The sequence below is a fragment of the Apteryx rowi genome, unplaced genomic scaffold (assembly GCF_003343035.1).
Source record: "Apteryx rowi isolate R43461 unplaced genomic scaffold, aptRow1 scaffold_1, whole genome shotgun sequence".
NCBI lineage: Eukaryota > Metazoa > Chordata > Aves > Apterygiformes > Apterygidae > Apteryx > Apteryx rowi.
The window spans coordinates 10,788,297-10,932,475 of NW_020447196.1; the positions used below are offsets into that span (position 1 = coordinate 10,788,297).

At 40.3% G+C, this 144,179-nt stretch overlaps 3 protein-coding genes across 10 annotated transcripts; 2 read left to right on the forward strand and 1 right to left on the reverse strand.

Annotated features, from left to right (window-relative positions):
• The first annotated feature begins 30,305 nt into the window (after nucleotides 1–30,305).
• PLCG2 (phospholipase C gamma 2) lies at nucleotides 30,306–101,576 on the forward strand. 7 transcript variants are annotated; one of them, XM_026058723.1, is made up of 33 exons: nucleotides 30,306–30,414; nucleotides 35,767–36,000; nucleotides 53,761–53,901; nucleotides 56,930–57,023; nucleotides 58,497–58,544; nucleotides 62,737–62,821; nucleotides 63,538–63,621; nucleotides 65,069–65,112; nucleotides 66,309–66,381; nucleotides 67,543–67,644; nucleotides 67,817–67,935; nucleotides 68,268–68,353; nucleotides 69,383–69,503; nucleotides 70,384–70,552; nucleotides 73,032–73,136; nucleotides 73,359–73,448; nucleotides 74,914–75,092; nucleotides 75,861–76,061; nucleotides 77,373–77,492; nucleotides 78,822–79,002; nucleotides 80,183–80,251; nucleotides 81,422–81,531; nucleotides 82,372–82,468; nucleotides 83,367–83,433; nucleotides 83,719–83,876; nucleotides 86,384–86,486; nucleotides 87,737–87,946; nucleotides 89,412–89,557; nucleotides 90,618–90,732; nucleotides 91,979–92,146; nucleotides 92,884–92,972; nucleotides 96,371–96,555; nucleotides 97,379–101,576. In XM_026058723.1, the coding sequence occupies exons 2-33, from the start codon at nucleotides 35,805–35,807 to the stop codon at nucleotides 97,419–97,421; spliced, it is 3,798 nt and encodes a 1,265-aa protein (XP_025914508.1). In that variant the 5' UTR covers nucleotides 30,306–30,414; nucleotides 35,767–35,804; the 3' UTR covers nucleotides 97,422–101,576. The 7 variants fall into 7 exon arrangements, with proteins under 7 accessions (XP_025914508.1, XP_025914517.1, XP_025914525.1 ...); XM_026058732.1 differs by lacking the exon at nucleotides 30,306–30,414 and adding an exon at nucleotides 30,565–30,674; XM_026058740.1 differs by lacking the exon at nucleotides 30,306–30,414 and adding an exon at nucleotides 32,769–32,789.
• A 1,047-nt stretch (nucleotides 101,577–102,623) lies between these two features.
• SDR42E1 (short chain dehydrogenase/reductase family 42E, member 1) lies at nucleotides 102,624–107,471 on the reverse strand. 2 transcript variants are annotated; one of them, XM_026059881.1, is made up of 3 exons: nucleotides 107,416–107,471; nucleotides 107,163–107,264; nucleotides 102,624–106,327 (listed from the first exon to the last, which is right to left on the reverse strand). In XM_026059881.1, the coding sequence occupies exons 2-3, from the start codon at nucleotides 107,213–107,215 to the stop codon at nucleotides 105,220–105,222; spliced, it is 1,161 nt and encodes a 386-aa protein (XP_025915666.1). In that variant the 5' UTR covers nucleotides 107,216–107,264; nucleotides 107,416–107,471; the 3' UTR covers nucleotides 102,624–105,219. The 2 variants fall into 2 exon arrangements, with proteins under 2 accessions (XP_025915666.1, XP_025915673.1); XM_026059888.1 differs by lacking the exon at nucleotides 107,416–107,471 and having other exon boundaries at nucleotides 102,624–106,322; nucleotides 107,163–107,397.
• Nucleotides 107,472–128,171: 20,700 nt separating this feature from the next.
• On the forward strand, nucleotides 128,172–139,110 carry HSD17B2 (hydroxysteroid 17-beta dehydrogenase 2). Its single transcript, XM_026059896.1, has 5 exons — nucleotides 128,172–128,451; nucleotides 133,088–133,300; nucleotides 133,621–133,806; nucleotides 137,533–137,670; nucleotides 138,767–139,110. The coding sequence occupies exons 1-5, from the start codon at nucleotides 128,172–128,174 to the stop codon at nucleotides 139,108–139,110; spliced, it is 1,161 nt and encodes a 386-aa protein (XP_025915681.1).
• The last annotated feature ends 5,069 nt before the right edge of the window (nucleotides 139,111–144,179 follow it).

Below are 144,179 nucleotides of genomic sequence, written 5' to 3' on the forward strand. Positions count from 1 at the left end.
GGGCCTGCCTGGAGAAGCGGTTTTATTGCGCAGGAGGAAGCGCTGTTGGTACCCCCCTTCCTTTTTGCGGCCGCTCTGCAGCTTCGGTTTTAAGCGCAGCCTTGGCCAAGGTTGCGCGGCGGTGCGAGGAGCCCTCGTTTTCTCCCCAGAAACRGGCCGGTCGCAGCCGAGCCGCCCTGCTCGGGAACAAGCAGCGAAACTCGCTTCTCCCCTAATTGCCGAGGCTGTGCCGAAGCGCTGGGTACTTTAGATAACTGAATACCCAGAGCAATGAAACTACTCTTTTCTTCAGAAAAGCATGACAGGTATCGCTCGAAGATGGATTTTTTTTTCTTTTCCTTTTAAAGAGTAACGTTAAAACACGGCAGCTGGATGGGATCGAGGAAAGGAAACACCCTGTTGGCAGGAGCATCCCAAAGGCCGTTGCAGAGCAGCCTGGGGCCATGCTGGCACGAGCCCTGCTCGTGGCGGACGTGCTCCGGCAGCCCCTCGCTGGGGCGGCTTGACCCTGCGCCCGCTCGGGGCCCGGCGGCTGTGTCGGCAGTGCCGGGGGCTGCAGCGCGTCCGGTCCCCAACCGCAGAATTAGTGAGGCGGGTGGACGGGACCCAAGGGATGAGCGGGAAGCTGTGTGTTGGTTACTCCGTGGGGTTCCCAGCTCGTGCCGGCGGGGACAGCTCGTGCCGGGGAGCAGGGCCGGAGCTCCGTGTGTTCGCCTCCCTCCCGGAAACGCGGCGCGGGCGCAGGCCGGCGGGAGAGGGGCGGCGTGTTCCTGGTCTTGTGCTGGGGCGGACGCGAGGCCGGGCACGTGCGGGGGCATCACCCCGGCTGCAAACGTTCAGCTCAGCACGGCGCGTGCAAACGAGTCCCCGCACGGTGATCAGCTCTGCAAGCCAGGCACGGTGTCGCCTGCGCGGCCTCGGGTTTTCTGCCCTGGGAGCCCAACTCCCGCATTCCCGAAGGGGAACGGAGCATCAGCAAATCCATCTTAAAGCAGTTTGACAGCAAATCTCATGCATTTCTGGGGGGCTGAATCTGCGGGCAGGGACGCGGGAAGCTCTCCCCGGCTCGCCTCTGCAACATGTCAGCTGGCCTCTCCAGGAGCGTCCAAACAATTTCTCTTACCAATAAACAATTTCAGACAGTCTGTCAGGGTGGGGATGGCGGAAACTGGTGGTGTGCGCAGAGCAGAGCCCGGCCCTGACAGCTGCGTTTCCAAAATAGGAGGTGGAGGGAGGTGGTGGCGGTGGGGAACGCCATCCCTTGCCCGAAACGCTCCGGTCCGGCAGCGCCACRGCGGAGGCCCTCCGCGCCGGCGGCTCGCGGGACGGGGCTGGCTCCCCGCGCGCTCCGGCTGCCTGCAAAGGCGACGTTACGGCTGCAAGCGTGTGCCGAGGTGCGCGGGGTGGGCGCACGCGCGGCCTCGAGGCCGGGAGCAGCTGCGGAGTCGCGTGGAGGTTTCGGAGGTGCAGGCCTGGCGGGCGAAGCGCCCTTGGTCCCCGCAACGGGCCCGCAGGGAGCTGGCGCCYGGCAGCGCCGCTCGGCTGCCGCTGCCCGAGCTTCTCTATTTCTGAACTCTTTCTGCAAAAAAAAAAAAAAAAGTCACACTTGAGGTTAACGCCGCTCTCCGCAGCAAAGCTGATGACATCAATGTTGCTATGGTGACAAAAATCTTCACTTAGGTATCCTGAGTGCCGTTAGCCGTTAGCCGGCTACCAAGGAAACCCGCCTGAGTGACAACRGGAGCATCGCGCCGCAGCACGAGCCGCAGCCCCGCTCCCCGCGGCCTCGGGTGGGCGCCGGGCCCGGGGACCTTCCTCCTCCTCGCTGCCCTCCTCCTCCTCCTCCTCCCTCCGTGGGCTCTGCTCCRCCGGAGCCTGCTGTAGGCTGCGACGCGGCTCCAGCCTTCTGCAGGCGCCTCGTGTCTCTCATGGAAGTTGCTTGGCAAAATCTGCCTTCTTTTCCTACGTGCTATTGTCCCAGCRGCTCCTTCCCTTTCCGAGGATGAAAAGGGATAATTGCAATCAGCTCCGGCAGTGTGGGGCTCGGCAGCTTGGCAACGGCCCTTCTCCCTGGCACCGCCGGCGGCAGCGCCCGTGATTCATATCCCCTCCGTTTCGAGTTTTAATGAACTGGAAAGTCTTCATGGAGGCTCAGAGATGCTGAGCTCCGTCTGCTAATGAATGAAGTTACTTCTCTGTTCTGGTTGGGTGTTGCCTGACCCGGGTTCGCGTGCCGCAGGGAGGCCAGGCCGGCGTGCGGCACTGCCAGTCCCCTCTCCCGCCGGGGGGAATCTCTCCAACGCCGGGAGACGGGACGTGGTGAATGTGTCGTGCGACRTCCCTGCAGGCCGTTTCTGCGGTGCCCTTGGCAGGGGGCAGCTCCTGCTGTGCAGCCCGACCCGGCTCCGGGACGGCCAGCAGCTGGAAGGACGGGTGGGTGGTGGGTGGTGGGGGCATTTCTGCGTCCCACCGTGGCCTCGACCCGCGGGACAAATCAAGCCATGGGGCAGCCGCGTTGTGGTCGCTGGGAGGCCGCGCTGCCGCTCGGGCGGCCCCAGGGGCAGCAGCAGAGGGGCTCTGAGGGCCGGCCCGGAACAGGCAGTTCGGTGTACGCACGCCTCGCTTTTTTCCTGTGATACTGCTCCGAGGCCTGTGTGCGCTCTCAGCACCTGCCACGTGGTGACCACCCCCTCGAAGAAGAGCTAGGAGAAATCCATGGGATGGAATTTCCTCCTCTCGCTCCCTGCTTTTTTCCCCCCTCACCAGTATAAACGAGAAACTACTGCTGCAGGCTGGCTATTCCCTGGCGATCTTACACCTACGGCCCGTTTTGTCGGGCCTTGGAAACGTACCTTAGAAATGGACGTTGCTGTCGGTGTGATCGGGCGGTTCCCGATTTGGCGAAAACTCCTGCCTGGTTACTGCTAGGTGAGTAAAGCGTTTGGGCCAGCAGGTCTGGATCTGAGCACGGTCAGGATTTCAGCGCCGTACCCGCTGCGGTCTCCTGCCGCACCCCGGCTAAGCGCCAGCGTCCTGCCTTGCTTTGCCCAGGCTCCTGCGCCTGCTTTGCTGAAAACCAGCCCAAACCGATCCCAAAGGCCRCCCCGGCGTGCAGCCGCTCGGAGGCCGCTGGCCAGGTCAGTCTGGTCTGCGGTGACCTCGGCTCCGGTGGAAAAGCGTAACCTAGACCGCTAGGAAAGGCTCTCTTTTAGCGTAGTTTAAGGCAGGCCCAAGAGCTCGTTAGACAGACTGGGGGTTTCTGTTTTTTCAGTGGATATTGAGCACAGGTTTAGAGGCTCTAGCGATTTACCGTGGCAAACGATGCCGCTGCATCGGTTCAAGCGTGGCAGGAGAAAGCCCTGCGCAACCCCAGCAGAGAACCTCTCTCTGCCTGTCTGTACGGTGGGCTGTTGCTTTGCTTTTGGTTTAGAAGATGGGGTTTTGGATCTCGATCAAGCTGTTGTTGCTTCAGAGAGAGAGAGAAAAAAAAAAAAAAGACCTGATGCGTCTAAAAGAGAACCATCTGCTGGAAGCGAGAAGCTGCTGGCTTGCAGGATTCGGGGTCTGCAATTAATCAACCTCCGAGTCACGTCGCAGACGAGAACACAAATGACTCGAACCGGTTGTTTGAAAGGAAAGTAAAAGCGAGGGAGAAGCACGACACATCAGGGCAGCCAGTCACCACGGTGGGAGCCAGGATGGCTTCAGCAAGATAAATCTGATCAAGGACTTGCTGCTTAGTTTTCAGGAGAATGAGTGCCGAAGGGTGAGCATCACCTCAAACCATTTTTATTTTGGGGTTGGGGAAAAGCCACAATTTACTCCAAGGCAGAACTACAGTTTCAGCGCTGCCAGACCCTCCACTTGAACCCTCAAACATATTTGAAAAATCCAAGTAGCTACATGACAGTTTTGGAGTGAAATTATTTGGTGTTATTATGGAGCTGTGATAGAAACAAAGGAGACTAATTAGTGGCAAATATCTGAAGAAACTGAAGGGATTTTAGGCCCGAATTTTCTAAACTAATTATCAATTTATTGGTACATTTTCAAAATAATTATGAATTTTACACAGAAACAGATCTCCACTGTATAATTTGTGGTCACAAGAGATGAATGTAGTGAGGGGGAAGTGACTCATGGCAACCTGTCGTGGAAATTAATGAGACATTTATCTGGAAATGTTCCTGTTAGTGTCTTTTCTTTGTAGTCCGACTCAGGACAATAGTATGGAAATCATCTTCGAGCAGAATGGTGACCTCATTGTGATAGCTGCAGAAAGGGGAGAATCTGCAGGGATAAGCACAGGAATAGCTGAGTTATGGATTTTAAGGCCAGAAAACACCAGTCCGAATATTCAGGCTGACTTGCTGCAGGACACAGACCTGTCTTGCTCACCAATTCCTGCGTTAACTCCATAAGCCRTATTTACCAGGGAGGGGAAGGGAGAAAGGGGCTTGTGAGGAAAAAGGAAAGTCAAACTACAACAGCCACAAAACCTGTTGGGTTTGTTTTATTATTACTCTGGGAGTTTGGGATGGAACATTTCTTTGCACGTTGACATATTTATTGCAGATATGGAAGTGCTAACCGCAGGCTTCCCTGGCAAACCAAACTGCTCCAAAGGCAAAATTGCCACAGAAAGCCCTTTCACATCRCGCATTCTCCTTTCTGCAAGGAAGAGGTCTCACATAAATATGCGTGTGACAGAAATCACTCCCCTGCCAGTGTCTGGAGTTATCCCGCCTGCCGTTTTCCCAGAGAGAAATAGCAGTGAATATGCGAGAAGAAATTTTGTTTCCTGCAGTGCTTCAAAGCATTGGCCTGCCAGCCAGATTATTGATCAAGAGGAAACGTCGGTGTTTCAGAAGCTTCCCAAAAAGGCACGCAGGCTGCTCGGCTCCCGTGCGTCACCAGAGCTGTTTTTATCCGCGGATTTTCCAGCATGTTTAACATAAAGCCGGGTCGTCCAGGAGGGACCCTGGCAGAATCTCCCTTCTGCGTGACTCATGCTCACACATCATGGGAATATGCGATCGCTTCAACATATTGCACTTTTCAACTCTGATTCATGCCACCCCAGGAGAGTAAATAAGGCAATTGCACACACGTCTCAGCTGTGACGAGTTACCTTCCCACTGAGAAGGTGTCAGGACAAGTGACGCTGCCAGTTAACAGTGTCACCTATAGCTTAACCAGCATTCTCCTAATGAGGGCAAAATGCTGCTCTGCACCTATGCCGGGAATCTTAGTGCTGCCCAGGATATCTGCAGTCCTGCATGTTGCAGGAGACCTGCACTAAACCAAAAGATGCTAGGCTGATTTCAGGGAGCGTTGTAACAGCTAAAAGCCTGGGGACATTTATTCAGCAGGGGATTCTCACTTTTCAGGCTATCTCTGCAGATCACTTTGGAAGGGTGACTCAAAAAGCAAAGAGCCTGGCTTGTCTGGATGGTTCCCAAAAGCAGGGTAACCCAGATCACTGCTGCAGAAAGTGTTATATCAATGTGTTCAGCATCATACAGAAAAAAATCAGGAGCAGATTTTTCACAGCATCTAAACCAATTATGCATCTAAAATCAATTGCTTGGGGAAAATTTTCAGGTCTCACTACTTGCACCTGGATGGTGTTTAGCCATCTAATTATTTCCCAGTGTCTGGGAAAGGGATAGCTGGGTAGGTGGATAATGAATGGATATCTAGTTGCCTGTTAAACCAGTGAAGCAATTCAACTAAAAAGCCTCCTGTTTAGGTCAGACATTTCTGTGCTGCAACGTTACTCCAATCCTGGCTTGCAGCTCTAGCCAAGAAGACACGAAGAAGGTACCAAGGGCTCCTCACATCTCCTGCTGGCAGCTGCGCCACAGCCGGCAGCACCGGGCAGCGGCGCCGGCGGGTTCCTTATTGCGGCTCCCACTGGCACATGACATTGCTCCAAGTGACTCAGCAGGAATATCACTGCAGAAATCATTAAAAGGAGGAAGTCTTAAGTGTTTCCTGATACCAGGTTGTGAATCCAGCCTCTGTGCTTTTTATTTACCCAGATCTGCCATAAAGAAGACCATGTAGATATTCCTCAGTTCCTGGAATAAAGTCAGTATTACAGGTGATTTTCCTGATTGCAGGTTGTGAATGTGACAGAGCCAAATGTGTCCTTATTCAGGTTGGCCAAACAGAGGGGCACAGTTTTTGAACATGCATTAAATGAAATTGAGCGCTTAATTCCCAAGGAATGTCAGTTCCCCCCTGCTCCCTTAGGCTTCAGTAAGAGTCTTGGTCTTACTCTCAAGCCTACAGAAGAGAAATATCCAGGGTGGCATGTTATACCAGGTCTTATACTGGTGTGACGTTGTCTTTCTTTCAAAATAAATGAAGAATTCCCCCCGACCCCCGCCTTGATTACATGTTCTGTTGCTTTCTTCAAGCTTGTCAATGTGAAGCGCAGAGATTGCCTAATCTATGCTTGTTATTTAATTACGTGCCTACGGTACGCTGCTCTGGCTTCTGTCCATAGCCCATTGCAGCTGGCACTGCATTCCTTTCCAGCATCCAAGTGCTTCAAAACTGGTGGGCATGGGAAGTGAGTCCTCAGGTCTCTGCTCATCGGGCACCACAAGCGATTAGCAAACCCTGGGTTAAGTAAAGGACTTGAAATCCAGCAGGCAGTAGCTTGGTGGGTGACGTGAGCCAGGGCCCTGCATCCTGGGAGCTGGCACCCCTGGATCTACAGCTTCAGAGGGAGCTGAGCCAAACCCTCGAAGGGGAGGCAGGCAGAGGCAGCACTTGGGTGCCCACACCCTCCCGTGCGTGCCTGATCACTGGGTGCACAAGCCAGGATTTGCGCTCCAGCGTCCTCGTTCTGCTCTGCTTGCGGTAACCTCCCGGCCCCGGGGTGCGGAAAGCACCAGAGGACGCGGCATTGCCTGGTGCTGGGAGCGGAGCTGCAGACCTTGCACAAGTCCTCCCTCCACTGGCCAGCGAACATCTGCTGCTGTCAGGTGATATCTACAGCTTGTGTGGGTGTCTTAATCTGACCACTTAAAAAAAAAACCAACCTTCTTCTGCTAAAATGCTGTTGGAGGAACAGCGAATCAGCAAAATGAAAAGGGCAAAGAAAACAAACTGCATGGCTCAATGACATGGATGAGAATTTAGCTTCAGTGACGTTACATCACAGGTGAATTTATCCTCTCAGCCTTACTCAAACTGTCTGCATTCCTTGTCTCTAAATCATTGTCTAAATTGTCTTGTTATTCTGTCTCCCTCACAGAGTTGTTAAAGCCCTGGGTACGTGTTTAAAAAAAAAAAAAAAAGTCTCACCGAGATAGTGTCCACGTCCTCTTGCATGGACAGCTTCTCCATGCACAGCCATCAGTCGAGTACTTTGGGGATGCCTGGAAGGGAATGAAGGAGAAGAAAATAAGAACAAGGCCTTGTGACATGCAGAACTTGCTCCCCGCCTGTCTCCACAAATCTTGATGGGGTTATTTCTAGTTTGCTTATGCCTTGAGACACAAAGTGCCTTCCCTTCTCTGCTGCTCACAAGGAAATGGGTTGCACTCAAGATGGCTAACAGCTCAGAAATAAGGCCTTCAGCACGAGGTTGGTGTAACTCTTGGAGATGGTCATTAGCAGGGGGATGGATGTGTGACAGTGGGCTTAGAAATATTGTAAAGAGACACTTAGATCAACAGCTCTAAACAAGCACTTTCTGACCTTACAATTTTTGAGTGTGATATTCTTCACCATTAGGAGAACACCTGTAGAGGCACAGAGCGGTGTAATTCCTGTCAGCTGGAGTCACATTTGCCTGTATCTAAGTAAGTTTTGTTCTGTGGGTAAAGTGGACCTTGTGGAGCTCCTGCCACAGGGCTGACGTTGTCCATATCCAAGGCCACAACACTGACAAGGGAGAGCTTTAAAAATGAAGGAAGAATCCGAAAGCAGAGAAGTAAGTATGCACCTTGGAGACTTATCTGATGTTCCCAAATGCTATGGTTTTCCATAAATACATGCACTGTTGCCTAATAGAGCTTTATAACCAGCAATGAGCAGCTCATGTGCAGAAATTCTTACACCGTGAAAGACTCATGCCCAATATGTATCTTAAAAATATGCTGGGGTGGGGGCCTGTCACTATGTCATCCCTGTTCCCTGCTTGGAGATCGTCAGCAAGGTTTCTGGGGCCCTACCAAGTCGCACGGCTCATTGACAGTCTGCCTAACATGTCCTAATTGTGTTTCKCAGAACCCCTCAGTGTTTGCAGCTGATTTGCTTTGACATCACCAGCCTGCAAAAACTTCTCTGTGTCGGGGTGCGTGGGAGTGCTATATGACACCTTAATCATACTAAACAGGAACACACATTCAGATTTCCTCAGTATTTCAAAGAAATGTGATTTCCTTTGTGCTGCAAGAGAAAGAGTTGACTTGATTGCGACTCTCTGTGGAGAACGGGTCTATTGCGTGTGAATTGGGATCTCATTCTGGGAGAAGAGGGGAGAAAAAATACAGTGGGCTTCCTAGCTGTAGCCATCATGGCCAATTCTCTTGCTGRTAACCTGGGGTAGTTTTGATGATAGCTGACTAATTAATTGGCGAATGTAACCAGAAACCAGATTTTTGTTCTTAAAAAAATAAAAAGAAATCTTTTAAAGTCAAAGTATCCGCAAATATGACACTAAATCCCAACTTCTAAAACAGTTGTTAGTCATTTGGTGCAGGCATCAGAAACTAATTAAAAGTCCAAAAGAGCGATAACTTGTTAATTCAGTTTTCTTTCCTTTATGATAAAGATTTAAGATCTCAGTGAAAACTCAAATAGCAATGGTTCAGTTTTGATTTAGTTCGCTGTTCTCTCACCCAGGTGAGGGGAAATAATAGCAGAAAAGATTCCTGAGAGATCTGCTAGCAAAAGGTCAAGCAAACAGCAATACATGCCATATGGTGGTATTTTATAGCTTACAATCTGTGATATGCAGTAAGACTGTTAGAAAAGTTGACTTTGTTGGTGTGCTCATCCTGCTGAGAGTCTCACTCTCAGTCTTTCTCAGTCTTGCTCATAGAGACACATGACTGGATTTTCAGTATGAAAGTGCCTTTCATATTTTGTGATCTATGAGATATTAAAATCTATATATTTGGTAATTTGCTGTGCTTAGTATTAAGAAAAACCTGTTTGATCTGATAAACTGATTTGAATGATTATGCTTAATTTAGAAAATGGCTGTGTTCCTGCTAGATATGTACCCAAAATATACGTCTGAAATGGGGTATTGTCCAGTAATCACTATCATGGGGCAGTAATATTTTCCATTGGGCTCATCAGACATGTGATAATTGTTGCTTCAGTCCCTGCCTGACAGTTTTAGTTTACAGCACTGAATTAACTGTTGCCTAACCCTATTCATACAGAGAGTGTGAAAAGTAGGTCACTCGAGACAGCAGGTACTACAAGTCTTGGAAATACACTTCTGCATTTTCACAGTTCAGCAGTTCCTCTAGAGGAAGAATTACATCCATTTCCACCAGAATCCTACTAGAATGACCTCTTAAAAATAGCAACAACCTGAGTTCTTTTCCCTAGTGCAACACAATAGTGGTTTTTCTYTTCTAAGTGGACTGCTCTGGGACAGGGAACTTCCCTTTTCATCTTCGGTGGCAATTAACTTTCTGTTTTAACTGGGAGTTAATGATAAGTTGCACTTGCTTTCTGCATTGGAGTCCRGACTTCCATTCTCAGAGGGGGAAATGACGTCTCTCCTACAAGGGCAAGCTTAGTGGAGAAAGAATTTCTTCTCCTGTTCCTTGGTCTACTCTCCCTCCTTTGAGCTTGCAAAAGCCAAGCGGTGCCCGGGAGGCAGGCCCAGCCCCACTGCTGGGCCTGCCGAGGAACGGCAGGGTGCAGGGCACGTCTGTGCCCCTGGGACACCATCGCAGCCATCCAGGATAGCCCCCCGGGATGAACTGGCAAGGAGTTGGCCGGGAAGCTTGCTGGTAGCGCAGCGCTGCTCTGGAAAGAAGGACGATAAGGAATGAAATGTCTTTCCTTGGCACAAGCACGGTGGGCTTGTCCTATGAGAGTGTTTGAGATGAGTTCAGCCTTAGATTGACAACATGGGAGGTTTGTCCACAATAAGCTGTTCTTTCCCACGCTGCTCAGGCACGCTCCTTTGCCTCGTTCAGGAGGATTAAGGCAGTTCCCATGTTCAGCCAGTTCTCAGCACCCAGCTTACCCGCTCTGATATTTTGCGGTATGAATCCTGTCTGCTGGGCTGGAGCTCACCAGCCCTGGCCACGCGCAGGAAAGCACCCCCGAGAAGCAGACTTCCTGCAGCTCGCCGTCAGCTGCACTGCCATGCAGCCCCAGACGCAAATGGGTTGCTGTCACCTGCAGCGGTTGCTTTATTTCAGCTGGCCAAGCCGTGTGTCCAGCTGCCTGCCTCTATGGCAGCAGGTAGAAGTGTGCTGGCATATTTCCTGGGCAATCGCTAACTGCGAAGTGTTTCTGTTCCATCAGATAAAACACATCTACTTGCATCTCTATATGGATTCAAGAGCAGCGCTGATATCAGGCCAAGTTCCATTTTTGCTCTTTTTCTCTGGGTAGAGCAAGGTCCTCTCACAGTACACGTTTGTCAGTTTGGGGATTGTTGTCATTTTAGAGCTGTGGTTAAGCATTCACACAAAATTACCTGGGTAAAAATAAAGTGCAGGGAAATGTTAGCTAAGCTTAGCTTAGATCACTGCAGATGTGTTATTTTGGGAGTGTATTCATACTGTGAAGTCCTTATTCAGACAAAACTGCAATTGACGTAATTTTTTCCATAATGTTGCTTTTATTTGAAATCATATCTATACATCTTGTACAAATCAAACTAATAATATGCATTTCCATGACAGATTCTACTTATGGATTAATTCTGGAATTTAGTTTATAGACRTGATTTGACTTCAGGGGGATTTATGTCCATAAAAGGACTGCAACAACAGGGGACAAATGCTAGAAGGAGGATTTTTGTCTATAATTCAGCATGTTTGTGGAACCCTTAACAATGTTCCAATCTTCCATCTGAAAACTGCCTTGTCACCTTCTGATTTACAGCATTTTCCATTGCCTTTACACTGTTCTTCTTACTTGGTATTTCTTACAAGGCAGGTATTGTCAAATCTCTTTCTTCAAACATATAATAACCACCTTTTGTATCGAACAGGCGTATAAATTACTCAGCTTATATGACAGAACAGAAAATAAAGAGTTGAGTATCTGGCAGAGATGCCAAAGAGTGATGTTATTATAACCTTACTGTGAAAGATTTGCCAACAGAAAGTTACATATCAGTTAGGTAACCAATGACAATATTTGCAGGAGGAGGCTTTATTACACCAAATATTAAAAAAAATTATTGTATGATATATTTACAGACAAATCACACCTCTCTTATCAGGATGTTCAATAGCCATCCGTGTGCGTAACAGATGGGATTTATAGCTTTGATAGACTACAGGCATCGAAGGGTGTATAATCACAGGTTTGCTTGTCAGTATTACAGCCTTATTGTTCAGAACTTCTTGGGAATTTTCCCAAGGTATTTGGTTTTAAAAGGAAAATATTGTTCCTGGAAAATTAAAATCTTGCAGTTTTCCAGTTTTCCTTTAAGAAATTTATAATAGGAAAAGCAAATCCATTCCAAGGTCGAATGGTCCAAACAGAACCAAAGCACAGTGCTTGATTTTGATCATCTGAAAATATCAACCCATCTTTGCTTGTGCTGCTATCACACCCAGGGGACTTTTGTTTCRATGCTTTGCCCCATCATTTTCTCCAATAGACTTGGCTTCCCAATGCGCTTGTCACCTTCCTCTGGGTGAAGCAACGCAAACCCCCCAGCAGCCAGCCAAACACAGGGTACCTTGGGGATGTAGTTTGGCAGGGAAGCCTGGGCACAGATGTAAAAGGAAGCCCACTGAAATCTTATAGGAAAAGCTGAAAACTTCATTGTGTAGGGGAAAATATGATTACAGGGTTGAGTGGCAGCTTAGGGAAAAGTACCTGTAGCCAGCTCTTCATGTTGCAGTTATCTGTTCAGACTTGTACAGTCAAACGGAGCCTTCTTTAAGCTGCAGAATAAACTCGCCTTTCCAAAGACCATCAGGACAACACAACACAGCCACTGAAACAGAAAACCAAAACATTATCTCACCGGATCTGTTCTCGCTGGCTGACTGCATCTTGAGGCGACCCCGTTACCTAGTGACTAGTGGAAACAGATAACCCTTTCCTGAATATCACCCATAGTACACAATCAATAATGTGTTGTATTATAATCAGCACTTTCTGCTTGATTTATCACTGCTCTACAGCAATCAGCTGACCTTGGACTGAGGCTTAGGATCAGACTGGCTAAAGTGGAAGAAAGCTAAAAAGCTCTTGGTAGTCATTTAACAGTGGTTGGCATTTGGTTCAGTGCTCCACCTCATGGCAGCAACACAAATGTGCAAGGGAAGAACTACAGCCCTGGTTTAGACTAATGGGCTTAACGGGATGATGAATGACACTGGTTCCTTCTTTGTAAAATAATTGCTGAGTGTCACCAGATTAAACAGACTCTTAACTGATTCTCTCCTCCCTTTACATGACACAGACCATGACAGAAAATCAGTGTTCAGGTGCAGCTGAAACCTGAGCGTTGTGCTTTTTGTGTACGAGGCCCGGAAACCTCATGCAGCCTTTGGATGCACTAAATCATTTCCCCTGTGTCCCTTACAGGTGGGATGGGCAGAGCTTCCCACAGAAAAGACTACCCAATGCTTCCCAGTATTCTACTCTATTTTCATATGTTTATAAGAAATTATTTACAAATAGTTAGGAGGCAGCAAATTTTCAGGCCCAATGTCTGCTTTAGAGCAACTTTCCACTAAAATACATTAGTATTTTAGTGTATTTTCAGGAATATACTTCAGGAACCAAGATGAGAGGGAAATAAATGTGCATCTATGCTAAAACAGGCTTTCAAACATTATTTTCATTTTCAGCTGCTTTAGCACTAGCACATTTTGGATCAAGAACTTGAAATTTGTTGGGTTGAGGAAGAGACTGACAGTGTGTTTGCCTCTTGCTGTTTCCATCAGAACTTAACCAAAAATTTAAAATGTTGTGGCCTCAGTACAGACTTATTTAGCCATCTCATTCTTTGGACACAGGCTCCGGCTCCTCACAGCTCTCGCAGCCCTGCGGGGTCTTTAGTGCAGGTTGCGGCAGTCCCATCGCAGGTTTTCCTGCAGCCAGCGATGCCGAGGCTGTGCTGTGGTTTGCAGCTTCCGTAACGGTGAGCACCCTGCTTCAGGGCGCCGCATTAGAGCATGGCCCCGCCGTCCTGGGTATGGGGGGGCTCCCACATTTTTTCTCCCATAAAATGCACGGATGGCTCAAGCAAGGACTGGGAACCTGTTGCTGCCCAGACCGCAGCCAAGGCGGGAGAAGGCAGAGCCGCAGCCGGCGCCGGTGCAGGGGCCGGTGGGCCTGCGTCCGTGGGGCTGGGGAGCTTCCTCGCAGGAGCTCCTCAGCCTCCCCCGAGAGCKGGAGCCTGCACAGGGCAAACTGCTCCCCGACCAGCAAGCTCTGCTGCCCTCACGTGGCACAACTAGTAAAATGGGCCTTTTTGGGACAAATTCAAAGGCAGGTTTTGAATATGACATCTTTCATTTGTGACTTTTAATACAGGTTTACAAACAGTTCGGCAAGTGCTGATGGGTCCCTCACAGGGAAACTCTGCACAGTAATAATACTGAAAATTGATCATCGCTGAACTTCTGCACGTTTGGATGCAGTAAAAAATCTGACCTTTCAACAAACTCTGTGGAAAAGGTCTTAAAATTATACTTAATAAACCAACTTATCAAACCGTGCTTGCCCATGCACTGGCTCCTGTTCTGCTCTTTGGTAAGCTTTTTTTTTTTATAACACCATTTTGCTCTTTAGCAATGCCCTCCATCTAAGGTTATCAAAATGCTAATCAGTTAGGCCTCCCAAGAGCCCATTACATGGGAAAATATTACTCATCCTGCAGGCAAAACACAGCCTCCAGCTCTTCTTTGGATGGATATAAAAAAAGAGCATTCAAGCCGAGTGGTAATAGTGAAAACTGTTTGCATTAGGTTCTTCTTCCTGCTGTTGCTAGTAAACATTGTATTTTATAAAAGCATCAAATTATGGATCAGAATTATAGATCAGAATTCAGCCTGCTTCTCAACTGTGAGCAGCTCTGGTTCTCTGAAGGTAGTAAAATACATTTAAACATCTCTCAGTACCCTGCATCCATTTCTAGTTGTAACTCAGCAATCCTTTGCTTTTATTGCTTTAGCTTAATTCTAGTGCAAGATTTTCCTTGCCATTCATGTGCCCACTGCTAAATCCCATGATAATATTTGTAACGTGATGTACAAGTGTGGGCATGCTGTAGCAATTATAGACACCAGAAAAAGTTTGTTGTAAAATGGCTAGTAACGTAATGGCTAGTATGCAAAGCACTAAAACCACCACATCATGGGATATCTGCCATATTCAAATACAGGTCACATGTGCAAAAGCGGATTTGAAAAGATAAGCTGCTAAACTGGCCCATCTCTGGGAGACAGTCAAGCTGACAGACTAAAACAACTGAGCTAATAGCTAACTTGATCTTTAATCCAGCACTGTTGTAAACTGTCTAAAAGATACTATTAAGCAGTGTCATGCATAGATGACTTAAATGGTAAGAACTGCAAGTCACTATGAGAAACTGAGAAAATCAAGATTTTGAGACCTAAAAACTACTGTAATTGCATAATTGCATAAAGTACAAGGCAGAAGAAAGTCAGCCCTCTTTTCATGATTCCAGACAAGCAAAAAATGTTTGTTGTTAATCTGGATTAGTTCCTGGGCTGGTTCACTGCGTGTCTGTGCAAATGCTGTGTCAGCACAAAGGCAGCACAGACCTGCTCGTAGTAAGGGAGAAGGGAAGACCACTGCTTTCTTGAGTTTTTCCAGTTTAAACTGAGTTGTTTTGCACAGTGACACTTCTGTGACTCCTGAGGATGCTTTGAGTAACTAGCCAAAGGTCCAAGGTCCTGAAGATCTCATTTTAAACTGAATTAGTAGACAGCTGCGTTAAGATGCAAGCAGGCCTGCGATCCTAAACTAGCTTCAGAAGAGGATGGGTAGGCTTCCACACCTAAAGATACTTGCTTAATAAAAATATAACCCCTGGACACTTCTGTTAAGTTTGCCTAAGGAGGAATTCTTTCAGCTGTGGATAGCCTTATTACACATACCAGGCTGTTTCTAGTTTCTACCCCAAAGAAAGTCAGGTAGAGGAATTCAACCCTTGGGAAGAGCAGATGTAATTAGAAAAGGGCTTGGGAATTCCTTGGGAAGACTGTGTTTGATCATGTTGTGCAATTTCATCTATATGGATGAATGAAGGTCTGTGGTACAGAAAGAAAGAAATCTTTTGTTTTGGTGTTGTAAGGTTTTATAGCTGTCAGAGGACTGGAGAAAACGTTGCACTGGAGACTGTCAGGGTGTCTATACTGTGGGCCAAGAGGTGACTTTGCTGATGCAGTTATTTTTAGCTGCTAAATTCTATTTCCCTTTTGAAAGAGAGTAGTCCAAAAGATGAACTGGGTGTGCAGTACAAAGGAAGGCTCTTAGGAATCAAGCCAGAAACTTGTATGATCCTGCTGAGGTAGCAATGCTTCCACTAAATGAATCCTGAGTAGAAAGTCTGCTAATACTGGATGAAAGCAGTGAGTGGCATCATGGTATCACAGAAGAAGCAGCAGAGGAAAAATGAGATGATTATACACCTCAAAGATAAAGATCAGATGCAGAGGAGAGGTTATTCTCAGGATGGGGATCCTACCTGTATTTCAGTGTCCTGTTTCCAGTGTCCATGTGCAATTATGATAATCAGTGTTTGCTGCAGATTATGCAAAAAAGGTCATTTGCCAATGGAGTTTGTGTTGCTTTCTCTCTGTCCTGCAATCCCCACTGGCAAGAAGAAAAGCAGTTAAGTCTCCCTCTCTCCCTCAAACTCCTCCTGTGAACTGAAGTGATATGCCTTCTTCATTACTTGCAGAAATACATAGCCTTGATAACAAATCTTGATGATATGAAAATCTAGTATGTTTGGGCTCATAGAGCCATTATTAGTTTATGATTAAAAGGGAGAATGACACAGCAGGCACTAAAAGAAAGGGTATGGATCCTGATACATAAAACAAAACAAATGTCTGAGTGTTTGCAAATAGCACAGATGCTATTTTATCCTCCTTGGAGGGGAGAACTATATGGATCTGGATAATGAAGATGCTCACTGGTGTTTCTGGGTCATTGGCTTGAAATCATAGCAGGAAGGAGCTCATTCAAAGCTGCTGATTTATCTTTTGGAAGAGACATTTGCTCCAGCCCAGATCCCATAGGGTGCCAATTCTAGCCAGGCATATACTGGAGCTGCAGTGAGCAGTTATGGTTGTCATTTCTCAAGTGGGGCTGCCTTATGTGGTCGAGGCTGTGACACTCCACCACAAGCCTTCCCCAAGCAGAGCCTGGGGGAGGGCTCTGCTCCTCGCCTTGCTGCCCTGCCACCTCTGCCACGTACTTCTGCAGAAGTTAAAGGTTGTGCACTGAAGTTGGTGAAGGTGGCACGAGGTGAAGCAAACCTGCGCTGCCAACACAGATAAAGAAAGAACTTTGTTCCCCAGCGTATAGGGGGTGTCATCAAGATGATATTTATCTATGTGTTGACCATCTCAGCAAACGCTTACAAAATATTTGCTCAGTGCCCTGACATTTTTCAGTGATTTCTTTGCTTACATTCCTCTCCTCCACTCAAAAATCCAGACTCATATCATTTTAACAAGGCAAACATCACACCAGCAGAAAGTAGAGCTGCCTTCTTCCAGGGATATGGTTAAAGGTGATAGTACCAAGACTCATAACTGAAAGCTATAGTCAGGAGGAGTGGAACTGAAGCTAAAGCAAATTTGCTTGAAGCTATTGAGGCTGACAGTACACAAAACATAGCTTTCCAGCTTGAGGAAAGGCAACAGACGGGACATATAAATGCAATGTGAGATACATGAATAGGAATATTTGGCAGGCTTCTTCTGTGTTATATTCTCAGTGGCAGCACCTACAAATCATCTGCTCTGTTATGTTTTATTATCTGTAAGTAAATGATAAGGCCAGTGTTGTTTTAAAATTCAATCTATCAATCACACTAATTTCAAACCCCTGTGCTATCATATTGACTTTCTTTTTATTACATAGTCCTTTGCCTTCAGGAAAACAGTAAAGAAGATGTTAAAGTTGCCATAAACAACTGATGTTTTTAAATATATTTCTTCTTTTGCCAACATGATTCCGTCATGTGGTGTAGGAGAAATCAGAAATATAGATAAGTATAGCTGGTATATTGGCCTCAGAAGTACAAATTGTTTTTTTAATGTTGGGCTTGCACAGATTTATTTTCCAAACACATCAGTGTAATTTTTATTACTGTAGACAACATTCCAGCAGTGAAATAATAACAGTGTAAATTGTAATGATAATGCTAATATTAGCCCTGATTTCTTGCTGATACCTATGGTAGGCACAAATAGTGCCTTTCCTTCTCTTCTTCCTCAGTCTTGAAGCAAGAAGATCTCAGGAAAGATAAAAATCTTCATCTCCATTTTACAGATGGGAAACTGAGCACAGAGTGGTACTGTGACTTGCCCAAAGTCATCGAGGAGCAGAGCAGTTGTGCAGTTGAGAAGAGTGCAACTGTGTCTGGTGCCCCAAGAGGAAGTCTGCCCTGACATGCAAAACCCCGAGCTATGGACAGCTGCTGTGCATGTGCAGACCTGTTTGCACCCGGGCAGGGGCAGTGGTGGTGACTAGGAAGTCCACGTTGCAATGCAATGTTTTGAGTCCCTTAAAAAAGGCTCATAACCTTTTTGGGTGCAGCTGTTCTCTCTAGATCCATATGCAGTGCTGTTCCTTGTATGGAGAAAGCTGCCTCTGTCCTCTTGGCTGCAGCCTTATTGATGTCCATCATATTTGCCTTCCAAAAGGCTGAGGTGAAATGAGAAAAGAAAATGAACCGTCATCTGATTTCCATAGCGTTCACTGTTTTCTCCTGGATGCTTTGCTTAAGTTTTGTTTAAACATACTAACTTGAGTTTTGTTTAAACATACTAACTTCCGGCCTTAACTAAGGTATGAACAAGCAAACAAGCCACCACTGTTCTCATACACATATAAATGGCCCAACAGTGGTCACATAACAGCAGCACTTCAGACGGTGTTCAAAATTTGACCTGATGCTACAAAACCACAGCACAGCCTTAGTTATGTCCTTTGTTTAACTATTCTCTTAGTTCTCAACAGCCTATAGCAACATCTACAGAAATAAAGAGTGCCTGTTTGGAATTTTACGATACTTTTTGAACAAAATTTTTCAAATCAGCTGCTAAAAATGTATCTGTAATTTTTTAACAAAAAATTTCCTGTAAAATCAACTAGAATTTTCACCCTTGCTGGGCTTTCTTCTCCTACTGTAGTAACCCAGAACTTTTGTAGAACAAGAATGGTCATTTTTCCCCTGCCTTTTCTCAGCTAAAACATGTCCAGAAAGACTGTTTGTCTTCTCCACTCCAAGGGAAGCCTAATTAGAAAACATGTTCATTATGCCCTGGTGAAATCAGCCAATGCTGAAAACATTTATCTTTTAAACAGTAAAAATGAAAAGAAAGTAATGTTAAACCAGCATGACCCATGCACTCACACACAATGAAGAGCAATCGCAATTTGTTTTATCTTCAGCTGATCCAAATTTTTCTGAAAAGCCTGATTTTGATAGGATATTTAAACACAATTTTGGACTGCCCTGGGGAGGCAGTGAATTTGTTCTAGCCACATATGAATAAAGGCCTGATGTTTGAATGACTGAAAAAATTTTAAACAGTATATGTCAGCAAAAACCATCATTTCCAAGGCTACTGTACTCTGTTTTTCTGCTTGAATATTTCAACAGAAATTATTAGTGTTGATATTTTTTATCATCATGGAGGTTTTCACAAAACTTGGTGATTCTTTTTGTTTTTGCAAAATTGTCCCTTTATTCCAAGGAGTGTAGCGTTGACACATCGCTTATTCCATTTTCACTTCTTTTGCAAATCAGCTGTGGTATCTTCAGTTTAATTTATTTTTAGGTATTTTTAGATGTCTTGACAAAATGGATTTCTCCTTTTCTGCTTGTCACCATAGGAATCAGTCATTAACTGGCTGGGGTGGATTTTTCATAGTCAAATTTCAAATCACATATTGCTCTGCTTAATTATGAAGTCATGTAGCACTTTTTAAGCTCCCTCATTAGAAGACAGATATAACCAGCCACTGTAATATGCAGATCAAATTCCAGATATTTCAGCCAACTTTACTGTTCAAAGACTATTGTGAGTTTTTGAGTGTTTTGGTTATATTAATTTTTCATGAACATTCACAGCAGTAAAGATTATCAGCTAGTTTACTGTTAGTAGGTAATAATCATGAAAGGACCTGTTAAAAACTATTTTGTAATTTAAAGATGCATTTATGACAGGTATTCTCTCTTTCCGCTATTTGAAACACGTATAATGTTAGTTTTGAATTAGTGTTTTCAAATACCTTAGCCATCTTGTCTTTACAAGGACCAGCCCTGCATTGCTTCCTTTTTCTTCTCTTGTTTTTGTTTTGCCAGGTCAATATGGGTTTGTTCTCTGATGAAGCTTATGGAGCATGAACACTTGTGCGAGCACAAGAGACCGGCTGGGGCAGAGATGGAAAGAAGCTGACAAGGACAGCAGAAGGAGGGACTATCATTTTTCATTATAAGTGCTGGATGAAGAGGTACATGAAACTTCAGCTTTAAACCAACTGTGCCTCAGCTCTTCATCTGTGTGAGCAGAGTTTATAATCTCCCACTGTTTTCCCATCCTGTCTTCTGCTATTATCTGTACTGCGATGCAAAGAAGCACTTGTTTTAGCTAAAAACCTGTGCACTTCTATAATAACTGCAGCTGCAGCTGCAAATCATTCTACCTACAGGCTGCATTCTTCCATGTGAAACATGACATCCATTGATAACTTAGCTATCTATAAGTGAACTATAACTTTGGATTTTTTTTTTTAGATAAAATTTTTTTTCTTGCATGTTTTTTTGTTCTCCGAGAAAAACGATCTGAACTTTCCGCCAACATGAAATAAAATATATCTTTAAAAAGCACAGCCCCAGACTTCCTGACTGACCTAGTATGAGCCACGGCTGCTCTGCACACATTATTTCCTCTCTTAAAAAAAAACACACAAGCGATCAGCCACAATCTGGCAACACCTTGCTTTCCCATTGACCTCATCTCTCATCTTCTGGGGATAGCAAGCTGCTCCTTACAACCTGAAGTAGAGAAGTTAGTGATCAGAGTATATCCTTGATGCGTGATACAAACAATTTGAGACATCTGTTTCTCCAGCCCTGGTCTTTTCTGATTTTTTTGACTGGTCTCCTACCTGGCATCAAAGTCCCTCTCTGATGTTCACCTTAGGAGGAGCTTAAGAACTCCCTTGTTTTGCTCTGTCTGTATGAGTCACGATTTTCTTTTGCTGCATTTTTAGTTTGGCCATTTTAGTTAGCAAAATATATCCTTTCTGCAACAATACTGTTATTGTGACAATAAGTGTTACAATCTGGCTACTGTTAGAATATAGAAATTTTCCACGAACAATTTCAGCTCTTGACTTCCTTTGCCTTTGTAACCAAGTCCCTCCTTCTGTAGGAGTAGCCAGGGTCTCCTCTTTCCTCTGATGACTTCTGTCATCAAACTGGCAGCTCTGCATGTTACTTCCATCTGTGCTGCCAGACCAACAGAAGCTGTTGGTGCCCGTCACCTACTGGGAGCTGGTCTTTTTTATTTTCTTTAGCGAGCTTATAAGGAACCCCTTCTCCAGTTATATTCCTGCAGGATTTTTCTGAGTTTTGTATATTTCACTTCTGGTAAAATGTTCTCATGTTTTGTTTTCTTTTCACAAAATACCAGCAAAAAATTAACTCTGCTTTTCCATATTTGAACACTGGTTTTGATATAAATATTTGGATTTTGTTTTAATCTGTTTACAAATTTATATCTATTTATAAATATATTTATATATATTCTATTTATAAATCTATGAATAAGTTATGATTACTATTTGAGTATAAATCACTAGAAAACTGAAGTAACTCAGCTATAATATCTTCATTATTTTTAATAGGGCAAAAATGTTAGTTAGAATTATCAACAACATTGACAAATATGGCCTTCCTTTAATCTAGTTCCCTGTGGGGTAATTAATCAGGAGTGGTCTTCTGGTCTAACATTAAAATTTCAGGTTCCACGTGTAAGCTGTTTGTGTGCCCACAGCATGTGGGTGAATGTGAGGTGCTTATATACATTTTATAAATGCATATATGGAAACAGAATAGAGCACTTTCAACTATCATGTTTTTTTTCTGAGGCTTAAATATATTGGACATTTTCCTTGAAGCCCAGCTGCTGGAGTCAGCAGAGTCCATGAGACTCTTAGTGCTTATTAAAAGAAGTAAATTACAAACTCCCTTGGTTGCAGAGAAATCTCAGAAACAGGAAGTAAGGGCATCCCAAAGGTTTAGAAGCCAGAAAGTAAAGCATTCAAAATTTGTCTAAGACAAACCAGAAACTGTAACGATTGTGTTTATCTCAGGTGGGGGCATTATTAATGCATTATTAATGCAGGAAGCTAGTGACACAGCATGAAGAGACCTCAGCCCATGAAGACAGTAGAAGAGGAGAGATTATTGCTCATTGGAAGTGACATACTTCAGAGTTAGTGTTACACTTTCTTACAACTTCCATTTTTTTTCCCTCTCTGTTAGCAACAGTCATAACAAAATGTGTCCTTGGTGAAGGAGAAGGGAACGTCATCAAAGGTGACTTTTTTTTTCCCATATATTAATTAAAAGGCCCAGGCTGGCTAAAACTTGATTTAAGTTTTTGTACACTTAAAGCGTCTTAACAGTATGCTTTTACCCAGGTGGAATCAGAGAACAAAGAGGAAGAAACCTCTGTCTGACACTGCCTACCTAATCTCAGCAATATATCATTCATTATTCTGCACAGGATTAAAGATAAACTTTTTATTGGTGCCTTTGAAACTCAGCAGGGCAGATATCCTCTAAAGAAATGGGGTTAAAAATCCCTGATATGTGGCAAAAAGGTTCTAGAGACAAGACAGTTGGGTTTAAATTACCTGGCAAAGCTGTCTGTGTTCTACCTTTTGTCTTCCCTCCTGTAAAACAGAAGTATTCTGTAGGTTAGGTCTAGAATAAAAGCACTTTCTAAATCATAAGGGAAATGTAAAAGGCATTTTTCTTGAAAGGGGAGAAGGTATCTTAAAATCACTAGTCCAGTTTCAGGAAACAAAAGTGGAGAAAACATTTTTTGTGTGTGTGTGTTTGTGCATGTGTGTGAAATTTTTAATGTCATTACAAACACGCACAAATATGGCCCGGATGCTCAGATGAAGATAACTGAGCTATTTTAATTCATACCAATTTGGAGATCAGCTCAAATAAGCATTTGCAAATTCACATTCTTAGGTTCTTTCTTCGTTCTACATATTGGCTTGTGTTAAATGAGAGACATGTTAGAAATTTTCCATTGAAAGAAGGCTTGTTTGTTTTATCATGTTTTTCTCTCTGTTGGAAAAGTTTAGATTTTTATGTTTCTTTTTAAAACAGTTTATACTAGGTATATGTTCAGATTTTCAGTCAAATGTTATTGATTGATTGATTGATTGAGAAGGTGTTGGTAGCTGGTACTTACAAATGTATTGTTAAATTTCTGAATTTTGTAGCACAAATAAAATCTGTCAGGAGATGCAAAAGGCTGCTCTTCTATAGTTTTTAATATGGTAAGTGAAATAATATGATTTTATCTACAGTTGAAAACATGTATTTGAGAAACAGAGCATGTTATGTGTTGGTTGATATCTGTTTGAATTTCGGAAAAATGGATCCTTTGCAAACAGAGGTACTTTTGAAGTTGCAAAGTTAAATTTACTCAGCATGGTATTCAAAAGACCATATTACAGAACATGGGCCTCAGTGAATTTGCAGATTGTAGTATCCCATCTTCTCTGCCTGCCAGCCAGGGAGTAGAGTACACAGCAGACTCTAATACAGCTACTCTGCTTTGTCCTGCAAACTAGAAGACAGTTTGAGAGGCTAGAAAACTTGAGCAGCTTGTCCTGGTTATCTAATTTATTCAAGATTTTAGTTGTTAGTAGATATATTATCTGCATTTTCTCCTCCTTGATTAATTTCCTCTTTTAAATTGTTAACAAATACACCAATAAGATTGGCCCCCAATGCCAGGGTCTGTTGTACCTCACTCAATACTGGCTCTTACCTTCATCTGTTGACGCACAAGATCTCCAACAGTGTATGTTAAAAAGATGCTTATCATAAAAAGTAGAACAGAAGGTTTTGACCTTTTATGTGACTCATTCAGTTACGACTACAGTGCATAAAGATAATGGCAGTTGCAATAATGATTTGCACTCTATACAAATATGCTGATCCTAGAGATACACCAGATGGACTCTCTTCCAAGGTGCATACAGCTGAAATGCATATCCCAGAAGAATATCTATCATTCCACACCTATTCAGAAAAAATCGCTCAAGTGTATTGTTAATTTTTCACTCATATTCTGATGTCAGTGATATTTTGACATGTGTTTTTATATGGTTACACGCCTATCTGTATTAGGACCAGTGTGCTCTACCTTCAGTTAATTCTAGTGCTTTGATTAGCTAGAGGGCTTTTCTAAACTTTTCTGATGCAGTGTGTGACAGTTTAAAGCTGATCTTTGCATGAGTGAACATAGATGCAACGAACTTCTCCCTCCCTCCCTTCCTGTGTGCCCTGAGCGAAGGTCTTAGACAATAATAAATCCCACACTCAGCCATGTTCAGAGTAGAGAAAGCCAGGGCTCTCTGTGTTATGGTCCCAGAAGTGCTTCCACTCATAGCAGCCAAGTCAGTGTTAACAAGACCTCTGCAGAACCACAGAAAAATAAGAAATGATCGTCTAGAGCATGTTGTATCAGTACTTGCTCCATGTCGTTCCTGTTACTAGAGCACACTGTAAGCTCCCACCATGGCTCTTCATGACTTTAGTTCAGAGCCGTAGCTAAATGCTCTAGTCTACCCTTGCTTATCATTGTGCCCAGCCTGCCTTTAGTTATCCTTCTTTATGCCTCTAAGAGCTTACAGGGATAATGAGTGAGAGCAGGAGGCTAAAGCAGATGCTAACAGAATGCTTTTCAATCCTTAACTTGCTTGTGGTGCTGCTCTGTAATGGGAAAGAAATGAAAGACTGAAAGATAACTAGATGGAAGATCTAGACTTTTTCTTGCTGAGCCACAATGCACTTCATTCAAAACTACTGTCAAATGCTGTGGTTATTTTTTTTTTCAGTGCTGCCCACCTGCCATCACATTTACTCTTACGGAAGGCAGTTGCATTATTGGGTTAAAAAGTATAGGAGAAAGGTGTACCTGGTTCCCTACAGAGCCTCTTGCAGTTTTCTTGTTCTACTGAGGCCTTGTTAACAGAATTTTTCACTGTTGATGGTACTGAATGGAAGTCCTAAAGTAGTCAAGGCAGCAAGAGATGCTGGCATTTTACCACTGTGGGTGCAATGGCTGTGATATTTCACATTTAATCAAAGGTGTGATTGCAGTTCTAATAAATATACTGGTGTCTGGTGCAGCCAGCAAAAACTGTGTAAATAATCAGGTAATTAGTACGTTGAAAAACAAAAACAAAAGCCTCTTTCTTCTAATGTTCAGTTCAAATGTTCTCACATCTATTTTGGATTTTTATTTGATCCCAAATCCAATGGCAGAGTTTCTGCTCAACTGAAACTTTTGAAAAATAATTCTGACAAATAAAAACTTCTCTTCTGGCACAGATAGCTTTACTGTGAGGAAATACCATTCCTAAAACAAGCCACCATTATGAMACCCAGAAGATCAAGGCTTGACTCTGTCTGTGAGACTTTTGGCACATCTCCTCACTATCTGTGCCTTGATTCCTTTGAAAAAGTGAAATAATGATTACCATCCTTTTCTAAATAGTTTTGACATCTAGAAATGAAAATTGTTACAGAAATGGAATATTACTACATTGTGTGTATGAGAAACACACATATAAAGGACAGTGATTCCCCAAATGTTTTTTTTTAAAATAGTGCTTGCAAATAACAAGGGACAAGGTGATTGAACTGACAAGTAGATGAACATTTTAGCACTTAGACAAACGTCGCAGCAGGCAACAGGTCAGCTACTTAAAAGCACAACCTCCCTTCCTTCATGTCAACTTTTCCACTAACTACTTGAGTAGTTTACTTTAAATCAATGTTTACTTTAAATACTATGATTAAGCAACAATAATTTACCAAAATTAAAGTGAAACTCTGTTAAGCATGGAGCCAAGTAAACACTAGAACACTCTTTAGAAGAAGTCCACTTTGCAAGAAGATGTGCTGAGAATGTTGTAACTATTACACAGTACAAACGAATGTGTTTGCAGGTGGCTCCTCTGCAAAGTCCATTATTTGAGTTCTGTTGCTACAGCCAGACAATATTCTTAAAGTTCAGATTCATGCTATGAAAGCATTTTGGAACACTAAAGGTGATAACTAAAACTTGATTAAGGCTTCTGAGCATAGCTGAAGGTACTGCCATGAGGATCAGGGGCTGGTACAGGACTCCTCCTACCATGCGAACAGCCAAGAGGAAGGAGCTAGAGAAYTGGAGGGAAAACCCTGCAGACTCTTCAGTTCCTGCTCCTACTGGGAAGGTAGATAGGCAAAAGCACAGTGACAACAGTTGCTGGAAGGGGCATCATCATTGTTCCCTTCCCCTGCCCCAGACCGGCAGCAGCTGCTGCCCCCTCTCATCTCAACTCTGGAATAGGCCAGCTGGGCAATGGCTGCTTGGCCATTGCAAGCAACCTGCTGCTCTAGGCATTGGTCCAATTTGCTGAGGCCTAGAACATTTCAATTTCTATGACAAAGGAAAAACTTTGAGAAAACAAAGATGTATATGAACACGAGCTATACAACAGCAATACATCCTTTGCATTCGTTGGCCCCCAGAATCCCAGTAGCCAGTCCGTGTGTACGTGCGTGCGAGTGCAAGTGTGGGACTGCCTATCTATCCAAGAAGTAGTAAACAATTCTGCAGTGTAGTATCACTCCACTTACAGGAACTGACTTCAGTCCTTAACAATCACAGTCTTCTTTCACAAGTTGGCACCTGCTTTCTCATAGGAAACTGGATTGACACACAATTCCAAGACTGTGGTATGCAAGTTTTCTGGGGAACTGGTCTGAAAAAACTGCTTCAGAGTCCTGCATATGAAAAGTTCAGAGAAGAACAGCTTGAAACTGAAGCATTGTCTGTGAAACTTCTGCTTATAGGTTTTGCAGCACTAATCAGAAAATCTAGCTGAGCTCATGTACATCCTGCTAAGGAGGTCAAATACTATGATAGTGAGTAAATACTTAGGCTAGATAGTCTATCAGTGGCAGTGTCTAAAATATTTGTTCCTCCTGACTAATGACTCTTTAACACTGCCTTTGTTTTACAAGTAGGAATTGACAGGATAGAGCTATTCAACTTCCATCCTCTATACAAAAGCTGTATTTTCTTTGCAGCACTTATGAGAAAATGGCATCAGGTTTGTGACTATTATTTATTATATCCATGAGGCTACCTAGCCAGTCCTGTGATTCTCTTTCATGCTTTGCTTTATGCTTCAGGGGAAGTAATCAACACTTCATTACCAAATACGATAATAAAGCAGGGCTGAAGCTTCCAGTGCTGTAATTAGAAACTGTCGGCATCAACACTATAAATTCCCTTTTTGAGGGATTGATGACTTAAATGTAAAAATCTACTCCCAGATGAAAACTGTCTTTTCAGACCTTAGAGTGTGAACTGTGATTATTTTTTAACAATTCAAAGAGGCTTTTAAAGCTATAAGAAGAAAGTTAAACTGAAGAAAAAAAAAAAAAAGGAAGGAACATTTTATTCCAGTGGGTAACCTTATTCTCCTCTTTAAACACAAAAACTTTGGTGGGGTCAGATTCTTCAACTCAGAAAACAAATTTCCTCACACCTTTCTCCTGCGCACATGCATATACATATTTTCCATTATGAAAAAGAAAGACTGGACATGTTATCTGATAATTATCTCTGTCTGTGAAGTCCATACTCTGTAGAGAAAATTCTGTGTCTGCCTGGAAGGTCACACTTTCCAGGTTTGAAATTTGGATGCCAGAAGTTGCTGATTCTGACAGTAACTTTGACTCTTCTGTTGTGATTGCCAGGGAACCTGAGTTCTCTTCCATTCTGGTGTGGTGGATGTGCTGAGTAATAACTAGTGGGTGTTTACAAGGCTACTATTTTATTGGTTTGTATTTAAGGATTGCTTACGCCTAGAGTGACTCTTTAAATGGATGAGTGTATGAATCCAAATAACAATGTTACATGAGCAGAAACATATTAACCTCTTCTCCCTCTTTTTGCCCCTTCACCCCAGAAGCTCCCTCAGTAGCTGGGAGCTGACTCACTTGCCCTATGGTGGCTGAGCAGTTTGACACTTGAAAGGCATTTGTTCAAAAAGTGCTTGGTCTCTTGAGAATCAGTCTTGTGAAATCCCGTCTCAACTTCTGATCTACGTGGCTAAGATTTTTTTACATCCAGCAATTTATGGAATTCAATGTTATGATTTTTACTGCAGAATTCTGGATTTTCTTCCATGTACACATTTTCTCTGACTATGTAACAACTCTTCAGCTTTAAGAGAGACAGTTTTATCAGAACACAAAAAATGAGACAGTTAAACCTAAAGCTGTGCAAGAAACATTGTGATTAGGTAGGTTTTAGTCTTCGTTCTAGGACAGCATTTAGGCACTACTATATTGTAGCTTGTCTAGACCAAAGTTTGGTAAAATTTGCAGCAGTGCTTAGCTTCTGCAGCAAAGTCTCTGAATATCACAGATGATCAACTGCGTGCCTGTGTGGCTTGTGGGTTGTTCAATGGTGGTTCCTATGCTGCAGCTATGCCGTGCGACTGATGAGGAGACCGTGTTGGTACTAGGGCTAGTGAAAGAGAATGAGGAGCGGCTGCTGAACTTGACAGTTTGGAGTTGTGCTGGGACTTAGATTCCCTATCAATTTATCCAGATCTAATCATGGAGTTGACAAATGGTATTGACAGTGTACTGTTATCTCCTGTTTGCAAAAAGCTCTGGGATTACCTGCACCCTTTAGCTCTCTATGGTATGTAGCACGTGCCTTGGTGGCTTTGACCATACAAATGTTTTGGTATTCAGTTTTTGCAGCTGGGGAAGTTGGCCACTTTGCACTAGCGTTCTGTCATTGTTCATGTAATTTCAACTGCAACTTCAGTGTGAAGCACTGAAGGTTTTAATGATTAAGAACAAAAAATTAAACTATGGGAGAGACACTGTCACATTGGTGTGACCGATTCTAAATTCAGTTTATATTCTGCTACTCTTAACCTTTCAGTCTTCTGTCTCCAGTGAAATGTTGTTCTGATAATTTGTAATTGTATCACAGTTATAAAGAGGGAAACTTTCTCCTGGTTTGGTGTCTGGGAAACTATAAAGGGCCTTTAGCAAGGTGGTTCACGAAATAGCAAACAATGATGAAATTGGAATTGTAATCATTTGACTTTGCATTTAAAATAATCCACACCCTTCACAGGTAGTGGGTTTTAGGTTTTTTCCTTTTGTGGTATCATATTTTGAATGCGCTCTTCAGTTCTGATCCTGATAAGCCATGCTCATTTGAAATCCTTGGATGCCTTTTACTTTGATAAAGGTTTGTTAGCTTGGCTTTGGGCAGTGTTTCCCAAATTGCTCCTACAGCTTTCGCTGTGTACAATGGACATGTTCTTCTCTTTCTGAACAAAACATGTAGGTAGCGTTGTTGGGACTGTGTGTTGGAGAACTTGTTGTCGTGACCCCATTCCAACTACTGTTCTGTTTCAGTAGTTTCTGCATTTACAGGGTGAAACTATCAATCAAAAATAATGATTGATTGCTGTTTAACCTTTTATTTGTCTGGCCATTCCTGTGTATGCTTTGTTTTGCAGACGCTGTACCATCTCTAGCTTTGGTTTCTAGGCATTCATTTTTCAGACTGTGACGTGACTGGTTCTGTGCGATGACTTTGAGATTCTGTTTATGAATTTAGGAATTCTAATCAAAGAGTCGTTATGAAAAATGTTTGCAAGATGGACTATCCTCTATACATGTGTTGCATCTAATGGTGTTAAAAGATCGTGTGACTACAAACAGAGGTACATTTATTTGTTAGATCAGAGCGGCTGTCTATTCCACTGGAAGCACCTCAGGATTTACAGAATTCTGTGCGAATTAATTTACTGTAAGCATCTCAATGTGCTACTGTATTTCCACTAAAGGGTTTCAAGACAAAATGAGGAAACCGCTCCTATTAATCATTTTCCCAGCCGTATCACATGGATGGGGGACTCGATCAATACCTCAAATTTCACGGCAGTATTTAGGCTTGGCCAGAACGTCCGGATCTATTAGTGCTCTTCTGAATCCCAAGCTGGGAATTATTTTTAGTATGTCGGACGTGAGCTGGGGTGTTGCGCTTTCTTATTCCAGCTGAGGGTGTTGCGATACAACGCACTCTGTAGCGGACCTCACCAAGCGCACCAAGTTTAAACGGAGAATTTAGCTCCCGTCACGGCAAGTTTTTAAGCCTTTCCCGCTCGCCTTTCGCCTACACTTCCAAACCTCACTTTTCCCCTTCGCATCCCTGGCGCCGCAGCGCGCCCGGTAGCGGAGAACCGTTACGGCGTAACGGCCGCTGCCCCTCAGGGCGGCTGCCGGCTGCCGGCACCCAAGCGTGGCGGCTCCGCGCCCGGCCCCGCGGCCGCCCTCGCTCTGCCCGCCGCTCGGAGCCGGCTTCGCGGGGAGGGCCGGCGGGGGCGCCCTGCGGGGCGCTGGGGACAGGCAGAGGCCGGCGGGGGCTGAGGGGCGCCCGCTCGCCAACGGCCGCTCCTGGCCGGTGCGGGCCGCTGCCGCGGGGCTCCTCGCGCCTCGGCGCCAGTAGGTGGCCGCGGGGGGGGGGTCACGTGACCGCCCCTTCCCGGTCGCGGCAGAAGCAGAAGTGCAGCGCGGAGCGGCCGCGGCGCGGCCCGCAGAGGCACCGGCACTGGTGCGGACACGGCCGGCAGCAGCAGTAGCAGCTCCCTGCCGCTGCGCAGGTGAGGGTCGGGCGGCCMCGAGCGAGCGGGAGGGCGCGGCCCTGCCCCGGGCCGCCGGCTCCGCTGCGGCCCCGCGAGCGGCAGGTGCCGGGGCGGCGGCGGCAGGCCGGGCCGGGCCGGGCCGGGCGAGGCGGCTCCTGAGGGGCTCCCGCCCCCGGGGAAGGGCGGCTTGGCGAGGGCCTCGAGCTGCCCGGCCCCGCCGCAGGCCTCTGCCCGCCCTGGGCGAAGAGCGGTGCCTGGACGCGTTAACGAACCTCGAGGTATTAGCTAATGCTTAATTAGCGCTGCCCTAATGGCCGGGGCCGCTTCTGCTCGGGCGAGGCGCGGGCGGAGGTCGGGCAGGGCAGGCGGCAGACGGCGCCCCGGCGCTTGCCCGAAGCTCGCGGGAGCCGCGCGGGCTGAGCGGCCCCGGCCCCGGCTGCGCTCCCGGCCCCGGCTGCGCTCCCGGCCCCGGCTGCGCTCCCGGCCCGGCCCGGCGCGGGAAGCACCTGCTGGGCCGTGGCTACACGGCAACACGGGCTCGGCAGTGCTTGTCCGAGCTCTTCTTGCCAACGCGTTCACTTGTAATCTGCCTTTGCTATAGTTTTTCCTTGTTTTCTCAGTTTTGTCAGAGGCCTGCTAGGTAAGCTTTGGAGACTGGTCTTGAGATAAGAGGAGTTTGTTTCTGAAATTGTGAAGTACTGTAATGAAGCAAAATTAAATGCGYAGTTCTGTGGATAAGCTAAGAAAGCAGGTCTTTTTTTCAGTGTCCTTGTTCACTTGGTTACTGGCRGTGAGTCTTCCTTTCCAGTCCAAATTAGCCAGGCTCCTCAATAAAAGAAATGTAGAAATTACTCTTGTGCTACTACACAAACAGTAGCAAACAGCACCGATCCTGCATGCGAGACAGGATGGCACCAAAGTTTTGCTCCCATAGTGCTGACAGAGTCATGCATTGGCATCTGTGTCTAAACCAGACCTTAGGAGATGTTTCTGTGAGTAGTAGCTCACTTGAATCATTTGGGTGATGCTGGACGACTCTACTTTAGGCTTCAATGACTCCTCTGTACAAGAGAAGTAGTGCTATTATTCCACATATGGGTGTCATACCCCACTGGTTTGGAGGTAGCCAGATACTGTGTTGATGAGGGTCATAACAGGGTTTTGCTGGGTGGAAAAACTGTTGATTCAAATAGTTGTGCAGTGGTGGGTGTAAGATGACTATTATAAAGGTTATGTCTGATGTCAAGGGCTTCCATTAGTTCTTTTGGGAGGTCGAATATGTTTCGCTGTTAGGAAACTTGCTGTAACACCCATTCACAATTATTCTTAAACTTTTTCCCATGAGGATCAATACAGGAATGGTTTGTTAGATGGATCAAACAATAAAATATTTTTTCCTTTTTTAATCTTTTTTTTTATTTTTTACTGATGAAGTAGATATCCTCAGCTACAGCATTGTTTCACAGTAAGTTAAAAAACCTGGCTTTTGACTTACAATTTAAGTTAGACTAAAAACAATGTTTGCCCTGTTTTTGGAAGAAAGAGCTACTTTAAAAGGGGAAGTCCAGTATATTATATTCAGCGGAAGCTGTTTAGGAAGCCACCTCTGAGAGGCAGTTCCTTTGTACTAAGAGACTACATCTCTCAAAAAATGTTTCATTGCCTTTTATTAAATGGCTCTATTTAGAAATTCCTTTTCATGTTGATCCAAGTCATGTTTCACTTTACAGCTACACCTTGTACTGTAAGAGGCAGATCAGATGTATATTTTGTTATATTTTTCTGGAAAAAACTGTACTCATTTACAAGTTGAGTTTTATTATTGCAGTTGAGGTATTAAGTGGTTTAAGGCTTGTTCTGAATTAAGGTATGTTCATCTGAGTACAGTCCTTAATGAAGGGAGCAAAGCAAGAATGCTAAGTGTGCTTTTTTTTTTTTTTTTTGAAAACCAAACACTGTTTAAAGACTTTTATTATTTTTAAGAACCACCCGTACTTGCTCTTCTGTTATTACAAAACACCGTAGCAAGAGGAGGAGACTCTGACTATCTTGTTAGATGCAAATCCATGATCGTTTAAATAATTATCTGTTTAGTCCCATGGAGTCAAAAGAATCAGTTACATTCTAGCTAAAATCTACTGTTGCTTATCACCCTTAAAAATATATCACCATTAAAAATATTTCACAGTTCTCAATCACAAGATTGGCATATATAATGTTTTTTCAGTATTAATAGAAAAGTGGAGGACCCTTTCCTTACACGCTAACAAACTAATAGATATTGAACGCCATATAAACTATACAATGTTTTGCAAAACACAGAGTAAGACATGATTCCTGCTCCAGAGCAATTGAAGTTCACTGCAGGCAATGCAAAAAAGGCCACCCCACAGGTAAGAAGACTCTGTTTGCTTTGTGTGCCAAAAGAAAGTGTTTTCGTGAAGTGGTGGAATTTAAGAGGGGACAGGAAAGCTAGTACTGGACAGCTTCAAAGTCTGACAGATTGGACTGTGGAAGCAGTGAGTGACAGGATGAAAGAATTTTGTAGTGTTAATGAGAGCGAGCTGAAAGGAGAGCTCTAGTACAAAGCAGGTCAGGAGACGGTGACATGGGGTGAGGAGGAGGAGGGTTGGAAGAAGTCACGAAGGGGAAGCGAGAAGCGGCACGGTCRAATTAGTTATCAACACGGAAACTGGAACCGCTTGTGATGGAGAGCGGTGGACTGAGGAGAGGAAGAGCTGCTGTGGCTGGTGGTTGAATGTGCCCAGGGATTCTTTAGACCTGTCYGGCTCAAGGAACTGCGTAAGGGGGATGGTTGGGAACTGTGTGGCACCAGCTCCAGCTACTTGTGTGAAAATTATAGCACTTCCTTCTTTGTGCATGGATGAAAGAGCAGCTTCCAAGGCATGCTGTTTGTAAATAATCTTGCTGAGGAGTAGTCAAGGTTGCAGTTAGCTGTTTGATGTGATGATGTGTGGGAGATGGAACTACAGAAACGTGTTAATATTTGAGAGCTGTTGCAAATGCGTCTTCCTTCTGACTGTTTTTCTGCCAAGATGTGTCCCGAGTGTRTGTGCACGAATACCTGCCACCTGACCTGTGAGTAAGGAAAAATAGCCTGTATAGGAGTAACTACCACATAGCCATGGAGTTTTAAAAGTGCATGAACAGACAGTTTTAGACATAGCAAACATTTCTTTCAGTATTTGTATTTACTCGTATTTTTCYCTCATTTTCTTTGATGTTCTCAGGAAGACAGTCAGTTTGTTTAAATTTCCTTATAGGTCAGTGTAGTTCTACTGCCCAAAGAGCTTACACAAGCTGTTTTCATTAGTTCTTGCGTTTTCTTGTCMTTGAATTGCCTGGTCTCAGTCATTAGCATTTCTTCTCAGCTCCTCCTGATGTAATAGAAAAAAATGGGAACACAGACTCCAGAGCCTTTGAGCCTTCCCAGATTTCAGAAGTCTCTTCGGGCAGCAAGTTAATGCTCCTGGTGTAAGACAGAGCAAGAATAGCAATCCTGCTGCAGTCACCGTAAGGAAAGCATTTTGACCATCTGAAGATAGTATTTGTGTTGGGAATATTAAAAAAAAAAAAAAAATCGTGGGAGAGCAGAAATATTTTGAAAGTGCTTCTAATCTGTTGCAGATATCTGTTCTCCCATATTGATATCTAGATTGTTAATACTTAACAACAAAAGGGATTTCCAGATATTTCTTACAGTCGTGGAGATTGAATTAGCCTCAGTTTCAAGAACTAAAGGTTTTTCCAGYTTAACATAGAATTCGCGAGGTCTTTTTATGGAACGTAAGTCTTCAAATATTCTAAAACAATAAGCAAAGTCTTATAGGAACAGTCATTTCTAATAAGAGCCACTTCTCCCTTTATGTCAATGAGAGAAAATCTCCACAAGCAAAGATTTAATAGTAGGTGAAAGTTCAGRTGCTTGAAAGGGACTCAATAGGGTTGAAGTGATCCTTTTTTGACATTTTGTGAGACTCTCAAAGTCATCAAATCAAGATGAGTACCTTCAAGGTTTGAACGTTGTTTAAGGAAGTGCGTTCTCCATTGGACCTCCTAGCAATGTTTGCTGTTTTCTGGGGGGAAAAACAGTATTGCTATATGAAGACTTCAGAGGTTCTTTCTTCCTTTTTAGTACTATGGAGTGCTTGGTAAAAGAAAGAGCRTTTGGACAGAATATGTGGTGTGTTAGGCTTATGTTTCACATCTGGTGTGTGTGTATAGTTTATAAGTGATATCCTTAATATTGAAAACCTGCTAGGTATTACAGAAAAGGGTTCTGTTCATTGTTGTACTAAGTACTTTTCAGGCCAACTGTTCAAGACTGGTTCATGTAACTATCCCATTGAGTAATCCTAATTTGGCCACTGATTATACTAGCAAAAAAGATGGGGGCTTGGTGAGTGAGATAAACTGTCATGATAAAAGCAATTTGTGCCATATAATTGCATTTACACCCCTTTTTGGGGTAGGAAGGAATGTAGAAAATGTTGCAGAAAACACTACAGAYTCAGTGAACATTGCTCTTTTAGCAGAGGTTTTTAACATGATTCTGCTTTGGTTTGAACAGAAGAATTTTTCATGTTTCCTATGTGTTCCTCAGTTTTATTTATTTTTAATTACTGTCAKACTTAAATGCTTTCTTTATTATGACCCAGATATTGTTCTACTTGGATTTYGATGCTTTGCATTCTTTGTAGTTTTTGCTTTTTTGTCCTATTAGTTAGGTATACCTATGTTCAGTATTTCTTCCAGGTCTTCTTTCTTGTGTGTTTCYGCCTGTGTCACATACCTTTATGTAGCAATGCTGATGAGATTTTAAAGATGGAAATCTGTATTTGTCATGATGGATGTGTACATGCAACTGAAGGTTTGCATGCCTAAAACAACATTTAGGGAAGTATGTTGATTCATGCGATTTTACATATTTGGGCTAAGCTGACCTTAGCTCACCGTATTTTACTCTGGAACACTGCATGATGCTGTGTTACAAGACCGAGGAAGCAGTTAGTAGTATGTTGCTGCTAAAATAGAGGCATTAGTCTTGCTGCTAGCTTTAAAACAATTCATTGCATGTGGTGGCTACTCCACCCAGCTCTTCATTTTTAACAGATTTTGTAACAATGCATCAGCAATTAGTGTCACCTCCCTCTGAAGTCTGTTCCTACTTTCTTGCAGGATAAATTGGCAAGATGCTGTTAATGTTCACCATGTATCTGCCATGTATTTGAATGGGAAGAAATCACTGTTGGGTAGCTTTACCTTATTTATATAAATGTGTTTTTAAAGAAATAAGAAGTGTTGTTTTAAATGTTGAATTTTCTCTCTTTCTTTGCTTTTTCTCTTCAGCACACTGAAAACCATAAACGCTTGATTAAAAAAAAAAAATGCCCAGAAAGAGTATGGACTATGGAGTGCTGCCAGAGTATGAGAAAAGCCAGATCAAAAGGACCCTGGAGCTGGGAACTGTTATGACAGTGTTCAGTCTTAAGAAGAGTAATCCGGAAAGGAGGACTATTCAAGTCATAATGGAAACCAGACAGGTAGCATGGAGCAAGACAGCTGACAAGATTGAAGGATTCTGTGAGTATTTGCAAAGTGTACCTGAACTTGGAGTTACTAATAAATTAATGTAATTGTCAAACATTGATTTAATGATGCTTTACATTAACATAATGATGCTTTTGGCTGAAAAGGATTTGATAAATTCCTAGGAATATTCTGAACTGTTGCAGTAGGTGAACAATCTTCTGTGGCTCACTAGTTATTTAGATAACGCTATACTTATCTTATTAACATGCTTTTCCTTGGACCCTGTTCTCAAAGTTTTCACCTTTGAGTCTGATGCTACCTGTGTTCTGTATGAATAGTGTTACTGAGTCAGAGCTCTTTTGCATCATCAAGCATCACACTGTCTTGTAAATTAAAACTTTTTTACCTCTCCTCTCTTCAAAAAGACACAGCCCCAAATACAAGATAACTGAGTTGCAATTTCTATTTTCTTAAGGAATTTGCTGTTTTAGGGTAGAAATTAGTATTTAGGACAGTTGCTGGAAAGTACCAGTGACTTAGGGTGAAGCTGTGAGATATGAGAGATGTTTTCAAGGTCCCGAGTTGATGCTGTCTCTTCGGTTGATATCTGAATTGGCTAAAACCGTTATTTATAACATGCTGGGAGATTAGAAGAGGACCATAAAGCTGCATGGGCCTGTAAAAGTTACAAAGAAGAATAAAGTGAAACTAGTTATCAGTTCTTACCAAACATGGTTGATGTCAAGCAAGCTCAGCTTGCAGTTTTTGGGATGCGCAGTGCTRTAGTTATAAAAAGTGTAATTACTGTGCTTGCATACGACTGTATGTTAAACATCTTTTTTTTTTTTTTTTTTAATTTCCAGGCATGGTTTTACTATGCGATTGTTAAATGGCTTTTGTATTCAATAAAGGAATTGAATTGCTTGTCTGAGTTGCCAGAATCATTTAATGTTTAGCCTCAGCTAAAATGAGAAGCTTGGTGCTGAGGAACTGGGGCTATTTGGGAAAAGAAATTGTGATAAGGAATTGGAGTTTGGAGGTGGAGAACTGGRAAGGCTGAGCAGGTGTATTGAAGTGAGTGAGTAAAAATAGCATAAGAAACCTATAGAGGTGAGACTAGAATTTACTGAGCAGAGACAGGGATTTCTGTGAGAAGCAAGTCGATCAAGTGCTGAGAGAAGAAAAAGGGGTTAGGAACATGAGAAAGAGGTAGAACTGAGGGTGATTAAAGTGAAAAAGGTCACAGATATGGAGAATAGGCAGATGTTTCTCCCTGTGGCATTTCTGGATCTTGGCTAAATATACGTGAATTCCAGTAGGAAAAAAAAATCTACATCATGCTGTTGCAGTGCAGCCCACATACAGAGCAGCTGTGACTGGCACCAATTAGTAGTTCAAGCGGCAGGAGCCACGGTGCTGGTGTTCTCTGTGGCTGTAAATTCAAGTCATCGAAACTGGGCAGGTGAAGGAGAATGGAGTTTGTCCATTGATTGGTGGATTTATTTATTTATTTTTTTWAATGTAAATACATAGTAAGTTAAAAATACCGATATCTTTAAGGCTGTAAAGACAAGCACTGAGAAATTGCATGATTTTGGGGTTGTCTGTGCAACTTTAGTTCACGTCCCTTACTTACAAGTAGTAAATATCCAGTTGCTAATGTTTCCCCTGGATCTTGTTGCATTCATTGCACAACTGGAGCTGGAACAGGACATGTCATGGAATGAAGGACCAGGTTATCTGTGGGACCTTTTTATTATTGGTGGTAAAAATTTGGTGATGAGCAGTGTTCTGAGGAAAAATAAACAGGGCTGGGCATCCTGATTAACAGGGCATGCTGGATCATAATCTTGCTGTGCTCCAGTTTCCTGTGTTTAAAATGAGGGTAATTATCCCTTCCTATAATGATGTGTGTGAATGTAAGTCCATTACTGGTTCTGATATGCTCAGATCCCAGAGTGAGGTTTGCCAAAAAAAGTCCTGTAAGGAAATGAATAATTCAATCATGAGAGCATGGTTTGAAGGTGCTTGGCAAATAAGGCCTGGGGTGACACCCTGAACAATAAGCTTAAAACAAAATAGCAAATGACTGTTCATTGAGTGAATGAGGCATTAGAGTCCTGTGGCAAAACCAGTATGTGTTCGTGTATTTAAAGACTATGTCACAAGCATTTGCACAAAGGGGCCAGATTTCAAGCTGTACGGACTGTGCATTCCAGATTTCAGGGTGAACTTTTTTCAGTGCTTGACTTTATGATAATCTTTTGTCAAAGCTTCCTGGGTGGGGTGTAGTAATAAGACCTGCTAATTAAGGTTTGCTTTATGTATAGATTTTAACACTTGAAAAAAAGGCAAATATTTTAAATCAAATTTTAAACCTGAGTAGTTTAATAGGGTAATGACTTGCCTCCACTTATACAAGCAGTCATTACCAGAACAGGGAATATTGCTTTATGCTTGTGATTTAGCCAAAGGGCTGTTTGCCTCTCTCCCTGTAAATTCTAGTTCTGTAGTAGTCATTTTAATTCAGCAATCTTTAAGTGACCTTTATAATAACGGAAGCTTCAGATCTGAGAATATCTCATACTCTAAAGGATGAGTATGCAAAATACTGTTTTGTTGCTTTAAAAAGCTAAGAAACCTCCCAAAACCAAGGACATATTTTGCAGGTACTGTTTTAGAATATTATGTGAACACTTGTTACAGTTCGTGCTAAAATCATGTCTGATCTACTTGAAATGAAAGTCACTGCAGCTTTAACTTGCTGACAGTGTTTTTGCTGAAGAGGAAGGAAATCTTATTTTGTTTTTTTTGTTTTTTTGTTTTTTTRTTTTCATTTTTTGCTATTACTTCTTTTGGCTGAGACTCGGATTTCCATTTTGCTTGAAGAGTGGAAAAATTATGGATCCAAGCCTTTCATATGTGATAGTTAAATGGATGGGCTAGAAGGCAAGCTGTTTGTGCTAGGAGAAAAGTTGGTTTTGGTTGTATATATACCTTTATATGAGTGACCTGAAATATTCACTTGTAGGTTGTGTTGACTCTGAAAAATAAAAAACCTCACACATTTGAAATACTGTATATATTCAGTGGCCAAGTGCATAGAATTACGATCTCTCATAATATTGTTGTTTGATATGCAGTGTTTTAATACTGAGGAGTGTTGTGTAAGAACTAATTAGTGATGTGATCTTAATGGTTGCTATTTCCCCATACTACAGTCCAATAAGAATTAATATTGAGTATGGGTGGGAGAGTAAAACTGCTTCCTGTTGTGCGTACAGTTTTAACTTGCGTTTGGCAACTGCTCTTTTAGAGAAGGCAGAAAACTGAACGTTTGCACCTGTTAGAGGGTTTGTGTTTCTAAATCAGATAGTGAGAAGAGAGCTCGTAAGTTTTTGGACACAAAAATAGACTGCTAATAGAGAGGATGGAGACCAGCTTTTATAACTTGCTGTAATTCTCTTCCTTTTGAAATTGAGGGGAAAAAATATTGTTTCTCTCTTGTGCGTGCACACTCTTTCTAACTGCATTGTGTAGTGTTGTGCCATGGGAATTTTGAATGTCATATACTGAATTTCTTGCTGGTGAACTGTGGATGTGGGAAGGACACTCAGGTGCCTTTAAGCCATAGTTGCTCATATTGCAGGCCGATCAGTACTCTGTATTGCAAGGATGCAAAACTCACTTGATTGTGGGGAAAATAGTAAATACCTCTAAAATTTATCATATAAACTGCTGAAAGACATCTCTAGCATTAGAAGCCTTGATATAAGGGGGAGCCTCTGTATTGATTTCAGAGGGGTAGGATTTGGTTCTAAAAGAAGAAGAAATTGCAATAAATATGCAATGAGAAAAATTTCAGACATATGAAAGCGAGGCAGAGACACAGGGTGCTTCCCCCGCCCCAAGTCTTGTATTGAAGTAAAAATTTCATTCACTACAATGAAAGTTTACTTGAATAAAGACTGCAGGATTGTGCCTAAATGTATTATTTCAAATATTTTGTATAAATACAGTTCTATTTGTAGTGTGCAGCAAGAACACACAAGTGGAGTTGCTGATGGACATTCTTAAGAGAGCTGGTTTAAAAACAAAGGAATATTTTCAGAGTTGCAACATTTTTTGCACAGGTCCTTAAACAATGGCCTATGAATTTCTGCAGATATGGTGATGATAAACAGTGCTCCTCTGTAAGACTTACAAAAAGAACTTTGCTGTTCTTTTAAACATTAATTTAAACTATTTTTATGCTATTTGGGGTCTAGTTTGGAATTAGGCAGCAGGTGCAGTATTTATTTTCTCAGCAGCTTGTTTACTGTATCTACAGTTGCCAAACTTTCACGCTGCTGTTGGCTTTATACCTTCCATACAATAATCATTTAAACTTATCACAGCATATTAGATATTTGTATTTGTATCATGCTCTTCTTTACTGTTAAATTTACTGTACTACTCTAAAATGCACAGCTCAGCATGCCCAAGGCAGTGGAAATGATTTGGGAAGTGACTGAACAGAAGAATAAAGGTGATTCTGCTCTGTGCTTGTTAAGTATATAGCTATAGCAAAGCTTCTGTATTCTCTAGTGCCTCTTCATAGTTTGTGATCTTCTGTCTCTCTAAACCTTTGTGAATCACAGGATTGTTAGGCTGGCAGGGACCTCTGGAGATCTTCTGGTCCAACCCCTTGCTGAAACAGAGTCAGCTAGAGCAGGTTGCCCAGAGCTGTGTCCAGTCATGTTTTGAATATCTCCAAGGCTGGAGACTCTACCACCTCTCTGGGCAACCTGTTCCAGTGTGCAACCACTCGCACGGTGAAGAAGTGTTTTCTTGTGTTCAAGTGGAATTTCCTGTGTTACAGTTTGTGCCCGTTGGATCTTGTCTGRTCACTGGGCACCACTGAGAAGAGTTTGGCTCCGTTTTCTTTACTCCCCGACACCCCCTCCCCCCCCATCAGACATTTATACATATTTAAAAGACCCTCCCCCCCCCCCCCAAGTCGTCTTTTCTCCAAGCTGAACAATCCCAGCTCTCTCGGCCTCTTCTTGTATGAGAGATGCTCCAATCCCTTAGTCATCTTTGTGGCCCTCTGCTTGACTCACTCCAGTAAGTCCATGCTTTTCTGGTACTGGGGAGGCCAGCACTGGACACAGCACTCCAGATGTGGCCTCACCAGTGCTGAGCAGAGGGGAATAATCACCTCCCTCGACCTGGCAACGCTCCTCCTAATGCAGCCCAGGGTGACATTGGCCAGGTACAATGCTGCAAGGGCACGTTGCTGGCTCGTGTTCAACTTGTTGTCCACCAGGACCCCCAGGTGGTTCTCTGCAAAGCTGCTTCCCAGCCAGTTGGCCTCCAGCATGAGCTGGTGCACAGAGTTGTTCTTTCCCCGGTGCAGGACTTTGCATTTCCCTTTGTTGAACTTTGAGGTTCCTCTCTGTCCTTTTCTCCAACCTGTTGAGGTCCCTGTGGATGCGAGGGACCAGCAGCACAACCATTTGCTGCATCAGCCATTCCTCCAAGTTTTTGTATCATTTGCAATAGTGATATAAGAATAAGATAACTAAATCCTGTCCTGATCTTTGGGAAGTGCATAGGCCCAGAATGCAAGTGTATACTGGTGTAAACCTTGGATAAAGTGTTAGGCTATTATGAGGGCCTTTTTCAAGTTTTGTTAATGTTGTTTTGGAAGTAGTTTAAATTAAGTCACATGTTCATGAACGTACTTTTATGCTGGTATAAATGCATCCATGCAAAGGAGATGTACGAATAACTATACTGATAACGTTTAGATACCCCAGGGCCAGTACTATGGAAGTACTATGTATTTTAAACTCCTTTACTCTTGGAAGAGTCTCTCTTGTTAAAAAGCTGACAGCTTTTCTGTTTTGAATAGGGCAACAAAGTTGCTAAAATTGTGGCCATTTTCTGCTCGGTGCAGGTGCCTTTCTCTGGATGAGTAAGTTAAAATGGAGATACCTTTCTTTAGAAAACTCTTTCTAGACCCAGGCCTGCAGTGTGATAACAAGTGAAGATATACAAAGGCTAGGAAATCTCTAGTTTAAACAGTCTCAATCTTCTGAGCTTGTGCAACTCAGACAGTTGATTTAAGTGTCAGAGATTTTACACTGACCTTCTGAAAGGCCATGTACAGAAGGGATTTTCTAACAAAAATGAACTGGGGAGAAACATCTGTATATGTTCCTCTGAGTGAAAGAATGTAGGTTATTTTTGTTCTTTAGGAAGATTTGGTATTTCAATGGAAGATCAAGGGGCCAAATTTTCAGCTGATACGTATGAAGTAAATTTTCATGTTTTAATAGAGCAACTGAAGGTCTTTTTTAAAGCTTAGGAATTACTTCAGTGCTGAGAAGAGTGCTGCATCTTTTCTTAATTCTGCAAATATGACTTCTTATTTCACCTGGTGCTATGTTTTGGCATTACAAGCTGGACTGTACAAAGTGCACCACATTGTAACCTTGTTGTTCCCCCCTGGGGGGGAGAGGGGACATTTTGTACTAACTTCCCTATTAGTGCCAGTCCTCCCTGCCCACCTGCAAGAGAGGGGAAGGAGCAACTCATTAGTGGCTGCTCACACCCTTCCTCCCAGTCATCCTAGCAGTGTGGGTAACCTGTGCATGAACAGTCTTGTTTTTCTGTGCAGCTGTGCAGCCAAGGCTTCAAGTGAGTTGTTGGATGATGTCTCAGTTTTCACAACGTCAAGAGAGCTGTTGAGCTTGTCCAAGCTCATCAGCCTTGCTGCTGTATGTAGGAAACTCTAAACCTCCTGTATGATCTGTATTTCTTGGATTTGCTGTGATTCTACCATTGTAAAATTTAATGCTTTCCAGACCCAAACATAGGTTAAGTGTCTGTGAGGTGCGTCTTTCCTTTCTTTTAGCCTGTAATGTTAGGAGAGGCTGGTGAGCACCTTCTAAAAAATTTGTCTACACTTTCTGTTTCCCAGAAGCTTCAAGTCCCCTTTTAGATGAAAGGGGAAAGGTTAGCAATGGGCAGAGAGTTTCTGCCCATCCTTGAGTGTTTTGCAGGCGTAATGGTGGCCAGGACAGTTCTTAGTGCTATTGTTCTTTTTGTTGCCTGCTAAGACTGCAGAGTATCGTTACATGTGCCTTTCCTGCTTCAGCTGGATCCAGCAYGACCCACTGTGCAAAACCCAAATGGACGGAAGGAAGCAATGCACCTTTGAGAACGATGCTTTCATCACAGCTGTTAGCCATGCAGGATTCCATTAGGGTATTAAAATTAATGCCAGCCACATGTGCTTCCTTGTGTGTGACTGGAGAGAGCTATGCAAATAGCTGAGGGAAACGGATCTGTGACTGTGTTCACTCATGCTTGCGTTTCTTCCAGCCATCTTGCTATTGTTCTGCGCAGACATTTTAGATACCCAAATGTCTCTTAAGCTCATTTGAGGGAAATATTTGTAGATGCTGGCTATAAAATGTCAGGGCCTTTTCTTCTGGCTCCTACTTGCTAATTCTATTTCTTATTCATTCTACATTGTCCTCCATCATTTTAAATTGTTGAAGGTAACCTAAAGTTTGCTAAGTGGGTTATGGGACTGCTCAAGGGGCTCAGAACCTCTTGAATTGTCATTCCTAAGTTACTTATATCATCAGTGACCAAAGATTGGTTTAACTTTTGGTGGCAAATGTTTTTCCATTGAGTTGTTTTTTTTTTTCTTTCTGTTGTGCTTTACACATTGCAGCATAGTATTAATACTTCATGAGATCACTCTTGCTTTGAAGCCCTTGTTTTATTTTTATTTATATTTTTTGGTAGGCATACTAACTCTGATTTCCTTGGAGCCATTATCATTGACTTCAGTAGGAGAAGTTTCATCCCTTTCTTGGATGAGTAATAAGTTTTGATGAGCTTTGTAGAAGTGCTGCCCCATGGATAGACTGGCCTGGTGAAAGGTTAGGTACTCTGGTAAAGAATGCATGGTCTGGGGGACTGAAGGTTTTGATGGGGAATGGTATTTCTGTTGGTGTGAAATAACTTTGAGATGGTATTTTCACAGCCTAATATTAAGCAGATAACTTAGAAGGCTAGTCTCACTTGTCTATCCATATAGTTGGTTATGAGCATGAATGGCTCCTCCATAGCAAAGTTTGGAGTCCTTAAGTTAGGTTCCTGCTTTGAATTACAGTCCACTGGAGTTGCTTGTTTTTTCATCTATACGGTTTGTTTAAGAATGTATATTCTGTGGCAAAACATCGACAATGTAAAAATGTAATCTAAACATTGAGATAAGGTGAGGAATTTTGAATGTAAAACACAGCATAGAAAAAAAGATAGGGAGTATTTTTGCAACAGAGGAATACTTTCTGCTGGATTATGGGTCTRAAACCCCTGACACAAGCTGTGCAGCTAGTATCAGATACCAGTGACAGGAAAACTTAACAAATCTCCTAGAAGGCTGTGCTAGACCACAGTCTCCCCCCCACCTCCCTTTTTCCTTGCTGTAGCACAGCCTGACTTAGAACCTGCCTTGTGCTAGGGAAGGCATCATGCAGCAGGGGAATGCAGGTTGTGTGGAAAGATGTTTCTGATCTAGTGATAACCTAGTGCAAATGGGGCTGTGGATCATTTACCCATAGGTTTTATTGACCACTGTGAGTTYATGGATTTGCAATTTAAGAACTACAGATCTTCATAGCTATAGCAGAGCTAAACTGACATTTGCTTTATCAACGCATCAGACAAGGAGGCTTCAGTTTCCTGATAGAGAGAATTGATTTGCTTGTTTATTTTGTAATAGGTCCTTTTCTGCAGAAACAAATTTACGCATGTTAGATATATGTCTGTGAAGCTGTGACTTACACACATATAAGTTTGCCATGCTTTGTTCATCATGCCACCTCCTTACAGTTCTGCTGTGTATTTTCATTCCCCACATATCCTTTGCAACTGTGGGTGGCTCTGTGTGGYGACCCTCAGGTCACACTCAGTGGTGTTTCTCCACCACTCTGAATTGTCACAGACTGCACAAAGACTGTGGGTTCCACATTCCCATGGTTTCTGGGGGTCATTTCTTCCTCTGTGCCAGCTACTTTGCTGTGCTGTTTCACTGCTGGGATACCAAATAGCTCAAACAATTGTACTGTCATAACTGCGTTAGCAGTGGAGGGAACTACCGGAGAGCAGTGGGAGGAACAGGGAAAGCAAGGGGTGGCCAGGAGTGAGACCTGCTTCAGGCAGTACTCTGCTAAGAGACAGTCTGAAACCACCACCTGGGATTTGCTGAMTTACAGTGCATTTCAGTTCTACCAAATAAAGCCTTCCAAATTTCCTCATGTTATGATACACATATGCACATGAGTAAAGTAAGGCCCAAAAAAGTTACAGTATTTAAGTTTGTAGAGCAAGTAGCTGACAAGCTGTAAATCTTCAGGAGGCCGATCTGTAATAGGCATTTCATTGTGTATCAGAAGTGAAGTGCTTTAAGGAGAGTTGCAAGGGAAAGTTTGTGGCAACTAGAATCTGATTAGTCACTGGAAAACATGCAGATTTCTGCATCTCTTCCTTGAATCCCTGTAGTTTACTTATCTGATGATTCACAGCCACGAGAATTTATGCTCTGAGAAGTCAGTGGTGCCTTCACTGAATGTGCAAATGTGTCTTTCTCTAATAAATCCATATGAATTTCAAGAAAGGTTCTGCTGAGGGCATGAGATTAATTCCCTTTTTTTTTGATTGCCTAGGAATTTTTGTATCTAAAGTAATGACCTCCTTTTGTAAAAGTGAGTTGAACCATATTTTAATCCCTTATTCTTTAGGCAAAGAAAGGTGACCTAGCTTTTTGATGTCCTTGATTTATTGCAAAATACTCGGGGAAAAATCTAGTCACYTTTTAGTTGTGTGAACATACAACAAGAAGGTTTAAGAAATTGGAGAGCCATGTTTAGAAAAAGTGGTCATAACACATCAGCTGTTAAAATGTTGTTTATAGACCAAGAGGTTAGGATACAGGCAAGGTTGAAAGAGAAAAGTGGATAGACGTGTTGATACTAGTTTATTCTGAAAACTTTTCTTCCTCTCAGAGGATGAAGTGCCTGTGTTTGGGAATGGCAGAGATTCAGACTCCTAATTAATGTAATGGCAAGATTACTAAGTACAGGAATAAAGGCTATTTAAACTGAGGCTTTTAATGCTAGTGATATGCCTTGGTATAATGTGTAGTAACCGTTTCTTCTCTCTATGGTCCAGACCTACTTTAATGCGGTGGGTCTTATACTTTCTTTTTTCACTCTTAATAGAAAGATATGACAAGAACTGCATAGTATTTTATTTTGAGATTAACATGAGCTGTTAATTTCACATTCCCTCTCTGTTCCTGTTTTTCTGTTAATTTTTTTCAGAAGTTTGTAGAATAAAATGACTGCCCACTTTTTTTTTTAATRCACTTGGCATTTCAAATTTGTTTAGTGTTACTAATAATTCATTTGACCTATGAAAATAGATGTAATTGTCCAAGATTGTTCAGATCACTTGAGACTTTCTTCCTGCTTAGAAGATTTTACTGAATTTGTCCTCTAGAGTATGCTAAAAAAACTCCAAAAGCACAAGGGGAATTCTCATGTTTCAAGCGTGCATTAAGAAAGGGAGTGAATTGAAATGAAGAACTAACTTAGCAAGTTCATGATATAGAAACTAAGGGTGCTGCTCTGCTGTTTCTAGATCTGCAAGACTGCACTGTGTTCATGTTTTCATATTGGGTTACATTGCCAAGTAGAAATCACGTTCCTGCAACATGTTGCACCTGGATATTTTATAATCAAGCTGGGGGCTGCAGTGCATCTGTTAGGTAATCATCTAGGTAACAGGAGTGGATCAGGCCACATGGCAGTCTTGGGGATAAGGCAAGACCCAGGGATGTATAATTAATGTAATGGCAGTCTAATGYGTGTTGCCACAGGTGATGCTGTTCTAGATAACAAGGAAGGTATTTATTTAATGTTGATCTTTGTATTTTGTGAATTTTATAGTGCATTATGTTTTTCCCCAAATTTAGTTTTGCTAACTTTGCTRTTAAAATCCTTGCTAAAACAGCCTGCTAAAGAGAGAGAGAGCATGCAAATTTTGGTTCTGTGCATCTTTTTGGCCCTCAGATACTCTGGGTAACCTAAAAAATCCTAACACCTAAGCAGCTATTTATGGAAGTGTTTTACATTGTTAAACATAGCTGAGGGATTTTTTTTTTCAATAGGCTAAACAGCTAAGTCATTTAATTAATAATTTTTTTTTAATGGCAGTATGAATTTGCTGTTTAGTGGGAAATTGTTATTTCTATCCATTTGGAGAAACTAATGTAAACWTTTACTGCATCTCTACCTTTCTGGGAGAAGTAGTGGATATTTGCATATTCTGCTGAGAAGTGTGAAACAAGTGCTGGTTACGGTTTGAATGTTTGACTTGACACTGCTAGTTTCTGGTAGTAACTTTTTTTTTTTTTTTACTGTCACCACTATTTTTTTTCTGTCTGAATTTCCTTACTATAACAGACATGAACCAGTAAATAAAAGAAAGAAATAGTTAACTCATGCTGAACACTCTAAGCTCATATTTTATCATTTTCTTTCTCTTTTGTCTTCTGAATACAGTACAAATAACATGTCTTTGCAAAAGTGAATTCACTTTTTGCTCTTTGTGGAGTATCTTTTCAAAGAGACATTAAGATTCACCTTTTCTGTTTTGAAACTGATGTCTTTCAGTTCTTACCCAGGGGATCTTTAAGTTCTTTGTGTGTGAGTCTTCAGCTGGGTATTTAGAGCTTGGTTTCTGTGGTCAAATGAAGAAATGAAGGTGTGTAGCCCTTAGCTGTTTTCAAATGATTTCTTCCCTTTAGCAGCAGAGGTCTGCAGTGCATGGTGCTAACTTCGGAAGACCAGACTTCCTGCCCCGGCCAGGCAGTGAACCCGGGGCAGAAGCTCGTGAACCTCTTAGCCCTGCGCACCATAAATGTGCTTGATCAAACTTCTGGTTTCACAGGGCAGAATTTAAACTTTTATGGGTACATATGTAAATTTTACTTTATCCTTATTTTGTGCAGTTAATTTTTAATATTATATCAATATTTGAGATTTATGGCTTCTTGATTCTGAGTTCATCAAACTGGGAAGAGCTGTAATATGTTGTTGCTCTGCTGAAAAAAGTTGTTGATTTAAAACGTAGTTATAGCTGGTAAGATGGTAATTTGTTATTGCTGTACATGACAGCTTGTGTGACCTGATTACTTAAAACCCTGTGGGTTTTAACGGTATGCTTCTCTGAAGCTTTTGTCAGTCACACAGCTAAATCCCCAGAGGACCCCTTGGAAATGTAGTCACGTGTGCTTTCTCAAGATGTACCATTTCTCATGTTGCAGCCTTGTAACGCCATGTTTACAGATACTTTTGTGGCTGACCTGTAATGACTTCCTTGGGCTGCTGAATGTCTCACTAAATTTCACAGTTTGCATGAGTTGAATCATTTTCCATATCCCATCTGTACTCGTGTGCTATGGGAGATTTCTGCCTTCATGTGACCAAACCCTTCTCTGAGAGAAGCCTCACCTGTTTCCTTTACAGTTACCCAAGATCCGTGTTTCATTGCTGTTTTGAATAAAACAGGCTGATAAGGCACACCTTGCCATTAACTGTTGGATAGTTAATCATCAGTTTTGCAGAAGTGAGAACAAAGCCATTGTCCTCACTAACCGCCATGAAGTACATTTGCAAAAGGAAACCAAAGGCTTTCTTCGTTTAATGGGGGCTCATTTGCACATAGCATAGGTATCACAGTTCAGTTTCTGCCTTTCCAAAATGAAAGCATTGGAACATTTTGTAATGCAAATTGTTGAAAAAATGGATTCTGAAAGCTAGCTCTTGTGCAAAATGTTACCACGTAGACACGAATGACAATGTGAATGTATTCAGGTAGAGAATTCCCACCCTGTGTCTCAGTCCACACCGCTTAGGTGGTCAGAGTCCTTTACTTTTCTCTCTGAAATATTGCCAGGAGTTTCCCTTTAGCTTTCCTGAGACTGTTGTTGAAAATACCGGATGAAGCGGATAATGCTCATGGCCTGATTTCTGACTCTCTAAGCCCCCCTTGAATCTCTCTGTAGGCTTTTGCTCATCCTCCTCCATTAAAAACATACATCTGAGCTTTGATACAGGCCTCTCTTACAGCCACAGTCACAGAAATACTCCTGTGGACTCTGGACTTTGAATCAGGAGCCTCATCTTACAGCACTCTATAAAATAGTCCATAATGTCACTATCAGTTCTCTTTTGCATTGTTTATCAGGACTCTTCTGTCAAGGGTAATTTGCTAGGTTGGTAGCCTGTAAAGTTTTCTGACTTCATTGCATTTATTTACAATCTGCATGACTTTCCAGCCTGGAGTCACCTGACTGGAGCAAAGCTGATCTGTGCAAACATGCACTCCTACAGTGAACTTACACGGGCACTTCGAGGTAGCATAAGTGGTTCTGTTGCTGGTACTGGTTAGCGTCAACCAGGGTCAGCTTCCTAACCCAGTTGTCTGTTTGGCTGCTAAATGATTTTGCTCTGACAGGGGATGGGCATTGCCTGGGTGCAGGCAGCGGGCAGAGGCAGAACTGCTCCCTTGGAGCAGCAGTGCTGGTTTGTTCCAGTTTAAAGTGCTTGTGGCGTGAGCAGCATAATGTTGTTATATACAACAATATAATGTTTGCGGTTCTCCTATTCACGTCACTCACTGCCTGTGCTTACTTTATGCCATGTCTTCTGCTTAGCTTGCAAAGCACCTTTTGTAATGGAATCCAAGTTTTATCATCTGCCTCTGAGTAGTACTGTTTAAGTGCAAGAAGGGTACTAGTAATTCATACTTAAAACAGTGTGACTAAATGTGATATCTGTTGCTAAGTTATTTGAATGGAGTTCAGCAGAGATATCAAGGATCAAAAGTTTATTGCAAAATTTGAGGCAGTAAAGAGCTCTAGTAGGTGCTCTGGAAGGCACTAAGCAATTAATCTGTGCAGTCTTTGGCAAGTAGCTATGTAGTAGTGTAATGATCCATTGAATTAGCTGACTTGCCCAACAGCAAAAGCTGAAGTTTAGCAACTTCAGACTCTGAGCTGCCTCCATAAGCCACTAATACCGCGCATCCAGCTCTGAGCCTGGAAGAGCATGGTAATTGAAGGTGCCTTGAGTCCAGTCGCTTGAGGGAGTTGTCAGAACCAGGAGATGACTGCTGAGACTGCTGAGGAGATCCTTTTAAGCCACAGAAATAACCACATAGAGAAATGGACGAAATGTAAACTAGCAGCCTCGAGTTTTTAGTATGACAGTAGGCTTCTTAAGTATTTGGATGGGTACAGAGTGTGTTGGGAGTGCCCTCCTTGTCTTGCTGGGTGTGAATTGGTTTCGCTGCAGGATTTACTTTGATTTATGTTTCCTCGGGAAAAGTGTTAATCTGTTACTGTTTTATGGAACTTGCACCTGCAAGCATATGGGACTTGATCTGACGCTTGGCAAACTGCCTCTGTCCAGGTCTGCACTTCCAGGTGTATCAGGCCCCACGGATATCTGTCTGTGAAGCCAGGGCAGAATATGGCTCTGCAATTTGAACATGTGATTGAGAAGAAAGGTTCCAGCACTTCATATAAAAAGTTCACAGCAATTGCTTAACTAAATTGGTACCCTTGATTTACTAATCTGAGTCTGAAAGACATTGCGGATTTTCCTGGCTGTTCCTGTCCCAGTTCGGCTAGGTCAGCCGTTCGAACTGTTAGGCTTCATGTGCACCGCGTGGAGAGCGCCAGACACCTGGAACCTGCTGGGGGAGGCGGCAGAGCTTGGCACCAGAGCGGAGTTTTATGCTCGTTGTATTGCATGTCTCTCTCCCCCTTCCAGTTTTCACACTTGGCTTTCCTTTCAACAATACAGAATAATACATACTAAACCACACCTAATAAAATGTAGTTAATGTAGATAATGTAGTTTCTATTCATTTTGTGAAACTAGAACATGGAAATATATCTTTCTGACTGTAAAAATCTGAATAATGCTTTCTTACACATAGTGTTTCATATATCTGTTTCATAAATTATTTTATTAAGTGTAATGATACTTTGCCAGGATTTTGTTGGACAGCTCCATATAGAATGCTGCCTAAAAAGTACAGGAATGTAAAATTCTGAATTCAAAGTTTTATGAATATTTTCTCTCATGTGGGTGGGTTTTTTGTTCTCTTACTGAACACTCCTCTGTTTACTGAATGTTTAGCAATTAGGGTATAGTAATCTCTTTTTCAAAGACAAGTCGGAGAAACAATAATATGTTTGCCTTATGATATGCTTTGAAATTGGACTTGTTCTAAAGCGCACATGTTGAGAGATCCCATAATAGCAATATGGTTCCTATAAGGCCTTTTTATGTGCACAAATTTTACCAGTTCAATATTACTGTACAAAAGATGGATATAATTTTATTTGAATTGGTTACTAGCTTGCAGAAGGAAAATAAGTTACAGTTATTTTACACTTCTTGTTATTATTAACAGCATCGACCCTCATGGTCCAGTACTTAAAGCAGCGTGAATAAAGCAAGAATATGAGAATAGCAACATCAGTGTGAAACCTGTGCGTGCAAAAGTCCTTGTGCATATATGTGTGAATACATACATTCAAACAAGAGAATGGGATGGTAGGTTTGAAAGGTTAGAGTGCAAAGCAAAAAGTATAGTGAGCGTATACGTAACTGAGGGAAGACATTAAGCAAGTTTGTGTGCTAGTTTCAGAGGTCAGTATGAGGTAAGAGTCACTTGAAGTGACAACAGCAATGAAGGTTGTGAAATCTTTTTTATCGCTGCTGAATTTATGCTTTGAGAAGGTCTTCCTGGTATTGTGTTTCATACATAGAGAATTATGGGAGTCTGAAATGAAAAATATGCTTCACTTCCAAGTTAAAAATTGCGTTTCCCAGCAGGCATTTGTTGGGTGAAAGGAAGGGAGAGAAGGTGGCTGAGGTTGCTCTTGCCTGTCACTAGCATGAATCAGTGAGGGGCACAGTCCCACGTTATTTATTGTGGCCATGCCACCACCTCCTCTCTCCATGTAGTTACTTTCCATCTCTGCATCCTGATTTGTCTCTGTTGATATTCATGTGAAATACTTGGGGTGAGGTGGGGTTAGAACATCTTTTTTAGATGCAGGCATTTTGGGGTGGTTATCTAGATACACAGCTACAGAGCTAAATGAGAGGCCTGATTATTGGAGGATTCAAGACATCRTTGGGAGCTTCTGATTGTGGGCTGTTTGTGAAAATCATGCCATGTATTTAGTTTAGAAGCTTGCATCTAAATTTAGGGGCCTAACTTTAGCCATCCAGATATGCAGATTGTAGATGTTTTCCTGGTGGACTGGGACGCAGAGGTTGAGACATTAGATGCTTTACCTTGAAGATAATTATACTAGGAAAAGTAAGTTTAATTCAGATGCTTGCGTCCAGGAGAATCTTTTTGTTTTATGTTTGTACAGTGCATTAAAGTTCAGGTTGACCACTAATGTCCCATTTTTCCTGTGGGAAGTTGAGTTAATAGCTGGGGTTAAGAAGTGCCAGATGGAAAGTTTGGCCTGGGATACTTTGCAAAGAGTAAGAAATTCCCGGATGAATTAATGTTTCGTTATCCAGATTTTATTGATGAAACTCCTTGCTTTTCTCTCCCTCCCTTTCACAATGGCCATAGAAATACAGCATTCCACAGACCTAAGTTTTAAGTAATGCTCAGCTCCTCCTCTCTTGGGAGTCTTGTTGTTAAGTGTGCTAAGTGTGTTGTGTGCTCTGTTAGTGATGAGGTGCTCATTTAAGACATGTTTTTTGTATTGCAGAGTTGTTAAATACATGGACAGAAACCCTCAGCTGTTTTCCTTGGGTCTTGTTAGGCCTGATAAACACATTTTGAGAGCAGCCATGAAATGTTTTTCTTCACTCTTCCTCCTGTTGCTCGTAACTCAAGATTGTCCAGAAGTGGGAAGAACTGTGTATTTGTCTGGTCCACAGGCAGAACTAAACCACTTCCTCAGTTTTCTAATAAGTGTCTTATCTTGAGAATGCACGTATTTCTATTTCAGTGCTGCCTCACTGATATTATGCAGGCCATATAGCAAGGGTTTGATAAAAAGGGAACTGACTTCAGAAAATATGTGCTAGCACAGTGTTCCTGTTCTGCTTTGCAAAAGATAAAGATCTGTTTGGAGTTGACCAGGAAAAGGCTCATAAATGTTTTAATTATGAGGCTGGATTCTCTCTTTGGACTCTGGAAGGTGCTTAATATACTTACTTTAAGTATTCTTCTTACAGATGCCAGTGACTGTACTGGGAGGCTAGCTGACTAGCTAAGATGCAATGTATAATTTTTAGATGCATGAAGTTAGATGTAACATCTTTTTTTGTCTCTGAACAGTTGACATTTCAGTTGGAAATTTCTTGCTCAGCTAAATGTCATTTGTTAAACCATGTAACCCCAAAGATTATGTATATAAACTTTGGTGGATAGTCAGTGATAATCAAATGATAAAAATATGACAAGATATTCTTTTCTTCTTTTGGTCCTTCTGTACTGTTGTCTTTTAGTCAGTAGTACATTTAGATAGTTGTGTCAGAGAAGACTTGGATCGCAGGCTAATGTAACTTGCATTTCCTGTCCCAAAACCATCTACAAGTTAATTTTATATGTTATGAGATGTTGTTCTTGTTGTTTCAGGATCATCTGGAATGTAACCACAGTTGTACTGACTGAGTTAATGTTGTTTGCTTTCAGTGGATCTGATGGAAATAAAGGAAATTCGCCCAGGAAAGAACTCAAAAGACTTTGAGCGTGGCAAAGCAAAGCAAAAAGAAAAACACTGCTTTACTATTTTTTATGGTACCCAGTTTGTCCTCAACACCTTAAGTTTAGCAGGTACTTTTTTTTTATTATTATTTATTTCTTCTTTAAACCTAACTACTGAACTCTGGAATCAAGTATGTTGATGGAAAAGTAGTGCAAAATGTACTGCTGTTTTGACTTCTCCTGCAGTTCAACAGTGCACCAGATATTTAAAAACTGAGAGAGACCTTTTACTAAGCCAGCCCTTAATGTGTATGAACTGCTGCATTTTGAATGTTTTGCTTTCAAAGAGTGTTTTTCGTACGTGAGAGTTTTTTCCCCTTGCATTGTTTAAACAGAACAGTTGTGTAACTTAGATGTGTAGTACATGATTCAGTTGTTGCAGTCAGTCTTATGCTCTGCAGATCAACACTGCTGCATGTTTAAAGAAGGTAAATGCATGTCACTCACCACAAGACAGTTACTATTTAAGCAGCAAAGTAGTGTAGTCTCTTAGTATACGTTTCTCTCAATACATTGCTTCTTGAGACCTCTTTAACAGAAATATTAGAAAGAGTGCATAGTTCAATTCATGCAGTTATGCAAGCTTTTGCTGGTTAAATATCTCATGTAAGGCTTTCAACACTGAAGAGCAGAGGTGAAATATTTTCTTCTTTAAAATCAGCAGAGGATTTGCTCATCCTCTCTGCAGCCAGAATTTTGGCCTGGCATTTCAGTCTGGTCAAAATGATTCTGGAATTGATAGCTATAAAGAGTTAGACTACAGCTATATCACAGAAACTTTCATATCACTTAGGAGCAATTGCAGACTAAATTGGAAAATTAAACTCTGGTTTTGCTTGTGTATGCATGTCACCTGATAATATTAAACATCTTCTAAAGGAGAACAAGGGACTGTGGATGAAATTGAAGGGTTGTAAATTGAAAATAAAGAGATACATAGGAAACAGAGGAAAACATATGCTATTTCTGTGGAAAGATTTGAGACACTTTTTATTTCAGGTGAGATTGTCTGGGGTTGCAAAAACAACAATTTTGAAATGAAAAGGAGTGTAAGTTCTTATAGCACAGGCTGAATGCAGTTTTTAAGTAGCGAAGTTTACAGAGAGATTTCTCCTTTAAAAGTTCTTGATGGATCCCCGGTTTAGAGTCGCACAGGCCACTTATTTGGAATGGCAATTCTCTCTGTCCTGTGCAGGAACACACTTGTGCATTTCATAAACATGAAATTCAATGCAGAATCTTAATGGGAGAAGTTAGGAGTGCTTTGCAGGCTTTCAAGCACTAACAGTAGACTCTTTTTTTTTTTTTTTTTTTTTTAAGTAGAAGTGATGTACTACCTATAGCAAATGTTTCATCAGTGTGTGAGAATTAGTTGCTTGTGGATTGCAGCACTAGAAGCCTGTTTTTGCAGTCTGATGCACTGGAAGTTAAAGACTGCTTGTGACAATATAATCCTGTGTAATAGATTTTTAACTTCAGATCAAGTTTTACCCTTGTTGGATGAAGTCTGTGAAAATTTTGAGTAAACAGCTGTGCTTTAAAGTACCTGGCACAGTTACTTTTAGATTGGTTTCCTCTGCCCTCCCCCATTGCCCCAGGCAATTCTGAAAAACAGGTCTCTACCAATACTTTGAAAACACTTGGTACCAAGAGGTATGTTGCCATAATGCTGAACTGCAGAACAGCACGACTGATACAGTTTTCAATTACGGGGGAAATCCTTTTCCTTGTTAAAGCACGTTGTCTTGGTTTCTTAAAACAATACAAAGTAATTGTTACTCAGAAGAGAATGGTAGCTTTCATAAAGGGCTGAATTGCCTTGGGAAAAGAATTGGTTTGGCACTGATGGTGGTGGCGTTTCCGAAAACATAACTAATTGAAAAACATTTCCATGGGGATTTGAGGCTAGCCTCTAGCTTCATCCTTGGGGGAATATAGCGTTCTTTTAAAGTATATTTAAATAAAATGTAATCTTAATCTTTTGAGAGACTGTTTTGCTTTGAAGACAGTTAAAGAATTTGCCCAGATTAGACCTCCTGTGTGAAAATAATTTTTCAGAACTAGTTCAGCTGAAGAATGCCTTCATGAGTTTCAGAACCAGCATGCTAGAGAAATGGACTTTGCCCAACTGGAAGCTGTAAAGACAGCATCTCATCCAAGGCTAAAAAAACCTGTTTTCAGCTTTAGTCAGTGTTCCCCAGAGAAGGCTGTTCACAGCATGCAGTGCATCGTCTTGCTTCTGTAGAGCTGAAGCATTACCAAATGTGATCATGATAAATTATGCAGAAGACTCTTCTGATTTGGGAAATGTAAGGCAAACTAAATTTAAAACAAAACAAGACCAGTTTAGACTCTAAATCAGTTTAGAGTTCAGGTGCATCTTCCTTCCAACCCTACAATGTTACAGCTGGGTAGGCAGTTTTAGACCTTTCTAAACTTACCTTTTATTAGAATGTGTTATAAATCAGTTACATTAGTTTCATGCCTTGCTCCCTTCTGTTCCTCTTGCCTAAACCTAGTCTGGGACAGTCTGTGTTTGGAGGTATGATTATGACAGACAGGAGCTGGTAAATGTCCATCAAAAGCCAGTGCTTTAAAATTTTCTTATAGATTGCTTGGAATATTATGGACTGGGGTTAGAATACAACATACTGAGTTCTCTTGTCTGTGTGTGTCTAGTTGCTGTAGGTTTAGGTCCGGGTCCCTGGGCTTTGGCCACTTTGGAGACATTAGGAAAAAAAAATGTTTAATTGTGTTATTACAAGAGCTTAGCAATGGTTCCATAGTCTTTCTGCTGTAATATTGAAACTCACCTACTCCGATAAGCAGAGTTTTAAAAGGAGGTATTTTTTGACATAGCTTCCAGGATTAACTCTCCCAACCCCAAATTTACAATGTTTATTGTTAGTTCTAGATTGGCAGCATGAAGCCTGTGTAATGATATTTATCAAAGAGAAAGGTTAACCTGCAGCTCTGTATGCTAGGGTTTATCTAAACACAGCAAATTATGTTGTGGTTTTGCACTGATGTTTCTTACAGCATGCTTTTTTTTCCCTTTTCTTTTCTTTCTTTCTTTCCTTCTTTATCTTTTTCGCAGCCGATTCTAAAGATGATGCTGATAAATGGCTATGTGGCTTGAATATCTTGTATCAAGAGGTCATGAGTGCTCCCACACCTGCAATCACGGAGAGGTATGTGGACATTCTCTCACTTTGTGAGACCCGATGTTTCTTTGGAATTGAAAGTGGAAAACCTACAGCAATTTTTAAGATGCAAGAAGTGGTGCCTGCCAATTACATTAAAAACAACTACTCTCCAGTTAGTATCTGATGCAGACAGCTCATGTAGAAATTCACCTTGTCCATTTTGCTATGTACCTGTTGCGGAATTGCACTCTGTTATACCGCTGTGAACTTAACTGTTTGCCTTGTTCTTTGCATGCAAAAAGTGTATCTCTTAATGAGATCACAAGAGTATCTGGTCTAAGTATATGCTGACTTCTTGGAAAATTCATATGTCTAATGCTATCACAATAAGCTTGTGGTAGTAGAAGTCCATGTCGGAGCTCTTGCATCTCAATAATTCCCAGGTGCACTTTTGCAATTCTCCTTTGTATTGGCACTGTTTTATCATATGGCAATATGGTCAGTTGACTCCGAGAGCTAGGCTGAAAACAAACGTTTCTGAGGATTAGTTTTCAGTAGCCAGCCATATGATGGTGAAACTGCAACCTTAGTGCTTCAGAGGATGTTGCACTCAAAACTACTCATACTCAAAACTACTCATGCCCAGAATTCCAATTTTGTAAAAAGCTTTTAATACAGTCTCTATACTTGGTTATTGTTTAGCACTGTTGATATTTTTTTCTTGTGGTAAGTCACTGCTGTTACCTGCTGCAAGGATATACTCTGTCCTTTCTTGCTAACTGTCCAAATTGCAGCTTTGATACTGATGTTGTCTTTACCTACGTGCAGTTCCAGTCCGGGAAAAAGTATTCTTTGCTTTCTGCCCTTCATGCTACAATATCGTGTAACAATTAAGTGCTACGTTCCAAAGGTGCAGCAGACAAAGTGCTCCCTTGGAGACAGAATATAAGCTTTTTAATGGCATACTGTGATCATTGTTTAGACCAAAATTGTGTGTTTTTAGATACTTACTTTTAATACTGCTAATATTATTTTGCTGTGCACCTGAAACTGACATGCATTCTAATTACAATTTTTCTTAAAAATTCTCTATTTTCCCCCCCAAACTTTTAATTTTATGCATCTAACAGACCTTTGAGCCAGTAGCCTCAGTTGACATAAATCATTGACTTGATGGAGTTATTCTGGTTTACGTTAGCTGAAGTTTTGGCCCATTCTGTCCGCTTACATTTTTACAGTTTCTGGCTGTTCGTTCTTTTCTGCCCTGCCTTTCCCCTTCCTGTGTTATGTGGCTTGAAAATGCAGTACTAAGCAGCAGAAAAGTATTTATTTGTAAATAGTGTTATAAAACTGGCAGAATTCTTTGATATTGCAACTGGAAATATTTTTGCTTCATTAAAAGGCATATGTTCTTTAATTTTTAAATATTTCTGTTGAATTTCATCTTTGGATTTTGATATTCCATTGGCTGTTTCTTTTTAATTCTCAGATTAAATCTTTTTTTCCTTTTTCCCCAAGCTGGCTGAGAAAGCAGATCTATTCTGTTGATCAAACTAGAAGAAATAGGTAAGAAGCTCTCCCTCTTCATGTTCAATTTGTTTTTAGTGAACTTTTCCTTGCAGACAGTAATGTGGAATGAAAAGAATAGAATACTTTGGCCAAGATGGGAACTATGAGAGACCCCTGAAAATTGTATTTGCTGTTGCTTTGACAACTTGTTTGTTGCCTTTTGATAAACACACAAGGTGCATAACACTCAGTCACGTTCATATGTGATATAATGAGGTAGGAAATTATGAAAAATAAACCATTTTGCTTTTTAGTCCAAAATAACCCTGCCTGTATAAGGAAAGGGGTTTATCTTCTCGTGCTCTTATCATAATGGTTCAACTCAGCTGTGCGGCTACGTTAGGTTGCTTGCTTTACAGAAGTCTTTGCTCTTTGATAGTCAAGTCAGAGCCCAGCAGTGTGGACTGTTATTTGCTGTTAGTTTTCCTGTGCAGCTATGCCACCACATCTTCCCTCGTTGCTAACAAAAGCTTGTTCGTGCACAATCAAGCTGCAAAAGCAGAGTTGAGCTGCTAAAGGTCCAGGGTAAAATATTTGATTGATTAGCCTTCCCTGGTCTCAGTCCCAGTGGGGCTAGAACATTGCTAATAGGTGCAGTACCTAGTTTGAAACTAGTCACAACAGCTACTCCAGATACATCCAGTTATAGGGTTGTCCCAGCAGTAACATGAATTCTTTCCTGCAGGGGACCAGAGCCCTGAGAAGAAGAGGACAGAACATTTAGAGGGAGAGGAGATAACAAAGAGATACCTGAGGATATTACCGGAGAGAAAGAGGACTATTGGTATGACAGGGTAGTACAGTGTGAGAGAGTTATTTTAACAGTGGGAAACAGAAGACATCTCTTGAGGACAGAAATAGGAGGAAGCCAAGTTAATGGTTTGGCATAAGGGCAAAACCATTTTCTGAGGTCTTGCTTTGATAAATGTAATTTGGTGCAATTGGCCTGGCTGTATGGGTTTGTCTCTTTGACACGTATTCTGAGAGACCAAAGCCAAGGAATCACCTACAGACTGCTGCTTCTCATGCAAAGAAGCCCCATTATGTTGCAGCTCCCCATGTGCTGTGTAGCTTCATATATTTGAGTTTCAGTAGTTTGTTTCAGGTCCGTGTGTGAAGTGCTTTTGTAGCTTTTGCACAGCACAGGAGACTTTTTTTTTTTTTTTAATGAATTCAGCGGCACACTTCTCATTAGAGTTGCCAGAAGTTGTGGGACACTGAGAGGAATGTTAACTCCTCCTCTGCCATGTATATATTACTTTACCACGATTTTGCCCTCTTTCTGTAGCATTCTGTTTTTCTAAGGTGTACTTCAGTGGAGAGAAGAACACGCATTTCCTCTCATTTAAGCCTTTTCCTAAAAGCAAAGTAAGGCATGGTGTTTTATTGTGTGAATGAGACCATGTTACAGCAGGAAATAACACCATTCTATAAACAAGCTGTGGTGTTGTGCAGCTGGCTTCAGCGTGAACTGAGACAACTTCAAGAACAGTGTTTCCAAAGCCAGCCAGAGCAGGGAAGGGCAAAGTACCCTCTGCCTTTAACACCTCCTGATGGGTTTGGAAAAACTAATCCTGCAATGGGAGTGAGGGATCGTGAAGCAAAAGCAAATGTTAGGGTAGAGAAGCTGTAGCTGGCAGTGTATGTCTGTTGCAGAGGTTTTATTGGATGCTTTAGGTTGTTCTGTCACTACAAGGCTGTCTGCTCAGGATCAAGGGGACTTGCACTGTGGAGATGGCAGTTTTTCATTTTCTTGCTAGATGATTCACACCTTTAGAAAATTTCAGGAAAGGAGTTTGAACTGAGTTTCATTGTGTTTAGTGCTGCAGTTTCTAGGGAGGTTAATTGTAAAGGTTAGGCTTCCAGGCCAGTGTTTAACTGGTCGAGTTTTTGCCAGTGGTAATGATGTCCCAGCTCTTTGTTTTAGCTTGTGCTTGTCTGACTAGAGGAAATTGCTTGTACTCAATGTTTAGGGTACAAATGAAGTGTTCGTTTTTGCTCCCAAAATAAGTGTTTTTCCAGAGGTCTGGCGACAGGGCGGAAAGCCAGGAATTTCCTGAGTTCTAATCTGGCTCTGGCATGGATTTTGGCTAAGTTACTTCTTGCTTTGCCTCTTTCCCTCTCTACACAATGGGGATGAGAATATCTCACAGGGCAGCTGCTTGCATGGACAGTTTGTAGAATAAAAGCATGACTTTGCTTTCTTTTTTTGCTTTCAGGTGACTCTGTTCTGACCCTGTGTTTGCACAGAATTAATGGCTTATGAATTCACTGTAGGTCAAGGCAGAGCTCCTTAGCCTTGTTTTCTTGGGTAGTGTTGGTATTGCATTAATGTTTAGTGGGCATTGGCAGTAGCAGCCATTGATGCTGCGCCTCTGTTCCCTTGTCTTTTCCCTGTTTCTCTTTTCTGTCATGTATCTTTACTCCCCTCATGCCCTTCACATGTCCCACTTTCATGCCATGTCTTTCTCACTGAGAGCCCACAGCAGAACATACCCGGCCTTTGAGAATCTCTGTCCAGAACAGGAGACCTCATTTCCATTCTTTCCTATGCTAAAGACAAGTTGTATAGTAGGCCACTGACATAGAGCTATTCAAGATGACTGAGTTGGTGTACCAGCTTGGTGCTGCTGAATGGTCAAGGTCTAACTCTTTCCTTTTTCATCCACTATCTTTACTTGCTCCTAATCAGGCACTCCTGCCACTTCCCTTATTCTGGCTATGGTGCTGATCTGGACATGAGGTGGGCTGTTTCAGCCCATGAAGCCAGTGGAAAACTTCTTTCTCTCTCTTTTCTCTTTTGTTCAGATAGTTTTCTGCTGGATTAGCAGGTTGAATCAGCTTAGTAAAGGGTTTGATGAGCATCGGAGCTGGCATATGGAAACATGTGGGACAAGGGCAGCAGGGGAAAGGAGTGGGGCACATTGAGTGTGGGGGGGGTGGAGTTGCTTTTTATAGCAGCAGTTTGCTATTAGATTGGCTCAGCTGTAGTGTCTGATCAAGCCAATAACTCATTTAAAGTATTTAGGCACCTAGCTCCTTTAGAAATCAACCCTCTCTCATATTCATAGAGAGTTATGATAGCACTCTATCACTTATTTATATTTTGAGGATAAGTGCACTAAGAATTGTGAGCTGCTCTGAGATTGCAGTGAAGGAGGCTATAAAAGTAGTATCTAAGAGACTGAAAATAAAATCTGAGGTTGATGAGAGAACAGGAAGATGTGAAGAAAATTTCATTTTTCAAAATGAGCTATATTCACAGTTATGAAATGGACTATTTTTGTTTCTAATATAAACCCTTGCATCAACAAAAGAAGTCTGTTTCATATATACAGCATACACAATTAGACTTTGTACAGTGTGGCCAGAAGGTGTTGCAGCAATTAAGAAATTTAGCTTTGTGTCTAAGAATTGCCTAAATACTTGGTGTATGTAAGCACTGTGTTGCTTATAATCTGAAATATGTATGTCTTATTTGAAAGGTCCCACTGTCATTTGGAAACTTTGGCTTTTTGAAGTCAATACTGTTCTGCTGATACTGTTATATCCGTGGATATTCTGAAACTAGGAAAAGGTTCAGAAGGTCTAGGTAAACAGATCTTGAAGGTAGTCCTCTTTGGGGAGACTTGGTTGTGTAAGGAGGATGAGGTCATGTTCAGGTATTGCAGAAGCAGTCTGCTGCTGATAATCAACTTTACCATCCAAGTGAGTAACAGCTGGAATTAAAGATTATCAGGGTATAGAAAACTTGAGCTTTTAATTTTCTGTTTCATCTCATCGTCTTTGTATATCGTTTGTATAATGTTTTCTCTGTCTAGATCACTGTTGCAGTAGGATTGAAGCAATGGAAGAAAGGCTGAAATTCATCTGACCACATTTAAACATCTACATTTGAGCTGATTATCTAGATCTGATTAATAGTTAATGGAGAGAAATGAGTGTCTCTGCAGCGCGATTCATTTCATCTGAATATATATGGCCAAAATAGGTGAAATGCCTGTTTCTCCCCACTGATTAGAAAACACATCTAGCTTGCTTAGATGTTATGTTTATAGAGGTTTATGGTTATGTGAGATGAATACTACCAAAAATGTTTCAATAGTCACTTTTTTGTGTTGATAGAAAATATATTAGTAGCTGACTGAATGCAATAGAACTGTTGCTTTTTTGCTGTCTTGTTTTTCAGTATCAGTCTTAGAGAGCTGAAAACTGTCCTTCCCCAAGTAAATTTCAAAGTGAGCAGCGTGAAGTTCTTGAAGGATAAATTTGCGGTAATTACCTGTTAACTTACATCTGTTTGGTATTATCTCGTAGGTGTTGCTATTTCTGTTCAGCGTATTGTCTGTATTTTTGTTTCAGTTCAGTTCAATGTACTATAAACTATATCACTTAATTTACAAATTTGGCTTTGCATATAACCATGACTTTAAGAAAATATAGACTTAAATGTTCCTACTTTTCCTTCTAATGTTCCCTAAAACCAAAATTGGGTTTGGATCTGTGCTGCTGCTAACTGTGCAGATGCATAGGAAATTGTTCAAGATAAGAGTTATTAAATAAGAATAAGAATTCTTTTGCAATATGATCGAACTAATAACTTTCCCCTACCACTTATGGTAATATTCTGAAGGTCTTTCCCATTCCTACAGGAATTGAAAAGATCCCCACCTCTTCCTACTTTCCAGCTCTCCACCCTTAAAGCATACATTCTTGCTTGTGTTGCTCCAGCTAACAATGACTGACTGAGACACTACTTTACTCTCACATTTTACATCCTGACTCCATTTCCACTAAGTTAATAAGGCCAGAGATGTGGGCTAGGAGCAGTCTGTTACAAACTAAGAATCTGTTTACCTGTTTGTATTCTTAAAAAATAAAGTAGAGCAAAATGTGTAAGAGGGTTGCACTTGGAATAGGAGTAACTTGTTTGCTATACAAATGCAATACAGGGAATTCTAAATTCACTGGATGCTACTTTCTATCACAGGAAATAGGTGCTCACAAGGAAGAACTTAGTTTTGAACAGTTTCATTTGTTCTACAAGAAAATCATGTTTGAACAACAGAAATTGGTAAGCTTTTTCATAAGCGGTCATCATACTTTTAAACTGCTTGATCAGAATAAAAAGCGAATGCTGGTTTTTTTTTCTTTGTGTTTGTTTTTTTTCCCCTTCTTGTAACATAAAAAGGGCTTTTCTCATATTACTGTACTCAACATATAGGTAACAGTCACCATCAGTAATTGGCTTAGGAAGATAAGTCCTTTATGTTGCTTCTCATGTGTTGGTAGTAGAAAGATGCACAAATGAAATGGAGTTTCTAGGAAGAGCTTTTCTTGTGAGTTTGTTCAGTATATAGTGTCTTTACATCAGATCTGGTTGTTTCATTTACTGATAGAAGCAATGTTTTTCCATACTTGCATGGTCTTGTATCGCAAAGAACATTCTGTAAATCATGCTGGGATGTTTCTTGACCCTCAAATAACAGCTACCCCTGTCATTGTGTCCTGTGCTTAGAGATAACCAGGAATGAGTCCACAGCATGACGTGCTTTAAGGAGTCCTTGGGAGTGTGTAAAGGCAGTAGAGTTACATTTCACTAATTTATGTGGGCAAGTGCCTGACTACTGTTCTCCATGTGTTCATTACATAGATTCATGAAGTTGGTGGCATCTGCATATATTTAGTGATCCTGAAAATGTGGCAGCCTTTATAACTATGTGAAAACACCTAATTTGGACTTACTTGTGTAAATGTCTTAATTGATGACATTTGTGTATTGTTGATTGGACTTGCAGTTGTTAAAATAGAAATTTCCATAATAAAAGTCAGTGCTGTTTCTTTTGGCAATTGTTCTTTCTTGTGCTGGTTAAAAATGATCATGAAATTATTGTGAGGTAGTAAAGAATCTCCATTTACTGTCTGGGTTTTATTTTTGCTCATGAAAATCTAGTTAATTAGCCTGAGGAAAAAGTTACCTAAGAGTAAAACACAGAATAAGGAGGCTATCTGACTTCCTTAAACTGTTGTTATCACCCCTTGTGGATCATTTCAAGGAAACTCCTCAGTTTGCTCAACAACTGCTTATGGGTCGGTTGATAAGCTTCCTGCAATCTGTAATTATGCTGATCCAAGCTGGAAGCAATTTAGGTTTTACACTCAAATGAATAAATACAATGGAAGATAAGTACTTCCAGTTTTTCTGGGATATCAAGCAATAAAAGCTCCCCAGAAACTTGACTGATTGTGTGTATAAGATGCCTTATCAATGGCAAGTTTCTTGCCCGAGAATTGCGTGTTTTCACATTGAAAAGCCTGGAGTGCAATTGCCAGCCTTTACAGTATGTTTTTTCTTATCCATTGAACTCAAAAATGTATGTTGCCACCTTACATGCAGCTTCTATAAAGTAGAAATTCATATTTGGTCCCCTTCCCAAAGCAATGGTTATTATTGATGGAGAATTGTATGTTCTTTTATTATTTATCTCCTCCTCTTTTTTTTGTTTGTTTTTTGTTTTAAGATTCTCGATGAATTCAAAAAGGATTCCTCTGTGTTCATTCTTGGGTGAGACTCTTCATTTGTATTATTTTTCACATGTTTTTATGGTTGCAGTGCTGCAGAATTTTGTAGTCCACTTACAGATCCCTATTTTTTTTTTCTAATTACATCACTGTTTTTTGTACTGATGCTTTAGTAAGTGGGAAAAAATGATATATTACATTCAGAAAGGTGAATTTCTCATAGAAACAAGTCTTGAATATCATTTGATAAATGTTTGTACCTCCTGACTACATGAATGGCATGGATGTCAACAAACAAATTTGCCTGCCTTTTGATTTTACTAAGAGCTGAACAGAACTATTAGAGGACAGAATTTGATGGAGAAATTTTATCTTCAGTCTGGAGAGTGATGTGGCGCACAGGCTTTGACTGGATACAAGCACGGTGCTGACCTAAACAGTTTCTGTAATTTTTACTTGGTGGACTTGAGAATTAAGTAAGATGTATACAGCGTGAAAAAGGAGGTCACAGGCACTGGTAATATTTTGACCATGAATTAAACCAGTTTATCCTAGCTTTGAATATTATACTAACAGATTTAGGGAGTTCCTTAAAAAAATTTGCTCCAAGTGTACAACATTATTTCTTTAGTCTTTGGTCATCTCATGTAAATTAAACTTGATGAGACTGCTTAAACCCATAGATTTACCAAAGATGAGTGGGTTGTAAATATCTTATTAGTACCAGATGATGCAGCATTTGTGTCCTACAAAAGAGGATGCAGCTGTGCTCCTTTCTGTCAGTGTGGCTGTATCTTGCCTCCTTTTTCAGGTTTTGATTTATCACTGTAGATCATCTGAATAAAACATGGAAGGAGTTACTTGTGGAAGGGTGGCTCTGCCATAATTTAACATAACAGTATATCCATATGCCTTAACTAAAGTTAACAACACCCTTGTAAAGTGAATGCTGCTCTTTTCTGCAAAGCAGGAAACAGGTTTGGTAGTTTTTCCAATGAATCACTATCAAAAATGGATCAGAGATCCAGGAGGCCTTATTTGAAGGCTCAAAATACAGTGATTACATAATTCAATATTACAACTTTAATCTAAATTCTATTGAAGTTATAAAAGGTTTTAGTGGTAGCAGCAGGATTATACTGTAAATCCAAGATACAACCCCCTGTCACTTTCTGCTATAACATTTGATGACACATGATCTGTTATTTCTTTAGCTTCGCTTTTTTTTTTCTTTTAAAGAAACACTGACCGTCCAGATGCTTCGGCAGTTCATCTCCATGACTTTCAGAGATTCCTGCTACATGAGCAGCAGGTGAGAAGGTTATAGGAATTTTGAACTCTTGAGGTTGTCTCACAGAATTATATACTTAAAGGAAATGTAATGTGTCACAGAGTATGACTGATGTCAGCTGCAACAGTAGGTCTTGGAAAGATTTTTTTTTCTTATTCATTGACATTAAAGGTCACAGGAATTATTATTTTTCATCCATATAAAGACTCTGAAGGTGCATCAGAGGAAGAGGAGGACCCTGTAAATAAGACTTTAACAGGTCTCTATTTAGTCATGTAGATAAATAGACAAGTTGAAAATAAACACTGCATATTTGTCAAAGATGTTATCGTGGCCTAGTTACAGCTGTCACTGCAGGTACATCTGGGGTAACACCTTGGCCGTGGCCCTGTTTTAGCAGCTCTTGCATAAAAAAAGTGAGCTGACTGCTGTGATTTGAGTCAAAGGGAATTTTCTCTTGAATGGGGACAGTTCAGTGCCCCATACCAGCAAGCAGATAAGGATTGAGCTAGGGGTTGCACCTGTCTTCACCGTTGTATATAATCTTATTTAGCACAGACACCGTGGAAAAAAATCATAATTTGCTATATAGGCCAATCTTTAAGGATAGACATTCACAGTAGTATATAGTGGAAATTCACAATAGAATATAGTGGAATGGTTCTGAGATTGCTCATTGAATTTATCTGCATTCCAGTTCATTACTTCCTATGCATTTTAGATTTGTGATGTTGGCTAGGCACTGCTAAACTCCAGGTTTGCAAATAACTGTCAAAAACTCAGATCAACATTTCCTGTATGAATTTGATACTTTCTTTTTCTCCCTATTACACTGTGTTAAAATGACTTTCAGGTTGCACTTAGAAGGGAGGAGAGACTATAGTTAAGCCTTATCCTTCAGAGGCCATCTTTTTACTGTGTGCATGCATATATTTACAGATCTGGTGTGTATCTTGTGGGCCTCCAACCTATATAGAGGTACTTGCATGAAGAACTTTTTTTTCCCCCCCTTAAACATCGCATAGGAAACTAAATTGTGTGGGTGCAGTAAAACATACTGGCAGTTAAATGGCCAGATGAGTGAGCTTTAATGAATCACATCTGTAGGTCTCTCTCTTCTCCATTTAATTTTATATAGCATATCACAACATCTAAAGCTTTTTACTTCTTTATTATTTTTAGGAGTCTTGGGCACAAGATCTCAGTAAAGTCCGTGAACGAATGACAAAGTTTATTGATGACACTATGAGAGAAACTGCTGAACCCTTCCTCTTTGTTGATGAGGTGAGATGATGATACTTTCTAATAGTTCCTCATGGACATTTTTCTTTCATTGCTAGTTCCTAGTTTGTTAATTGGATGGCAGATTCTTTAGGCTGCTGTTGCTACATTTTTGGATTTCTTTTGACCTTGTATGGTCAAAAACATTTAAATTTGGTCTCTCTTTGTATTTTAGTTTCTCACTTACCTTTTTGCAAAAGAGAACAGTATTTGGGATGAGAAATATGAATCAATAGATGCGCAGGACATGAATAACCCTTTGTCCCACTACTGGATTTCTTCCTCTCATAACACGTAAGTTACTGAAAGTCTCATTATCTGTCTGTGTTCAAACACATGATTTCCCCTCAGTATGATGAAGCTTGGGTATGTTTCAGAGCTTGTGATTTACTCTCCAGAAATCTGTCAGAGTTGGCTGGGCCTTAGATTGAGCCTTTTATGTTCTATAAATAGGTCCATCCTAAAATGTGATAACATCTGGTTCAGCAAAATCCAGTTCTTTCATAGCGAGTAAGAAACAAACAAACAAACAAAAAAGCAGGAAGAAAAATGACCCCCAGTGAGTGAGTGGGATATTGTTTAAACTGACTGCTTGTCTTCTCTTACAATTTCCTTTTGCTCCTTAGATACCTGACCGGAGACCAGCTTCGAAGTGAATCCTCCACAGAAGCTTATATCAGGTGCCTGAGAATGGGATGTCGATGTATTGAGTGTGAGTAATGAGCTTGTGGAATGGTTTGCAACATATTCCCCATACAGGCAGTTTCCCCTGTTTAAGACAGAAAAAAAGAAATGAAATCAAGAACTGGTTTGTTTTTTGAAAGTTGAAGTTACTCATCTCAGAAATGCTGATTCCTTAAATCATTGTTCTTATGCCCTGCTATTACCCTGTCCACTTGCTCTGGTTCTTGTTTCCTTGGAATTTCCAGAAGATCTTTCTAAATCTTATCTCCATCATATACCAGTAATTCAATCACTGATTTATTATATGAGAATATAAGATTCAAACTCCTGTTACATGCGCAGTATATATAGAGAGAGGTATAGGCGAAGCTTAGTTACCTTCATTCTTCATACAGACAAGACTAAGTCTTTGAGTTTCTTAGTTTTGTGCTATTTGTCATCCCATTTAACTCGCTTGTAAATCAGTTGCTGGTTTTGTGCCTTTGTTCTCCACTAATTGTGTATGCTTCTTCATCCCTGTGCTTGTGTACCTTATTTCAAGGTTACAAGGTTTGACTTGATTTTCATGTTATTCCACCAGTTACTTTGTAAAACTGGTTGCTACTGGCTGATCAACTTTTGTCATAATTAATAAGGGCCCTGTTCAGTTTGGTTAATGCAAAATGTATCTCAAATTAGAGTTTCAGGATTATAATCAACAAAATAGATAAACTGCCAACATATCACTTGTGGGAGTTTATTTACCACTTGGACCATTAATGTAAACTAATGAACTGACAGTTTAGCTGCCTGAATTCCTTACTTTGAGATTCCCTAATGGGAATGCTTTTGGGAAATTTTATATTGTATTTTATTTGTATTGCTCTTACTTAAGTGAATTTAATCTCCTCTGTGAGAGATATAAAGCCACCTAGTAGAATATTTTAATAGAACATAAAAGTCTATGACTCATTGTATGAAACACTTTGAAGAATTAGATGTATATTGTATTCTTTCTACTGCAATAGTTTAAGTAACTGCTTGGTCTCTTCCTTTTTCCTCTGCTTGTCTTTTCTAGTGGACTGCTGGGATGGTCCAGATGGGAAGCCAATCATTTATCATGGATGGACACGGACAACAAAAATCAAATTTGATGATGTGGTACAGGCAATCAAAGATCATGCCTTTGTTGCATCTGAGTAGGTTTTGATTTTTCCTTAAGCCTGGTTTTGAATGGTTAGAGCCTTCCTGAACTTCTTTTGCCTCATCAATTTAGGGAAAAAAGAATTAGGGGAGAAGAATGATATCCTAGCCTTTTTCATTAATGCCCATATGTGGCTCTTTAATAGATTCAATTTTGAGGAGGAGTCCCATTACATAACAATTTGCTGCTGAGCTAGATAGTGAGTACCCTAAAGGCATTCCTGTTTCCTTTCTTGGGTATTCATCTGTTAACTGAAATGTGCAACTTCAAATTCTGAATAGTATGTCTTAAAACAAAAACAAACAAACACCCTATAATTGACAAGCAAAATATCTATGAGGTAGTGTTCACATTGTAGGGGAGGCTGTAGCTGAGAAGAGGTAGAATTCATAGCATGCCTCCTGAACTGATTATATGGGTTATAGTAAATATGGGGCCAAAATCTTACCAGAGGTGCATAAGAGGGGCAACAGACACAAGTTAAAGCAAGGAAAACTTTGAGGAGAAGAAAAACAAATGTTCATGTCGCAATGGTCAAATGCTGGAACTGTTCCCAAAGAGCATGTGGAATCTCTGTCCTTGGAGATATTCATAATTTGGCTGGACAAAGGTCTGATCTAACTTTGAAATTGGCTCCCCTCAGAGCAGGGGATTGGACTAGATGCCCTCCAGAGGTCCCTTTTGGCCTAAATGATTTTATGTTTGCATGTCACTTGTTATCTGTTGTGTATCTACTTTTATGCCTTCTGTTATCTTGTTTGCTTTAAAAGTTTCTTTTGATTTGGGAGGGGAGGTGAGGGCTGTTTGCCTTGCTTTGCTAGTTGTAGCAAAAAGAAGCTGAATGTCTACTTTCACTTTTGTTTACTTCATCAAAGATACCCAGTCATTCTGTCAATTGAAGAGCACTGTAGTGTGGAACAGCAGCGACACATGGCCAAAGTGTTCAAGGAGGTGTTTGGGGATCAGCTTTTAATGAAGCCCATTGAAGCCAGTGCAGATCAGCTGCCATCACCAACCCAGCTGAAAGAAAAAATCATCATCAAAGTAGGTTTTCAGGATTGCATTGTGTCCTGGTAGATAAAATAGAAAAACAAGAGCAGGAGTCAGGAGTACTACTTCTGACTTCACAACTTAGCTGCTGGTTTCTGTTGGGGATAAGGATCCGTGTGCTAGAAGCATGTATTACTAAAGTTTGGCAACATTTTATGGAATTCTGTTAAAATGCATATTAAGTGGCTTGCTGTTGGTTTTCTTTGCAATTAATGTTGCTAGTTCAAGTGCCAGGTGAAATGTCAGCTTTTTTTTAAAGGTCTTCCAGCTCCTGATATGTCACTGCTGAATTTCAGCAAGGGTTCACTGGTGCAGATGCTCATCATAGACTTTTTGTACAGTAACAGCCTGCTGTAAAATGTTAAATGTATGTTCTGGAATAGAAAGTTAGATTAATGTTATTAACTGGTCTTTCAAAGAATGCCTCTCATTCTAATGAAATCCAAAGCACTTTGCAGGTGACAGACTTAAGTTGTCAGGATTGCTTGCTTTGCAAATTGCAGAAATATATGGGTATTTAGTAACTAATACACAGAAAGTGCTATTTACGTATGCAATTTAGACAGTTGCTTCTGAAAACTGAGGTCTTACTGGTAGGAAGCAGTCAGTGTAAGGGTTTCTTACAGATGCAATACAGACGCTTTACTCTGTACTGTTGCATGTCAACACGTGGCAGATAACTGAAGAAAGACTTCTCAGATTGAAACTGGAGTAGAATGTTTTGAAGGGCAAAATTTGGCAGAGAATCTGAAGACTGTTTAAGATCTCTTCAGCAAAATATTACTGTTGTCCATGGTTCAGTTTTCCAGCTCCTGTGTCAGTACTGTGTCATATATCTTAAACTTCTGAGCAAAAGAAACAAGAGTAAGCACACAGTTCTTTAATGCCGCACTGGAAGTGACAGCACCCCACTGGAAGGTCAGAGGAACAGGAAGTAGAGAATTTCAATCTCTGTGCTTAGAATTTTTTTTTCTCCAAAAAGTCTGCTGTTGGCTGGTAGAGCATAGAAGGGGTGTTGTGTAGGCACATCCATTAAAAAAAAAAAAAAAAATGGCAGAGCTGTTTTAAAGGGAATTACAAATTACAGTGACTCTGCACTAGAAAACACCTGTATCAATATCATTCTTATCCTAAAAGAGCATTAAAGAGTCTTTAAAAATAGATCAGCACCTGTCAGTGAGCTAGTTGTGTTGTTTGACTTTTGTTTGGAAAATGTCTGTAAACAGTCAGAAGCGACTCTTGCTTTAGGTGCCTGTTGTGCTTTTCAGATAAGGCTGTAAGATTGAATCTTTCTACAGTAAGCTGCTCAGAACTGAATATATTTAAGGACTACTAACTATGAGTAGATTAATACCATGATTAATGGCAGTTAGTAGTATTTGAAGCTTGACCTTTAGCCCCCTGAACTACTATTTATCATGAGCGCTTTCAAGGGAGGCTTTGCTGAGTCTTGCCTTTCCACATAGCTTGCATCTTATTGTTTCAGTCTGTATTTAAATACAGAAGAAGAATCGTTCTTAACTATTTTGCTCTCTATGCTGTGGCCAGCCTGGTTCTCCTTTTAAAGTCTCTTCTCAGAATAGCCCAACTGTTGCTATTTCATTTGTTCAACCTTTTCTACAAAGATTAGCTTTGTGGGCTTTTATAACTTGTTCTGTTTGCTCTTTCCTGTCATAAATTTTTCACTGATGCATTGGGATGGTCTAAATTGTCTTGTCATCATTTTTCGTTGTAACTGAGGACTTCATTCAGTATGTTATGGCAGGAGTTACACAGGACACAGAAACTACTTCTTCGGGTTACCAGCCTGTGTTTTTCTGTCAAGCACACAACGTGTCCTGCCCCCCAAAAAACATGYACTTTGGCAGCTGTGAATTGAAAGYTGTCTTCCCTCCCCTACAAGCACTGACACTGGTCCTGGCTCTGCAGTAGCCTACCGTTTCCTCCATCCYTCTAGTATCCTTCAAACTGCTGCATAGATCTGGCATGGACTGCGTGACAGGGCCAAGGTCTCTCCTGGGTTTGCCTCTTCTCTCTTTCTACACATGAGTTGCGGTGTTCTGCCAAGTTAGGGCTTTAGATGTCAGGGAGGAGAACAAAGTAGAACTTGTTCTCCTCCCTATGRAGGAGAACTATGTCCTGTTCTCTTCAGAGTGATTCTTGTTTTATCTTTATTTTTTGTTAGGCAAACATCACTTCATGTTTTCTGTCCTCTGAAGAATGGTGAGCTCTTGTCAAAATAGTTGTTTCCTCATTGCTTGAATGATACCTCTACTAACTTTTCAGTCTTTAGTATGGTATTTAAATTTTGAGCTGATAAATTCCACCCCTGCTGCGTAAAGCCTTGTGGAAATGCTGTTTTTTATGGTAGTAACAGAAGGCTGGGTAATGGAGGGAAATTACTTCCAATAATACTGAGTTACACTGAGATAGTATGACCAGTTTTATATACTTTTTTTTTTTTTTTAATAAGCATAAAAAGCTGGGGCCAAAAGGAGACATTGATGTGAACCTGGAAGACAAGAAAGAAGAGAAAAAGCAACAAGGAGAACTTTACATGTGGGACACAATAGAACAGGTAGAATTTATGTGGCATTTGCAAYAGTTTGTTACTAGGATGTGTAATATCGGAGGTATACGTGAATGTTGTCAATATTTTTGTAAGTAATATCCTCACTTGAACTGATGTGAGCGAGGGCAAGAAGGCACTTTGTTTATTGTTAGACCTTGTTGGAAACTGTGATTAGTGGGTTTGGCTGTTTGTCTTGGTAATAGTTTTAATATCTGTCTTAACTTCTAGAAATGGACTCGGCACTACTGTGCTATTGCTGATGAAAAGCTATCATTCAGCGATGACATWGAACAGAACGCTGATGAAGATTCATCAAAGGTGATGGCTCTGTTTTGTTGTTTAAGTGTATTCCTTCCCCCAATTACAGAGATAGTTACTGTAGGATTTCTATGCAGTTGTTAGATTGAAGAAACTAAAACTAGTCTTCTGAARTCACTAGTTTTTGAAAGCTTTACAATGAGTTTTTCTCCTGCCTGAAGCCACACACAGATTTGTTCTATTACCGATTTTTGAACTGAAGTTCTTTACTGCTTCCATGAAACAAGTTTGAAGAAAATGATACAGCTTTACTCAGCCTATAGTCTGGTGCTCTGTGTTGATTATATTTCCTGTTTGTATGCAACTAAAGTATTCAAATCAATCTAATAAAGTTTTATGCTCCCTCATCTGCTTGGGGCGCAGATGCTAATGCTGATGGGAATGAGATGCCTGCATCAAGAGAATAGTTCTCTATTTCTCTTTAATATGAAATGGAGAAAGTGAGCTTTTAAAGAAGCTTTTTAAAGTCAAATTCTCCCCCTCAGATTATTTCACTGTTTACAGGTGCTGATATTATTGAAATTGTAGAGAAWCTGTGTCAGATAAGTGTATCTGCAAATAATAATTAAAAAGGRTGTTTGCCAATGCATTCTCATGAACTTATTTTTAAAAAAATGTCTTTGTCCCTTGGCTAACTTTGGGCTTATAAAGAGAAGTATAAGGGCAATGAAATATTAGCATTTAACTACCAAAATTATGCTGACGCGCGCACTGACACTCAAAGTCTTTATTGTGAGTTATATGCCTTTGGCTAATTGTTATTGCTATTCTCAAGCTACACAGTATGATGAAATTAGGTTCAATATGTAATAATACAGCACACCTCTTAGACAGTACATGCTGTTCACTTCWTGTTATCAAAGTGGTTGTCACAGGTGAGCATGTATTATCTGCCTTTTGCCATGTTAAAGCAGAAGCATGAGGCTCAGTAAGGGCTACAATAGCAGTGATATTCAGCRTGGCTTCTTCTTGAGAACTTTCTGGTTTCCATGCGTGCTTTTTCATTGCTAACATATGTGTATGGTTCAGAGATTTGCGCTCTGCATTTGCAGAACCACATACTCGTTCACCTAGATGTTAATGTTAGTAGAATAATTAATGCGTAAGCAAGTACATAGATGGTTCTGGGGGAAAAAAAACCCACCAGAATGGAAGTTCTCTGGATTAGCAGTAGGCTGCTTTGCTTTTAAAATATAAATCAGTGATTGCATTGCTGCGTTCTTTTGCTTTCTGTTGATTATGTATTTGAACAGTACTGAAGTTGATCACTGCTCCAAAGAAATGGCTCGGTTGGGGAAAAGTCAATGTGACTGTAGAGATTGTCAGCTTGTTTGTGGAGGRAGAGTTTAGGGCAAAATATGAGCTGAAATCCTGAAATAGGAGATGGTTATATCAATAAGCAATACTTTGTATCAAAATCATAAAATTAGAAGTGGACTGTAGAAATTCTTCTCTTCTGGTCTAGGAGGTAAAACGTACTGAACTGCACTTAAAAGAGAAGTGGTTCCATGGGAAAATGAAAGAGGGGAGGACAACTGCTGAGAAGCTGCTCCAGGAATATTGTGCTGAAATGGGTGGCCAGGATGGAACGTTCCTAGTTAGGGAAAGCGAAGCTTTCCCTAATGATTGCACCTTGTCGTTCTGGTATGGTGATTGTCCTAAAAATTTTACATGAGCATTGTTTATTTTACTTCATTGCACAGAAATAACTCTATTTTTTAAGTATGCATTTACAGCTAAGTGGAAATAAATAAGGAGTTGCTATCTTTACTAGAATGTTATTGGTGGGGTTGTGAAAGACCACTTTTTAGATTAAACTTCAGGGTAGCATAGTGCATTGTGTTCAAATAGGCTCTATTTGAAGTGTTAGAGCTATCAAGAGAGAACTGACCAGTTTGATTTTCACCCTCCCCCCCCCCTTTTTTTTAATGCTCTGGCAGGATGCAGAATTTGTTATTTATTCAATGAATGGGCCAAAATTTGGTCTTTCATTTTGAGATAAATTACTGGTATCCATACTGAACAGGTAGTCTCATGAGTTTATTTTTATTATCAGAGATAGATCTTTTCAGTGAAAAAGGATCCCTCTGGAAGGAAAAGAATTAAGAATTTTTGGTGACTTTTTTCTGGTTGAAACTTTAAGAGTAACAGTAAATCAGATGGATTCCCGAGTCAGAGCTATTTCTGCAGGGAATAAATGTTTGCTACATTTTAAACCATTTTGTGTTGAAAATTATTAGTTTTGATCCTATAATTTTTTTTTCTCTTTGGTTGTTTTAAGAGATGCCACAGATTTCTTGCCCCTTCCTAAGCTCAACAAGTAGAGTTAACCAGGAATGGGTGAGGAAACCCTTCAGAGGAAAAACTCTTGCATTACCTTTCTTTTCCTTGTCTCCTTCTTCATTTTTTCAGGAGGTCAGGTAGAGTCCAGCACTGCCGTATTCGTTCTTCAGGCGATGGGGACAATGTGAAATACTACCTGACGGACAACCTCACTTTTGATAGTATCTATGATCTCATTCAACACTACAAGGAGGCCCACTTGCGATGTGCTGAGTTTGAACTGCGTCTGACCGATGCTGTGCCTAATCCCAGCCCTCATGAGACTAAAGAGTATGTACTGCAGAAGGCAAGCACCAGGGTTGTTAAGTCAGAGTTCTTTGTGTTGTTTTATAAGGTCTTGGATTTTTTTCCTGTAAAATTCCCCCAGATTCTGGAGCACACCTGAAGTTTTACTTGCTCGCAGGTGTTGTAGGAATAAGCTTCCTTGAAAGATGCTGAGCAAGAACCTTGACTTTGTGACAGCCTGGTAAAGCAGGGAGCAGCCCCAGGAAAGCAATTTACTGTCAGCGATTGGGAAGATCGCTGAGAACTGTAATGCTTTGAAAGTGTGCTAATTCCTTACTTCTCTGCTCAGTGGTTTACGATGCCCAGCAGGTTGGATTAGATGTTTGGTAGATGGCTGTGGTTTGGCAACTAAGTGGTCATGGTCTGTGCCATCTGGAAACTCTATTACTGGAGCAGTGAGCCCAAGCTGAGTTACATTTCCTTAATCCCCCCCCTCCATCTCACCTCTGTCAGAGTTGGTTAGGGTAGCTTGGCCCCATGCTGGTAAGAAACAGCATAGCTTGGTTTTTGTTTCCAGCTGGTATTTGCCAGACATGGATTCTGGGCAGAGCTTGCTCTTGTTTGCTGGCAGAACACTGTGTAGACGCTGCCCTTTGATCTGTTTTCTCTGCAGTCAGAAAAAGGAAATCTCCTTTGAATGTGAAATCACATCTGTAACTTCAAACTTCTTTTTTTCCTGGGACCTGATCTGGGAGACACTGACCACCCATAGGTGACTTTTGAAGCCAGTGTGAGGGGAGGGAACAGTTTAAGGGTTAGTTTTCCTGCTTCTCTGTGGAGGTGGGAGTATGCTGCCAGTATAAGTGGTCACACCTTCAGTGAAGGCGCATAAGGTATTGATAGGCCCATCCTTAGAGTGACAGATTGAATCAAGGTCTGAATCAAAGAATTTGAATGCCTGGTGTCTTTTTCTTGCCTGTATTTGGGCTTTTCTTTATATCTACTATGTTAAAACTCTGAATCAACTACAGAAAACAGAATGATGGACTAAAAGCAGGATCCAGTGCCTTTGTTTCAGGAAGAAATGCTAATTTATGTTTTATCCTTTTAAGGAAAAAGATGTTATGGTATCTTCCTGATGGTTTTACTCCAAATAAGCTGCCATGTTAGTGTTTTGTAACAATTGCTGTCATGGGATGGGGAAGAAATGCTGTCATGGGCAGGATGGGGAAGAAATAATGCATAATTTTTCTTGTAATGATTGATACTCTAGTGCTAGTAACACTGTCTCTTCTTATTGAATGACATTTGGCCAGCTTTGTAATCTTTTGTCCATTTTGATTTTAACTTTTGTAGTTGGTATTATAGTAACCTGAGTCGGGGAGAGGCAGAAGACATGTTGATGCGTATTCCTCGAGATGGAGCCTTTCTCATTAGAAAGAGGGAGGAACCAGATTCGTTTGCCATGACTTTCAGGTAGGAAAAGATGGATATAACTACATTACCTACAAGGTCCATAGTGTTCTGTTTTTCTCATTTAAAAAGTACTGTGGTCTTTCCAGAGTCAGAAAAATCCTGCTTGTGAAGTTTTGCATGGTTGATTGCATCCTGACAGTAGGTGCATATGGGGTCAAAATGTGTGAAAATATGCACAACAGTTAATTTGTGACCAGAATAAACCTGCATACTTCTTTATAAAAACAAATGTGGGTGCTAACTGTCCCTTTCCTCCCATATGGACCTGTGTGTGGCCCTTCTTCACTTCCTTGAAGCTCCCTACTACAGGGTGCTATTTTGAGGTTCTTTTTGGTGCTGATGCAGCAGTGATTCTAGATCCTTATCCCCTGGAAATCCTGCCCTGTCCTGTAGCTGATGGAAGTTCGTTCAGTATCTGTTGAAATGAAACTGTTTTCTATCTACTTGTAGGTTTTCCTTGCCAGGGGAAATATTTTTGAAACTGTGGTTCTTGTAGCAGCATTAATAAAATGTATAGAATTCTGGTATTCTCCATTGTGCCTTCAAATCAAGTTGTGTTTCTTTAAAAATGCATCTTTCTGCAAGGTATAAAATTGCTTTCGAAAGCAAATACTTGTTTTCTCTTACTTACATGCCTTACTGTGTAYTGAAGATGTCCAGAATTGTCCAGTTAACTGCAGGCTTTGTTTTTAATATTTCTGCTGTTAGCAAGGTGAATATTGAAGTCTGTTGAGCTGCAGAATCTTAATTAAACCATTTCAGAGTAAGTGGAAAATGAGAAGTTCCAAAACTTCTGCAGTTTGAAAAGCATGCAGGAATATTCTGTGGGTAGAAAGGTTGTCAGTAGATGGTTTTACTGTCATCAGTGAGAGCATGAATCTYGTGTTTAAACACAAGAAAAAATTTTTTTTTTCTTTATGAAGTTGATTCCTGTAGTTATCAGAATGGGCATAGGGAAAAAACCAGCTACTCATATTGAGGAGAATGTGTCTTATTGCTTAGGAACAACTGTAGATCAGCAACAGCAAATTCCAGAAGGATTCTCAATCTAACCAGAGACTTTTTTTTCAGTATGAAAGTGACAGGAAACTTTTGTATAGAGGGGAAAAAAGTAGGGGAGTTCAGTGTAGACAAATGCATGGGTTTAGCCCAAGGCTCTGTATGTTGTAGAAAAATGCGAATGTTTGTGAATTTAATCAAGCTTTGGGAAAAGGAGAAATTATGTTGCATATTAAAAATGTACAAAGCAGTTATGGTGTGGTTTGCAGCAGTGGAGATTTCACTGGGATGAGTATCTGCACCTTTACAGCACCTGAACTTATTTTACAGAGCTGAGGGGAAAGTGAAGCACTTCCGAATTCAGCAGGAAGGCCGCCACTTTGTGCTGGGAACCTCRGCCTATTTTGAAAGTTTAGTGGAGCTGGTAACATACTATGAGAAGCATCCGCTGTACAGGAAAATGAAATTGCGTTACCCGGTGACTGAGGAGCTGCTGGAGCGCTACAGCACGGTCAGTGATGGTCTTTGTATGAGTGGCTGTAGAGGACAAAATCCCACATCTCAGCTTGGGAGACTTGGGATCAGTTCTGGCTTTGATAAATGACCTTCTGGGGAGCTTAGGCAGATAGTTTCAGTCTGTGCCTGAGTGTGGTTTTTTTTTTTTTTTTTTTTTTTTTTTTTTTTTTAACTTATAAGACAGGAATGGTTACATTGACTTCTCTCGCAAAGTGATTGAGGTACCTGAAGGAAAGAGTTTCATCTTTGTTTATGGGTAAACTCCTGCCTTCCTCATGATCCCATTGGAAAAGCTGCTCAGTGAAGCTCGGGATTGCCAGTCTGCTGTAAAATGAGTTTTTGAAAATAGCCTCTCATAGTTGGCCTTCTCTTCTGTTGCTGGAGTAGACATAGATCTTAAAATGATCATGCAGATGCCAGTCGCTAAGTATTTCAGAAAAAATGAATCATTCTGCTGCACCTCTCCACCAGGACCTACAGTGACTCTTGTCTCACCTCACTGTAGGCATCTCAGAGATGGTGTCTTTTGTGCTAAGAAGTGAGAGATACCTTTGAAGGCTCACTCTTTGAGATAAGCATGAGGAAAATTTCCCCAAGTAGTACCTGTCTTTGTCCATTGACTAAACAAGGAGCTCAGATAATTAGCATAGGATAGGTGTCTGCTTTCTGGATGGATGTTTTTTTTCACAAGATTAACTTAGCTAACTGGCGTTCGGGAAGCATGAGATGATCTCTTCTGTTTTCAAGTATATGTCTGTTAAAAGCTGCAGGAAAATTTTTTATGTAATAGTGAAACCATTACTGGAACTGAAGGGCTACCACTGGAACACAGAAATCCTAAACGTGGGTGTTGTCTTCCTCTGTTGCACACAGAATGATACTCTCAATCTCAAAGCTATTTGTAAGCATTTGATGAATTAAGAGATGCTTTTGTGAGGTGTTGCTGTTTCACTGTGTTTTAATGTTGATTAAATTGAGGCATAGAGGGGTTAAATGACAAGCCAAAGCTGCGAGTTCAACTGTAGAAATGAGCATAACATAGGTGTCTGGCTTCCCTCCTCTTTTGTTTGCCCAAGTATTGTCAGAAAGGTGGTTTCTACAAGGATTTCTTATGTTAACAATAAGTATTCTCGTAATTTTTAATTCCTGTAACTTTTTTTGTTTTGTTTTTTAAGGAAAAAGATATTAATTCCCTCTATGATGTCAAGATGTATGTGGAACCCAGTGAAATCACCCCGGCAGTGGTATGCTTAAGGAAAGATATTCTTCACACTTTCTCTTAGACTTCTGAAAAGATGATAATTGTTTGTCGATTTCCTGCTAGCAGTAATGAAAAGGATAATCGAAAGTGTTAGTCCGCTTGATTTATGGAGGGCTGGATAGCAGAACTATAAAGAGTGTGACTTTCTCCCAGTGTCTCTTTGAAATTTGCGCACACACACATTTTCTTTGTGCAAATCCTGTATTGATTCACCTATACTGGGAAATCAGGCACTTTGCTATTGAGTCTGTGGAGGTGATTTGATTTGACATGCATGCTTATGCAGATATGCCCAGAAATTAATTAGCCAAAGAGAAGATTCAATCTGAGGAGGCCAAATCTTCATGGAAGTAGAACACAACACGTAAACCCTGAGTGTGTTTGTTAATGAGCACTGTTATTTGTCTGTGCACAAAATTTTCAGAATTCTACTAGCAAAAGTGGCTTGCTTGCATGAATAGGTGCAGATTTTCATTGTGTTTTCTATATAAAAGCAGTGTCTTTGGTTAGTATATAATGTTTTAAAAACGAGTGGCACAGCAAACATCTACATATCTCTAATTTTTGTTAGGGCCTGCCTGCTTCTGATTTCTCATAAAAGCTCACCTGCTTGTAAATTATGTGGCTGTAATTCTTCTTAGTCTTTTTTGACTAATGAATTTATGTTGCTACTGAATAATTTGGCTAGTAGTAAATTCAAGATAAAGAAATTTCTTGTCCTGCTAAAACTGGAGTTTTTCCTAAAGGAAATTAGACCAGTTGGATAGCTGATGTGGTTTTGAAGTGGAGTCTCTTAAACTGCATCTAAGCCTGCAAGCTCCAACTGTGTCTGAATACAGGCAAAAAAGAGGATTGATTGCTCACTGTTTTTGTTCTACCATAATTACATTGCAGCACCCATAAAAGAAATATGCCTTGTCTTTTTTGTTGTTGTTGTGTGTTTTTTTTCCTAGCTGATATTTGAAAAATAGCTGTTAAGTAGCATCACTTGCTTCCTTCTGCCAATAGATGTCACTCTGGAACCTTAGTATTAAGCTTTCTAAGTTTCATAAGAAAAAAGGGATCTAATCCCCCCCCCTTTTAAAGATCATATTATTGATCATTTTATGACCTGTCCGCCTATCCTGACCCCTTTTCTTTGTTTCTCTTAAAGCCTCAGAGAACAGTGAAAGCCTTATATGACTACAGAGCCAAAAGAAGYGATGAACTGAGCTTCTGCCGAGGGGCTCTAATTCATAATGTCACAAAGGAAACTGGAGGCTGGTAAGGACAAGAATTCCTCATAGGAGAACTTCTAGTGACTTACTAGGGAGAAAAAAAAATCAGCTTTGGGTGGTAGTTCTTAAACTCTTTGCCTGTTATCTGATTGCTGCTTGTGAGCTGTGGCCTTATAAATCTTAATGCCAGCATCTTAAACAAAACTGAAAAACCCAACCTCAAGTCTCCTTTCATGTCTTTTCCATTGTCCTACCCTACAGCAATAACCTCAGCCTGGTAGAGCCTTCATATCCCGGTGTATCCAGCATTTGTGCTTTACTGCATTCATCCTTCCTGAACACTTGTATCTTCTGGGAAGTCTGGCATCTATTATCATTGTCATCATTACTCCATTTTCTTCCTTGCTCTGCATAATACTTCTTAGGGAACAAACCATGGGGGTTTTTTTGGTTGGTTGGGTTTTTTTGTCCCTTTGTTGGGGCAGGGGGGGTGTCCTTTTTTGAGTTATCTGTATAGTCTGCTTTTGTMAGTGGCTTGCTTTCTTAGCTGGTTTGCAAGTTGCTTGGAAAGCTTGGGAATCTAATGTTTCCCTATACTATCGTGGTTGATAGTCCTGCAGAAACTATTTTTAGCATTGGAGGGGGGGAAAGCCCCTTAAATCATTAATTCCAGTTTACAGTAGCTGTAATCCCTCTGAAATCACCTGTTAATGATAACTTTGTTAGAGCTTTTAGCTACTTCATCACTTTTTTTTTTTTTGGTGATAGTCAACTAGGCAAGCTAGTATTGGATATTAATGACCAACTTCTTGAGGATCGCTGCTTCATTAATGACCTATTGAAGGTCTTTTTCTTCTCTTTCTGTCCTTTTTTGTTTTAAATTCAGGTGGAAGGGGGATTATGGAGAAAAAGTACAACACTATTTTCCATCAAATTATGTTGAAGACATGTCATCTGCTGATTCTGCTGAGCTTGAAAGCCAGGTAAGATTCAAGCTTTGCTATTTCCCTAGAAGATGCTGCCTGCTGAAAGTGGAAGCCTGGTTTATGGAATTATGACTGTGCATGCTGTGTTTGAGAGAACACAGAATAGAGAAATTAATGCATTCTTTGGTGTTCTCTGTGCTGTCAGGTATGTTTGGCAGGGCTTCCCTCACAGATAACTGCTTAAGGAGATAAGTGATGTGGTGGGTTTTTAGGAGGTTATAACTGTTTCCTGCTGATGAAAATCAGGTYAGATTTTTCAGATAACTTAGGGAAACAATAATATGCCTGAAACTTATAACTAATCTGCCTTCATAATTACCACCTAGATGTTTGCAAGTGGGAAAACTGGATGCACAAACACATTTTGCTAGCTATTTTCACACTCCATTATCCAGTTTTTGTGCATAACTAACCCTATCCTGTCTGCCAAAAGCACCTAAAAATCTAGTCCAAAGTCTGGGGCAAAGATCTGTTTAACAAAACACATAGTAAGCACTTTTGACATTTGGAGGTTTTAAAAATAAAATGTTGAATACTTTTCTTGCACTTGATCACTTCCAAGAGTTTGCTTGGAGTCTTTGGAGGAAAATACATGTATTAAATATTTTTGTTCTTTCTGGTTATTGTAGCTTTAAAGCAGACTAGAAAATGAGTAGTTATGTCAGGACAGAAACTGCACTCCCTGTTTTGACTCTCACTATTGAGGCTATCATCTGTTTCTCAAAATGAGAAATCCTTGAAATGGAAACAGACTTTTAAACATTACAGTGGGCATATTTTCAGTGAAACTGTGGTTGGATTTAATTGTGTGTATTTATTATTTGTTAATTGTCCTGTGCATATTCACTCAAGAGGAAAAGACTGAGGGTCAAATTTAAGCCATTGTTTTTCACAGATTATCGAGGACAATCCATTAGGCTCTCTGTGTCGTGGAATACTGGTACTCAATACGTACAATGTTGGTATGTATTTTCTGATGCTTATACATGGACTTCTGAGCCTTCTGTGTTGAACAGGGCTCTTTTCTGCTTAGCAGAAAAGGTTTTGTGGAACTGATTTATATATGTATACAAGCAATATGATGAAACTTAATGATACTAAGTGTTCAGCCCCATAAGAGATTTTATTACAATAACCAGGGCTTTAGCATTAGCTGTTGTGATAAATCAACAACACTGACAGCTTACTGCAATATGAAGAACTGTTGGATTTTAGTATAAACCTCTTGCTGCTGTGTTGCCTAACAGTGAAAATGCCACAAGGGAAACACAAAAAGCCTTTTGTCTTCATTCTGGAACCCAAGAATCCAGAAGATCCACCTGTTGAGTTTGCAACTGATAAAGTAGAAGAACTATTTGAATGGTACCAAGGTATCCGTGAAATCACATGGAAAACTGCAGAAGAGGTATTGATAAAAATATATCCCATTGCTGTTTTTTATAATGTAATGCTATAAATTTAGATTAGAATTGATCTTTAGCTGCCATATACTGTTGAATCTTGCTAAAGCCTGATCCTAGACTCTCTTGCATATGGCTGCTTGTCTGTTCATTTTATTGATACCGTGAATCTTGTTGCCTAAATTTTTTGGGAATGCTACATAAATTAGCTGAGCACCAGTCATCAGAAAGTTTTKTTTTTATGTTAACAGGAGTTTTTCAGCAGAGTACTGTCTGTGTTGCACTCTGCACCTCAGTGGAGAAGTGTACATAGTAGTACAAAGTAGATACCCTTACCGTTTTACACCTGATTACACTGGTGCAATCCTAGGGTTAAGCAGAAGAAACTCAGATCTCGGACTGTTCTGTCCAGAGTTGTGAATCCACTAGTGAGTATATGTGAAATCTGAGCTGCCTTTGCCTAAACTCCTCTTAATTCTGTTTACTAACTCTGCTGTTCAGTGAATGCAATGGCACTAATAGGGAATTGTTTGGCAAGTATTTTTATTTATTTGTAACTGGCCCAATTCTGGATTTACCAGTTTTTCACTAGCAGTCTTTCTAAATCCTTGTTTCAAGATTAGAGGATTCTCCCTAAGCTTAGCTTCTGTGTCCATATACCATTACTGCTGCATAAAAAAGGACATTCTTCAGGACCTGCTGTTTGTGCTCTGATGTATTAATTTACCTCTCAGTCTTCTTTTCTAGTATTTAAAGTCTTTGACATTACCAAAAAGCTTTACGATGACCATACTTAAGTATACTCTTTCCTTTGTTGCTTTTATTCACTTTTTATTATTAATTAGGTCATATGAATGATGCAAAATGTGTTTTAGTATCTTTTTGGCTTGTGCTGTTTATCCTTCATCTGGAGTGATAATGCTTTGAGGGTCACCAGAATAGTTTTTATAGCAAACAAGTTGGTGTTACAAGCAGAGGACTGTAAATTCAGCAAGGGAAGAAGCAACAGGAGCTGTTGATCTGTTGTTGGGGGAGGACAGAGCTGGTTCTAATGCCAGGTTTTCGTTTAGAAATAAAAATGAGAAACATAACCTAGAAGAAGTGTCTCTAAATGGAATGTTTTTCATGACATATCAATGGCTCTTCAGGAGCTTGGCAGCTTTTTTTCCCCTCTGGGCAGTTAGAGGAGCATTAAATAGTCTATGTTCAAAGATGCTCTAAAACTCATTTCTGTCAATCAGCAGGGTTTTCTCACGGTGTGGCTKCTTGAAAGTTCACATGATAGACTGCTGCATGGGGAGGGGGAAAAAGAAAAGGAAAAGCCTTTTTTGCCAGTCTGTATTTTGGGGAAGGAAAAAGCATAGTGAGTCAACACAACACTACAATACGATACAGGCATGTTATCAGTATACTTTTGGGCCGTGTCCATTGTACACCAAAAATAAAACTATCTAAACTTTATGTACTTTGTCATCTCTATTTAATGCTAACACTTGCCATGCTCCCAGGGACAGTTGTTCATTGCTGACTCTCCTTCTTGACTATCACTAGAGTTATATCTAAAGATGGGCTCATGGTGTCTGGAAGTGCCTTTGCTAGTGAGAGCACTGCTTACTGTTGAGCAATGTCTGGGAAACGGTGGTGGAGCACTAAGTATGATGGAGTTCATGTTTGCAGTTTTTTTCCAAGGCTATTTCAAGTCTTAATGTTGCATTCCTCTTTGCTTTTCTTATACTTCAATGTATCTCTGTTTCAGTGACTGCTTCTGGAAATGGATGGCTCCCCAGCTTCTGTTTTTTTCCTCTTCAGTTCATCCTGTTGAAGGAATTCTTTTGGAAGGCTTCTTAATTACTGCTGCTTTATAACCTATTGTACCAAAGCTAATAACCGTTCAGTATGTGACTCTTCTGACATGTCCTATCCTGTAATCACTTCTTATGTCTGAAGAGCCTCCTGCCAAAAACTCAGTACAAGTCTCACTGATTACAATAGCTTCCAGTCCCTGATAGCAAGGACTTTTGCTCAGCTTCCATTGCAGGTACTTGTAAATACGGAGATAGATAGTGGGCTTATTATGATGATGCCTATATGATTGCATGAGATTTTCCTTACTAATATTGCTGGTTTGCTGTGCAAATAGGGAACTATTGGAACAATGCTCATAGCGTTTGAATTTAGTCTTTTGGGAGTTACTAGGAAGACTTAAGTCCTGATCAAGATTTTGTTGCCAGGCTTCTGGGTAGGACTGATTCAGGGAAGCACTGAAACAGTTGCTTTTTAAAAAAACAAACAAAAAAAACCAACAAAAAAAAACAAAAAAACCACTTGGTTAATCAGTTCTCTGAATTGGGTTTTAAAATATATCACCTGTATGCAAGTGTCTAAAGTGTCAAATAGGAATTGGGGCAAGAAAGGATGCATTAACTTTGTCATTTCCTTGAAGTATAYCCTGGAGTTATGGTATCATTATGCTTAGTGTATCTATAATGTTAAACTTTGTTAAATTTTACAGGAGAACAGGAGGAAGTACTGGGAAAAGAATCAATTAATTGCTATTGAGTTATCTGATTTGGTAATCTACTGCAAGCCAACAAGCAAAACCAAGGACAATTTAGGTGATCTCCTTTAATATTACATCTGAATTCTACCTTCTCTATTAATCTCTATAGATATTAGTTGAAATGTTAGAACAGAAAATAAATTCTCTACTGGAAAATAAARTTCTGCCTCACCCATGTGGAGTTTTCAGTGACAATTTGGAATTGCACACTAGAGAGACCTTGATGCTATTCGTATTATAAAATGTCAGATAAAAAACAGTGGTTTATAAGAACTGTTTTGAGCATACATCTCAACCTGTTAATGTTTAAGTGTGAGACCAAATGTGGAACAAATTAGTGAAATGAGAGACAGAGGAACAAAAGACCATAAATGAGACAAGAACAATTGAGAACTTACCCAAATTTTCATTTTCCATAATGYTGCATTTTTGCAGTTAGTAAAATCACAGTAACAAAGACTAGGAAGCCTCTCGGGGTCAGTGGGTTTCCTTTAGAAAGGAGGCTTTAGAARAGGATATATTTTGAAACTGTCACAGATTTCCAACTTAGTTAACCAGAGRCACCCTCTCAATGACTTTCATAGCGAAGCTCACTAGTTACCTGTCGATTGACTTTTTTGAGATGAGGAACTCTAGCTGAACGCTTGTGATTTGTAAACCTCTTAAGACAGATTTGTTCTGCATTATATAATTTTACCGTAAGGACCTGTTTGCCATTTATGTAAGGACTTGTAAGCTATTGGAATGGTCTATAGACTTCCTAATATAAATGAGAAATGGGGTCTGTGTAAGTGCAGGTGTGGAACCTGACTCTGAAAAAGGTACTTCTTATTCCAGCTTTTGTCATTGCTGCTGGAGAACCCAGCAAATATGCCCTTCTTCCTTAAGTTTCTTTGCAAACATTTTTAATAAGCTGTCAGTATGGTTGGGACACTATAATTACAGCCATTGTTTGAGGCATTGGCTAACCCTGACTCACCCTTTCTTCTCCCCATTTACACCCAGGAAAAGATGTCTCATTTAAATGTATTGTAATGGTCAGAAGCGCATTATTAGCAATGATGAGATGAGAACACGACTACAGACTTTATCTGCCCTGCTGCAGTGAGTGGTGAAAGGATGTGACAGGCAGGCAATTTTAACTTTCAGACTTGATATTCAACCAATTTGCCATGTCTGCATTTAAACATTCTCAATTATTGCATTAAAGCACAAAGTAAAACAATGTGTTAGTGGAAATATACTATAAATTGTGACTTCTTTTTTGCTTTAGTAACCACCCTTTTTTCTCCCTACCCTATGTAGAAAATCCTGATTTCAAAGAAATCCGTTCTTTTGTGGAAACCAAGGCAGAAAGCATTGTTAAGCAAAAACCTGTTGAGCTGTTGAAATACAACCAGAAGGGATTGACACGTGTCTACCCTAAAGGGCAGAGAGTTGACTCATCCAACTACGACCCATTTCGCCTCTGGCTTTGTGGCTCCCAGATGGTGGCTCTGAACTTCCAAACTGCAGGTAATATTCCCTCTAAAGAGGAATTTAATCCCCCCTTCGTTTTACCCCTAATGAGCCCCTTTCTGGCCTCTCTGCCATTCCAGTCACTGTGGCTGTCCTATTTATTTGTTCTTCACAGCAAGAGGAAAGGTGAAAGAACTAAAGTTTATTTGTGAATGTGTGGATCACCTAATAGAACAGGTTCCCAGAAATCAGTTTCTGAAAGCTGTACCTGCCATTCTGCAGAGCTGGCCTAGCAGCCCARGACCAGATGCCATTGATGTGAGTGGTAGCTGTGGTGTTAATGCAGCCAGCAGATGAAGAAGTCATCAAACATAAGTTGCAGTTTAAAAGTGCATCTGTGCTGTCTTCAGCAAAGATATTGAATAATGAACTGAGGAACCGGGCCAGTATATTGTATTTTACAAACTCACTCATATTATGCTAAATCTCAGCTTCCCCGACCACCTCAGTGGCAATTGAAAATGCATTTCAGTGGGCAATTTATAACCTGTCCAGTCTGACAGAATCTCCCCCTAGCTTTCTGTTGGGCTCTCGCCAGTTCAGTGTTCCCCTTATGACCTATATCGCTCTTCAGTGACCTGGTAGAGAGCTGTGGCTTGCTGACTCGTGCAGTGGTTCCACCTTTTCCGAGGTGTCTGGAATCAGCAAATAATGCCTGGATAGAAAAGAACAAAACATTTTCATCTGCTCTACCTCTAGTTGCCTCTTTTTTTCTAGTTGCCTCTTTTTTTCTAGAGCAGTTATCACAGGTTATCTTTAACTTCCTTCAGCAGAACTGAAAAGAAAACCCAGAGAAAAACAAACAAAGCAGTTTCTTTCTGACTCCACTTTTAACTTCCCTAGTCCATGTTTAGTTCTCCTTTTGTTCTTTGACTCTTTGCAGAAGCAGCTTACAAGATTTTCTCCTTGTTCTGTTTCATACTTTCTCTGCAGGGCTTAAAGCTATRTTTGTGTATTTCTCCCGTAGTTGCCTTCTATTTAGGTTTTTCTTTTTCAATAGATGCCTAATTCCAGAGCAGTTCTCCTAAATTTCATCTTTAGGGTTCCTTCTATTGTAACTTGTCTCTGAGCCAGACAAGCCGTTTTTAGAGGTAATGATTGGGCTAATTTCACCTTGATCTCTTCCTGAGAAGCAAGCAAAGATATTCACATTAAGGTTCAGGTGAATGAGCAGTTGTTCAACCACGGGGAAAACTGTACTCAGCTTTCTTAGGAACTAAGAACTATGTACTTAGGAAACTAATTATGAATGGAGATGGGTTTATCAGGATTAAAACTAGCGAGAAATGGCCTGTCAAGGTCAGCTATTGAAGGGAACTGAGACTTCCAGGTTACCTTTCCAGCTCTGTCTGAGAAAATGGCGACCAGAAGGAATGGCACAGAGGAKCCATTAGTCTGATACTTTCTTTAGATTTATTCAAATGGGAATCTTTCTGTAATGACTGTTTAACTCTCTCCCTAGATAAATACATGCAATTGAACCATGCCTTGTTTTCACTTAATGGACGGACTGGCTATGTTCTGCAGCCAGAAAGCATGAGAAATGAAGAATATGACCCAGTGCCAAATGAATCGAGGAGGAAATTGCAGATGATTATGACAGTGAGGGTAAATCTCTTTTGTAAATTATGTTTTTTACAAGTTATAAATATCTATAAGGCTAAAAATAAAGCTATTATGTTTCAGAGCAAGGTCTGACAGATTGTCAAAACACTGTTTTTAAATGTCAGAGTGTTAGAGAATAAAACTAGTTTCTGAAAGGAAACATATATCTTTATCATGCTAATGAAGCACATGCTATAGGACTGAAAACATGATACTGAGATAATTTTATATAATGACTAATAAAAGTTGCAGTTGAACTAACTTGCATTCCTGCTCCACTGACTTCTCATTAGAAAGGTGCTATTATAGATTGGTTAGCAGCAGATCTACTAGTTCAGAGATTTCCAGTGTGATAGATGTTTGTAATGGAAGATAGAAACTAAGCAGAAAACATAATAATATGATGAATGGAAGAAAAAGCCAGCTTATTTAGTACACTGTGATTTACCAGAATGTCAGTCTCATTTTTCATAAAGAGGTGGGACTCATCATCATCATTTGAAAAATATGCCATATTGTCTTCTAGTGYGAAATGCAAATTGAACTCRTTTCTGTTCTCAGTTGCTATTCGGTAAGAGATGTCTTTTAAAAATATGTTTTCTGAGAAGTGCTATCAAGGAACAAACCCATTAACTGCTTTTCACTACAATTTAGAAAAGAGGTAAACGGGCTGTGAAAGTAAAGCAGGAGTACAGCTCATAAAATAGATATGTAATAAGGGCTGAGAAAAGATTACAAAACTTATGTTACAAGCCTGGTGTGAAACTGCATATTGTGTACAAGCATTTGTGAATGAAAGTCAGCAACTGTATCCTAGAACGAGAACCACTGGGACACCCAAGCAATGGGGGTATTATTGTTGGTGGCATAGTATGTTTAAGACGTGCAAACACTTATTCAAGAGAGGAAGTGTGGGGTTTTTTTTGTGTGTTCTTCTGGGTTTTAGTTAAAATATTTTTTTTCTTCTGGTGGAATTGTCATCTTTTAAAAGCTACTTTCTGTGCAGAAATAAGGGTGACGAGTTTCCTTCAGACATGGTTATAATTTACTGCTGCTCTTACAGGTTTTAGGTGCTCGTCATCTTCCTAAGCTTGGTAGAAGCATTGCTTGTCCMTTTGTAGAGGTAGAAATTTGTGGGGCTGAATATGATAATAACAAATTCAAGACAACAGTTGTGAGTGAGTATCTGCAGTTTTCTGTGTTATGGGGATACGGTTATACTTCCAGTGCACTTAAAATAAAAAATAGAGGTTGAATATGAATTTATGATGTCTGTAACTGGCCAACAAACTATACATGGAGAAATAAGGTTACTGTTGCTCTTGACTGTCATACATATTATTCTGTTGCTTGTCTCAGGGCCAGTTAATTTGAGAAACTTCAGCTTTCAGAGAAAAACTGTTATAGTTCATAAAAAGTTGCAATTCTGTAATGTTTTTGGCTATACATGAGTTTGTGTAATTTGCATATTTTWAAAATTGCTCTTTTGAAAACGTCTTTAACAGTGCTAGTCGGTTCTCAAAGCTCTGCCCCAAATGGATTCAACTACCATGAGATTCAGACTGTGCTGTTTAAGTAGGGTTCTAAGGCTGGGATCCCTTTGGAGAAAACTTAGGCTGTAAAGTAGTATGTCCTGCAGCTCAGGAGAAGTTTGACCAAAGCTCACTCCTGGTGAGTTTTGGATAAGGGGTGTAAATGGGGCAATATCTCAGCAGCAGCCAAACAGCAGCTAGAATTTTAAATGCAGGAAGACAAAACAGCCTTTAATAAACTGACTGGCCATCTCCTAATGATTTGGTATTTCTGGATCCAGCAGTGTTTCTGTGGTAGACAAGAGGCTTTGATTCCAGTTATTCAAACCACTGAAATCTGTGGCATAGACACCACTGGATAATAAAGACAGAGTGAGGAGCAGAATATGTGTTGTGGCTATTGAGTACTTCAGAGAAGAGAATTATRATTTTAGATTTTTGTGGGGAGTGACCAAGACCTCGGACAGCAAACTTTCTGGCTGTATCACACATGCCAAAATACTCAGTGCTTCATAAATAAGTATGAAAAATGAGCCACTGTACACCTATGTTCCCARTATTTTTCATGCTTTTACACTGATATGGAGCATGAGGGTCATGAATATGAGCAATGAATAGCTTTTTACAAATACATATCCAAGGAGGTTTTGTATATTTAAATACAAATAGTAGCTTTTTTTCATGGATTTCCATCTCTGCCAAGTTTTCTCCTATCTCCCCTGCCCCGCAGCAAATAAATACAAACCTTCTGAAGCAAGATTACAACAGGAGAGAGATGGTAAATAGGATTTTTGGGCCTTTGTATCCCCAGAAAATTTCCTGAGATACATACCCATATGTGAATGAAATTAAATTATTGCTTCATATTGCAAATGTTTCCTTTTCATTACAGATGACAATGGCCTTAATCCAGTTTGGGTGCCCTGTCCAGAGCAAGTGAAATTTGAAATTTATGATCCAAATCTAGCGTTTCTGCGCTTTGTTGTTTATGAGGAGGATATGTTCAGTGATCCCAATTTCTTAGCACATGCCACTTTTCCCATCAAAGGAATCAAATCAGGTAAAGATCAGTAGGTATAATAAAGCGCCAAGTCAGAAAGATGCTTTTTAGCATTGTTGTCTTGCGATTTTGCTCTCAGTAGCAGCTGCAACATGCCAAAATACAGAAGTGCTCCTTTGACCCAAGTTCCTTTAATCTGTTGTTTATTATGATACTGGGTGTGCTGTGTATAAGTATTTAAAATCCATCTCCTACCCTCTCTTGACATTTCTTCATTGATTTCATTRATCTGAAAGTGGAAGGTTCCAATAAGGGACAGTTGTTCTTTCTTCTACCACTTTGTGCTTTATTTCAGATGAAAGCAGCAAGATCAATATTTTGATGTTATTGTTATCTCCTTACTTTGACTACTATGTCTTTAACTCTCTTAACCATGGATTTCATTTGAGCAAGGGGGCTGAGTAAATCTGAGTTAAATCTGGGAAGATTCTTTTTCATAATTTGGTGTCAGCGCATTTGTTTCATTAATTGTTTTAGATGTGGACATATCTAGAGTAAGTTCTCTGATTTCCTCTGYATCTGTCTTTAGTTTTCGAGAGCATATGAAATCATGTCTTTCTCAGTGTTGCATTCTTGCCTTTTGCTTCCCTGTAGTCTTTACAGCAYAGTCTACTCTCAGCAGCAGAGCAGTTGAGCAATGAAGGGTCTGTTAGTCTTGCTACACTTTACACCATTTTTGTGACTGCAGATAATCATCTGTCTTCACTCTAATTGTCCTTTGTATATGGTTTCTTCAGGTTTTAGATCAGTTCCTTTGAAGAACGGCTATAGTGAAGATATAGAGCTGGCCTCACTTCTGGTACACTGTGAAATGCAACAAGTTCTGGTGAGAATCACTGGTTTGTTTTGCTGCACTTAGAGCATATGTTGTTGTTTTTTTGTGGAAATCAGGAAATGAGGATTTAGTTTTCTGTTCTGTGTCTGTTATACTACCACCTGGCACTTYGTTCTTAGGTACCATGGAAGATCAGTAATACAAATTGAGTTGCTCTCCCTCTGAGTGGACAGATGACTCGCTTGTTTGTGCATAACTTCTTTTAACAAAAACCTCATTCCTTCCACTATTCTTCCTGTAACAGCATGGTCAGTGACTTACCCTGTTGAGTTAAAACCCACTGGTGCCATGCAAAGCAAGCTGAATTCATGCTTTCRCTTCTGAGAATAATCTTCTTCRTGAGGTCTTATGTAAAAAGAAGTCCCTTTAGGAAGAGAAAATAAAGTCATTGTTCCCTRTTTCATTGAAAAACAACAACAAACCAACATGAGGAAGACACATTCTGGTTCCTACTGAAGTTCTAATCTGCTTCTTTTAAGCCTCTGTAAAACATATAATTGAGGAACTAATATTTTTAAACATACAAGGAAAAAATAACGATGCATCCCTGCTCATAAAACCAGGCATTAAAGTGGCTGATCTGTGAACGGCATTTGTTGACGTTCCACAGGTGCTGCTGTAGATGTCACTTTAAAGCAGGCTCATTCTCAAACTCTCTCCATGCCTCAGTAATATTTTATGTACTCTAACTACTTTGGCATAGAGCTTATGTGATGCAAGTTTAAAGATGCTTCTGGGAAGTCAGTGGGGATTTCAAGGTACTTTCCAGCACCCTTTAGATTCATAGGAAAAAGTTTGTTCAACTTTTTATTTGTACTCATTCGCAGCCATTCAGGCTTATGCTGTAGTTCACATAATCAGCCAATGTTTTCCTCATTAAAACACCAGGTTCTGCTAACAATAAGTCATTGTGTCCTGGAGAAACTTGCTCCTGCAGTTACACATACATGGAAATAGAAGTTACTGAATTCTTAGTCACACTCTGCTTAACAGAGGAGTAGCAGCCTTTTTCAAATGTTCTTTGTCAAGATTTTTACAAAGCCACCTGATGTGAGATGACTGTGTGTAATCAGTGTCTTAGCAGCCATGGTAGCTTCCCTCTGTTGGCTGACAAGGGGTCATGAAAGCAGGAGGAGGCTAGCACCTGAGACCGCGTGCGTGCGTGCAAACAGAAGAGGTCAGTGTTCTTTAAAAATAACATTTAAAGCGTTCAGATTCCATGGAGACGAGCCTGATACAGGAGGCCAGATAAACTGATCTGTTTTTGGTCTTGCTACCTTTGAGAAAACTGATAACAACTCACCATTGCCTAACACGTTGAGCACGGTATCGCTTGTAGGTACATTGCAAATCCCTCCTGCCTGGGTTTTGCTTCAGAAATTCAGCTCATTATTTGCCTGGGGCAGGAGTGTCTCTTAGTGTTGTTCATAGTAGCAGTGTACCTCCCAATCCGTCAGCACCAAGTCCTTTGACAGTAGCACATCTCAYGCTCTTTAAGCCCCTTCTGCTTGTTAAGCCAAATGAAGATGCAGCACAGCTCTCTGTTTTTACAATGTCTGACATTTCTGGGTGGTAATGCAATAGCAAGAGAATTTCCAAAGTTTTTCCCTTTTGTTTGGCAGTCTGCAGCAAACCGAGACTAGCCAYGGTTAATCAACTTTTAGAACCTTTGCCAGAACATTCAAGAAGCATCAGAAAAGATCAAGGCTTTATCCATTTGTTCTTCTGCCCTGTTTTAAATGATGATCCTCCTTAAAATGATATAATTTAATAAGAGGCCTTTTTCTATAGAAAGTCCATCTGCATACTCTTGAAGATGAAATAGAGAATTATAAAGGGGATTACAGATGGCTGTGGAATTTGGTTAAGTTGAACAGAAACTGTTAAAGGCCCTACATGATAAGTTACACACGTGCATGCTTACTTTTATAATATTCTTGCTTCTCTGAGAAATTCCAGTCTTTCTGTACTGTAGCAACTGTAGTATTCTGAAGTTTTTAAGACATTTAGAAGCATGTTTTATTTGCTTGAAAATTGATTTACTTGCTCTGGGAAGCRTGTGTATTTTTTTAGCATTTTCTGATTACAGTCAGCTTCGATAGTGCATATGTTTTTAACATAAAGATTGAAGTGGATGTTCTTAAGTGGGGTTTTAAAGTCTAGTTTTGTGGATACATTTATTTACAAGAACAAATAATATTTAGGGATCTTGATTACGTGTGCAAATTGGTAATTGGCAATCTGTAATATTCCCTTTGTGATTTGGGAAAGCAAAGCTTTAAAAAAAATTACTTTTTGATCTTAATCTGTAGCATAGAGCTGAGGCTATATTTTCAACTCCTCCAACCCACAGCAGGGAGTTGTAGGAAAATCTTTTGAGAGGAAAAAGAAGGGGGGGGGGAAGAGCTTTATGCCCAAACTGAAGCTTTTGGGCATGTTGCTAAACCYGCCTTTTTTCCTAGGTCTGGACTGAATGCTAAAAGAGGCATGCTTATTGGTCTGCCATCTCTGAAAGTGTTTAGATTCATTACATTTATTGATTGCATGTCATTTCTTGTAGGATGAGTATCTTGTTTTGCTACTGATGTGAAAATTAAGACTTTGGTCCTGCCAATACTCTTAGCCAGYAGTAACTCTATAGAGCAGACTGCTTGTGCATCCCCAGTTTTGAAGCATTAAAAAAATTTGAAATCATGAAAGGAATCTTGATGATTATTTTATGTTTGTGGAGAATTTTGAGAGACTTTTCTACTGTGGGCGGTATACAAGAACAGAAACTCAGACTGCTGCAAATTAATCTTCAAATACTGAGTCATTTCCCCTGCAAGTATTAAATAGCCATAGCTCCATTGAAACAAAGGATCTGCACTTCCTTCTTGATCAGCTGAGTACTTGCTGGTATTAGGGGTCCCATTTACTGCTCAGTATTCTCGCCTTTAATCTAGATTTCAATAGGAATGCACCAGGACTGGCAGTATGTGACCTAATACGCAAATATGATGGAATAGTCAAAAATTAATTTTTTAATATATATTTTAAAACTGTTATAATGGCCCACCATGATACACCATTTGTTGTCCTTTCCTCAAAGTGCTGATATGCCTTGTTAGGGAAAAGGATTCCAATATACATGTCTAGACATACACATTTCATGACTCATGCTGGAATGTACCTCATGCCCCTGCTATGTGATATGGCTAGTTACATGGTAGAGGTTGAGTTTTATTTTTTCAGTGTTTTCTTAGTTACTTACTTTGTTTACAGAAATATTTTATAACACTATAGAATGTGTTTTGGAAGGAAAAAAAACCTCTTCAAAATGAAACAATCAACACAGTTTTGTGGGATGTGTCTTACAATTTATGCTGATTTCCAATATTCTTTTGAAGGAAAGTGAAGAAGAGCTTTATTCCTCATGTCGGCAACTTCGAAAACGCCAGGAGGAGCTTAATAACCAGCTGTTCCTTTATGACACCCATTTGAATTTAAGGAATCCAAACAGAGATGCTATATTGAAAGAATTCAATGTGAATGAGCACAAACTACAGATATATCAAGAGACATGCAACCGAAGGTGGGTTGATACTCATTCTCCTTTCCAAAGCAGCTCTATCTAGACATCATGTATGGCAAAGAAATCTCAGATTTATTAAACCAACAGTGATATAAAGAGTGGCCAGAGTGGGATGAGCATATCTGAAGCAAGAAAGGGCTGCAATGAAGCAAGGCTGGGCTGCAAGGCTGGGCTGCAAGCCACTAGAAGCCTGCAGACTTGGGGATATGTTTGCTCAGTGAAATCTGTTTCAGTGAGCACAGTGAAAGATGAAATCCTGGGAGTTTATATTCTTCTTTTCTCCTGCTTTCCAGATCATACAGCCAAATAAATAAACCACCTCACTCTTCCTACACGGTCCGAGTTGTGCCCCTGCAAGTGTGTCATTAAATATGTGGGAACAGAACACACTTCCAGGTCCACCAAGCACAAAAGATAAGAACAACAGTTAGTTGTAACAATATGGAACTGTCAGTTAAGCATCAATACGTTATCCTAGGCCTAGGGGAAAGGTATTTCTCCTTTGCCTGCCACCTTAGGACTGGGTGTGAGGGAGACAGAAGCTTCCTGTACTGGGAGGAGGTCTAGAACAGGTCTTTAGTCCTTCCTGAGCCTATGGGATAGGGTGGGAGGAAAACTTTTCTTTGAATGTATTTACCTTTTTTAAATATGTGCTGATCAGCCGCATGAGTCATCACTGGTTCATTCTCATTTACTGGGGAAAAATTGCAGTACTTGGTGCTGATATATTATTTGCTGTTTATATCTAAGTGAACTGAGCTTGCTACACTGTTTTTCTCCTAGAAATGCCTAGATTTGACTTTTTCTTTTCTTTTCCCTTAAGATTAAAGGAGAAGAAAGTCAGTAATAGCAAATTCTACTCTTAGAGCAATCATTCTTCGGTGCATGTTTTATGGAGGAACTCAGGAAGAGATACTGATTTGTCCTGGTTATCCTATTCAGTGAAGGTCTCATCAGGCTGAATGAATAGAAGAAGAGGAGGAAAGATGGGTTTCCATAATAATTTCTTGTTATAAGAAAAACTGTTTTTATTTTTCATTCATAATAATTTATATTCTGTACAAAGCATACTCCCTGTTCAGGCCAGATTTTCTGTGTATTCAAGGTATTATTTGCATCCAGCATCATAACTTTAGAGTCATGAGGAAAATAACAGCAAGATGTTTAAAAGTTGAGGACATGTGGTTGGCTGTATGTATTTGCATAAATCTCACTTCTCCTTATCGATACCTGAAGTACAAGTACAAATCATCTACTGTATTTGTGTATGCAAGATATAGATGAGACATTCACAACAATTTGTATGCATGGAATCACATCACTTTCATAACCTGGCTCCTTAATCTTAAATGGTAGTGAGTTTTTAATTTATTAAATGCTGTAATAGCACTTTTACACCAGCATTGTCATGTATGTTACAGTACCCAAGGCAGCAGATTGTACCTCTGACACTGTATAAAACATTTTGGGCAGCTAATAGCTCATACTGTATTGTCTCTTGTTAGAAGTTTTCTTCTATGTTTTTGAAAACCAGAGAATGTGTTAATTTTGTTAAACCAAATATCCTCTGAGACTGTAGTTGTGTTTTTCCTGTTGAACTCTGTGTAATGGTTTAAGAAAAAATGTGTGAACCTGTGTTGTATTACATAAAACTTCAGGGCAGTGGAAGGAAAAGTTTTATTGTATGTGCTAGGAGCTCTTTGTTTGCAGAAAAGAATATTTCAAACTCTGAAGAGATTTATTTTGGTATAGTATCATCTCGCAAATACTTTCAGCTCCTAATGTGCTTAGAAATGAATTTTTAACAAACTGTCCATTTTTAACCTTGTAATTCTGCTTAGACAATAGCATCAAATGACAGAGTTTTCCCAAAAGGTGTCTAATTCAAGAATGATTACACGCACAAATCTAGAGGTACATCATTCTTATGGATTTAGTCAAACAAAAGGCATTGAGTTACAGATCGGAAAACTTGCTAGATTACCAAGTTTGCTTTCCTGAAAGAGCAGAACTAAAGTCTTTGGATGACACGTCTGAAATCAGATGTCATGATATGTGTACACATTGGTTCTTCATGCTAGCAGTATGTCATTAATATGAAATTCCTAGTTGCTTTATCTCTACGTGGGAGGAGTTTTGCTACTTGTATGTTTGACTTTACCTCTCAAATGTGTGCAGAGGAGTTCAGTTCTTCAGTCTAAGTGACAGCCTGAGGCAAAAGATGTTGCATACATATAGTGCTGTATTTCTGATCACAGAAGGCTTGCATGGATTTGGGATTCGTTGCCTGGTGAAGCTGCCTCAGCAGTTTTCAGTTTCTCTTGCTCCCCGCACAGACTTGCGTTGTTTCAAGATGCACTTAATTGATGCCACTGTGCATTCACAGATGGTGGTTCAAGGAACCCCCCTGAGGTTTTAGTTATTCTGAAAAGACAAGGCTTGTCTGGCTTATCTTGAGATGAAAGTGCTATATTAGTGCGTCTCACGATGGGGTGGCTTCTGTAATGTGTTCCCCACCCTCAATTAAATACCAGAGGGCAAAGCTAAAGGTAACTCTCTGCTTTTCTTTTTCCTGCTAGAAATTCCTTCAGTCCCCAACTGTGATTGAACTGTACTTAAAAAAAAAAAAAAAAAAAAAAAATTACATCAGCTGTGGATTTGAGACGTAGGAGCTGTACCTAGACTGCTGTGTAAGGGTGGGCTTATCTGCAGTACCCATGTGGAATGGGATGATCCAGTTGCTGTTCCTGGGGAAGGATCTCTGCTGCATATGCATTTTACAGCATGCTCCAAGAGGTGGTTAGTCTGTCACATCATCAGTCCCGGTGCTATCTGTGCCATTCAGCAGCCTCCATCTGTCCCATTTGACTTGGTGAGAATATCACGTTGTTGGTGTTGATTGGACAAGGTGGCCCAAGGCCCTGCCTGGAAGGTCCTGAATTTGTTGTTACAGATGGGACATGATTTATAGGCATTTGAATACCAGCTAAGTTTGGACTGATTACAAAAATATGAGACTACAAGTTGCTAGGGCTAGGGAAACCCTAGAGGTCCAGACTGCTGTAATATATATATATATATATATTTTTTTTCTTTTAAGCTCAGTTCTAGAGCAGACATAACCAAATTGCCCCTGTGGATCACCTGTCCTGGCTTCTTTTGTTATCTATATTCCTGCCACAGAGCAGCCATTGTATGATGAACATGAGTGCCTGGTGCTGCTGCTGTGCAAATACCTGAGAATTAGCAGATTTTACAGTCCTTCAAAGAGTCCTGTGTACCTTCTCAGGACATAAATGATGTTGAAAGTTGTAAGAAGTACTCCTCAGCATTTATGAATATCTATTTCATTTTACAGTTAGACTTTTTCCCCCTGAGTTTAAGTGTTATATTTGGAAGGAAAAAACTGCATTGGCTTTTTTGTTGACTTGCAACTAATGGGCAAGACGTAATAACTCTCTGCTTGTTTCTTGCATTCTGTGTTTTAACTCCTGTTACCAAAAAAAAGCCACCTCTGAATTCTTTGTCAGGGCAGACTTTGTAGCAGCTTTTTTTCATAGCACTGAGACTGTTCTAACATAAAAATAGGTTTGAATGTGTGCGCTAATTTTATAATCTATGAGGAAAAACATTTCCAGGTTTTTGAAGTTAACTATTTTTTAAATTATGTTCTCATAGAAACTGTTTTAAATTTGTAAAATGTTATTTTTAATATATAACTTTTGATAGCAGTTATGTGAATGATGCCAGATGCTTCTTTGTTTAAGCGTTGCTCATTGAATTTTGCAATTYAAAATCACCAGTGATTTCAGCCAGTATGAGTGAATTCTTATTGAAGAGTGGTCTGCTAGTGTGTTATGTTGTGTTCTCCTAGAGGAGAAGGTTTCCTTCCTGGAGGAAGGACACTTATGTGTGTTAAAGATGAACTGACTTATTGTTTTCATAGAAATCATTATTATTGCACTTCATCTGGATACAAAACAGGCATGGAGGGAGGAAAAGGCTGAAGATCACATATAACCCACAACTCCTAATCTACCTTATTCAATAACAAGTGGGTATTGACTTCTGTTATAGTGAGTATGAGATTTGTATCAACTTAAAGAATAAAGTCTGAACAAGGCAAAGACAAAGTCTGTAGTAGTTTGGAAGAACAATAATCTTGATGTTCACCATAAAATTATATTGGCACGTTTTCTGCCTATGAGGTCGCCTTAATTGCATGGACAGAAGTGCTGTGGGGTGAACGCACACTATGTTCATGTTGTGAATTTTAAAATGTTTGAAGTCTTGTGAGCAAAATTTTTCTAAGTCTTTTAATTAATTAAAAGTTATGTGCATGTTGAGCAGGAGTCATTATGAGCTATCTGTGGCCTAGGTCATTCAGGAGGTCGTTAGATGAACCAAATGGTCTTTTATCACTTATTAATTTTTGAATATTGGTGTGCACAACCTTTGAAAGTCAAAATGAGGGTGGCCAAAATGTTGTCTCATTCTTTATGGGGTTTTTCTTTGTTTTTTTTATTGTCTGTGTTCTTACTTTTCACCACTGCATCTATAAGTTTCTCTGTTGCAAACATTTTTAAGTGTTGCAGTTTTTAAACTAACCTTCCTGATTACTAGATAGCTAATGCAGTCTCACTATGATTATCTTTGAATTCTCCAAACTAGTTGTGAAGAACTGAATGCAGCATGGAAACTGAAGTACAGTTACTTCTGCTGTAGTCAAATGTCAGCGTTTCCAAGTGCAGTCTAACTAGCTGACTTTGTTCCAGACTGAAATTCCATTTGGTTCGTTAGAAATAGAGGATAAATATAATGAAAATCATCCTTCTGAATTGGTCAAGAGCCAAGATTTTCTTCTCTTCCATAATGGTATTTATAAATAAGTATAGCTATTAGTTTTAAAAGAATTTGAAGCCCAGTTCTATTCACTGCTAATCTACATTCTTAAGTACTAGTCCCAACAAAACGGAGAATCCTGAACTGACTTAAATAAAGCAGAAGTAATTTGCTTAACACTTGTGCATTCCTGAATTGTAATTTAGTCCCTAGATCTTTTACAATATGCATAAACTACCAGTGTTTAGGACACTACTGTGAAGATCACAGAAAAGTTTTGGTTGGGTCACTTAGAAAGTGACTTAGTGAGTTAGACTATAAAAATCCAGTCTACTCTATGGGTGATTGACACTTAAACTTTAAAAATAAATATATCCATATATACATTAGAAGTATTAGCTGTGTGCATCTGGCAAACATTAGGTTTACATTGACATGCCATGAATGTGAGATTAAGCAGCTGCCAAAAAATTCTTATGCTGTTCACTTTAAACATCAGTATCACTCTTTATAGAGAGGCACATATCAATTGTTGAATAATTTTGAAGTAGTAAAAACTGAAGCTGTGCTGTATTTTCAATTCTGCTTTTTCAATTTTTAGATGAATTTCTAGTAATTCACTTTCAGGAAAACAAATAATAGATTAAAATTTGGAAACAGACATAACACTTAAAATTCATTACCTTAATTTTCACAGCTGCTCATGCAGTATTAATAATAACAAATAAAAAACAAGGAGAAAAGAATTCACATTGTAAAAAGCCTAAAATGGAGCAGCTGTGACTGTCTTTGTACCTATGTAATTTTCAAGCCACTTTAAAATATCTTAAGCCACACATTTCCTGTTTGCATTTTGAAAAGTAAAAGAGGGAAAGTATTTCTTCATGTCTCTGGTAGTCAGGACTCTGCTTTGTTTACTAGATGGAGCTGAATGACAAGATATTACTGAATGTACCTATATACTTATATAGTCTGGGGTAGCCATTGCCAAGCTGCTGCTTATTTGTTTCTCCTAATTAGGCCCAATTTAGTACCCTGTACTCAAGCAAAAGTCGTGAGTGCTTACTACAAATAATGCCTCCTGTTCTGTTACCAGTGGAAAGTTCTGTCCTTGACTTGATGACTTGAAAAGCTTCATGTGTTGTGGGCAGCTTCTGTGGAAGGATGAACTGTTTTTTTGGGGGGGCGGGGGAAGAGGGGGGAAAGGGGAGAAAAATCCATTCTCTTTCATGTTGTGCATGTGGGCAAAACTACAGTTTCTGCTGCTATGCTGATCCATATCCCATCTGCAATAAGGCAGCAACACCCTTGGACAGGACAGTGCTACTGGCACAGCTTTTTTAATGAGGAAGGAATGGTCTCTTTTTTTTTTTTTCTTTTCTTTTCCCCCTCCCCTTAGCTGTGCACATCCAGCTGAGCTTTGCAGATTAAGCAGCACAGTGGAAAGGATACTAGTTTTTTAATGTATTTCCATTGTGGTTATTTATGTATTTTGTCTTACTCAAGCAAAAACTCTGCTGTGCTCCAGTTCTGCTGGATAAGGCATATAGATCCAGTCCTTTAAAATGCCCTTACATACGTAATCCAACTGACATATATGGACCTATTCACACTTAGCACCAAGTAGTTTCCTTTCCAGTTGTATCTAAAAAGCTATCATGGACTTCAACCTCAGCCAGCAATAACAGCACAAGTTTTGGCTTTGCTTTGGGACCCTCAGAGATTTTTCTACTGATGCCGCCATTGAGACAACTGCGAATAGCAGTAGCAGCTTTTTATTAGAACTATCACAATTCCTCTGGAACACAGGAGTTCTGTTCTGCATCTTAAAAGATTATCAGTAAATGGTCTGCCTTTTACAAGACTGTCAGCATGAAATACCAATATTATGTTTCTGTGCAACAGGCCTGTGCAATTTTTTTTGAACGTGTTTTGTCTGTTGCCTCTGCTGGCATCAAAATTTCTTAATCTATTTCTGTTAATGTTACATCAAAAACAGATGCCTTAAAGCAGAAAGTAACCATGTGACTTTAACTTGAAAAACATTTCTTGTTGGGAACAGTGGTCCAATGCTTTCATGAAGTTACAGCTGCCATTTTTCTTCTTTATTAAAAAGAAAGTTTCTTCTTCATGCAAACTAAACTCTGATGTATATTGATGGCTTTTGGTAAGCGGCCCTTCTGTGATTAACTCTGTAGAACACAGAAAAGCTGTTAGAGGCACATAAGCTCTATATAAAGGAGTACAATGCTCCTACTACAGGAACACAGCTCCCCCAAATCCTCTCAGCTTACTGGCTATTATAGAAAGCAAGGTGAGTTCTCTCAGCTGTCCCTCAGCCTAGATACTAAATTTAGTTTCTCTCATGGTGTACGCACTGGTAAGGGAATGAAGGGGAGGAAAGTCGGATTTAAACACAAAGCATCTAATTATCAATAGTGATTAAAAAAAAAAAAAAACTTCTCTGGAAATGAACTAAAACCTCAAAACCCACCATCTTTGATCAACTAAAAAAAATCTATTTGAACACATGTGGCAGTGCGCTTTTAGCTTGGTTTCTCTTTTTAGCCACTTTTGTTTTCTGAGACTTCTTTAGCAGTGCAGTAGAAGTACTGCCTCTCTGCCTCCTTCTCTTCCCCATTTACATCACAGTAGAGCTTAACAGGACTGAAATAACTGGAACTTGTATAAAAATTAACTTAAGATCAGTGTAGCTTCAGCTAGTAAAATGTAAAGACTAAAGTTTAGAGAGAAGAAAGAATGTGAATATCTTGGAAGACTGTCCCTTTTTATCAAGAAATACTGAGAAACTGTAACACACACAAGTTAAAGGAAAAGAATTTTGTGATCTAACATTTTGATACGAAGTTCTCAGCATCTCTTCCTCTATTAAACTGAAAGAGATGAGGGACTTACTAGAGAAAATCTTATTTTCTGTCTTCTTAAAACTGTCACTCCACAAAATTCTGAGTTCCATTATGTAAAGTGTTTACTACCCTACTACAGAGACGAAGTTTTGTTCAAATGGTATCAGGTGTTAAGGAAATACTCATAAAGGCTAAAAATATTTTATAAGCAGTAGAACATAAACATAAGCACTTATCAAAGGTCCTTGATAGACTGTTTGTTTAACCATTCTCAAATGCAGGGAAAATAATGGTTGTTATTTATGAATGCACTTTAGCTAACTCATTCATTTGAAACAGGCATATTTTGCAGTTAGAAAAATCTACAACTCTGTGCTGCTTCAAGCACTTTGCTATAACTTAGATTAACTATTGTACATTTTCCAGAAATAAGTCAGTTACCTCAGAAAAGCATACCAGAACATATCCACTTAAGAAGTAATGCATTTATTTATTGTCTAACAGTTGATCTAGCAACTCAGCCAGGTTCTTAGTTAGGCATATATGCATCCAAGCTCAAAAGCATAATTTAGTTTTAGAATGTGACCAAGAAATAAGTTTATTCTCCTCTGGGTCATGTAGCACAAACTTRTCAGAAATCAAAACTATAATGCTACCAGTGAGGAAGAAGGGTCATTTGTTCCATACACTGTACCTGAAAATAAAATGCTATTTGCAGTCGTACTGAACTTCACCTTGTTTGTGATGGTCTGATCAGTTTTACTTTGAAGAACTGTGTATAAAAATAACACGTTTTTACTCAGCAGTTCTGTTCTTTGGGGACAGAACCAGTAAAGATATTTACCTGAATGGCAGAAATGCCCTCCCCACCCCCCTTTTGTTAATTATCTGTCAAAACTAAGAGAACTGGAAAAATATAACTAAATTCTGTCCTGCATACTCAGTGTTTCATCTTTCAGAGTGAAAATGTAACTGCAGATGGAAACCATGAAACCAACACAGCAATCAACAGCAACACCAATCCTCCACACCTAACAAGACAGTTAATGGTATACTTCCTTGGCTTTGCTCCACATCCCCGAGATCTAAACCACTCAACTACTTCATTTAGGTTAAACTGCTGAGGCTCGTACCCCAGCTCCTTCCTGGCCTTCTCCATGCTAAAATAGTGTGTGACACCAGTTTTGTAAACTTCTGTGCGAGTGAGAAGAGGCTGAAAATTATAAAGATGACCTATAAGAAAATGAGCTACTTCAGTAAGGAATGCAAAAAAATAGACAAGGGAGAGAGGAAGACGAAGAGTTGGGAATTTGTAACCCAAGCCCTCTACTAAAGGTCGGAAAAATTCAAAGTTATTTATTGGTCTGCCATCTGAAATAAAATAGGCTTGGCCTGCAGCTATGTGCCCTTTGTTGGCTTTGAGGGCCTCTGAGGCAAGGATATGAGCCTGAACTAGATTATCTACATGTACAAATTCTACTAAACTAAGAGGATCTCCATATACAAATTTAAACAATCCCCTTTCAATGTAACTAACTATTCTTGGAAGATGTCTTTGCTCTCCAGGCCCATAGATGCCTGCTGGTCGGAGAGCACAAGTCCTTAATACACCTTTCCCATCTCTAAGCTCACCACCATTTGCCTCCAGCACCTTCATTTCAGCTAAAGATTTGGTCCGGGAATAGTGATCTGGATGAAGGTGAAGAGGTAGATAAGGCAGAGATTCATTCCCATTTTCTATAATCTGGCCCCCAAATATCACATTATATGTACTTGTATAAACCAGACTTGACACTCCAGTGGTCTTGCAGGCTTGGATAACATTTTCTGTGCCTTTCACGTTAACATCTTCTATGAGTTTTCGGTTCAGCTGCTCCCTGCCAGACATTCCATAGGAAGCGATATGGAATACGCAGATTACATCTCTAAGAGCCTCTTCCACTTCTGAGAGACAACAGACATCCCCCTGCAGGAACTTTATTCCTTCCGGCACAGTCTGAATTGGCTTCACGACATCAAACAGAATCACATCAACTCCCTTTTCATATATGGCACAACCTAAACTAAAACATGATAGAAGCCATATGTTAGTATACATAGCATWATGATGGATGAAACATCTCTCTTGGAGGCAAAAGAAACCTATTAACTATTTTAGTACCAAATTTTTTGCTAATCAGTTTTTAAAATATTTAGATATCTACTATGGGGAAGGTTTAACTGTGAAACTTTAGGCACTGAACTAGTTCCTTCAGGCTCCAGCTTTAAAAAAGGGGGAGGCAATTTAGAGCAGAAATAATGGAAGTGCTTTCAGCTGTCTTTTGGAAGAATCCATCTATTTCTTTCCTTCTGTCTCCTACAAATCAGCAATAGCAAACCTTTTAGATGTAAACCCTTAGCCAACTATATTAAAAAAAAAAAAAGCATATCTTATTGGTTTTCTGCCATTCCAAACCTGACAGCACAGTAGGCTGGTTTTCAGTGTTGTGCCTGAAATTTATGGAGAGAAGGGGATTAAGTGAGATGTTTCTAAGTTAACTGCAATGAATACTTTGCCATATGCCCAAACTCTACGCTTAAGTCACAGGTATAAATGCAGGTATTTACACAACAGATAAATCTGATAATCCTCCCCTTTCTTTCCTACAACTGCTGTATTTCTATAGTGTTTAAAGGGGGGCAGTGGAGAAGCTAACCAGGCAGGAGACGGCTGGATATCCTCAGGACTTTTCCTGCTTTGGGTCATGACCGCCACCGCAGGAACTCCTGCCTGCAGCTGCGACCCAGCGCGAACAACCAAGACGGGGCGAGTGAAAGGGCGCCGCCCAGACGCCCGAGCCGCGCTTCCCTTACTTTTCACATTTATTCTTAGGTGCCACTGTTACTGAACGCACTAACCGGAAGCCAAAGTAACCGCCTCCTCCGGTAATCAGAACTGTTTCCTTGGCCATGTCTTCTGGTTCCGTCCTCTTCCCTTTGGCACTATTTGCGGAGATCGACCTAAAAAGCACGCAGTAAAAACGCCCCTGAGCAGCAGGAAGAGCTTTAACGCCTCCGCCCGCTCAGCGACACTCCGCGTCGCGCCGCTGCGGCAGGGCGACCGCCGCCTCCCGCGGGCGGGAGGGTCCCCGCCGGCCCGGGCTCCCCTCACCGCGCCCGCGCCCGCTCCTCCGGCCCCGCCGCTGCCGCTGGGCCTCACGGGAAATGAAGTCCGCGCCCTCCTCCCCGCGGCGGCCGCGCCGCAAGATGGCGGCGGTTTGGGCGGGAAGCGGCGCCGTGACGGCACGGCGCGGCCTGTCCCCCTGGAAGTACCCCGCCGCCTCCCTGCGCCCGCAGCGGGGACAACCCCGTGGGGAACGGGGCTTGGATGGCGGCCTGGTGGAGGCTGGCGCTAGCCAGGCTCTGCCCCTCTCCGCGTCTCTGGGAGAGGCCGCCTTTCCCCTCCCGCCTCCAAAGGTGTTTGCCCCGCGTTGGGTTGTCCCTTTGAGCTGCTTTAAACAACGGGGAATCCCGAACTGTCTTTGACGTCTAAGCCTTTTCCAGCTGTGCCAGATCCCAGTGTTYGTGCTTATAAATTAAGATAAAAATGACTCTCTTCTCTTTCCCGCCGTTCCGGTTGTCTCTAGTTGGGGCCCTGTGCTGAGTGCACACCCTAATTTTGTAAAAAGCCATTAGCRTTTCCATAAAACAGAGTGGACCGTCGTTACAACCTCACCAGGAGCCCGCCTTTAAATGCCTGTTCCCCATACTTCCCCACCGCTGGGAATCCGAAAACGACCCTTTTGCTCTSTTGAACCCACAGTCTTCGTAATTACAGCTCCAGAGAGCGAACATGGCATCAAACATTTAAACTGCTTAACAGAGGTCTTAAAAACGTAGGCAGTTTTGCTGTTTTATTCACAGTTGTTTCCCCTGGTGCTGCCCCCACACCAACCATCCCAGCTCCGCAGAGACCTGGAACATGGGAGAAAGCCCTCGCGCCTGGAGAGCTCTTTAATCCTCTATTTTTTAGGTGCACGGGAGACTTTCTGACATGGCCTGCTGCTGYACCCCGTGGTAGAAAGGCACGCAGCTCCCCGGGGCAGGCGGCCGTGCCGTGAAGCGCTTTGCTGCGGTAGCAGACGCTGCTTTTCCAAGTCTGGCTCTGGAGCAGGTTAGACCCGTCTCGCCACCAGAGGTAAGCAGAGCCTCTGCCGGCCTGCTTGTTGTTTGAGAAAGAATAATGCCACCGATCTCCAGAATTTAAATAACTTCAGCGGTTTTCTATAGTTATGGTGCTTTGAGCTCCATCAGTTCTACTGCTAGTGAGGAAATTTAAGATGATCCTGTTAGAGAACAAAAATTTGATACCTAAATCACGGTTTTCTCTGGAGCACATTGTTTGATTCTGATTATTGTTAAATTGTTGCATATCTGGAAGAGCTTTATTACTTTTAGAGTGGAGCAAACTGACACTGCACTAGTTATCCTAAATTATAATAGTATAATCCATGTCTACACAAAGGCTAAATAATCTCTATTATGTGTAGTTACTCTAATGTCCATTCATCAGCCTATACCATATAACATGCTAACGGAAGAGTTCATTACATCTCGTTTAGAGGCTAAAATGTTATTGACAGTAGGAAAATGATGCATGATGGTAACTGATTTCAGGAGAATTGCTCCTGAGTTAAGCATCATACAATCCAGTGCGAGGTGTCTGAGAGAGGGAGCAGTAACAGGGAAACAACATAGGATGACACTATCAGTGTCTGTTTTGTGGTATTTTTATTTTTTGTTTCAGAGATATGTGAGTCACTCGGAGAATCTTAGAACTCAAAAAATGAATTTGGTGTCAAAACTACTTAAATCATGGAAGTTTCAATTCTGCAAAATCTTGAGAGAAGTAGGCAAAATAGGTTTTTATTTTGATTGGCAGCTGGTGAGAAAGCGAGGCAGATTCTAAAAAGAGTACTATGAACATTAAACAATATTTCTGGCAATTATTTATTGCTAGTGGACCTCTGTGGCTCTTAAATAGAAATCTCAAACACAGAGCATATGCTGTGTGTGAGCAGAGCACGCTCCCTGCATCTTGCATGCATGAGGCTGTTGTGGTCACCATGTGAGCAACCTGACTGTGCAAAGCTGCTCTGCCTACGTAGACATGTGGAGTGTCTGGTTTGGAGGGTATACTTCAGTCATAGCTGACACTTCATTTTCCTGTCTGCTGTCTGCGTGGGCAGAAGAGAAAGTCCCGAGGCAGCCCTTTTGATCATTTCTTAAATGCTTTGTGGACATRCATTATCAATTGTGTGTTCATACAGCTGTGAGAATTCTAGTTCAGAAGCAGAAAAATCACTTCTGTAACCCTAAACATTGAATATGAGAATYCTGTAGCAGTGCACATAGCTTCTGAATGTATGCCCATACCTCAGTCCGCTTTCTGAAGATTTTTACAGGATTTTTGCAAGTATGTAATCATCTGGAAAGTACAGTAGAGTCTTGAATTTTCACTGAGATCTGCTACCATAAAGTGTTTTATTTTTGAGGGATCTARAAGTAGATTATGACGTGATTGATACCTATCTTCTGAACAAACAGATTGCATTTCAGTGGAGTATCACAGAATCACGGAATAGTTGAGGTTGGAAGGGACCTCAAGAGTGTCCAGTCCAACCCCTCTTCTCACAGCAGGGTCAGCTAGAACAGATTGCTCAGGGTTGTGTCCAGTTGGGTTTTGAATGTCTCCAAGGATGGAACCTCCACAACAGGTTCAGGCACTCTCCTCTAGTAGCTCATGGAGCTTTSTGCAACCTGAACTGTGTCGCTGACCTTGCACTCTGTGTTCTGTGGGTAAATCCTTGTATTTGAACAGGTCACTGTTAACCTCGGTATGACATTTTTTCCTCTTGGCTTTGTGATCTGTCCATGCAGCACAGTTTGCAGGACTGAGAACTCCCTCTTCCTCTGCATTCCTCTTTTTCTTATCTTCTGCCTGGTGTGTTATCTACATTGAAAGAAATTGTGTCAAATTATCTCACAATTAGAGTAAATGGATGTAAGGAAGCTGTATGAATATAAGGAAGCTGTAGTTAAGATACTGTAAAACTTCTGCTCTTAAACAGTTTATTTCTTGTTATAACAAATAGTCCTTTTTTGTCTTCAAAACATAGTAGCAAACATTCATTCCTTCAAAAGGGTGACATCTGTGTGAAAGCTGTGGATAAATATCGTCCTCATTTTACAGTGACATATCCRACTTTAAAACTTGACACTCTCAGATCCCATCGTTTTGCACAATCCATTTGTTTGTGCTGTCTCTTTCATTTCATAAGATCATAAGATCCTGGCCTTCCTAAGACTTTAGAGACACTTCTGAATGTACCGTAAATTGTGTATTATCATCAAATAAATGGACTTCAAGTTTTACTTTATATATAATGAATACTTGTCCTTGGATTTTCTTTTTTAATCTGCTTTATGTATAATCYTGGTCTCCACTAGTAATTTTCACTTAAAGAACTAGGCATTTTGGAGTCTCTGCCATGCTGTGGCATGCTTTGCATATATCCCAACATGCAGAGAACCAAACTGTTATAGTCACTTTAAGTAATTGAATTGATACCTGGAATTGCAGGCTAGGGCAAAAAGTGTCAGGATAGAAATATTTGCAGTATAAATGGTGTGTTATCTGTCACAGCCTGAGCTGAAATGAACCTGAAATTGTCTGCAAAGAAATCCTTAAATTAGCAAATAAATAGAGCTAAATAAGCAGCTGTAGTGAGCAATACAAGTTAGAAAGAATGAGCAATAAAATCATTAATTCTCCTTTCATAGTATGTTACTTCATCTGCTTCCCCTTGTGATTTAAAATACTTAACTAGTAAAATTATTTTTGTCTCAAATAGAAAGCATACCAACAGTATTGTCTCAGGAAGCAAGGCAATATTTCAACTGGGGAAATAATACAGAAACATTAAAGTAAGGTTTATCTGATTGATTTCTTTTTGGTATTATTTAATTATGCTTTTTTTTTTCATTGAACAAATAGGATGGKAGAAGAGAACAAGACTAAAAACTAGGTCAGAACCAGCCACCCAGTGTTCTTACAAAAACATAAAACCAACTGGTTAGAATAGTACTAAAGAGGGGAAAATGGCAGCTATGTTGTGAGAAGAAGTAGAGGGAACTGTAATGTCTGAAATCAGAATCAAACATTCAATCTTTTTAAAAAAGGAATATTTTTAAAGGAGAAGAATGGAATAAGAATAAAAATGTCAGTCTGAGTTTTATTCTTGGCTCTGACAGAGGCTTCCTGAGTGACCTTGAGCAAATCAATTTCTGCTCCCTAACACAGGTGACATTGCACTTCTTCACTGCACGAGGCTGTTGTGGTGCTTGTTTCATTTATGTTTCGGGTGCTCAGATTGGAGGTGCTATACAAATATTAATGAAGCAGGAAGTCAGATATATGGGGCTTACAGATTTTTGGCAAGTTTGCAAATTGGACCTTCTGAAAATGTTAGTGTTGACTTCTTAGGATACCTGTTCACTGTATAATATTGCTTATGGAAAGTGTCATACATTTGGTGATGTGAAGACTACAAACCATAGTACTTACAGKTTTTTTTTTTCTGTTAATTCCAATAATAGAAAAACTTATGCTCTCTCTTCCATGTTGAGAAAGGAAAACAATTTTGGTATTGATGTTATTCACTGTTTGTCAAGAATAATTAAAATATCTTGATATTTGTTCAGCGAAACAGTTGCCTTATGCCTTTTTCCTTATCTAACTGTTCTGTGTTCTTTCATTTTAGGAGATATGAGTTTTTATTTCTGGTACTGACTAGAAAGAGATGCAGGTAGGAGGCTAGAGAAGTAGATTCCCTATCAAAAAGAAGTTCTTAAAATGGAAAGTAAAATCAACAGGATTCTTGCAAAGCCTCAAACTATTTGCAGAGTGTTTTGAGATCTTTGCGTGAAGGAAGAGGTTAGGTATATGTTGCATTCAAGATATGTCGACTTCTTTATATAATTCTTTGCATATATATCAAACAACAAATAAGTACCAGTGTCATTCTAGTTCTAGGATCCTTTTGGATGTGGATACAGATTTTGGGATAGCTGTTCACCTGTAGTTAGCAAGTTCCTTTTCATACGTGACCAGCAGGAAGGTCCAACAAAGAAAGMATATAGTCACTCAGATGTGATGTTGGCAGCAGCAGTGCAGGGCCGTTTCTGATCCGTTTCCATCCCCCCTGATTTGTATGAGGCAACCCTGCTCAAAGCCGGGCACAGTCAGGAGCCTTTCGTAGCCTCCTCTCACTAGGCTGTGGCAGCAGCTCTGGCCTGCGATGTGGCTGGGCACAGAAGGATGCAGTTGGCTTTTTAGAAAGTACAAAATGCTCAGAAGGTCTTTGTCCCTCTTATGAGGAAAGGTCATGTAGGATGGAAATATGTAGCAGTTGCCAGCTCAACCCGTTGCTTAAAATGTCTACAATTCCTTTTGCAGTTATGTATTTTTTAGCATGACCTGAGAGAGGGTGCTGTTGTATCACAGAGTTGATGCAGCACAGCTATCTCACACAGCACCATTAATCTGTGTTRTATTTGATGTCATGGTATCAGTTCTTGCAGCTCGGTTGCCATCCAGGTGCTCTTTCATGCAGCATATGTGTACTCTATCAGTAAACAGTGGAATGACAGAAGTCAACTTTCCTTCCAGGTAGTTGTTCACAGGCTGGAACAACTTAAGCTGGGTAGCTTCCCCTGACTATCTTGGATTTTACGACATGGTTTCACTATGGTCATCTTTAGTGCTTTATTTCTGAAAAATCATTGTTATAAAAGGCTCTGAAATGACTTTGAATTATTTTTGCAAGGATTCTTAAAACACAAACTTGATTCTGAGTTTTCTATTCAGAAATGAGAAGTGATGCATACATTCTGTGAAGGCRTCAGAAATTGACTTCTTTTCCCTTCTGTAGTGCCTCAAAAATGTAGATGATCATACTTTCAGAAGTGACATTTAGTTATTTACCCTAGAAGGAAGGCAAGAAAGAAAGTTTACATATTTTAGGACAAGTTAGTGGTTGGAAGACTGGACAGAGAATAACCTGTGTTATGTCTTTTTATTTTGATAACAAAATAACTGTTCATATTCTGTGCGTCTCTTTGGGTACCCTGCAGAATACATAGATAACCCAATTTTCAGAATGAACAGATGTTAATGTTCATAACCTCTGTGGAGATAAATGAAGTCTCAAGGGATTCTTAACAGCTACTTATAAGCATTTCAGTCTAGGCATCTGAAGTAAGTAGTTACTTTAAAAATACTGACCTTAAGCTCCTTTTAGCTTAGATTTTTTTTAAGTTGTCATTTGACCTGATGTATTATCCGATGTTCTGAGTTGCTAATATCTGTTTGTAAAATATGTTGCAAATATTAGTACTTAATAGTACAAAAGTGTATGTTATCCAATGCCAATGTGGTGCTTTATAGTTAAAAAGCCAAATTTTATCCAGTCCTGTAGCTTTGCTTCATGAATAATTCCAGTAATGCAGAGCAGCTACACAAGACTACAAGGGCTAAACTGTTGAGCCCTTTGACCTGAGGGGATTATATACCTTAAAAGTCAGTATKTTCAGCTGTCCTACGAAAGACTAGCAAAATATTCTTGAAAAGACTTTCACAGATGTTTTTCTCAAAATGAGGGAGGACAGTTTTTGGAATGCAGTTCTGAATGTCTTTGATTTAGTCACTTAAAGCTAGTCTTCTCATTAGTTAAATAGACAACTATTTTACAATGGAATTATATATATTTACATTTCAGTAATTATCTGGTTGGATTTCAAGTGTGATCGATGCGCATCCAACTGCTCTGTTTTACCAAACTGATAACGAGGAATGGCTTCTCTGTTATAGTTATTCATAATTAAATTCAGCTAGCCATAGTTTTCCAGAGATCTTCYGCTCTTAGCTAGTGAAAGCAAGATGAGGTCAGTCTACTATGAATTGCTGACTTTAATAATTGATCATCTAGTTGATGGTTGGAGAKGTACTACTTTGATCATTTGGAAGGATCTACAGGATCTTTTGGCTTCACAAGCAGCAGGTGCTATACTGTTTGTCGAATAAACTTGAGGCAATTTTTTTTTTTTATCTGTATTTTGTACTGTGTTAATTTTCTGTCTGTGAATAAGAAATCTGCAGGTGTTGGTGCTGAGGATGAGAAGARATGTGTCAGCAAGAACACTAAAGCCTGAATTTGTTGTGGCATTTCTATGGGATTCAAGGTGAAAGCTGTATTTGCTGAGGTGGAAGGGAAACATACAGATTTTATCCATCTTCAGACTTACTTCTGCTGTTTTCATATTCATGATCCAGTGTTCACGGTCTAGGCGGTGGTCTTCCATTTTCAGGCACTTAGAACAGCAAGAAAGCAGAACACACGCTGGCTAAAAAATGGTACTGCGCATTTTAGTTCTGTCGTTACCTTGAAAACACAGCAAAAGTTACATAGTTTTGCAGAGGAAGGACTAGTTGAGCAATAGAACATATAAATAGAGGAAAACTTCAAGAAAAGGATGCAAGCTCTTTCTTGCTTTAGCTGTGTTTAAATTAGGTGACCTCTGAAGACGTACTTAATGGCATCTTGGTATTTTCTTATGTATCTGTGATACTGTTTATCTGCTCCATGAAATTAATGTTTGACTGTAGAATTCAGAATTCATAAATATTTTATCGTGGCCTGATCTATGACTTAATTCTGAGCCATTTCAACTCAAGAGGTTCTGGCACAAATATGAGTTTTCTTTTGAAATGGATTTGCTCAGAACCAAAAATTTTGAAGGGTTAAGGCTCTTTTGCAAAACAAAATAAATCCCTTAACTCTACAAAGTGTCAGAGTTACTAAAGTTACAAAGAAGAGATGATTATAAACAGACATTTATCTTCTGTTCAAAAATCTTATTTGGACATGTTTTGTCCTGAAACAGTAACATGAAGGACATGTTCAAAGTGGGAACTATTCAACTGAGAGTGTACAAGTGCTGTAACTTAAAGTAATTTACTGCAAGTTATTCTTGCTCTTAATTTTCATTCAACTCAACAGAAGTTATGGTGCAGCATCTGGTTATAACTAATTTTGTGTTTTTGCTACTTTTGAGGGAGAAGCAAGATCTGAATAACTGTGGGAGTCAAATATATGACTTTTTTGTTTGATTCTTGCAGTAAAAGAATTCTGGTTGAGCTTTGCATTTAAGTACTTCTTTATCTTTTCAAGAATATCCAGCCCATCGAAACAGGATTTGTGCTAGTTAAAAATGCTGGATTAATTCCAGGACATACATCAGCTTAATTCTTCCTTCATCCTAGGAATGTGGAAGATTTGAACACCAAATGCATTATGGACAAGGTATATAAACTGAAATGTTTTTCTAAAAGATTTAGAAGAATGGCATGTTCTAGTAACTGAATTTCTTGTATAATGAAAGTCTCTCAATTCTAATATGTAATCTTCAAGTTCTAAAAAAAATAATTGTGTACCTAAGGAGTTCTTTATGCACTAGCTGAATAAAATGATATAAAGGAAGATTGCTTGCTTAATCAATTTACATATTCAGCTTTAACAACTCAAAGTGTAATACTTTCTCCAAGTCTGTCACTGACACTGCCCTAGCTCCTTTGCCTTTTTAAAAAACACTGTCTGGGAAAGCAGTTTGAATGGCCAGTAAGGCTCCTTTAAGTGCCAAATTATTAACAGAAAAGCCAAACAGACTTCACTTTTTGCATTTCCTCTATAGTTTTGACCTCTGTTCCTTTCCCTAACCTCACAAAAAAAGTGTAATCTGTGCTGGGAACAGGCATCAACTAAAGCAGGTGGTTAACCACACTTAAGAAGCATGCACATTATGAATTTACCAGACATAATCATCCCCCGTTCCATGTTGTTTTATCTGATTATGAAAAGATGCCTTTTATAATTACAATTAAAAAAACACAATGACTCATAATTTGTAACTGTTAATGAGAATATATTATGCAGCCAAACTCTCAGTGTGTCCTGTCTGTGAAGGAATCATACTGCTTATGCCTTTTCAATAAGCTTTTTGTCAGTGATGGACTTCTCATCATGTCTTGAAGATCATTAATTTGGGAAAGAATTTCAAAGTTGGAATGGCCCTTGTGGGAATATGCTACAAGCACTCCTCCCATTTAGAAAGCAAACCTATTCCCCATATTTTCTCTGGTAAGATCAAAGAAGAAATAAGGCTATGCAACCAGGACTGAATACAGAATCTGTAGATTATGCTTTAGGAAGGGGTCTTAATGAACATCTCTCTTCAATGTTTTGAGCTTTTATGGGTAATCTTGGCGCAATAGCACATCATTTTTGTGTTCCATAATTTAGACTTCTTAAAATTAGAATTATTAGAGTTATTAAATTCCTTAAAAAAATTGACCAGTGGGTGCTTCTGGACATAATAACTGAAGTTAATATCACRATCGGATACCCTGGGATGAAGATGCTGATGAGTATGACCTTGTAATTTACTTTCCTCCTTTTATGGAATAAAAAGAAGAATATTTAGTACAAAAGTTAAGGGTAACCTAAACATACATATATAAACACTACAGAATGTGTTTCTTGCATAGTGGGCTGTAATCTGTTTCCTGCATCATGCCAGAGGGCTGCACAAGAGCACTGTAAGGAAGGCTGACAGTGCTATTTTTAATTCCATTCCTTGTATCCTGTGGCTGCGTTTGTAGCCTTTGAGTTGTGACTGTCATGATAACAGTTACACTCCCTTGTAAGCTGTTGGGTGATGGAGCTGTCCAATTTTGAATTTATTAGTAGTTGAGCTGTAGGCCTGTAGGCAAGGTACCAAGTATAAACCTTAAATATTGTTCAGATAAGTCTTCATGTTCTTTTACTATAAGTACTGATTTTATAAAGGCTTTACATGTTTTCTGGTGTTTTACTAAAATAGAACTTTATTTGTACAAAGAGACTTCTTTATAACAACACAACATAAAAGTATACAATTGCATTCAAAAGGATGGATGAAAATAATTGTCAATTCTCACAATTTTATTACAAATCTTTGTATTTTCTCTTAACATTCTGGCTTGCATTACTGTAAGCTTGAACTTTAATGGACAAGTTGTAAATTGTAGCCCCATTTGTGCAGGCCTGCTACTGATATAACACTTGACTGTGGTTTAGCCTTTTCATCAGGTTGCAGTAGCTATTTAACATGCTGCCAAGGTCTGGCAGAGTCTAAAGTGCAGTTTTAAAGTTTCCTATACTTCTCATTTGTTTTGTGTAACCTGTGCTTAGTCCTCAGCCCTTAAAGGTACTCATCTGCCTGAGCTGGGGCTCAGGTCTGACTGTACTTTCCCTTCCAGAGAGGACCTGCTCTCTGACCTGTACTGGGTAAAAACAAAGAATTTTGCATGAGACATCCTTTCCCGTGAGGGACACAGTGAGTGGCAAGAGTCCCACTCAGCTTCTTCTAACTGGACTTTTGTCCTCAAATGAAGTCAGTTCTATGCTCCTTCTCATCCTGCACTGAAACATGCTCTTTTTTTTGGTAAGTCCTCCATGCCTGACATCCAGTACTGAGGCTAGCTCTTCCTATGGTTGAATAATACTTTCCAGTTTTTAGCTCCCCTGGTTGAGGAGAAAAGTTTGAAAATATGAGCTATTTTTTTGGCCTAGCCCAGAAGATAGACAGCAGAGAGGGCCAAGGGGGATTGAGTTACAATCCCTCTTTGCTTATAGCCTTATAAGTAAAAAAGTGAATGTTCATGTGTAAGGTGCTTAAGAGAAGCAGTGGATTCTTCAAGGGAGACATATGAAAGGTAAATAAAAAAGATGAGAGCGGGGCATAAACTATTCCTGCCAGAAGTACTGAATAGTGAGGCAGTGCTCAGGACCAATTTTAAAAGGTGTTGTTTGAACCTGTAGCAGTTCTGCAAAATGGCAGCTTATAAAAAATTCAAGTGGCTTGTCATCTCACTGGTACTTTTTCCACAAATTCTAGCTGTACATGGCTCTGCCGGAATGTTGATAATGTTTGTGCCTGAGTGAAGATCTAGGATTTGAGACTTGTTCTGCTGGTAAGTTGGAGCACATCCAAATACCCTATGCTTTCAAAAACAAAAGAGTGAATAGTAAGATCCTCACATTTATAATCTTTAGACTCCTGTAATTTTTTATCTCATATTTTTATTTTGATTAATTGTGCTTGGGTTCAGCAATACTGAAACTCAGTTTATGATAAAGTATAACTAACACATGTGAAGTGAGTGGGAATGATAACATCAGGAAAAATAAATAGGAGAAGAGGAGTATATTGCTCGTATTTCATTGTGGAATGAAGTCTCCAGCTACAGAAAACATGTCTGTGAAGCACACTAGTGAGGCCAGGTGTGTCATAATTAGCAATTGCCCATGGGCAATATCTTTATGCAATTTTTTATTCAGGCTTTTGGTGTAATGCCCTTGAATTAGTAACACCTTTTTCCTTGGCTGTCTTCGCAAAAGCAATTTTTCTTCACTTGTGTCTGCCCATTTACATATGTATGTCTTTATCTTCTATGCTCATCTCTGATTCAGCATGGAGATGGTAACTCCCTCTTCTGATGAACCTGCAATTCCAGTCTCCAGTGCCCACTTTTTGCATTTTCAGCTGGGCATCTTCCTATTTTTTCCTCATGTTTCCTTCATTCTCTGGAGGAATTCTTTATAAGCATCTACAATGTGATTCACTGCTGATCTTAAATCTCTGTTATGATGTCTGTAAAACATAATATGATTGTCCTTAGGTTACTTGTGCTCAAAGAGTACCCCTGAACAAATTGATCACTATTGTCTCAGTGTATTCTTCAATATCTTTGACAGTTGTACTTTGCTTTAAATTAGCTGGTAATGTTTTGGGGGGAAGAAATTGTCTTTTTTGTTCCTTACTTGAATGGCTTCTAGCACAATGGGAGTTGTTCTGTGGTTAGGATATCTAGGTCCTATAGAGCAATTAACAACTGGCATTCTGGGAAATGTAAAAAAAGAAATTAAAAGGGAAGGCAGCATATTCAAGCAGCAGGGTCCAGGACTGAGTGCCATGACTCTGGAGTTTTCATCTATGATTTTTCGAGTAATTAGAAGATGACCTCTCTTTGCCTCAGTTCATTCATCTGTACTGGGGGAACAGGAATTCTATCATCTTGCCCCTTGGAGTATTTATGATAGCTAAGCGCTTAAACGTTCCTAAGGGAAAGATACCCTTTAAAGAGAGATTATGCCAGTATAGTTTCTCTTCACAATAACTCTTTCATGTCTATTTTCTGCTGTTGTGTCTGATTTCTAGGGGTACTACAGATACTTGATACTTACTCACTTTTCCAAGTATAATTGGATGCCCAATTTCCATTTGTCATTTTGAAAATATCTATGGGGATAGAAGACTGAGAGATGAGCCAGTTATTAGCAATTAAACATATGGAGGCAGAATTATACCCCCAAGTACACAAACGGATTCCATGGGCAGAATTTGGCTCATAGTGTTTTGCCAATATCTGCTGRTTTCTATCAATACTTAATGCAGTCCAGTTTTTGTGACTAATTTGAAAGCACACTGCCATTCTCTTTTATGGAGTCATTGAATGACATTTTCTGGGACATTCCCTTCTTATTTTGCCTGAGTCCTTTAGAGATTACATTGTTTAATYAAAAGTAATGCTAATTAACTCTTCTTTGTAACCAGATATAAAGATAATAACTTTAAAACTTTTATATGGCATTGAAATTCTAATTTCACGGCACAAGGATATATTTGACCTGAGCTTTTCCTTTRTTTAAAAATAAAATAAAAACCCAGTTTAAGGGAAGCTAGAATTGCTCCTAGGCTGGTACTTTCAAATCCTAGTTTCAGTCCATAAATTTGACTATAAAGTTAAATTGAAAAAACAGAATATTTAACAAGTAACATAAAAACCTTAAGAATTGCAGATACGCTCTGCTTTAAAATGTTATAATTTAGAAAAAGGGAAATTGAAAACACATATGAGCTAATTATTAATAGTAATCAAGATCTAAAAACAACCTTGGATATTCATGCTTATCCTCTTAAAATTAATAGAAAACATATTCATATATCTAAGAGCTTCCCTAAAAACAGGTATCTGGAATAATTGTTAGGCATAAAGCACTTAATTTTATTCCAGCTTCTTAGAATGTAACTCCTGTACTTGGAACAGCTTTAGGTTGATTCAAAAGTCTGTCAATGAGTTTACAGATATTTTTGCCCTCCAGTCACTAGTAAAAATGTGGTTCRGCAATCAGTAAAAGTAGCTGCCTTCTGTTGGCCATTTGCATCCTGTATTTCAGTTCAGTTCCTAGAGACGCTTGTTCACTGCAGAAGTGATATCCTGAGCTGCAACCTTAACAGTAACCTTATTGTAGAGAAGGGACTCTAACACTGCTGTCACTGCGATAGGGTTAAGAGTGTGGGCTATCCCTAGCTCTTAATTTTACTAATTGAATCCAGAATCTGCCCTCCGTTCTGCAGAAAAATTAGGTAGTGAGGTTAAGTAAACTCTTGCCCTTCAGAAATAAAGTGAAAAGTGTGAGGCCTCACTCATTTTGCAAATGTGAACCAGCTTACAATGACTGGAGAGTCCCTAAAATACATTAGCAGACAAGCGAGACTGTAGCCCCTAGCCATACTCTGACATTGCTTTCATGAGTTAATTCAGCCACTGAATTTAATTTATATATATATATAAATCCCAGGGACAAGACCCAGAACCTGTATGCCCTCTGACATTTTTGACAAGCTCTCCAGAATTAATCTGTCTAGGAGCTACTATGCTCAGTTTAATTATAGAARGGCTACCTCTGTGTTCAAAGCTGTTGAGAGAGAAAGAAGAAAGTAAAAATGTCCACTAGGTTTGATTAACTGCTCTCGGCATGATGAATAAAGACAGATTGTTACTAGTTATTTTTCCTTAATGGATTCTRGAGCTCCATTTGGTGGTTGAATTAAAGTTATAGGTCCCAAATCTGCCTTTGAAGCTACATGTGCATAGCCCTCAGTGATTCCAGCAAAGTTTGCACATGAACATCCAAGACAGAGGCTTGCCTAASGCTGTTGTATATGTTGTTAAAAAAGCAGTTGTGAAATGAAAATTAAAAGTCAAGTGATAGTTTAGCATTAGTAAAAGAAATTATAAACTATGCCCTTTAAGATAGGGTCTAATTCTGCAGGTATGCACATGTTTAAATACATGTATATGAACATTTTTGTCATTTAGTTGCATGTATTTATATTTATGTTTATATATTTTAAGATAAGAATGTACCTAAGTGTCTGTGGGATTGGGCTCTTAGGGAATATTTTGACCTAATGGGTATTTGAGCCCTCATTCATCAAGGTATTAAATCATCTGTCTAGTTTTAGGTGTGTGGATAGTCATGATTCTTCAACAGGAAAAGTGCAYGGCCTCACATTTCAAAAGCGAGTGACTTGTCCTTCAAGTCACAGAAAACAGAATGCATTTAGGGCAGGTGACACTTTGTCATGGTTGATCACTTAATACTTTTTGAATCATCTTTCATTTTTCATCTCATTTCATTTCAGCTTTCATTTCAAAGGCTCTAGTTGGTATAACTGAGGAAAATCTAAGTGAATTCTGTTTATGAGATGCAGAAATGTTTATATGAGTTTGCAAATGGAAGGGAAGGCATGTCACAGATGTGCATATTTAATAACTCAGGTGACGATAGGGAGATGCTACCACTCATTTTCTTTCATCCCCATTGCAGAACCCACGCTCAGAGCTCAGAGACATGCCTTGGGGTTCAAAGTTGTGTGTGATTTATTTTTAATGTTGTCACTATCCACAATGAATGATGAATGTTGGTGATGTAGTATATCCCCCCCTTTGAAGGGGTTTCTTTTTGGCGGGGAACAGAGTGAGTGCACAGAGACTTGGAGCTGTGGACTTTTTTGTCAAAATCTTGCTTTGGACAATGTGGGTCCATGTCTAGCTCGCTTGCAAAGGTCTGCCATTGTTTGGAGACATGCAGAGGAAAAGTTACAGAAGTAAGATGCAGAAGAGTGTTTTTTACTGATGTAGATACAGTCTGTACAACATATGGTTAGAAGAAACCATCTGAAAGTAAAGCAAGGAAAATCACTGTTGCATTTCAGGAAGCACCTGCAAAGAAACAAGTAGACTGGGGGCTAGGAAAATGTGGAAATCATTTGTATTCTGGGCACTTAAATGCTGCCATCAACTTCAGAGAGTCAAATCTGCAGGAAAGGGAAAGGTATAGAGTTCATCTAATAAAAATCTGGTTGGAAAAACAAACTAATTTTCCAGCCCGGAGTATAGTTACATCTTTATTTCTGATATATTAGGGCACCACAACACTATGAGATAGTTTTAGGCAGGGCTAGAATTTTACCAGGGCTGAATGTACCAAAGGAAACTTTAGGAAAGAGTTTGTTGCTATCAGAGAAGTGGACTAAGATAAACTGATGCCTTTTCTTCTTTCTCTAACACTGACGGTTCTGTGAAAGCCGTTTCATGTTATCAGATGACAGAAGAAAGGCAGGCAAGTGTAATTTCTCATGAGGATAACCTACAGATGATTCCTGGCCAGCTTTCTAAAGAGTAACTAATTGCCTTTAGTTTTTTTGATTTTATCCTCTTGTTGGAGGATAGTGACAATTGGGTTGATAAAAAATGACTTATTTTGGAAAGAGTGCAATCCACTTTTAACTGTTCTTGAAAGCTCGGGGAAGCGTAGACATCTGTGGAGTTACAGAAGAAAACATCCCTTGCAGATAAAGAGGAGTGCTCATAATCTTAATGATTTCTCTGATTTAAGATGTTATGTCTATTGCAGAAAATTTACAAAGGGTGATTAGAGTTCATCTAAATAGCGACGCATAACTTATGACCAATGGTTTTATTTCATATGGCATGTAAACATGAGGCCTACTGCTTCAGAAATACAGCTGCTGCAGGCATTGCGTTCAGGTGGAAAATGGAAATTGCAGGGGTTTTTTTTGAAGGTATATGCTAATGTTTATGTTGTATGGGGTACCTGCCAAGAGGATTTGTATGTCCAGTTTGACCATCAGTGCTGAAGAAGTTCCCCGTTCTGAGGTTCTAACACTTGAAAAAGTAACAGGAGTTTTAGCTGAGGAAGTAGTTGTTGTTATTATTATTATTATTATTAGTTTTTATTAGAATTGATTACTGACAAAAGGTTAGCAATAGCTGTTTCTTCATTGCCAAGTGATCTTCACGATTTATTGCCTATCTCTGAATTTACCATCTGTTACTATATTTATAAAGGCAAAATCTCCAATAACTGGGAGGTAAAACATATTTCTTACTTTTTCTTAATAGATATATTCTTGWTTCTACAGGAATTGTTTTCTCTAAGTGGATATTAATGAAATAATAGTATGAAGAAAAGGAGAGGTTACACAGCCTTATTTTCAGTTGCACATAACCTTTTTTTGCCCTTATTCAGTACAAGTCTGTGTGCTCAGAGAACTTAATTCATAAAGGTACTTGGCTACATTCTTATCTTTAGGCAGATGAATAGTTTTGTTGCCTTTACTGGGACAATTCATGTGCTTCAGGTTAAGTGCGTGAATAGATAACTCTCTGAAGGCAGAGGATTATCTCAACCCTTGCATGAAAGTTCAGTAGTATTTGTAAGTGCAAAGTCTATTTGCCCAAATGAGTTTTGTGTATGCAAGTTCAGTAACTTCTGCATCCAGGACTTATAGCCTGACAACTGTTTGTGTAGCCCTTAAGCCTGCCAAAATCCAAATGTATGAAGCTGTGTATGCACTCTCAGAAGCTGTAGTCAATCCAAGTAAATCATTTCATATTTCTTCTGCTTATACATATATTTTTTCCTAAGAGTCATTTTCCTAACTTGGTTAATGATCTATTTGCTGAAATAAATTCTGACCTATTTTCTGCTGATTTTATTTTCCAAAAAAAGCCTTGTAGCCAAGAACCTCCCCACAGAACCTGAAATGCATATCCCCTACCCAAGCTACAAAGGCGCACGAAGCAGAGGTTCTTGGGAGCGACAGTCATTGCATCGCACAACTGAAACAGAAGGCGGCTGAATCAGCAAACGAAATAAATAGAGCAAAATCGAAAACTAGAGAGTTCCGTGAGAAATTCCAGCTTAAACAAAAAAATAAATCTGTGACGGTCAGGGGCAGAGGAAGCTGAGATAGAGACTGGATGTGAAGAAAAATGGTTAGTGCTTGCAGACAATGTAATTCATGTTGCAGCAGGGACAGAAGAATATCAACATAAAACAAATATTGGATAAGTATTGGATGTTGCACATGGTACCTTTGGATGAAGGGAAGATGCTGAAAGGAAAAATGTTGATTGGTGGATTACTGGAAAAAGACAGAAAGCACAAGAGAAGCTTGGCCAAAGAAGTGAAAAATGATGCAAGGAAAGATAACAGACAGGCTGAGGGCCTAGTGGCTGAGCTGGATGCTGATACTATGCTAGAAAGCCACAGAAGCATTCACTGAATGAATAAAACCCAGCAGGAAAGGTTTGGAACTGGAAATGGAGGCATGAAAAGCAAAGACAGAAGAACGCTCATTACCAGGAAAAAGAGGTTGGCAGTGCATTTCAAGAAGTTGTGATTCAGACTCAAGAGATCATGCAGAGACTAGATACTCATGCTGCAGAGTACCATGAAAGGCTTGCTCTTCATGAAAGGCATGTTCTTTCATCATTGCTTTAATTGACTTTCAAAAGATATCTTTTAGCGTGAAGAGACTTAGGCTGTGGAGCATACCCGAGTTCTGCAAAATCCCAGTCAAAGCCCTCAGCACTATCAAAATGGTGCACAGAGATCGAAGTACTTTGTGAGGGTAAGTAATCAGACAACAGAACAGCTTAAGCCAGGAGGCTGGTCTGAATCATTCCTCTTCTGCTGTTTGGCATTGTCATAGCCTGACTACGGAAGCAGTGTTCAGCCTCCTGTATAGAATATGTAGATGACTAGGGCATAAAGGGACAGGACGCTGAGTTATTGTGTGATGCCTCTAAAAAGCTAGGAAGAAAGACAAATATCCTAGCCAAAATAGAAGGTCAAGCTTAGCTCAAAATCAATTAGCCAAAATCAATCCTGCTTGTAACTCAGATGTCATGTTGAAGCAACATCCTATTGTAAGGCAAAAAACATCTGGAAAGGATGATAATTTGGAGGAGCCCCATCTTTGCCAGCAGAGCTATCAAGATGGAAGTGAGATAGGGATGTATATTCATAACATGAACAGGCATGTTGTAGAGAAACAGGAACTAATGCAAACTCAATTGTAAACTTGTGTTAATGTACAGCAATGAGAACTGGAGATGTACCAAAATGGCAGACATAAAAAGCAGATGCTTTCTTAAGATGGATGGTGGGAATGAAACGATTAAAACTTGTCTCACTGCAAAATTGTACTGAAAAATCCCCAACTAGCAACCTGTCTGTTGGAGTCTGAGAAGTACAGGCTGGGCTGAGGGTACGGGAGGTGGGTACTCCAAATTAATGCTTCTCGGCCATTTTTAGATCATACTCTCCTTTTCAATAGTAACCTCTCTCCTGGCATGTACCATGTATGGATTTACATGTAATTTTATTCACACACTGCAGGGTGAACACATGGTCAGCTACTCACCGGAAATCCCCCATGCCTTCAGTGCTAACATTTTGCGTTCAAAATATAAATTCAGCAGTAATTCAGACACAGATCAGTCTCCACCAAACTCTCCTCAGTCGTCGTGCACCTGGGTGGGCGCCGACGCACGCTGCGTGAGCGTGCAGCAGCAGGCGCCCATGCGGCGTGTGCACGCAGCATCGCCAGCGGTACGTCCCCCTGGCCCTCCGGTTCTGTGTATGAGAGAGGTGCGCATGGATGTGAACTGGAGGTCGGGCAGTGGTGTGGGGAGGAGACGATGAAGCAAATATGAGCTGAAGAGACAGCGGCTGTGGGGCATGGAGGGCTTGTGCGTGCCGGAGGGCGAGCGTGCAGGTGGGCAGGTGGGTGGGAGCGAGGGCACGTGGTGGGGCTATGCGGGGAGCAGGCAAAGGCTCTGATGGGGACCTCAGTGTGGAGACCCGGCACGCTGGCCACGCGGCTTGGCCCTCACCCACCTCCTTCCCTCCCAGCGCGCGGAGGGGAGGCCACGGTGGGTGTCTGGGTGGAGGTGGTTCATTCTGCCCGTTTTCCCACTGTACTAAAACTCCAGCGCGGCATCCTCCAGTGTGAGAAGTGACACTTGAAATGCCAACCCATCAGCGATCACTGAAAGCATGCGATAATGACCGATCAGCTAGGGAAAACAACAGTCTCCAAGAGAAATCTTTAAGGAGAAGCTTTAACCAAGGACAGAGCATAACTGACCTCAAGTATAATTGCCCTTATAATGCTAATAAAAGCAGAAGCAGCAAATGACAGAGAGAAATGAAAATAATTAGTCCGCTCTGTGCACTAGTATTGCCACACAAGGATGAATGAACGAGAGTTGTTCACAGTAATAATGAATGGAAAACAGACCTTTAGGAAAATGTTCCTTTAAAAAAGTGATCTCATCTCTAATGTAAACTACATACAGAGGTAGGTAAACATTTTTACTGGCTGTAAAAATTTATAGCCAACAGATTTACCATCCCATAAAACCCCAAAGGAATAATGGAATGGAAATGTGCTTATATCTCATGTTAGGTTTACGCCCTGCAGTTTAATCCTTCAGTGTCTATCTAAAATAAAATAGGTCAACAGTGCATTTTCTTTCTAAGAAGTAGCTGAATCGTGTTAGCTGGTTATGTGATAATTTAGACTCATCTCTCAAACCTATTAGCAGGGATTTTTAAACGAGTTAAATGTGTCTAAGTTGTATTTCAATCCTTTTAGCTAGATTGATTTTAAAGCATTGTTTTCTTATTGTTAAAATAACTTTCAGAGAACACCATTAATTGATTGAAATTTTTTTTTTCAGCTTGCTCTGGGTTTTGAACCAATGATTCCTATCAAAACTAAGGTTAATGTCATCATTGGAGGTCAATTGAAGATTCAATCTCAGGTGTTGTTCTCTTGACAAAATGCCCTTGGAAACAAACTACCTCCTACCAAAATTCCATCCTCATCCTCACCCCAGCCTCTCCCTATCATACAAACCCCTTTGGATTTCAGTTAACCGTGAGTATAGCATTGCCATGAATATGGAATAGGTAAATAGCCCAAGATAGGCACTAAATCAGGGAAGGTAATTCTTGGCCTTTTGTCGAAGGTTGTTTGAAGAAGGGTGGACCAGGAGTGGCACACATGATAACGTGCAAAGCTCGCCACGGAGTTTGTGGTTTTGAGAATAAATACAGTGACTCATTTTTGTCACTGCCCGTCAAAATTAAGGCCACTGAAACTACACTCACTTTTTAGGCAGGAAATTCCAAATATTTTCTGTAAAGGAAATACTTCTTTTTTAACTATCTAGGGAAATGTACTCTAAACGTGAAACATATAGCAGTTAAATTTGTCCTGAAGCCAGAGCTTGCTACATCACATCCATTCCCAGCGCTGTCAATCATTATCCAGCCAGCATATCGTTCAGAAGGTGGAGCTATCAGGCAGAAGAAATAAAAGGTAAGAAGAGAAAGGCTTCTGTTCCTTGCCGATGTCAAGGGTAAGTGAGATTGTGCTTTGTGGCTGTTGGCTTTGCAACTCATGTCAAACCTTTGAACGGAGTTCCCTCTCTCTGCCCCACCCCCTCACCCGGCCCCTATATAACTCACGCTGCAGTTAGCAACACCTGCTTTTTCACTGCCGGCTGTGGGGTTTGCGTGTGTCTGCTTTTCGCCTRTGCGGATGGATGCTCTCGGCGCCGGCAGCTCCCTGGGATGGCTCTAYGCGGGCGTAATGGCGCTGTTTGGGGCGACGGTGCTCCGCGCGGCCAAGCGGAGCCAGGTGGACGCGGCGGGCGCGCTGGCGTGGACTCTGCTGCCGGCCTCGCTGGGGCTGCTGAGCTGCGCCGCGCTGGGCGCTTGCGGGGGGCTGGTTGCGTTTGCGGCAGCGTGTCTCGTCTCCTCCGCGTACCTGGGCGCCGGGGCAGTGCTGCCCGTGGGCGACAAAGCTGTGCTCATCACRGGTAAGGCACCACTCCAAAGTCTGGGGAGTAAAAACCGGCTTCTCTCACAGGTGTGCTAGAAAACTTTGTAGTGTCAGGTTAAGCATCTATGAAAGGCAGTTTGTTGGGTTTTCTTTTATTCTTCTTTCTCATTTTATTTGCTTTTCCAGTGGGTTTTTTCCCCCTCAGGTAAATAAATGTTCTGAAATTATGTGGAAAAGGATGTTAATAGATGCTATTTTTTAGTGCCTTATTTAATTTTTACAAGTAGCTTTTTAGACATACTTGTGAAGTTAACTAGTGAAAAAAGCATAAGAATGCTTCTGATGGTCTCATCTTTTAGGAGAAACTTTAATTTTTGGAGGCCTTTAGAATACTACTATTAATCTTGTTTGCCACAATTTATTAATCCTTGATGTGCATGTTTGCGTAGTACATGCTATGAATATCATGCATATATTTCAAGATACCAGTTTGGTGCCTCTTCTTTGAAACAATGTATGAAATCTTTCAGGAGTGAGTAGTTTTCTTCACCAGTAATGAAAGTTCATAAGCAATAAATTCAATCCCTGTATTAACACTCTGCTCTACTCAAAACCCACTTTTGGTTTGCAGGGATGTCACTTCTGTAGTTTTAAGTTTTCATAAATACATATATTTTTCCCCCCTGCTTCTTCTAAATACTGTGATTATAGCTGTTTCTTTGTGTTAATCACACATTTAGATTGGAGTGACTACCTACTGTTTCTTGCACTGGTAACTTATTTTAGTTTTTATTTTTGCCTCTGGAAAGCTGAATTAAGTTTCTTTGAATTATAGAACTACTTAGTTCAGAGTTTCATTCTTTGTAAAGGGAGTCCTGGAAAATAATTCAATTTGTTTTTTGCTAGCAAGCACTAACACAGGGATTAAATACCAAAGGTGAAAGAGAGGACAAGATGAGCAGTAAGTTCTCGCCTCCCAGTTGAGCAGCTGTGTGCTGGCTAACCTTATTTGTGCAGGTGTATTGAATGCAGATGGGCATCAGGAGCAGGGAATAGGGAGCATTCCTCCACCCCTCCCCTGCAGAGGCAGTGGGCTGTGCTTGCACTCGGGTGTCTTCCTTCCTTTTGTAAGAATGCAGTTTAGCGTTTCTTCAGTAAAAAATGCTCCCTCAGAACTTATCTGCCCTAGAGAATTTGAATGAGAGCAATATAGATGAGTGAAGAACACTTGACTGTATTCCAGCAATTGAATGTGTTTTCTTTGTAAACGGGCTGGAACCATCCTGAAGAAATGCAAGTTTGGACATCTCTCACAGCTGACATGTCTGAGGAGGCTCTTCTCAGTTGTTATTTGAATCCAAACCAGTACGCAATCAATCAAACTTCAATCGGCTGAAACAACAGTTTCACTCAAGGCTTTTCTGGGTTAAATTGCTCTGACTGTAGTCCTCTTCCCCCTACTAACTGTAGGATTTGCGTGTGAGCGTGTACACAATAGCAAGGTGCCTTTCAATCATTTTTGGTGTCACTTTTCCCCATTTAGACAAGACCTGAGGCAGGGATTTCATGAGAAATGGTGTCACCACCACCCCCGCAGCCCCGCAACAGCTCTACGCTGTTGAGGAGTGTTGCTGTGCTCCTCTAAAGAGCTACCACGCATCCCTCCTGAGAGCTGCGTTTTAACAGAGGATGGAGCAACCTCTGGGTTTTGTCAGGTACTGGTCTGGTCCCCTCTGGATGGTCACTGCACTGGTGCTGTTGCTGTACGTTACGAATTTAAGCCAATGATACACTAGAGCACCACGATAAGGGAAAACTGCCCATTGCCAAAAGCTTTTTCACGTGAATAGCTGCAGGCGTGTGAGCAGTCTTGAAGTCATTGATAAACCATTTCTGCTGATCCTCTCTCTCTCTCTCTCTCTCTCTCTCTCTCTCTCTCTCTCTGAGTGAGTGTTTCAGGTGTCCTTAAGCAGAAACTCCTGGGCATACGAACATGCTGACAATGTTACCGAAAATCTTTTATGTAGTTTGATAGACTCGATATCCAGCATCTCCAGGAATTAAATTGTCATGAAGATCCAAAGTACCAGGAGTTGTAAAACTCTTGCTTTAGTTATTTTATGTTCAGTGGGATGAGTTTTTCTTCAGGTAATTTCATCTTTTCAGTCTTAGTGTTTGACCTGGTGTTTCTGATGCCCAGTATGAGTTCACAATACCAATGAATTCTGTGTAATGATTTGGCTACCGTCAATACTGACTGCCTTTCTTAAAAGAAATCTCTTAATTGTTCACATAGTATTTTTGATACAGGTGTAAGGCAGGGAAATTCTCTAGCCATTCTATATAGAAGACCTAACTGAGGTCTGAAGGCTGAAAGAAACTTGTATTATTTAAATGTTGTGTTGAGAGGTGGAGGTTCTCAGGACTTCAACGGAGAAACTCCGATCTTTGTGTGTGTGTTTTCTAAAGCATTGGATAAGCCCAGCAGCAGGCACAGATAAATACTGCTTGTATTTCCTTCTCAGGGTTGCTACAGCTGTCCCTAGTTCTTATGCACTTTCCCCTTCCCAAGTTAAAGCTGTGCTGTAAAACTTTGGGTTAAGTAATGTGTAGCTCTACATGTATGTACTTGCTGGAAAGGATTTGACCCAGAAATAAGGTTTTCATGAAAAAAGAAATGAAGAAGAAAAGAAACCCCACTCCAAAGCTCAAGTCTGTTATGTCTTCAGAATGGTTGCAGGCCTTTTCATTTTTCTCCAGGGAATCCTAAGAATGTATGTTTTCTCTTCCCTTCTCTTTCCGGTTGGGGTGGGGGAGAAGTTAGGCATGCTCTATGGTGGTCTGGTGCACCTTCAAGAAACTGCAGATTTCAGAAATGCCAAAAAGTGTGGTTTTTTTTTTTTTTTAATATTAAATACAGCATGAATAATTTCTTTCAACATCTTGGACTGATTGATCTAGGCATTTAGTACATGTTTCTTTCAAATYGCCTGGAAATTAATTTTTTTTCACCTTTCAGGAATAAAACTCCAGTTAGAAGACAGAGACCAGAAATGAAAGTCTAGCATTAATTAAGATGAGCCTCTCTGGTAATCAAATTCTATTGACTAAGGATTTAGGGTGCAGAAACAGGCCCATTAATAACAATTGAAATATCCTCCTCTGCGTGCTGAAATTGCAGATTAACCCTTAAAAATTTCTGGTAAGGTTAAGTAAGGAGTATTGCAGCCCTCTCACAAATGAGGAAATGGTAAAAAGCTGGCAGGAGTCCCAGCCCTTTGTCCCACATTCAGGTTTCCAGCCGTGTTGCAGAACGGTTCAGAAGCTGAGCATTTACATAATAAATTGTTATTACAGGAGACAGCCAAATCTGGGATAGCTCCACAGATTTCAGCGCACATCAGCATACAAGAGCTTTTTTTGCAGCAGTTAAAATAGAGGCTACAGTGCAGTGTTGTGCAGCATGCTGATGTATCTCTGTTTTATGATGTAAAAGAGCAGCATTCATTTCTTAAGTTTCTTGTTTTCCTCCTGATGTTGTCATTGGCGCTTACTTGGCACAGCTACAGCAGTCTCTGTAACCCCTTTTCCTGTCTTCAGGAGAGTCTTGTGTCATTTCTTCGCAGATGAGTGAGATGTTTCCTCCTTTGCTAAGAAGTTTCTCTGTAGATGGACAAAAGGACAGATGGAGGAACTGGAAAAGATACCAAGAGAGAGAACACTTAAAAGTATCTTAAGATAGTGACAGCAAAATATGCAGTTGAACAGAGAGACTTGCAAATCAGTTGACTTACTTGTTAAGTACTTATTGTTCTTAACGGGTGGGGGAAATTGCACAGTCATAACTGTGAAGATTGTTATTATAAGTGTGCTTGCCTTAATAGTGTTTGCTGCATTTGGTAGTTCATTACATTATATGTACAAAGATTGGGAGTAAGTCTGATGCTGGAGAAGATGAGAGAAATTGTGATGCAAATCTGCATAAGTTAAATAGCTGATATTATTTGTCTTAGTCTAAAAATGCCCTTCTGAAGTATTCTTAGGGCTTGAAAGCAAGGAGCTCTTTTACAGTTAAAGAAACGCTACTTAGCTTTGGCTTCGTAACAGCTTATGACCAAAGAAGTATATAATAGAATGATTCAGGTGGTAGAGAGTTGAATAAAATAATACTTCCTTGGATTAAGAAATATTATCTAGTGATTTCTTTGAATTCCAGTGCCCTATTATTGCTTTGTTCATTGGTCATTTCAAAGTAAAATACTTGTGTTTTTTTCTTCCTCTTGTTATTCCTAAATACTTTTGTTATCAGGTTTCAGTCTGAATACTTGCATAAAGCTATTCCAGGGTTTTATTTTCTTTGTATGTATGAAGTAAATCTTGGAATATCTCAGTGGGAGAGCATGGACAGATGCCCCCAGCTCTGTTTGTAAAGTGAAGAGGATATACTCTATGAGCAATACTTTGCTGACTATGCAAAGGTCCAGTTCCTCAAACTCTTAAACCTGTACCTTTCTTCTACTATTGTAGCTGTATTTCTGAGTGACTTCATTTCATCCTCTATTTGATTATATTTGCAAGTATTTCCATTGAGTGCCTCTGATTTTTCAGAAGATAATGGCTCAGGACAGACTCACTTTTTAACTCACTTTTTTTTTTTTTCCTGATACTTTCAGGAAGTGACACTGGGATTGGACATGCACTGGCTAAATATTTGGATAACTTAGGTTTTGTTGTATTTGCCGGGGTTTTGAATAAGAACGGACCTGGGGCTGAAGAACTGAGAAGGACCTGTTCTCAGAGACTTTCCCTCCTGCAGCTGGATATAACCAATCCTACCCAAGTCAAGGAAGCCTATCTCAAAGTTTCAGAGAAAGTGCAAAATACAGGTACAGCTTTTGTGCCATTATGATGGGGATACTAATGTACCTGCTTGCTAGGTGCATCTCTTACCTGTTGGTTGCATCATGGCTTAGGTGTGTAGGTCTTCCCTACCTCCATCTGTGGGCAGTCAAGGTATTTATATTGATGACTCCTGCTTGCTGGGGCACATAAAAAATGGTGATGGTATCCCAAGGAGGGCATGCTGTGTATCTGTAGCTACGGAGCATCTCAGCTTCAATCTGGAGGACCACCAGGCTCAGCAGTTTAATCTTTGTGGAGCCGGTTTCCTGCCTTATAGCAACCCTGTGCTTTCTCTTCCTCTCAGGGCTCTGGGGAGTTGTGAACAACGCTGGCATCCTGGGGTTCCCCGCAGACGGCGAGCTGCTCCCCATGAGCATGTACAGGCAGTGCATGGATGTGAATTTCTTTGGGGCCGTGGAGGTGTCCAAAACCTTCTTACCATTACTTCGGAAATCCCAGGGAAGGCTTGTTAACATATCAAGTATGGCAGGTAAGCTGAGACAAAGCCTCAGATAAACTTCTGATGCAACACTAGTAATGACTAACTTCCTTGGCATAAATGTTGATGAAGGTGTTGGTCAGTCTTACTTGTCAATATGCCTATGAAAATTAATATCTAGATAATAAGTACCTTTTTTTCTTTTGTCTAGGAGACTAGTTTTAGTAACCAGTTCTTAAAGAAGAAGAGATTAATCTAGTTTAAAATACTGTTATATAGAAAGGATTATAAAATTCAGATCTTGTGTTATAGATGCTGTGAGGGGTAGCTTTATGAATTTCCAGAAAGGCTGGAGCTAAAACACAGGTGTTTCTAGAACACATTCCAGCAGAAGGCTGCAATTGCCTCACTTTGAGTGTTATTGAACCATACTGTCTGCTGTGGAGATGTCCAAGGGTTGTCTTGTGCAGAAATAGGTATTCTATTTGGGATGGTTACAGCTGAGGGCTCAGTTCAACCTTTTTTTATAATTTGGGTTAAGATTGGAATATAAATATCTTTCACGTAGGTTCAAGACTCTTACCATTTGTAAACCAGAGGCCATTTATAACTGTCTATAACAAATGTTAGGTAGATATTTCAGCTGGGCAGCTCCACTTCGCTACTCTCATAGGGCTCAAATACCGTAGTTAAAGTGGGAAAGCGCAATGATAAATCACCTACTGAAGAGAAACAAATCTAATTCTGAGAAAACAAAAGCCAGCTTTATTTTTCACTCTATCCTATGATTTTTTCAGAGTGTGCACCTTCTGCTCAGCTCTGCTACAGCCATCTCCCACTCCCAAAGGTAGGGATAGTGTCATGTGCTTTCTTTCAGGCTGCTGTTCTAAATCATTTGCTGAGTATAGGGGAAAAAATTGAAATATCAGCCATCTGTATAACTCCAGTTGCTTGGATGACAGAATAGCAAAACTTTATATAATCATTCTTTCTCCCCAGGCTTAAAAGGAGAAGGAATCATATGTAGGTAGTGATATTGTATTTCACTTTTTTTAAAGAAGATATGTTAATGGAATATATGAAAAAAGGAAAGTTAGCAAATGAAAGGAAACAAAGTTCTTAAAGACAAGTTTTCTGTCCAGCTGGAGATCTTTTTGCGTGCTAGTTCCTGAGCTCACAGGTCTGGGTTTCTTCTAAAGAAGACAGGCTTCTGTAAATGACTTCACAGATAATTTTTTAAATTAATTTTTAATTTTAATAAAAGTCATTAAATTAAATAAGAAGGATCTTGATTAAATAAAAAGGAGCCTAAATTTAGATTCTCATTCCAATGTATTGAGCAACAGATAAAGCTGTTTGTCTTTTTATAGCCAAGATTCACAGAACAGAAGCATAATGTGCACGTCCTGTCCTGGAGCCTGGTCTGTTAATAACCTGGGAATGGAAGAATGTGTGTGTTTATTTATATTTCTTCTAAAATATTTTTTGTCATCACCTTAGAAAAATACTTTATCCTAACTTACTAGAGAAGTGGTAAGTTTTTTCATGAATAAAATCCCCCCCCTTTTTTTTTTTTTTTAAGAATTAACAGGGTATAATGTGCTTTTCAGGTTTATCCCATTAATGGGAAATCCTGTATTTACAGCAAAAAAACCCCACCCTGGTGCCTTTAGGACATAACCTTCTATTCTAGGAGGACATGTGAGATGCTAAGATGTAGAAACAGAAGCAATAATAATCATCATAATAATAGCCAGCAGCTGAGGAGCAAGAAAGCTCATTTGAAAATTAGACCTGCTAGATGAAGGATGTCATGATGCTGGAAGATATTTTGGTTTTATGAAGATTTCTTAAGGATTTATCACATTGGCTGCTTTTAAAATTTTTGTATGCCTTGTCTGCTTGGACCCTCATTTTGGTGCATTCGTGCCCACCTGAATCCTCTTGGGCTGCCTAGGGGACTTGTGCAGATATTACCTTCTGTTCATGGCTTACCTTGAGGATATGGCATCAGTCTTGCTTTGATGTTATCTTTTGTTTTTTCTTTTTTTTCCTTTTATTATAAGTATGTTTGCTATCTGCACACCTATGTTTATGGTTCAGTGCCAACATTTTAACGAAATCTTTGTCTGTTGTTCAGGTGTGTTTGGACAGATGTTTAGATTCTTAGCATGAATACCCAAGCTGCCTTGGAGGGATAAATGTAGAGGTTCCCTAACCTGAATAATTTGGCATTACTGGAATCAATAATGACCTTCTTAAACTATAACYGTTCACATGGATGTTCTTACACACAGGCCAGTTCTGGTAAATAGCTTCCTCTTTACACAGGGTTTGAGGGTCCTTTGGCAAAACATTAGCAGAAAAGTTAGTGAGGCCTCATTATGCCGAGTCTATTCCTGTCTATGTATAGCTAATTTAACTGAATTTGAGGTTAGCCTGACCTCGGAGGGAAAGAATATGTGATTCAGTTGGTTCAAACCAATTGAAATTCAAACTCATTCGTATGCATACAGCAGAAAAGCTAACATGCAATTTGCCTGACTCTGTGTATGAAGCCCCTGAGACATCTTGGTCATTGCAGTACAAAACTGAACAAACGGCACCAGTGGCTTGCCTGAAAGTTTGCCATTATCAAAGTATTTTCTTTTGAAAGATTAAAATGTATTGAGACAAACGTGTAATATTGTCTGTTGGAAATGGAGGCTATATCAGAGGATGCACCAGCCCAAACACTGGTGCAGGCGGAAGGAGAAATGAGGCACCCTGGGGAGGGGAAGGCTTACGTGATCTGGTCCCTCCTCCCCGCTGCACRAGCATGGCCCGGGGCACTTGCAGCGCCTCCTGAACTGGGCAGCGATCTTCTGTGCAGTGACAAAATAGGCTGCGTTTCTAAAGGGAGACCGAACAAACTAAAAGCTGCTCAACCTAAAACGTCTTTTAATTTTTCTGAGGCTGAAACAGTGATGAATTTTTCAGTTTTAAGAACAGACAAATGGAATCTCCATATCTGGAAAATATTTCTTCTTTTTTTGGAAACATTTGTTTCTTAAACATATGGATTTAATTTAAATTCACCTAAAATACTTGCTGTTTTCTATCTTTTCCATCTGAACAAATGCTGCTGAGATGAAAGAAGAGGGGATATAACTATCCCTAGTGGTTCTGCTCCAGAGTTAGATYTCTGGGATTCCTAGCACACCAGTGGCATGATTCCAAACTGGACAAACTTTGGTTTGTCCACAAAGGTCTTCCTCACTCTTGTCCTGTTACTTCTGGTCTTTCTGATTTTAGCTGGAAAAACTGGAACACCAGTTGGCATTGTGAAGCTAGATTTGAGATTTTGTACCCTGTTGGAACKGTGGTTTATATGGGAGCTTGAAATCTGTTACAGTGACAACAAAACCAGTGGTATTAAACTATCACTTCACTATTCATRTGAACTAAAACATTATCTGTGTTTCTGAAACCAACAGTCATTGCAATTCTCAGCAGTTTTTACCCTCAAATGCAATACAGTTTATTCTTTCTGCGTTACAAGGTATCTTATCAGGTGTTACTGAGCATAATTGCGATAACAAACTGCTAATTTAAAATACCTTTTTTTTTTTTTTCCCCCCTTGCTTCCAGAAAGAAATGATTCCCTCACTGACTTGTCTTTAACCTCAGTGAGAGCTGCGTAATTTTGGTTTCACTATAATCATCCTTCTAAATCACTGAAACAAAAGCTGGAAAGAGCTGGAGTTGAGCTTTATCATGTTTATATTGCTCCTGCAGGAGGCATTCCACTACCGAAGTATGCTGCATACGGTGCATCAAAAGCAGCTCTGTCCATGTTTTCTGGAGTAATGAGGCAAGAGCTTTCCAAATGGGGAATTAAAGTTGCTGCAATTCATCCATCGGGCTTCAGAACAGGTTGGTATTTGACATTTTAGATAGTTCTCTTTGTTCCTTGGAACTTTCCTGTAGTCCAGCATCCTCAAACAGAGCCAGGAACAATCCTCAGCAGTCATACTTTTTCCCCAGTCTTCACTTTCATTACCGAAATTAAGACCTTTTTTAAAGGGAACTACCCCCTTCAATTCTTCACGCTGCCTGCCTCTACTTTACTAGGGCATCCTTTTTCCTGGGCAGAGCAGAGAACTCCTTTTGCTTCGAGACAAAGCAAAACTTAGGGAAAGGTCCTCACTGAGGAATACTGAAAACCTTGTTATAACTTTTGTGCAGTGGGTCACAGTTTGTCCTTAAAATCAATTGCTGAGCTATTCCCAGTAATAGAATTGGTAACTTCCCTCTGCCCTGTCAAAGTTAAAAAGCAGGCATCGCTTTGTGTTTGACTTGGGTTTTATGGCTTGCTTTTCCTGCATGAGAACTTCAGGACTCTCTTTTAGCCTGTAAAGTCCTACCCTCCTCAATATCAGAGTTCTCTTTACTGAGCTGTATCCTGTATCAAAGTATTTGCAGCAATACCTTTCATCATGCTTATTAGCTGTTGATGTTACTATAGATAACCTCAAAGATTTCATCCTCCACTTCCTCTCCCATGTGCTTCTGCTGCCTTCTCTTCCAAATTCTCCTCCTCCCACCTCTATAAACACATTTCTCTGGAGCCTGTTTGGGTTACAAGCTGATCTTCTGCTGCACCTTTCAATCGTATTTCCATTAATGAGTACTAATTAGAAATAGCAACAAAAGGAATAAGGAAAAAATGGCAAGGAAAAAAAGACACTGACTTAGCTGTGAGAAAGTTTTTTTATGTATAAGTGGTAACAGAATTGTGCATAAACCACGTGCTTTTCATATAGTCTATGTTTCATGATTTCCTTCCTCCCACCATAAAAACAGTTGTAACTACCCACATGTATTTTGTTTCTGCATTGACACAGTTTAGGACAACTATGTAAATCGGGGCTTGAGAGATGGGGAAAGACCTTCTTCACTATTTGTTATAGATGAATATTCCAGTTCAGCCCCAAACCCATTTGCTCTCTCATGATGATTACTRCTGCAGGTATACAAGGCACATCCGAACTATGGGATAAACAAGAAAAGGACCTAATGGAGAATCTCCCAGCAGGCGTGAGGAGAGATTATGGAGAAGACTACCTCCTGGAGCTGAAGAGCTACCTCCTGCGCATGCCTGCGTACTGTGACTCTGACCTCTCCCCCGTGCTAAATGACATTCTGCAYGCTTTACTGGCCAAGAGGCCGCACGGCTTGTATACCCCTGGCAAAGGGGCTTATATGCTTCTTTGCATCTTTTGCTACTTTCCTCTCTGGGTGTATGACTTTTTCATTAGTAAGTTACAAAGCTTTGAGCCTGTCCCAAGAGTGCTGAGAACATCAGAAGCTTGAAACAAGAACCTCTGAAGCGTCTGTCAGCATTTATCTTGGGTGGTGAGATAGCTGAGAAAAACACTATTTTAAGACACTGCTATTTATTGTACTTTGTTAAATTGCATTTGCCCTGCCTCATAAACCGAGGCAAATCTCTGTTAAGTGTGACATCCAGGAAAAGTGGTAGATAATCTCCAGATAGGGCCTAGTTGGAAGAATTTTGTTTTCTGTTGTTGTTTAACAATGAGAGATGCTTTCCTCTCCTGCCTTTTGTGTAAGGTATCTTGAGAGGTTATCTAGTTCCTGTTTGCTTCAAGAGGCACTATTACCGACATGCTGATGTCTGTCTAACCTGTTCTTAAAAAAAATAAAAAAAATTGAGACTACATGACTACATGAACACTGTAAACATTAGAAGTCATCTCTTCTTACTGTTGGAAAGATTTTTCTGAATGTCTAATCTAAATCCTGCAACTTGAGACTAAGACTCTTTTTCTTTTTTTTCTGTCCCTGGCRGACATGAAAAATGATTGACCCTTTCCTAACACCTCTCCCCCTCAGGTTTTGTGAAGTATAGCTCTAATGTTTATGACGTGTCCTCTTTGCTAGACTAAGCAACATAAATTTTTTTGATCTGTCTGCTCAATTTTTTTCCAAGACCTTCACCAAAAAGGAAACAATCTCCTTTCCTTTTTTTTTTTTAAAAAGAGTATATCCAGGGCTACTTTGATATCGCTGTCTTGGACATTCTGTATTCTTCCTGTATATGCTTGTACCTCTTTATTTCTAATTGTTAGTAAACTCTGATCTCACTTCCACTTTTTGTACAATTTCTTATTTAGTTTTGTGTCTGTGAAGAACTCATGATTTAGCTAGTTTCTCCTAATASTCTTCCTGTTTTCCCCCTCTGCTTTGGGAGTGTTTGTGCTTGCTTCTTGAAGACCAGTAAGTCTTCATGTCTGCTTTATTGAGGTCTGCTGTCTGTCTTCTGAGCTACCCTTTCTTCTCATCTCGTGCRTCTTGCACCTTTATGCTTTCAGTCGTTCCAGTGAATTTATTGTAGGGGCGTTGAGTGCCTCTCTGCCACTTGCTTTCCTGCTGCTTATGTCAAAAATCCTCACAGAGTCCCACCCTTTTTTGCATTGCTCTTTGCACTGTCCTTTTTTGAAAGGTTCTGATATGTTGGGGGCGGGGGGGAAAGCCGCATTCATCTGACTTCCCTGGTGTGGCCATCTATACTAGGCCTTGCTATGACAAAATCCATTTCCTTTCGGATGATGGAAAGTTGAAAGTCRTTACATTCGGGGCTTTGAATGGAGATGAACTTCTTTTCTTGGTCTTTCTGGACAAATTCTAATCTTCTGTCATAATCTGAGTCATGTCACTTATTCTGCCAGTCAGCTGATCAAAATTACAATTTAATTTGCCTATGTAATATTCCTTCCATCTTCTATGTGTCTTTTTATATCAATACAAGACTTCTATAAGTGCATAGAGGATGGTCAGCGATTTTGGCCCACTATTTTAATTCTCGTGCTGGTGTGGAAATCCTTCTGTCTTGTACGTTTTGTTGTGACTTTTGCTACCGTGGCTTAACTCCTGGTGGATTTACGCAAGTCTCTGTGACAGATTTTTGGCTGCATTTTCTCAAAGGAAAGCAAAAACATTATTCCCTTAGGCAATCCGGGGCTACTTCTGTCTCCCTGCCCATTTCTTCCTTTACCTTTTCCATGACACTTCTTTTATTTGCCGGTAAAAATACATAATAAATTGTGTTTAGAAGCTGGATTGTTCTGACTCTTTGTCTGACCTAAGCTTTCATGCTTTTGGGGAACCAGTGCCACACCCAGCTAGGTGGTTTTGCCTCAATTCTGAGGCTGCCCGTGTTTCCGTGGGAGGAAGGCGTCAGGGCCCTGCCGCGGGAGAGCCCGGCGTGGACAGCTCCCACAGGGACACTGCGGACACTCGCAGTACCCAGGGCCCCCCTCTGAGTTTTGAGTACCTTCAGGGTTAGGGAACTAGCGAATAGCAGGCTATCTYCATCTCCATTTTGGGTGGAGGTGGTTGTTTTTCACTTAACACCTGGACAAGGTATAACTTAAGCGGTCTGTAATTTTGCCCTTAGGTGCTAATAAACATTATGCAACTCAAATCCCTCCTTATAGCCTGTTGCCTGTTTTATGTAACTGTCTTCATAACAAACTTTAATCGCTGCTGTGTTACTTGCCTGTAGTTATAAAATGTAATTTTTTTTTCCCCTTCAGTTCCTTAGCAGGAATATTATCTTGCACGTTGCAGGTGTGTTAAACTAGGTGTCTATATGGAAGGCATGATTCCCCCCCACCCTGGGAGACTCACATCCTAAATAGCCTTTTTATGCCTCCTCAAGTAACTGCAAAGACATTTTTAGCCAGTCTCAAATAATTGCAGTATTGAAGATTGTTATTATTTCATTCCCACAGGGACTTTATTTTGTGTTTTAACGATAATTCTGTTGTAACATGTTATCAAATTATACATCATTTAACAGTTGTAGTTCTAGAGGTAAATTTTCTTTGCTAATGGATTGCCTTGCAAAGAATCCAAACTGTTTCAGTCTGAAGGTTGGGAGAACTACAGCATAAGTTGTGGATGTTTGTGGCCAACATGCTCATTTAGATATTAAAACTGATTATAGCTTATGCTCTCATGTACCAGTATTCAAGTGTTGTGTTCCTTGACTTTCTAAAAAGACTGAACTATTACAAAGCTGTTTTAAGGGTGGGAGGGGAGGGTATTTGTTTAGTTCTACCAGTGGAAACTGATCTATTAAAAAAAACCTAGTTTGGATCTATTTTTGCAGACAACATTTCTAAAAAAAACCCCATGCAGCATGGTGAAGAAAATCACCTGAAACTTAAAGAAATTGGCTTTAGCCTAAAAGAAGGGCTAGTAACAATTCCCTAAGATGTCACTTAATAGCACACACTAATTGAGCGTATATATGTAAGCACACACACAGGTAGTTTAAAAGAAATTATATATTGCAGAAATCATGATTAAAAAGTAGATTTTATRCACATCTGTTGGATCCAGCCTCTGGCATACTGGAATGCAAGTTGCAACTGAAAATTAAAAGTTGGACACTTTTTACCAAACAAATCCCTGATTGTTGTCCCGGGGCTCACCCTTTTCTAGTCTGTGTTTATTATTCTGGCTGACATCTGTTCTTATTTAGTAATTGGCCTTAGGATATGTAACTTTGGTGAGTCTAAYGGTGAGTTATAGAGTCATTTGGTTTTATTTGTTTTTTGTTTGGTTACTTTGCCATCTTTACTGGAGCCCCTGACGACAACTGTGTCTAGTGCGTGCTTCTCATTTTGCACAGCAAAAGGAARTGGCAGCACTGAAAGGCTGGGGAAGAGCTGTAAAATATTGGCCATTTCTGTGGTTATGTCACTAGACAGCCAGTGGAGAAAGCCGTTATGGGCAAGTGCTGGTGGCCACCTGCCGAAGGAGCATCACTGCATTTTAAGAAGCTTTAATAAGCAGGACTGTTAATATGACTGGAGGTAAGGAAGTTGGTTATGAAAGTTTTAAAGAATTATGGTTTTCAAATGAGGGCTCTGAAAGTGAGTTTTGAGTTGGATGAGACTGGTATTTGAGAAGAGTGGTGAGTTCTGAGTCCCTGAAGTGRAGAGCAAGTTTGCTATTGACTCAAGTGGGAACAGGGGTTAATCCTAAGACTGCTTTCCAGCCCTGTGAAGTAAGACAGTGAGCAGACCCTACAGCTGTTACCAATCAGTCAGGTTATACTCCGGTCATTTTACACTGGCTGGCTTAGTAATGTTTTATGCACAACTTTGTTGTGCAGGCCAAAGCCATCCATATATTATAACATATATATACAATAAACCCAAAGCCGATTTTTCATTAGTAGAGGCCAAAAAGAAGGGTGGGAGGCATTGGAATAATCACTTTTTCTAATTTCCTGAGCATGAACAAAAGYGTAGTTATTTCTAAACTGAAGCATTTAAAATTGAACTTATGTGACTGTTAGAATGACTTCATACCAGAAGAAATACATGAATATTAGAGAAATTTCCAGAAGATCTTGCCAGTTTGACTCTCTGCTATCCTGAGAAGAGAGGGAACAACTTCCATGTTTTTAGGAGTGAGTACCTTGACTTATATGTGGGGTTTTTGTTTATAGTTGCATAAGAAAAATTGCTATAACCCCCACTCCCAGAGTGGGGCCGTACTTTTTATATATACCCTTTGTTTCAAACGGATGCTTCCAGGGAACTTTCAGGTCTCGGTGATATCCAGACACACTGACTGTTTTATATATGTTTCTAGTTAGCTAGTCTGGGCATAGTTTTGCACAGGTACAACTAAACTGGCTCATATTTCATTCGCTTCAATTGCAGGGTCAACATCTGACCATCAGCACCCATCCGTGTGGGTGAGACCTTCAGACCTCCAAACATATTTTGTCTGGGACAAAAATATGAGAGTTTGGTAATTTTTCCAAAGGAGGCTGGTTCTGGGGTCCTTTCTGGACAAAACTGTGCCTGGCTTAGCCTATTTTGTGGCTGCATTTCAGATTCTCAAAGTGGTGCAACAACCAGCTATATTCTGCATTATAGAGTCATTGTATTTCTAGGAGCATTCAGAGAAACTTCATTTGAAATAAAATTCAGGGAGGCTTCAAAGGAAAAGTGTTCAAATGAAAGATTGTGGCTCTTGCAAGGTGGCATGGAGAAATCCAGAGATTAACAGAGTGGTTTTTTTTCCTCTCATTTCTTAAAAAAGCTAGAGCAGATAAACAGAGAGTAAYGCTACTGACAGGGAGCAACCAGCACATTGGATCCTGAGAAGCTTGAGGTGTAATTGTTCCTGCTGAAACTTGTCAGCTGATGTAGTGCTCCCTGGTATGCAGATACCAGCGTAGGCAGTATTTCAATAGCCATTGCATTTGTCATTCACGCTGAAGATTAGAGCTGTTGCTTTTCATTTTTAGATGTATTCTGGCAACCTTGAGGCAGTGGGATTTGACCATAAGAGAGGTAATTGCTTTTACTTTTGCAGCATGTCCAAATCATAAA

What these genes read in the sequence shown, in the direction of transcription:
- SDR42E1 (XM_026059881.1), bottom strand. Translation starts at nt 107,215, where the DNA reads ATGGCCAAGGAAACAGTTCTGATTACCGGAGGAGGCGGTTACTTTGGC. An exon ending in GGCGGTTACTTTGGCTTCCG is followed by an intron (nt 106,328 to 107,162) that starts GTTAGTGCGTTC and finishes ATCATGTTTTAG; the next exon opens with TTTAGGTTGTGCCATATATG.